At 42.2% G+C, this 117,692-nt stretch overlaps 2 protein-coding genes across 2 annotated transcripts; one reads left to right on the top strand and one right to left on the bottom strand.

The window, feature by feature from the left end:
• The first annotated feature begins 9,451 nt into the window (after positions 1 to 9,451).
• Positions 9,452 to 71,851, top strand: LOC132893800 (adenylate kinase 7-like). The gene is made up of 18 exons (XM_060932935.1): positions 9,452 to 9,535; positions 36,163 to 36,321; positions 36,475 to 36,586; positions 36,671 to 36,765; positions 36,863 to 36,973; positions 37,561 to 37,644; positions 37,827 to 37,915; positions 38,298 to 38,388; positions 38,469 to 38,546; positions 38,969 to 39,133; positions 39,258 to 39,386; positions 39,511 to 39,616; positions 56,872 to 57,000; positions 57,085 to 57,150; positions 57,256 to 57,453; positions 66,202 to 66,416; positions 66,779 to 66,937; positions 71,769 to 71,851. The coding sequence occupies exons 1-18, from the start codon at positions 9,452 to 9,454 to the stop codon at positions 71,820 to 71,822; spliced, it is 2,124 nt and encodes a 707-aa protein (XP_060788918.1). The 3' UTR covers positions 71,823 to 71,851.
• A 6,256-nt stretch (positions 71,852 to 78,107) lies between these two features.
• LOC132893634 (ankyrin repeat and EF-hand domain-containing protein 1-like) lies at positions 78,108 to 109,358 on the bottom strand. The gene is made up of 11 exons (XM_060932780.1): positions 108,447 to 109,358; positions 107,312 to 107,470; positions 106,128 to 106,292; positions 96,291 to 96,735; positions 95,444 to 95,643; positions 95,133 to 95,282; positions 94,877 to 95,000; positions 86,791 to 87,535; positions 86,368 to 86,594; positions 81,408 to 81,544; positions 78,108 to 78,248 (listed from the first exon to the last, which is right to left on the bottom strand). Exons 1-11 carry the CDS (start codon positions 109,356 to 109,358, stop codon positions 78,108 to 78,110), a joined length of 3,405 nt encoding a protein of 1,134 aa, XP_060788763.1.
• Positions 109,359 to 117,692: the final 8,334 nt, after the last annotated feature.

The following is a 117,692-nucleotide window of genomic DNA, read 5'->3' as shown; positions in this document are numbered from 1 at the left end:
ACAAATAACAAGCATATTTTGTCTTGATTTAAGATATTTAATCTTGGTTAGATTTTACTTTTTGCAGTGTAGCCCACAAAGATTTTATATTTGGAACAATAAGCATATTTTATTAAAAAATTTCTGTTGTTTTTGATGCCATCCCTGCGGGCATAATTTCTTTATTTAGAGGCCTTAAGGGTCAGTTATATGACCCTGTCGTGCGTGATGTTGCTGAGACTAATGTTGGAAGAAGTTGCTTTTCAAATCATAAGAATTCAAACAAAACAATCCGTCAACTTTTCCAACAAGAAATCACCACTGTGCCACCTTCTTTATCATTCTGGTCTAGTTATGTAGGGGACATTTGCTGGGATAAAGTGTGGCTGCTACCGCATAAATTCTGCTTGACTAATAAGGTCAGAGAGATTTCTTTTAAGTTGATACATAGGTTTTACCCAACCAACCACTATTTACAGAAACTTAAAGATATTGATGTAAACTGCACCTTTTGGAGGGATCACAGAGAAACACTTGAACACTTATTTTGGTCATGCTCTCATACAAAGACATTTTGGTCTAAACTATCAAGATATATTATAGATTCTGTCTACCCTGATTTTGCTTTGAAATGGGAAAATGTACTCTTTGGTTTTGTTACTCAAGACAGGAATGCCACTTCTGAGTTTTACTTACCTCATTATCATTTTAGCCAAACATATACACAAGTCAAAATTTCAAAATGTTAAGCCAACCTTTATTGAATTCTCCATTTATGTAAATCATTATATAGCGTCCATCTCTTGTTCTCTTAATAAGAAAGCTGTGAAGTCTTATTCCCTTTTTGTGCTGTACAACGCATTCATGTAATTTTATTTATTTTCCTGTTTCTATTGCTGTTTATTTGTTTTTCTACTATTATTTCCATGCCATAACCCCTGGCAGACTGTTATATATATTTTTTATACAAAATGTATGTAATGATATTTGACAATAAAAAAAAAAAAGTCTCTTCTTCTCCTGTCAGGTTTTATAGCAGTTTACAGGCAAAGTGTATTACCGCCATCTACTGGACTGAGGTGCAATCAAATGGATGTCATTTCATTTCATATCTCATCTCATCTCATCTCATCATCTCTAGCCGCTTTATCCTGTTCTACAGGGTCGCAGGCAAGCTGGAGCCTATCCCAGCTGACTATGGGCGAAAGGCGGGGTACACCCTGGACAAGTCACCAGGTCATCACAGGGCTGACACATAGACACAGACAACCATTCACACTCACATTCACACCTACGGTCAATTTAGAGTCACCAGTTAACCTAACCTGCATGTCTTTGGACTGTGGGGGAAACCGGAGCACCCGGAGGAAACCCACGCGGACACAGGGAGAACATGCAAACTCCGCACAGAAAGGCCCTCGCCGGCCACGGGGCTCGAGCCCGGACCTTCTTGCTGTGAGGCGACAGCGCTAATCCAGAGGTGTCAAACTCGAGTCCCAGAGAACTTCAGCACTACAGAGTTTAATTTTCAAACTCATTTAACACACCAGATTCCACTCCTCAACTAATTCCCAAGACATTCATGGGCTGAATTTGGAATGTTAGGAAAAATTAAACACAAATCCCTGTTGGGTTACATGGCCCTCCAGACCCGAGTTTGACACCTCTGCGCTAACCACTACACGACCGTGCCAGCACAAACTAAATCCTATTTGCTAATTTTGTTTCTTTGATAAATGTTATCATAGCACGAGTGATGTTTCCTAACCTAGGCTCACCTAATAAGGTGTTTAAAGAAAAGGCTTTCTTAACTGCGTTCACTTCCCTCTTCAGTTTTTCTCTTTGTCTGTAGAATTTTAAGGACCTTAAAAGAACATGATCTACATCCTCTCTTACTCCACAAAGTTCACATTTTCCAGATGGATGTTTGTTTATAACGTATAAGCTGTTATTTAATCCAGTATGGCCTATTCTCAGTCTTGTAAACCAAACCTCCTCCTGTTTGTTTGGGTAACTAGGTTTGATACTTGAGATATCTTTTTGTATATTATATGTGTCTACGGGCGGCACGGTGGTGTAGTGGTTAGCGCTGTCGCCTCACAGCAAGAAGGTCCTGGGTTCGAGCCCCGGGGCCGGCAAGGGCCTTTCTGTGTGGAGTTTGCATGTTCTCCCCGTGTCCGCGTGGGTTTCCTCCGGGTGCTCCGGTTTCCCCCACAGTCCAAAGACATGCAGGTTAGGTTAACTGGTGACTCTAAATTGACCGTAGGTGTGAGTGTGAATGGTTGTCTGTGTCTATGTGTTAGCCCTGTGATGACCTGGCGACTTGTCCAGGGTGTACCCCGCCTTTCGCCCATAGTCAGCTGGGATAGGCTTCAGCTTGCCTGCGACCCTGTAGAAGGATAAAGCGGCTAGAGATAATGAGATGAGATGAGATATGTGTCTACCTTTCTTCTCTTTATCCCATTCATCTTGCCATATTATGTTAACTTTATGTTTAATGAGTACCTTAACTTCTGATCTACTAAGTGGAATATTTAACTGAACCTCCTTTTCTTTGGTTGCCTCTTTTGCCAGCTTGTCTGCTTCCTCATTACCACCAACTCCTTTATGGGCTGGAACCCATACAAACTGGATTGATATTCCCTGTTGACTGATTGCAAATAAGATATTAATTTCATTCAATAAGTCCTGTCGGCATGATGATTCTCCACTTTGAATGGATGTGAGAGATGACATAGAATCAGAACAAGTAACTGCTTTGGGGGCCTAGCTTCTTCTATCCACTGTAATGCAATAATAATGGCGGTCATTTCAGCTGCAAATATGGACAGATGATCTGATGTTCTCTTTTTAAGTAAAAGTCTCATTTCATACACAGGAATTTTAAACAGCTTTAAGCCTTTATGTTTATTAATCATATGGCTCGCTTTTGAAGACTTTACCCATATTTTCACTGTAATGACACGTTCTTTACTGCTTAGTCATAATTAATTTAGACATAATAGTTAAAACTGTTATTTTTGGTACAGTTATCCAAATCACAATCTACAACTCTGCATGTAAATAATGTCAACAAGAATCTAAAGACTATTTAATAAAAATATATTGGTTCATCCATCTATCCATTATCTGTAGCCGCTTTATCCTGTCCTACAGGGTTGCAGGCAAGCTGGAGCCTATCCCAGCTGACTACGGGTGAAAGGCGGGATACACCCTGGACAAGTCGCCAGGTCATCACAGGGCTGACACATAGACACAGACAACCATTCACACTCACACCTATGGTCAATTTAGAGTCACCAGTTAACCTAACCTGCATGTCTTTGGACTGTGGGGGAAACCGGAGCACCCAGAGGAAACCCACACGGACACGGGGAGAACATGCAAACTCCACACAGAAAGGCCCTCGTCGGCCACAGGGCTCGAACCCGGACCTTCTTGCTGTGAGGCGACAGTGCTATGTATTGGTTCAGTAATTCACATATTGTATCATGTTTCTAATATCCAAACATTTGTATCACGTATGTGAAATAAAAATTTGCTCCAAGGGGATTTGTCACAGATAAAGAGGCCCCTTGTTGCAAAAGGTTTGTAACAATTAGGAACCCCTAATATATAAATAATTAGGTATCACGTGTTAGCCTTTCATTTCTACTCGAGTTATAAAACTGAACATGGGACCTTAATTACCAATTATGCACCGAAGGAGAAGTGAATATCAGTGAGCGATAACCAAGACAAAGTCAAGGTTATTATTCACTGATGTTCACTGAGCCTGAGGCAGATAGTTGTTTTAGTATAAATACGTGGGTGATTTTTTTATTAAAAAAAAAAAATTCAAGCGGCATGCAAATGGAATAAAGGCGCGGCACGGATTTGTGTCACTTATCTATGCCGACTCACATGAAACACTTTGTTTTGCAATAGATAAAATAAATCACAATTCCACCTTACCTTTGAATAGTTTTAGACCAAACTTTGTAGCATTTTTAGTGCTTTTAAGAATATCATTTTCTTTCATAATTTGTAATTCTTCACTTACAGTGGCGAAGTGATTAGCTGCCATTTTCCCAAGTCACTTGAGGTGAGGGCGGCACGGTGGTGTAGTGGTTAGTGCTGTCGCCTCACAGCAAGAAGGTTCGGGTTCGACCCCTGTGGCCAGTGAGGGCCTTTCTGTGCGGAGTTTGCATGTTCTCCCCGTGTCCACGTGGGTTTCCTCCGGGTGCTCCGGTTTCCCCTAGAGTCCAAAGACATGCAGGTTAGGTTAACTGGTGACTCTAAATTGACCATAGGTGTGAATGTGAATGGTTGTGTGTCTATGTGTCAGCCCTTGTCAGCGACTTGTCCAGGGTGTACCCCGCTTTTCACCCGTAGTCAGCTGGGATAGGCTCCAGCTTGCCTGCGACCCTGTAGAAGGATAAAGTGGCTACAGATAATGAGATGAGACTTGAGGTGATTGGTCGAGAAATTCAGACTATTTCTCAGTAATCAGCGTGTGCGATTTTCCAGAATCATTTGCCGACCTGTACTGGCTACCTATTGCAGCTCATATCAAATTTAAGACATTGGTGCTAGCTTACCAGGTTGTCAAGGGGTTAGGGCCAACATATCTCCGGAGTCTGATCTGCCCCTACATGCCAGCCTGATCCCTATGCTCCACTACTACTGGTTGTCTGACCCCTCCTCCTCTCTGCTTCTGCCCAGCCCGCTCAAGACTGCTGTCTGTCCTGGTTCCCCGTTGGTGGAATGACCTTCCCATCGAGGTCAGAACTGCAAACTCCATGTCCTCCTTTAAGTGCAGACTGAAGACTCACCTCTTCAGTTGGCACCTCTCCCCTTCTTCCCTGCTCACTGCCTTTCAATCTAGACCAACCCAGGCTGTATCCTGGCTAGCCTGGGGTTAGCAGTCTGAGATCTCTATTTAGTTGTAGTTTATATAGTTGGTTTGTTTCCTTGGCTGTTTGAGTATTATACTTCAACAGAATATTGCACTAGGTATTGTCACTTGTTCAGTTGGCACTAGATCTTTCTTGTCTAGAAGTTCAGCACTTTGTGTACCTGACTTTTGCACTTGTATGTCGCTCTGAATAAGAGCATCTGCTAAATGCCATGTAATGTATACTAATGGTACTTAACTAACTCCAAATAATTTGAATACTTAGCCCTGTGATGATCTGGCAACTTGTCCAGGGTGTACCCTGCCTCTTGCCCATAGTCAGCTGGGATAGGCTCCAGCTTGCCTGCGACCCTGTACAGGATAAGCGGCTACAGATAATGGATGGAATTTGAACACTTTTATAGGCATATAATTTGGAGACTAAGATACATTATGGCCAAATATTTGTGGACACCTGACCATCACATGCATACTGTATGTGGGGCTTCCATAAACTGGTGCCACAAAATTGGAAGCAGACAATTACATAGAATATCCTTCTATGCTGTAGCTTTACAATTTCTCTTCACTGGAACTAACAGGCCTTAAACCTATTCCAGCATAATGCCCCTGTGCACAAAACAAGCTCCATGAAGGCATAGTTTGTTAAGTTTGGAGTGAAAAGAAAAAAAAAAACTGGAGTATCCCATACAGAGCCCTGACCTCAACTTCACTGAACTGGAACACTGACTGCACCCCAGACCTCCTCATCCAATATCAGAGCCTGACCTCACAAATGATGTGGCTGAATGAACACAAATCCCCATAGCCATACCCCAAAATCTACTGAAAAGCCTTCCCAGAAGAGTGGAGGTTATAACAGAAAGATGACCAAATCTGGAATGTGATTTTCAACAAGCACATATGAGCAAGACAGTCAGGTGTCCACAAACATTTGGCCACAATGTATATGGAAGCCCATTTCTGTCATGTAGAAGGAAAAAAAAAAACCCACCTTAAATCATCTCATCATCTCTAGCCGCTTTATCCTGTTCTACAGCGTCGCAGGCAAGCTGGAGCCTATCCCAGCTGACTACGGGCGAAAGGCAGGGTACACCCTGGACAAGTCGCCAGGTCATCACAGGGCTGACACAGACACAGACAACCATTTACACCTATGGTCAATTTAGAGTCACCAGTTAACCTAACCTGCATGTCTTTGGACTGTGGGGGAAACCGGAGCACCCGGAGGAAACCCACACAGGGAACATGCAAACTCCACACAGAAAGGCCCTCGCTGGCCACGAGGTTCAAACCCGGACCTTCTTGCTGTGAGGAGAGTCAGGCGACAGTGCTAACCACTACACCACTGTGCCGCCCACCTTAAATCAAATATTTATCTTTCAAAATTCAGACTTGCATCTCAAATGTTTTTTTAAAAACTGTGTGAAAAGGAATAATTATTTTGGAATACCAAGTAAAGCATTATAGTGAAACAGAGCCCAATACTTGAGACTATATCAACTTGATTTTTGATGGTTTGACCATATGATGTCCAGATGCATACTACCACAGGGAACCTGATCAGAAGTCCAAGGCAACGCATCTCAAAACACTTAACCACCAGACAACAAAATTTGTATCTTTATTTACATAAGCTAGATGGGGTTTTATGCAGCGGTTATTTTCAATTTGCTTTAAAAAAAAAACCCAAAAAAAGTGGGATTATTTACAGGCACATTTTATGGAAAATATTCATGACAGTTCGATATAAAACTAATTAAAACAGTTATCAGTCCACTAGCTTGTTGGACAGTTGACAGTTTGTCATGTAAGGGCAATAGACAGATGTAAATGCAGGAAGAGTTTTATTGAAAGCATACTAACAAACAGATGCAAAATGGAGACAAAGGCAGAGTCGAAAAATAGGCAGTGGTGGAGTGAAGCACAGACAGGATATCAGAGGTAATACAATACTCACAGTCCCAAAACACAAACTGGGTCAAAACCAGAAAAGCAGCACACCATACAAGGCTTAGTAACATCAGATGCAGGGTACAGAGCATATACTTCACAAAATCCATGTCTGACTGAGAATCCTTATATGTATGCGCTGTGATTGTGCTCTAATCAGGAACAGGTGCATGCTAATCAGTCCTAATGGCATGTGCTTTTTGCACTCAGTGGCTGCATGCTCCAAGCTCCAATGCATATGGACATGAAAGATGTAACCAGACAACTGTTTGACATATCAAGTTTGATATCTGATCGTAATGATACAGCAATGATGTAAAGTGAAAGCGCTGGTTCACTGCTGTCCACCAGGCACCCAGCAGAGTCACATTATAATAAATGTCATGGTGTTGTTTCTGGCGCATGGCATGTGGTGCCAAAGAAAGGAATAAATATGTATTTGTAACTGCGATGTGTATCACATTATTGGTATCACTGTCACAAGACAAATCAGCAATTTATTAATGAAATACATAACACTACATAATTCGATGGTTCATATGCTATAATATTATTATTCTATTCAGGTTGATTTTGATCATGTACATGTGCATCAGTGAGAATGGGGATGAGAGTGTAGTGAAGATGCAAGGAGTAGACGTAAAGAAAGTTGGTGAATTCAATTACCTGAGGTCAACTGTGCAGGAAAATGGGGACTGCGATAGTGAGGTGAGAAAGAGAGTGCAGGCAGGGTGGAACAGTTGGAGAAGGATTTCAGGAGTCATTTGTGATAGGAAAGTCCCAGCAAAAGTGAAAGGTAAGATGTATAAGACAATAGTGAGACCAGCTGTGATGTATGGATTGGAGACCGTACCCTTAACGAAGAGACAGGAGGCAAAGTTGGAGGTGGCAGAGTTGAGGATGTTAAGGTTTGCGATGGGAGTGACAAGGTTGGACAGGATAAGGAACGAGCACATCAGAGGGACAGCACATGTGGAGAGCTTGGGAATTAAGCTAAGAGAGATGAGACTGAGATGGTATGGGCACATCCTGAGAAGAGATGCAGAGCATGTGGGAAGGAGAATGTTGAGGATGGAGCTGCCAGGCACACGAAAACGAGAAAGGCCAAAGAGGAGATACATGGATGTGGTGACAGAGGACATGAAAGTGGTAGGTGTGGTAGAGAAGGATGCTGAAGACAGGGAGCAATGGAGACAAAAGATCTGCTGTGGCGACCCCTAATCGGGAGCAGCCAAATTAGAATTAGCCAAATAAGAAGAATTCAAGTTGATTTTGTGCCCTTGCAAATATTTTGCTCATCGGGAGTTCCGATTTTAGGCAGTGTCTAAATATCTATATTATGCGTTATTTGACATAACAGTTTTTAATAATAATAGGGCTTCCATACTATCCATCCATTATCTGTAGCCGCTTATCCTGTACAGGGTTGCGGCCAAGCTGGAGTCTATCCCAGCTGACTATGGGCGAGAGGTGGGGTACATCCTGGACAAGTCGCCAGGTCATCACAGGGCTGACACATAGAGACAAACAACCATTCACACTCACATTCACACCTACAGTCAATTTAGAGCCACCAATTATAACCTAACCTGCGTGTCTTTGTACTGTGGGGGAAACCGGAGCACCCAGTGGAAACCCACATGGACATGGGGAGAACATGCAAACTCCACACAGTGGCCCTCGTCGGCCATTGGGCTTGAACCCAGGACCTTCTTGCTGTGAGGTGACAGTGCTAACCACTACACCACCATACTGTCTGCTTCCATACTAACTCATTAAATTAAATACATGTCTCTTTTGTACATTCATACACTACCGTTCAAAAGTTTGGGGTCACCCAGACAATTTTGTGTTTTCCATGAAAAGTCACACTTTTATTTACCACCATAAGTTGTAAAATGAATAGAAAATATAGTCGAGACATTTTTCTGGCCATTTTGAGCATTTAATCGACCCCACAAACGTGATGCTCCAGAAACTCAATCTGCTCAAAGGAAGGTCAGTTTTATAGCTTCTCTAAAGAGCTAAACTGTTTTCAGCTGTGCTAACATGATTGTACAAGGGTTTTCTAATCATCCATTAGCCTTCTGAGGCAATGAGCAAACACATTGTACCATTAGAACACTGGAGTGAGAGTTGCTGGAAATGGGCCTCTATACACCTATGGAGATATTGCACCAAAAACCACACATTTGCAGCTAGAATAGTCATTTAGCACATTAGCAATGTATAGAGTGGATTTCTGATTAGTTTAAAGTGACCTTCATTGAAAAGAACAGTGTTTTTCTTTCAAAAATAAGGAAATTTCAAAGTGACCCCAAACTTTTGAACGGTAGTGTATATGCTGAGTGAATTAAAAATGTTTAATTGTAAATTAATTTAACTTTTTTGTCGTAAATGTTATTTTTTTTGATAATGCCAGACTGCTGTTTGTGATGTTTGCCCAACATCTACACCAAAAGCTGCTTCTTTCTCACTTTCCAAACGTGATCCGAATCAGTTTTGCTGTGTGGAATCGACTCTAAAGCCTGGAGTCGACACTAACTTAGAGCCTGAGTTCTAAGAATCGACTCTTCATGAGATTGACTCACTGCAGTCGCATAGCAACGGGACTCACAAAGTATGGCTGCCAAAATGGAGACTCGTCCCTCAAAACGCGTTTTTATCAATAATGTGGATAAATATACCTCAAAATATATCGGGAAGGTCAGTTCTCTTCTTTTTGTTGTTGTTAAATTGAAGTCATTGAACAATCATTGCTAGTCTACGCTGTAAATAACAAATAGACTATTTACAATATATTTAACTTAACAGATACTGCAGTAGCCAGTGTCACATCCAAATCATATAAATATGATCTGCCTTTGCAAGCTTGTCCCATTAATTTTGTTATATCTTCAGAAATTTGGTCCCACACTAACAGGCAAAGTCTGAACCTGGACTTGTTGAGATTTGTGGACTGGGGCAAAGAGGCACACAAGCTGGAGGCTTTTTACCACTGTGTTTAATATGACTTAGCGCATCATCCTTAGTAACTGCCTGGTCTGGGTTGTACTCATTTAAATGAGCTAGTTGATACAACCCCGATTCCAAAAAAGTTGGGACAAAGTACAAATTGTAAATAAAAACGGAATGCAATGATGTGGAAGTTTCAAAATTCCAAATTTTATAAGGAATAGAACATAGATGACATATCAAATGTTTAAACTGAAAAAATGTATCATTTAAAGAGAAAAATTAGGTGATTTTAAATTTCATGACAACAACACATCTCAAAAAAGTTGGGACAAGGCCATGTTTACCACTGTGAGACATCCCCTTTTCTCTTTACAACAGTCTGTAAACGTCTGGGGACTGAGGGGACAAGTTGCTCAAGTTTAGGGATAGGAATGTTAACCCATTCTTGTCTAATGTAGGATTCTAGTTGCTCAACTGTCTTAGGTCTTTTTTGTCGTATCTTCCGTTTTATGATGCGCCAAATGTTTTCTATGGGTGAAAGATCTGGACTGCAGGCTGGCCAGTTCAGTACCCGGACCCTTCTTCTACGCAGCCATGATGCTGTAATTGATGCAGTATGTGGTTTGGCATTGTCATGTTGGAAAATACAAGGTCTTCCCTGAAAGAGACGTCATCTGGATGGGAGCATATGTTTCCAGATGTGTAAGCTGCCCATGCCACACGCACTAATGCAACCCCATACCATCAGAGATGCAGGCTTCTGAACTGAGCGCTGATAACAACTTGGGTCGTCCTTCTCCTCTTTAGTCCGAATGACACGGCGTCCCTGATTTCCATAAAGAACTTCAAATTTTGATTCGTCTGACCACAGAACAGTTTTCCACTTTGCCACAGTCCATTTTAAATGAGCCTTGGCCCAGAGAATACGTCTGCGCTTCTGGATCATGTTTAGATATGGCTTCTTCCTTGAACTATAGAGTTTTAGCTGGCAACGGAGGATGGCGCGGTGAATTGTGTTCACAGATAATGTTCTCTGGAAATATTCCTGAGCCCATTTTGTGATTTCCAATACAGAAGCATGCCTGTATGTGATGCAGTGCCGTCTAAGGGCCCAAAGATCACGGGCACCCAGTATGGTTTTCCGGCCTTGACCCTTACGCACAGAGATTCTTCCAGATTCTCTGAATCTTTTGATGATATTATGCACTGTAGATGATGATATGTTCAAACTCTTTGCAGTTTTACACTGTCGAACTCCTTTCTGATATTGCTCCACTATTTGTCGGCGCAGAATTAGGGGGATTGGTGATCCTCTTCCCATCTTTACTTCTGAGAGCCGCTGCCACTCCAAGATGCTCTTTTTATACCCAGTCATGTTAATGACCTATTGCCAATTGACCTAATGAGTTGCAATTTGGTCCTCCAGCTGTTCCTCTTTTGTACCTTTAACTTTTCCAGCCTCTTATTGCCCCTGTCCCAACTTTTTTTGAGATGTGTTGCTGTCATGAAATTTCAAATGAGCCAATATTTGGCATGAAATTTCAAAATGTCTCACTTTCGACATTTGATATGTTGTCTATGTTCTATTGTGAATACAATATCAGTTTTTGAGATTTGTAAATTATTGCATTCCGTTTTTATTTACAATTTGTACTTTGCCCTGACTTTTTTGGAATCGGGGTTGTACTTGGTCTATGATCTAATATTACATATCTGTGAGTGGCAAAAATATGTGAAGCTATGCTTTCAGTATCTGCTGTGACCCCCTTGTGCAGCAATAAATGTAACTAAACGTTTCCAGTAACTATTGATCAGTCCTGCACACCGATTGGAGGAACTTTTTTGGAATCGGGGTTGTATTTTGTAAAATATAACCAACTAAATTTGTTAGAAAAGCTTGTAGGGAGGTACAAACATAAGCAATAACTGTGATCAGGATTTAAAAACAGTGTGGGAGTGATGTGGTTGAGGAACTGTGAAAGCCATGCTGATAATGCTGCCACTTTAATCCATATTCTTCTGTGTTTCTGGTGGTATCGTGGTCGGGTTCATATTCAGAATCAGAACCAGAATCATGTTTATTGGAAAAGTATGTTGACGCACACAAGGAATTTGGTGCGGATAATTAGTGTCTATCTAGCGGTACAGAAACTCACTCACTCACTCATGCCCATTACGCCGGGTGGCTTGTTGGGCAGTAACGTGATCCCTCCACTTCTGTCAGTCTTTCGCCATGACTGAAATGCTGCTCCATGTCTTTCCCATCTGCTGCATTTCTTTCTTCACCGTCCGCCGCCATGTGATCTTCGGATGACCCCTCCTTCGCTTTCCCTCTGGTGTCCAGTGCAAGGCAGTCTTGACGATGGAGGCTTCATGGCAGATGACATGGCCAATCCACCTCCAGCATCTCCTCATTAGGATGGTAGCCAAGGATTCGGCTCCACACCTTTCAAGCAAGTCCTTGTTTGAAATGGTTTTGGGCCAGAAGATGCGTAGAATTCGGCAGAGACTCTTGGTGTAAAACGTGGAAAGCTTTGTTAAATCGTTCTCAGTCAGCCTCCAGCATTCTGAACCATATAGGAGAGTTGTGAGGACACAACTGTGGTAGAGTCTCAGCTTGGTGTAAGTGCTGTAGGTGGAGGAGCGCCATACCTTGCTCATCATGTTAAGAGAGTTGCTGGCCTTGTTGAGACGGCTCTGGATGTCCAAGTCTGCCCCCCCTTCAATACTGATGATACTACCAAGATAGATGAACCTGTCCGTATACGGGAGGCCTCCATTCTCAACCTGGACTGGGCTTCTGTTGGTGGTGTTCAGTGCCATAATTTCAGTCTTCTTACTGCAGCGGTAGAGAAAAGGGGGAATTTAAAAAAAAAGAAAAGAAAAAGAATATCCTTGTGTCTGAAATCACTCACTCGTTCACTACTCCCTACTCACTATAGGGAATTACTATATAGAAGACTATATAGTGAGCTCATTGGTAAAATTAAAAAACAAAACAAAAAAAAACACTTTCAGACACTACTCCACCACGCTGTTATTTACAGTACGTTATTACCATCTCACAATTAAAACGTGCCAGATCAGTCGGCTGGTGGGGTTTCAAAACAATAAATACATTCATGTATTTTTGTGATAAATGCATATTATAGCTACTGCGCATATTTCCCACATTAATAAATACAGAGTACTTTGTGTCTGCTGCAGGGCTTTACATTAGCACCCGCCCACCCGCCAAATGCGGGTCAGTGATTCTTCAGATAAGGGACAAAACATGTCAGAGAACTGAAACTCATTTTTGTGGTTAAATATGTAAATAAAATATGTCACATAATTATCTTAAATAAAAAAACAAATACAGATTTGCACTATAAAGTATGATTTAAAGGTTTTGTACACATATATTTTATTTTACATGAGTGAATGTGTTACCAGCACCGTAAATAAACCTTGTCCGAAAGCAGGTTTCATAATTTCTTAACACTTAAAAAATTGTTTAAAGTAAAATAAAACAAACATCATAGCTACTGTCAAGTCTCATCTCATCTCATTATCTCTAGCCGCTTTATCCTTCTACAGGGTCGCAGGCAAGCTGGAGCCTATCCCAGCTGACTATGGGCGAAAGGCGGGGTACACCCTGGACAAGTCGCCAGGTCATCACAGGGCTGACATAGACACAGACAACCATTCACACTCACATTCACACCTACGGTCAATTTAGAGTCACCAGTTAACCTAACCTGCATGTCTTTGGACTGTGGGGGAAACCGGAGCACCCGGACACGCGGACACGGGGAGAACATGCAAACTCCGCACAGAAAGGCCCTCGCTGGCCCCGGGGCTCGAACCCAGGACCTTCTTGCTGTGAGGCGACAGCGCTAACCACTACACCACCGTGCCGCCCGCTACTGTCAAGTATTCTAATTAATTATTCAAACTGTAAACAAGTTTACAATTTGAGAAACATTTTTGTGTAATTTTTAAGCGATTGAAGTCATGTCCAGAGTTTCTGTCAACACCATAAGATTTTTCAAAAATTAGAAAAAAATCAGGCATTATTGTGGGCAGCTCTCAATCTAAGGACCCCTTTACACTTCCTGCTTGATACACATGCCATGAGGCCACTGCTCTGATAAGTTAATATTTTATATTTTTCCCCTGAACTATCTCTTTTAGAAATCATTTTGTGTCACAGCCATAGTGTGTCAACACCATAGTCAATAAAATTCAAGATTTATTTGACTCTTTTTGTAATGAAAGCTTTATTTAACTTTATTATTGAGGCCACAAGCAGCCGGTGAAAAACAAGATGGCTTCTGCCAAAAAAACACAAGTTATGATGAAAAGTAGACTACTTTGTCAACTCCGTCAAACGTCAACTCCATAAGATTTTTTGTCTTATGGAGTTGACCTTGGCCTTATGGTGTTGACAAATGTGTGTCATTTTCCCCATTTAATTCAGTTTTATGAATTAAAATTTAAGTTGTATTATGTCCTATGTATTTTAATGACATTTCTGCATATCCGCGTTGCATAGTTTTTATATATACTTCATATTTATTGAAAATTATCCATCATCCTCACACTGAATTCAGTATAGACCCTTTTCAGTCACGTGACCTTCGTAAACGCGACCGCCATTTTGGACATGTAGTGGACTTCGGCTCGAATCGGTTTGAATGCGAGGAAGGCGACAAACATAAAAGAAAAAGGAGCGAGATGCAGAAAACTGTATTTACTAGTTTACTGTAATTATGATCTGGCAGCTATTTACACCGGATCCAGTGTAAATAGCTGCTGGAGCCAACGTCCGAGCTTGCCGGAGCGCGCTCCGGCCGGCCGCAAGCTAGCACGCTCCGGAACCTCGGACGTTGGCTCTGCCAGCTATTTACACTGGAGCCGGTGTAAATAGCTGCCAGATCATAATTACAGTAAACTAGAATGGAATGTTAACAGCAATGTAATGCCTTTTCTGGCTAATTTTATTCGTCTTACCTCCAACAAAGTGGTCACTACACAAGCGTTGGTATGCCGCTATCCATCTTCTCCGTCGGTCAGCATCTACCGGGATCCGATAAAGTGATAACCCTTGCCTTGTTTGTTGATGGTTACTACATCCAGGTGCACAACAATATAGTGGCATGATGGAAGTCTTGCTGAAAATAAACACTTTTTTTGCTGCCGTTCCTCAATGTTGGCTGTGGTAAACTACTGGTAGTACATGTCCAAAATGGCGGCCGCGTTTGTCGTGACGTCACGTGAAAAGGGTCCATATATATATATATATATATATAAACTTTATATACTTACTTTATATACTTATATTATTACTTTATATACTTACTTTACTTAAGTATACTGAAGTTTACTTAAGCATTTTAACCCATTAAGACACGGCCCCTGCTATACGTTTGTTGTTATCGGAATGACCAAGTCGTAATGTATGACTAAAGAGTCTTTGTTATGTCATAGTGTTGTAGTACTATAGTAGTAACATGTTTTCAGCAAATGGTAAAGCGTTCCTCTGGTGGAACGACGCATATTATGGGGTTAAGTATGCAAATGAGTGTGTGTGTGTGTGTGTGTGTAGTAACATGTTTTCAGCAAATGGTAAAGCGTTCCTCTGGTGGAACGACGCATATTATGGGGTTAAGTATGCAAATGAGTGTGTGTGTGTGTGTGTGTGTGTGTGTATTCCTTACTAATTGCAACATTGTACATTTCAGGCTAGAATGGCAAAAGGGAAGCATTTAGTAGAGGAGCGAAAGAAAAGGAACAGAGAGTACCAAAAAAGATGGAGGGAGAAAATGAAATCAGTTGTTTGGTTGAATGTCCGGATGTTATTTTGTTTGACAAGAGTATTTGACTTTTCGCTCTGTATAAGATATAAATATGCATACTGCCTGGTTCATGTTTTTAAAGTAGGTTTTAATTCAAATATATGATTAACCCTAAGTGGTATTTTATGTCAATAAAATGTTCAATGAAATTATCTCCATTTCCCTTCTATTTCGTCAACACCGTAAGTGGTGTGTCAACACCGTAAACAGCTTGTCAACTCCATAATATGACTGTTAAGTTAATTTTTTCTTTAAAAGGATATTTTATTACATTGTTTCAAGTTGTTACAATAAAAACACTGCATTTCCAAATTAAATGTGTATACTTTATATTGCTTAATACCATTGTTTGTTATGGAGGATAAAAACTAAATGCATAAAGTCACATACCGGTAGATATAATCAATAACATCTTAATAAATTAACTTTTAAAAGTAATATTACTAGTTTGAAAACACAGACAGAATGACACAGATTAAAGCAACCTCCAAGAGTAAAAATGCCTGGAAAAACTTTAAAATAATATATATATTTTTACATTTCTTTGTGTCTTATGGTGTTGACAAAATCTCTGACTTGCCCCGCAAACATGAAAATAATGTTAAAAATCTTGACCTGGGAGATTGTCCGAAAACTGTATAAGAGGGCCAACACCTTGTGCAACCATAATATATGAATATGTTTTGGAAATAATGAGATTTTATTTTTAGAAAATCAAAACCCCTTTTGTCCCTGATCTCAAGAATGACTGGGGTAAAATTCGGCTTTGGCGGGTAATAACTTTAGTCTCACTAGCCACTTTGGCGGGTGGTTTATTCTGTGGTATGACAATATATTTTAATTGTAGTTTTCTCTGAAGGCATCTGATATAATAAACACATTACAATGTAATATTACGCGCCTACAACTCCCATGAGCACCTGCATAAACATTCTGACAACATGTTAGAATTGTTTTGAACGTTTGTTAACGGCTCAGATAAAATCAGTGATACGGTAACCTGTGGTTAATGAACAAAGCAACAAAGTTGCTGACGACTGACAAGTGCACTATGTGGCGGCATATAGCTGGAGTTTCAAACCCTGCTGCTCAGGAAAAAAAGGGGCAGAGATGAGCAGGGCCAGAGCAGCATTTTAAAATCACCAAGGCCTGTGATGCGCAAAGCGCGCGCCGAAAAAATTTTGACATATTTATGAATGAATGAATTTATTTTTATTTCGAACATGTATAAAAAAATGTATGTAACTATTTGTACATACAAAAGAAAGAAAATGAGAAATTAAAAAAATAAAATAACATAAAGAGCTAAGACATTAGGGCAGCACGGTGGTGTAGTGGTTAGCACTGTCGCCTCACAGCAAGAAGGTCCGGGTTCGAGCCCCGGGGCCGGCGAGGGCCTTTCTGTGTGGAGTTTGCATGTTCTCCCCGTGTCCGCGTGGGTTTCCTCTGGGTGCTCCGGTTTCCCCCACAGTCCAAAGACATGCAGGTTAGGTTAACTGGTAACTCTAAATTGACCGTAGGTGTGAATGTGAGTGGTTGTCTGTGTCTATGTGTCAGCCCTGTGATGACCTGGCGACTTGTCCAGGGTGTACCCCGCCTTTCGCCCGTAGTCAGCTGGGATAGGCTCCAGCTTGCCTGCGACCCTGTAGAACTGTTAGGGTTTTGCTGGGATTCGAACCTGGTTCGTTGGTGTGATAATCCAGCAAACCCCCACTAGGCCACCAGGGGGATGACTCAAATGCAGAGGCGTGAGGCGGAAGTAGAAAAAGTATCAAAAGGTTTATTTATACTATATACACTATATACAGGGCAAAACAAAAAAAACAAAAACAAAGAGTATAATCCAATACTGGGAAGACAAAGGGAAAAATAAAATATCAAAAGTTCAAAGTCCACAAAGGAAAAGGCAAAAATGCAAAAGCTCAGAAGATCACAAAAATAAAAATATCCAAAGGTACAAAACAAAAGCCAAAAAACCAGAAAAGCAAAGTGCAAAACAAAGAACATGGTACAGAGGAAACTGGAGATAAACATAACAGCATAAAGACTCCGTGACAAGAGGACTGAACTCAGGGGTATAAATACACAAACTAATTAAGGACACAGGTGAAGATAATTAGGACTAAACAGGCAATTAACAAAAACACAAAACACAGGAACAGTGGCGGCCTCTAGAGGCCAAAATAAACATGACACGAAAAGGAAATAACAGCGGCCTCTAGAGGCCAAAACAGTCCAAGTCCTAACAGGACCCCCCCCTCTAGGAGCGTCTCCTGACGTTCCCAGGGCGATCCGGATGGGCCGAATGGAAGTCCCGACACAGTTCTTTATCTAGGACATCCCGAGCAGGAACCCAGCAGCGCTCCTCAGGACCATAGCCCTCCCAGTCCACCAGATATTGCAAGCCGCCGCGGACCCGGCGGGAGTCAAGCAGGCGATGCACAGTGAACACAGTCTGCCCCTGGAAGATGCGGGGGGGGTGGGGGGTTCCTAGGGGCAGGGGCATATGTAGACGTCAGTACGGGCCGCAACAGGGAAACATGGAAAGTGGGGTTGATCCTCAGAGTCCGGGGCAACTGGAGCCGGTAGGAGACAGGGTTCACCCTGCGCACCACCTTGAAGGGGCCAATGTAGCGAGGAGCAAGCTTGCGGTTCTCCACCCGCAGCGGAAGGTCCTTAGTGGACAGCCAAACCCGCTGCCCAGGGCGGAAAGTGTGTGCAGGTCTTCTATGGCGGTTGGCCTGAGTCTGGTTGGTTCTGGAGGTCTGTATGAGGGTCTTCCTGACCTTGCTCCAGGTCTTGCGACACCGTCTCACATATTGGTTGACCGAGGGCACCCCCGCGTCCTCCTCCTGGTCCGGGAACAGAGGTGGCTGGAACCCGAATTGGCACTGGAATGGCGACAGCTTGGTGGCCGATGACTGCAGGGTGTTGTGGGCGTACTCTGCCCATGGCAGCCAGGTGCTCCACGATGTCGGGTTATCCATAGCCAGGCCTCGCAGGGTGGTTTCCAGGTCCTGGTTGAGCCTCTCCGTCTGACCATTGGACTGTGGGTGAAACCCAGAGGAGAGGCTGGCAGTGGCTCCGATGACCTTGCAGAACCCGTGCCACACTCGGGAGGAGAACTGGGGCCCTCGGTCTGAGACGATGTCCTGTGGAAGACCAAAGACTCGAAAGACATGATTAAACAAAAGTTTCGCTGTTTCAAGAGCAGAGGGGAGTTTGCACAGTGGTATGAAGCGGCAGGCCTTGGAGAATCTGTCAACAATGACCAAAATGACCATGTTAGCTTGTGACTCAGGGAGACCCGTGATGAAGTCGACTGCCACGTGGGACCAGGGACGCCGGGGAATGGTCAGAGGATGCAGGAGACCCTGGGGACACTGTCGTGGGTTCTTGGTTCTGGTGCAAACCTCACAGGACAGGACAAATGACCTTACTTCCTGCTCCATGTTAGGCCACCAGAAGCGTCTTTTCAGGAAGTCCAGGGTCCTCCGAGCTCCCGGGTGGGCGGTGAGAGGGGAAGAGTGACCCCACTGGAGAACCTTAGCCCGGGCTTGATGTGGGACGTACAAGAGGCCCGGTGGCCCCGTCCCAGGACCGGGGTCCTGGCGTTGGGCTCGTCGGACAGCCTCCTCAATACCCCAGCGGACAGGGGCCACAATCCGGGACACCGGGATAATAGGCCCGACTTCATTCTCCCTGTTAGTGGCAGAGAACAGCCTGGACAGTGCGTCAGGTTTGGTGTTCTTGGAGCCGGGGCGGTATGAGAGGGTGAAGTCAAACCGACTGAAAAACAGGGCCCACCTAGCCTGTCGAGGGTTAAGTCTCTTGGCTTGCTGGAGGTACTCCAGGTTCTTGTGGTCAGTCCAAACCAGGAATGGACGTTGCGCTCCCTCCAGCCAGTGCCTCCACTCCTCAAGGGCCAGTTTGACCGCTAGCAGTTCTCAATCCCCCACATCGTACCGGGACTCCGCAGGACTCAGGCGGTGGGAGAAGTAAGCGCAGGGGTGCAGCTTTCCTTCCGAACGTTGAGAGAGCACCGCGCCGACACCACTGTCCGAGGCGTCCACCTCCACGATGAATGGTTGGGAGGTGTCCGGGAGGACCAGAATGGGTGCCGTGCAGAAGCGGTCCTTGAGGTCTCTGAACGCCTTTTCCGCCTGAGGAGACCAGACATAAGATCCACCTGTCCCTTTGGTGAGGTCTGACATGGGGTGCTGCCACAGAACTGAAGTTCCTGATGAACTTGCGGTAGAAGTTAGCGAATCCTAAGAACCGCTGAACCTCCTTAACGGACTTGGGAGTAGGCCAATCCCGGACGGCCAGGGTCTTGGCAGGGTCCATTTGGAGTTGGCCTGTCCGTACAATAAATCCCAGAAAGGAGACCTCGGGAACATGAAATTCGCATTTCTGGGCCTTGGCGAACAGATTGTTCTGTAGCAGCCTCTGGAGAACCTGGCGGACATGGTGGCGGTGCTCCTGCATGGTCTTGGAGAAGATAAGGATGTCGTCGAGGTAGACAAAAACGTATGGGTTAATCATGTCCCTTAAGACGTCGTTGATTAGGGCCTGAAAAACAGCTGGTGCGTTGGTGAGTCCGAAGGGCATCACCTGGTATTCGTAGTGCCCAGACGGGGTGTTAAAGGCAGTCTTCCACTCGTCTCCCTGTCGGATACGGATGAGGTGGTATGCGTTCCGTAGGTCCAACTTGGTGAAGACGGTGGCGCCTTGGAGCAGGTCGAAAGCAGTGGACATCAGCAGAAGGGGATATCGGTTGCGCACAGTGATCTTGTTCAGGCCCCTGTAGTCAATACATGGTCGGAGTCCCCCATCCTTCTTGCCGACAAAGAAGAAGCCGGCACCAGCAGGTGAGGTGGAGGGTCGAATGAACCCAGAGACCAGAGCGTCTTTGAGGTATTCCTCCATGGCCTTGCGTTCTGGCTGAGAGAGGGAAAACAGTCTGCCATGAGGAGGGGTAGTCCCAGGGAGCAAGTCGATGGCACAGTCGTAGGCCCGGTGCGGAGGAAGAACGGCGGCCCTGCTCTTGCTGAATACCTTCTTGAGATCCCAGTACTCTGTGGGAACTTGAGATAACTCGGTGAGATCAGGGGGCTCGGCAGGAGACACAGGAGAGCTAGAGAGCAGACAAGAGGCATGGCATGCAGGGCCCCATTCCACAACCTGGCTTGTTACCCAGTCTATGCGAGGGTTGTGGCGAGTAAGCCAAGGAAGGCCTAGAATAACTGGGAACTCAGGTGAAGGAATCAGGTGCAGGGATATTTCTTCCTTGTGACCTTGAGACTGGAGGAAGACTGGAGAAGTAACTTGGGTGACTCTTCCATCACCTAACGCTTGGCCATCGAGGGCAGACACAGACAGTGGGACTTCAAGAGGTGCAGTCGGAACATTGATAGTTTGGGCGAAGTGAATATCCATAAAGTTCCCAGCCGCCCCTGAGTCTAACAAAGCTTGACAAGAGTGGACAGACTCACCCCAGGAGATGGAGACCGGGATGTAGATTCCTTGGCCAGGGAGTCCGGGAGAGAGGGTAGGCCCCGTCACAACCCTCCCTCGGCTGGACGGGGCGGTCCTTTTCCCAAGAGTTCGGGACATGATGCTCGGAAGTGACCAGGCTTGCCACAGTAGATGCAGCACTTGTCCCTCCTTCTGCGCTCCCTCTCAGATGCAGAGAGGCGAGTATGACCCACTTGCATGGGTTCTGGACAGTCACTGAAGGAGGTAGACGGTTTCCAGGTAGAGGTAGGGAGGCTGGGGGGGCTCAAGGCTTGGTGGCGTTCTCTCATCCTGTTGTCCAGACGAATAGCATGTGAGATGAGGGTTTCGAGGTCACTTGGGCATCCAATAGAGGCCAGACCGTCCTTGATGGGGTCAGACAGACCATGGTGGAAGGCTGACACCAGGGCAGTCTCGTTCCATCCACTTACTGCTGCGAGCGTTCGGAACGAGATGGCGTAATCTGCGACGCTTCCTCCTTGCCAGATGGACATGAGCTTTCGGGCTGCGTCGGTACTGATGTCTGCCTGATCGAAGACCCGAAGCATCTCTTCAGAGAACAGCTGGAAATCAAGGCACTCAGGTCCCTGTCTTTGCCAGATAGCAGTAGCCCAGGCTCGCGCCTTACCAGCTAATAAGGTGATCACAAAGGCAATCTTGCGGCGATCCGTAGTGTAGGTGGTAGGCTGAAGCTCAAAGGTGAGTTGACACTGGGTAAGGAACTCTCGGCACTCACTGTGCTTGCCGTCGTACCTCTGTGGTGCAGGAAGGCTGGGTTCGCAAGGTGAAGAAGGCAGCATGGCAGGAGGCACAGGAGCAGGAGCGGGAGCTGGATCAGGAGATGCAGGCAGAGATGTCAGCTGTGCCAGGGTTTTCCCGATTTGCTGAAGCAGTTCCTCGTGGCGAGCAAGGGCCTCACGTTGGCTGGTGAGCGTACGTCCATGAGCGTCCATGGTTGCTCCGAAGCGTGTCAAAGCTGCCGTAATTCCCTGAAGGTTGGCCGGGTAGACAGTTGAAGCAGCCTCTGCTGAGTCGGTCATGACGGAGTCTTTCTGTTAGGGTTTTGCTGGGATTCGAACCTGGTTCGTTGGTGTGATAATCCAGCAAACCCCCACTAGGCCACCAGGGGGATGACTCAAATGCAGAGGCGTGAGGCGGAAGTAGAAAAAGTATCAAAAGGTTTATTTATACTATATACACTATATACAGGGCAAAACAAAAAAACAAAAACAAAGAGTATAATCCAATACTGGGAAGACAAAGGGAAAAAATAAAATATCAAAAGTTCAAAGTCCACAAAGGAAAAGGCAAAAATGCAAAAGCTCAGAAGATCACAAAAATAAAAATATCCAAAGGTACAAAACAAAAGTCAAAAAACCAGAAAAGCAAAGTGCAAAACAAAGAACACGGTACAGAGGAAACTGGAGATAAACATAACAGCATAAAGACTCCGTGACAAGAGGACTGAACTCAGGGGTATAAATACACAAACTAATTAAGGACACAGGTGAAGATAATTAGGACTAAACAGGCAATTAACAAAAACACAAAACACAGGAACAGTGGCGGCCTCTAGAGGCCAAAATAAACATGACACGAAAAGGAAATAACAGCGGCCTCTAGAGGCCAAAACAGTCCAAGTCCTAACAAGAACAGGATAAAGCGGCTAGAGATAATGAGATGAGATGAGCTAAGACATTACAAAACACCGCAGATTGTTCAAAAAAGGAGTGGGAAGAAGTACAGTAGTACTATTTAAATGAGAGGGGTGAGTTACACATCACACAAGAGATCTATTCCTGAAATTACTTTTAATGGTGTTTGAACTGAATATCGTCAGTTTTGAAAAAAAAAATCATGTATGTGGCAAGAGTATGAATAATTTTAAGCTTGTTTTAGTTTGATCTGGCCCAAGCAATGAGGACAAAAGATACCCTAACCATGTAGCCTATGGAACTAAGATACATTAACAATCTGGCATCCGTTACACCTACAGTACACAAAAAAAAAAATTCTGGGGAAAAAAATCAGTATACACTACCATGATTTAGGCAAAGTTATCCAAGGCAAACATAAATTGAAACTTTCCACTCTATTGCTTTGGCTTATCAAATGATTTATTTTTAAAATCACAGACAAGGCAGGCTACAACTACGCTGCTTCGAAAATGTCAATTTAACAGCTTGATGAAAGTGCGCTGATGGTTACCATGGAAACCCCGTGTCTGCTGCACTGTGTTCCTCCCCAAGTCACGCGCTCATTCGCTTTTGTGTTCTTGGTCTCAGAGCTGCGCGCACCAAACACACACAGACAGGGACGGACTGGGACCCAAAAATGGCCCTGGACTTTCCCCCAAAATAGGCCCACTATACTATAGTATACTATACTTTAGTGCTATAGTAAAGTGCTATAGTGGTATATTGTCTGTCATAACAAAACCCACACAGATGAACTTGTTTGTTTGTGATTGTTTATTCAAGAACTCAAGAACACCTAATATTCAAGAACAACTAAACATCACTTGCATCTCCTAAACAAAAATGAACATAGACATTGTCTTTTATACTGCTATTTTACAGTCACTTCTATGCTTGCATTTTAAAGAGAAAAAAAAATCTGTATCACTGATATTTGTAACTGACTTTGCCAACAATAATTACACTGAGCAGTCATTCTGAATGTTGGCTATTAAAGCTTGGTACAATTAGTGCTGAGGGAGAAGAAGTTTCCTCAGAAGGTCACTGAGTGCGTTTACATGCACATAGAGAAAATCGAATTTCTGCCGTAGCTCGACTGAAATCGAAGTTCTAAATGCCATGGAAACACCTTAGCTCAGCTGAAATCGAAACGAACTGGATTTCTCGTAATCGAGCTACGCGACCTAGATTATGCGATTGTAGCTGAGCTACTTAGTGCATGTAAACCCTATCGAGCTACGTAGTCGAGCTACTTACTTCAGCACTGCCCCTTCCAGAAGTGACGAGTGACGAGACCACAAGCGGGAAACACAACAGCCTCGGTCGGCATGACAACAGTAGTAGTAGCAAGCAGCAGAAGAGGTCAGGAGGAACAAGGAGACAAAAAACAAAAACAATTGAACTTTTTGTGTGTTTATTAAGACATAAGTTAAATTGTAAGCAAAAAATGGACTTTAGAAAAATATACAATTGTGCAAAATAAGTTGTCTTACAAAACAGTGGTCTGCGCAGGACAGTTTGTAGCCAACAGGTGGCAATGACATGTGGTGTGAATGTAAAGTAGAAATCACTCCTCTTCTTCATGACGACAACCGGAAGTGTACCAACACGATGGGGCGTGTAGCGCCACCTGTGGCTTGGGTGCACAATGTACCTCACACAATAGCTCTATTTCCTTGTGTGCATGTAGGATCAGATTTCTCTGGCACCCCTGCTGGGACCCTTAGCTCGATTACCGACAGTAGCTCGACTTGGATGTGCATGTAAACGCACTGACTGTTTTCTGCCACTCTGTCAATGATACAGTCACTATCCAGGGACATGAGGATGTCTTTTTCAGTAGCCATTAACATGAAGGCCTCAAGGTATTATTTGGAATGACAGCCTTTAAACCTGTACTTATACCTCAAAATTCTTTTTTTAAAAAACAGCCAAAACTTTGGCTAAACATAGCATTTGATACCTAGGCTACAGACAAGAAGAATAAAACAGATTTGGAGGTTTTTCCTAAATCCCAATTACATTTTTAGCCTTTTAGGTCTATTCTGTGTAAGAATTACATTGTGTTCACATATATACCGGTACGATAGTGGCATAACTGTATCGATACAAAGTATACCGGTACAGTTTAGTGCATCTGTCCACACTAGCGAGAAATGTTTGCGGTTTTCTTTCACGGTAGTTGAAATGCGCGTGCGCGAAATGTTTCCGTGGTTACCGAGTAACTTCCTTCCGAGAATATGGCGGATGAAACAACGTGTGTGCTTTTTGTTGTCAGTGTACAGTCTGTATTTCTGGTGGTCATTTATTCAGTCGAACTGTATAAAATGTGCGAGGCAGTTGAGAAAGAAACAAAGAAAACGAATCTCCCTTTCTCCCCCCTCACTTTCTCCCTCTTCCCTTCTCTTCCCCTCCCTTTCTCCCTCTTCCCTTCTCTTCCCCTCCCTTTCTCCCTCTTCCCTTCTCTTCCCCTCCCTTTCTCCCTCTTTCCTTCTCTTCCCCTCCCTTACTCTCCCTTTTCCCCTCTTCCTCCTTTCTTCCTCCCTCCCTTTCCCCCCCCTTTCTTTGCTCCATGTAGCTCCACGGTCGTTTTGAGCCATTTTGACGTTTTATTTACAGCTGGAAAGCACGTGCGTATTGCCGGAAGAAGTAGGAATGGTTCATTACGCATGCGCATTATATTTGTATCGATACAGAACCGCTTCATCTGTCCACACTACAGCGAAGCGCTACAGTACCGATACTGTACCGGTACGAAACCCATATACCCTGTCCACACTAGGGATTTTGTACCGATACGAAACTACTTTCGTACCGCAACACCTGTCCACACTAGCAACTATACCGGTACTGTAACGGTATAACTGTATCGGTACGAAACCCACAAATGTATGGGTTTCGTACCGGTACAGTATCGGTACTGTAGCGCTTCGCGTAGTGTAGACAGATGAAGCGGCTCTGTATCGATACAAATGTAATGCGCATGCGCAAAGTCACACACCTCAATCGATGTCTTCGCTGAATAAAATAGTGAAGAACGGAGATTCGTTTGTTTCTTTCTCAACTGCCTCGCGCGTTTTATACGATTCGACTGAATAAATGACCACCAGAAATACAGACTGTACATTGACAACAAAAAGCACACACACGTTGTTTCATCCGTACGGAAGCCAAGAGAGGCCCTTCATATAATCCTTTTTTTTATTCACCTTGTTATCCCGAGATAACGACATAATTAATTCAGGATCTCAAGAAAACAACACAACTAATTCGAGATCTCGAGAAAACAAAACAATTATTTCATGATCTCGAGTAAACAGCTGAGAAATGGTTCATTCAGGTACGCCAAGTGACTTGTGATATGCTGACTTTGGGGCTATTTCTCATTCTGTATAGACGCAACTTTGGTCATTAGAATGTCTGGAATAATCAATCACCTAATAAGGCAATATTTTGATCAGGGGTTGACACAGGGAGAGATTGCATTAAGTCTTTTAATAAGGGATAATTTCAAAATTAGTCCGCGGCACCTCCGCAGAAGATTGGCCCGGCTTCGCCTCTACCGACGGAGATACAGTGATCCAGCTGAGATCATGAAATAATTGTTTTGTTTTCTCGAGATCACGGAATAATTGTTTTGTTTTCTTGAGATCTCGAAATAACGGATGCCATATATTCTCGGAAGGAAGTTACTCGGTAACCACGGAAACATTTCGCGCACGCACATTTCAACTACTGTGAAAGAAAACCGCAAACATTTCTCGCTAGTGTGGACAGATGCACTAAACTGTACCGGTATACTTTGTATCGATACAGTTATACCACTTTCGTACCGGTATAACTGTGAACACAGCAATACATTTGTGGGTTTCATACCGATACAGTTATACCGCTACAGTACCGGTATAGTTGCTAGTGTGGACAGGTGTTGCGGTACGAAAGTAGTATCGTATCAGTACAAAATCCCTAGTGTGGACAGGGTATAAGCCTGCTTGACACATTTTATAGTTTTAATATTATGCTGATTTTTTTGGTAGGTAAGCCTGACAAACAGATCTAAAATTAGGCTATTAACAAATTGCACAATGCAATGCTGCTGTGATTAGTTATGATACCATTCAACCAATCATCCTTCAAACAACATTTGTAGCCTATTCCACAGACATTCCACCACGCACCACGAAAGAGAAGACAAAGATAAATAGTGCCAAAATGGAAAACACTTCTCCCCCTCAAACTTTTGGTTAATGATAGGCTAGAGCTTTGGTTCTCTTGAACGTAAAGAGCCTAATCTGCATGAATTATGCAGAGATGAACATATGAAATCGCGGCCATTTGTGCTTGCCTATCTATTTATAATTGGCTTGCTTGGTAGTTACGTGTTTGTTTTGACAGCAATAAACCACATATTTCTCATCATCACACCGCAAATCCAGTCAATAGAAGATTGGCCTACTATGAGAGGGGTCTATGAGTGGCCTTTACGTAACCTGTTTTATGCTATGGTTTTATGTCGTTGTCACTTACCGGTACCGTCTCCTCCGGTGAAATTCCCTCAGCTGCCTGCCCCTCATCATGACTATCATCATCAGCATGTGGTTGGTCAGGTTGGATGTCCACCTGGTTCTCAGTCTCGCTCGGTGATAACGTGACATGAACGTTACTGCACTGTAAAAAAGAATAGTTGAGAATACTTGAAATTTCAAGGCAACAGTCTGCATTAATAATTTTATGTTTTGCCAACGATGTGCCCATGATAATCCAAACTATGATAACACTGTTATCTTTATTAAGAATTCTTAATTAAGTCAATTTTCAATTCCTCATTCTGCCAACATAGATTTCTCTTTTTGCTGAACAGTGGCATTCACAGTAGTACAAAAAGGCAATTGAGGTTATCACAAATTTTTTGGGGGGCTTTTTTTTTACCTTTATTTGGATAGGACAGTGTAGAGACAGGAAATGAGCAGGAGAGAGAGAGAGATATCAGGAAATGACCTTAGGTCAGAATCAAACCCAGGCCCCCGGATTTATGGTATGGCGCCTTATCCACCTGAGCCACGACAACATGAACTTCAACCGGAGAGAGAACCACATTGCCCAGCCCTTGCATTTGGGAGAGGAAACCCCGTGTCTTGGTCATTCAGAGCATGCGCTGAATAAACACCTGTGACAATTATGTATTTTCAATTCAGATTATTCACTATTGTATATTTACACATCATTGAGGTGCACCCTATCAGTTTGATGTGGATTTTTCTTGATGTGAATAATTCTAAAAAATAGAATTACGCTTTGTTCAAGTAATTCTATATTCACAATTGAATGGACAAGAAAATATGAATAATTATTAACGAACAGAAAAATCCACATCAAACTGATAGGGTGCACCTCAATGATGTGTAAATATACAATAGTGAATAATCTGAATTGAAAATACATACCGTATTTTCCGGACTATACGTCGCTCCGGAGTTTAAGTCGCATCAGCCAAAAAATGCATTATGAAGACGAAAAAAACATATATACGTCGCACCGGACTATAAGTCGCACTTTTTTGAAGGGTTATTCTATCCATAGAATCTGTGATTCTATCTGATAAGCGGCGCGTGGTTACTGCGCGACTGCATTGTTTATTTAATAAACGAACAGCTGAGCAGTGATAACACGCCCTTTGCCCTGTAAGTAGCCTAGTCTGATTATTTTAAATATCTACTACTATCTTTAATACTATCACTATCGTTATTACTAATAGCCTATATTATTATTATAACTAATATTATTAGCCTATTACTGATGCATTAATCAGTTTGCTTTTAGAATATTTTTACCGGTAGGGCTTATTATCGCCCCATGGCTCTTTCATCTGTGTTATTAAAGCTGTAGTCATCATCGAGGAGTGTCATTATTCATTTTTGTCAAATTTTATTTCAGCAAATCAGAGGTCAAGTAGGCTATAGGTATATCATCTCCAAAGACAGGTACGGTAGTAAAAACAACCGTCTAGTGCAAAAAAAACAACAACAACAACCGCTTTTAAATCCCCTACCTAAATCCTTAAAATGAGTCATTTAACTCATGTCTTGTGTGATCTGATCTCCAATGGTGAAATAAACCGGTTGTGATGAGTACAGTCTGTTATTTTAGAAGATAAATGTAATATATAATTTAATATATAGACTAATAAAAATTAATATTTTATAATATAATATCACGACATATTACTGTCTGTAACTGTTTACTAAAGCGTTTTCTAAGATCATAATGTCTGATATTATTATTATTATTATTTTACACACACAATAAGCGCATGTGTGTAAAGTTATAGTAAACCATCCCCCGCCTTTTTTTTTTTTTTTGAGTCGCCGGACCCACCCTCCTCCTGCGTTCTGGGACCTCCCACTTCACAAATTAAGCACTGCCTAAAATCACTACATAACTTATTTAAATAACTATAGGCCTATCATTAATAATAAAACACAGGCCAATCAAGTTTATCAAGCTGATGATTTCACTCCAAATCAGCAAATCCATTGAATTCCTCATCCTCGGTGTCGCTTCTGAACTCTGCCTCCAGCGGCAGATGAAGCGCCGTTTCCTCTTCTTCTGCGTGGCTGTCGTCAGACTCCGCATCAGCTCCAGTTATTCCGCGGTGAAAAAAAAAAAAAAAAACATATATACGTCGCACCGGAGTATAAGTCGCATGGCCAGCCGAACCATGAAAAAAAGTGCGACTTATAGTCCGAAAAATACGGTAATTGCCACAGGTGTTTATTCAGCGCATGCTCTGAATGACCAAGACACGGGGTTTCCTCTCCCAAATGCAAGGGCTGGGCAATGTGGTTCTCTCTCCGGTTGAAGTTCATGTTGTCGTGGCTCAGGTGGATAAGGCGCCATACCATAAATCTGGGGAAGTGGGTTTGATTCCGACCTGAGATCATTTCCTGATCCCTCCCTGTCTCTCTCTCCTGCTCATTTCCTGTCTCTACACTGTCCTATCCAAATAAAGGTAAAAAAAATTTGTGATAACCTCAATTGCCTTTTTGTACTACTGTGAATGCCACTGTTCAGCAAAAAGAGAAATCTATGTTGGCAGAATGAGGAATTGAAAATTGACTTAATTAAGAATTCTTAATAAAGATAACAGTGTTATCATAGTTTGGATTATCATGGGCATACATCGTTGACAAAACATAAAAATCTTAATGCAGACGGTTGCCTTGAAATTTCAAGTATTCTTGACTATTCTTTTTTTACAGTGTGCTGCGGCTTGCAGTTGCACTGCTGCCAAAAAGCTCTGTGAGCTTTCTACATTTTGAAGCATCTTCAAGTGACTTCACTTTCTTTTGTTTTATCTTTTCCCATCCACCTTTCTCCTTACGTTTTCTGCTTGCCATCTTTCTGTTATCAGACACTAACGTTACTCTTCTTTGTTGGCTTTTAGGCCTATGGAATAATGATTGACGGATAAATTATCATCTTAGCGCCACCTGTTGTTAGTTGATAGACTGAAAATTTTGGTTATTGAACAGGGCCGACGGCTGTAGACCGGACGGCCATTCTGGACTTTTCCAGAACGCACAGATTGCCAGTCCGCCCCTGCGCACAGAAGACAGAATCAACGATTAGCATAATTAACAATGCACTTTTTACGGAGACGTTTTAATGTTATTCTTTATTTTTTCATCCAGTTGAATATTTAGCGTACAAATGTATTTTCAGCTCTTAAAAATGACCGAGGTCCGGACCGCAGGGGCCTCAGAGCTGGCTACGGCCATGGAGATAAACAAGACGCTAATAGGAAGATAAGACAGTTCAATGACAAATGGAAGTTCGGGTGAGATTGGCTCGTTCATAGCAAAACCGAAAATACCATGTACTCCGAAGACTGTAGAAAGTCTGGCAAAGACAGGCACCAGCAATTTTAAACTCTAAACTATAAAGGACCATGAAAAGTCAAATGCACACATCGGTACTATAACATCAAAACAGGTGAAGATGGCTGGTTCACTACAGGACAGCATTGCTTTCATGAAGTCGGCTGAGCTGGAGAGGATGGAGCTGCTGTTTAGAAACGTTCACGCTATTGGAAAGAAGTTGATCCCGCCCTAGCTATCAACTTACGGCCTGCTGGAAGCCTCAGGTCACGAAGACCATTTTTCATGGACCATTCAGACTCATCTGATGATGAATGTAATGAGGACATTTAATGTCTCTCTCTACACATGTTCACACACACACACACACACACACACACACACACACACACACACACACAATTAATAGATAATACATAATATACATAATAAGACTTGATAATATACATAATACTTGCATATCAAAACATGAAATGTTTTTCAATGATAAATGTTTTGAATTGGACTTTTAACATTAGAATCAGTTCAGTTGTACTGAATGTTGTTTTTTATATTATATGATATTTCATATTGTAAGGGGCTTGAATTTGAGTTCAATAAACAGTTTATATTTTTGTCTGAATTGGCTGCATGTTTTCATTTAAGCCTCGGTCACAACCGTCCGTACATGCTCCTATGGCCGGTCTACGTGCAAAAACGCAAGAAACACACGGAGGGCACGCGTGAAACGCACGGAGGGAGCACGTGTGACGTGCTGATTTTCGAGCTGTAGACTGGCCGCAGACCGGCCACAGAGGTTCTTTGTCATGTCAAACAAACTCTACGGGCGCTTACGTTTTTTTTCAGGTTGCAAGACAAACTTACAGCCAACGTGCGTCTTTCTCCACGAACAAAAAAACGCAGCGATTTGGGAAATGCCAAAAATCGCACGGCCAAAAAATCGTACATCCGGTTGTGACCTAGGCTATAGGGAGCTACCTTAACAGCACTGAATACTTGAGTGCTACTGTAGAGATACATTATACGCTGCCATTCATAATTAAATCTAGATCTTCCGAACTGTAACGTATCATAGTGAAGAAAAAACTGCGATTTCCTGGCAACAAAATTGTGGCTAGTGAAAAGGCTGAATGGCTAGTAACTCGGGAAAACCACTAGCCACAGTGGCCGGTGAGCAAAAAAGTTAATGTAAAGCCCTGGTCTGCTGCATCTGTCAGTTCTTTTAAATCAAGGCTGAATACTTTCTTCTTTGCTGCTGCCTTTTATTAAATCCAATTTGAGGCTTTTGATTAATTCCATCCTTTGCACTATAACTTTTATTCTTGTATTTTATCTGTCTTATTCTATTTTAGCTTATTTACTATTTTTAATTGTACTTGAATGCCCGTTTATAATGTGTTTCTTCCTCCATCCATTCACCCCAACACACTTCTCATCTCATTATCTCTAGCTGCTTTATCCTGTTCTACAGGGTTGCAGGCAAGCTGGAGCCTATCCCAGCTGACTATGGCGGGGTACACCCTGGACAAGTCACCAGGTCATCACAGGGCTGACACATAGACACAGACAACCATTCACACTCACATTCACACCTACGGTCAATTTAGAGTCACCAGTTAACCTAACCTGCATGTCTTTGGACTGTGGGGGAAACCGGAGCACCCGGAGGAAACCCACGCGGACACGGGGAGAACATGCAAACTCCACACAGAAAGGCCCTCGCCGGCCACGGGGCTCGAACCCGGACCTTCTTGCTGTGAGGCGACAGCGCTAACCACTACACCACTGTGCCGCCCCCCAACACACTTCTTCTTCTTCTTCTTCTTTTTTTTTTTTTTAGCACGACTGCAATGCATGATGGTATATATTGCTTGGTTAGTGACCATCAGTTGTACACTACTTTTCATGATGCATTGTGGGATACTTTGAGTCCACTATATAGGGTGTAATAATTCTCACTATACATTTGGACAGCACTACAAAATGGTGAACTCACTATATAGTCCGCTATATAGTGAGTAGGGAGTGATTTTGGACACATAGTATATGTATTAAGTTACGTATATGCAGTATAAGAAAAATGTATGTAATGTACAATATGGACAATAGAGACATTACACAATATAAATAATTATTATACATACAGGACACTTTTTCCATGGAATAAAAACATGTATTCTATTACCCTCTAGTGGGTTTCATTCATTTGGTTTGATAGCATGCAATATTGTCCGCATATTTCTTATCCTATGTGTATTATGTCACTCTACCCAATGGAGAATGAGCGTTGAATATGATTTACGATATTGTATAGTTGTCAAGACAACATGATGTCACACGTCGGAGCTGATGAGAATATCCAGTGAGAGAGTTTTCTGCTGCGCGTGCACAGAAGCATTTCTTTGTTTGCCAGCAGAGCCCGTAGTAAACCGTCACAGTGAATTGAAAATGCCATAAGATATGTATTACACATGAAACTTCTTCGGTAGTGATTGCCTGTGACAATGTGTAAACAAACATGGCTGCCAGGTTTGTTTCATTAAACACAGAAGATTTTGAGATTATTTTGAAAGAGAAAGACGCAAATTTGGATGTATAATACAGTGGCGAACTGTTACTATTAGAGCTGGGACTTGAGCTCAGCCAAAACTTAGCCAGACGCACCAAAAAAGCAACAGGGCAAAGGATTTTGCAAGAGATTAGCGGCAGGCTGCCAGGTCGCTCCGTTGTGTGTAGTTGTCGATGTTGATTTTAAAAGTAACTAAGTAAATTACACAGGGAAATGAATTCTTAAGTCTGAGTGAAAAATACTGTGGCGAGCTGCATGGAAGAAGAGTCTGGAGACAGAAATCTTAGTTTCTCGGTCGTTAGCCTGTGCTACTTGCTCTTGATAGCACTGGCTTGACTGCTTTATTAGCATTCACAAACACTACTGATGAACGCTACACCGGCTATAAGGTGACTTCACTGCTGCGTTTATGGCACCGACTTGCGGTTAAGCTCACATTGGCCTTCGAGAAGGCTAATGGTGATACATTTTTGGTCCCTTCCCCTATAAATCAACATCTGATTGGTTAATTAATCTGTCACTTCCTACATAAACATACACTGCCATGGGCCTTCTGTCCTGGCAATGAAGTCCTAACCAATGAGTGAGCCAGCTCTAAACCCTTCTCAGCCTAGAGACAACAAACAAACAAATCTCATTGGATAACTCGATTTTAATGTTTTCCAGACAGTAACCCTTTCATTTCTGAAGCATATTTGATAGAAAATGAGGCCAAATTAAAATTAGAATAGAATAATTATAATGAAATCATGAAAGCAATTAGAGAATGACAGAAATTAAATATAACATTTGAAATGCTGATATGTTTGGGCCTTCTCTGAAGTGCCTAGAAGGCCCTGACGGTTCCCCTCTGGTATAATAATAATAATAATAATAATAATAATAATGGCTGGATTTTTTTCATGGTATATCGGATATATTCCATTCAGCTGGCATGGTATCATGGTAGTTGAATGGAATATATCTGATATATCACTCAACACCAGCCAATATTATTTAAATATGCAATATATCTGATATATCACTCAACACCAGCCAATATTATTTAAATATGCAATCTACGATAACTATTAGATGCAATATATAAAATATGTATGTCTAAAATATCTGTATTACACTATCTATCGATAATAAACAACATGTATAAGTTCATGGGGCGGCATGGTGGTGTAGTGGTTAGCACTGTCATCTCACAGCAAGAAGGTTCTGGGTTCGAGCCCAGTGGCCGATGGGGGCCTTTCTGTGTGGAGTTTGCATGTTTTCCCCGTGTCTGCATGGGTTTCCTCCGGGTTCTCCAGTTTCCCCCACAGTCCAAAGACTTGCAGGTTAGGCTAATTGGTGGCTCTAAATTGACTGTAGGTGTGAATGTGAGTGTGAATGGTTGTTTGTCTCTATGTGTCAGCCCTGTGATGACCTGGCGACTTGTCCAGGGTGTACCCCACCTCTCGCCAATAGTCAGCTGGAATAGACTCCAGCTTGGCTGCGGCCCTGTACAGGATAAGCAGTTATGGATATATATAAAATACAGTGGTGCTTGAAAGTTTGTGAACCCTTTAGAATTTTGTACATTTCTACATAAATATGACCTAAAACATCAGATTTTCACACAAGTCCTAAAAGTAGATAAAGAGAACCCAGTTAAACAAATGAGACAAAAATATTATACTTGGTCATTTATTTATTGAGTGAAATGATCCAGTATTACATATCTGTGAGTGGCAAAAGTATGTGAACGTTTGCTTTCAGTATCTGGTGTGACCCCCTTGTGCAGCAATAACTGCAACTAAACGTTTCCGGTAACTGTTGATCAGTCCTGCACACCGGCTTGGAGGAATTTTAACCCATTCCTCCATACAGAACAGCTTCAACTCTGGGATGTTGGTGGGTTTCCTCGCATGAACTGCTCGCTTCAGGTCCTTCCGTAACATTTCAATTGGATTAAGGTCAGGACTTTGACTTGGCCATTCCAAAACATTAACTTTATTCTTCTTTAACCATTCTTTGGTAGAACGACTTGTGTGCTTAGGGTCATTGTCTTGCTGCATGACCCACCTTCTCTTGAGATTCAGTTCATGGACAGATGTCCTGACATTTTCCTTTCGAATTTGCTGGTATAATTCAGAATTCACTGTTCCATCAATGATGGCAAGCCGTCCTGGCCCAGGTGCAGCAAAACAGGCCCAAACCATGATACTACCACCACCATGTTTCACAGATGGGATAAGGTTTTTATGCTGGAATGCAGTGTTTTCCTTTCTCCAAACATAACGCTTCTCATTTAAACCAAAAAATTCTATTTTGGTTTCGTCCATCCACAAAACATTTTTCCAGTAGTCTTCTGGCTTGTCCACATCATCTTTAGTAAACTGCAGACGAGCAGCAGTGTTCTTTTTGGAGATCAGTGGCTTTCTCCTTGCGACCTTGCCATGCACACCATTGTTGTTCAGTGTTCTTCTGATGGTGGACTTATGAACATTAACATTAGCCAATGTGAGAGAGGCCTTCAGTTGCTTAGAAGTTACCCTGGGGTCCTTTGTGACCTTGCCGACATTACACGCCTTGCTCTTGGAGTGATCTTTGTTGGTTGACCACTCCTGGGGATGGTAACAGTGGTCTTGAATTTCCTCCATTTGTACACAATCTGTCTGACTGTGGATTGGTGGAGTCCAAACTCTTTAGAGATGGTTTTGTAACCTTTTCCAGCCTGATGAGCATCAACAACGCTTTTTCTGAGATCCTCAGAAATCTTTGTTTGTGCCATGATACACTTCCACAAACATGTGTTGTGAAGATCAGACTTTGATAGATCCCTGTTCTAGTGCCACTCTTATACTCTATATAGATAATTTTTGACTTTTCTTTCTTCTGCCTCCAGTTTTTAGCTTCATGTGTTGTTGGAGTATCCCATGTTGCTGAGCAATTAAAGGATAAGCCGGCAAATGAGTCAAGTTCCCAGGAAGGCATTTATCAGATTGCTGGAACCATTTCGGGTAAAACCGAGGAGAAGTCCAGTTTTGCAGTAGAAAAATATAGTGTGAGTAAAATATCTGAGTAATCTTGGCTGTAACTTACCCATTATAGTACATGTACTTGGTTTCAGTGTAGTATCATAAAACTGTGACCTGTTAACTCAGGTTAGATTCTTTGCCTGGTGATGTTCTTTTATTTATTTTACTCATTTCCATAGAATTTAACACGTGAAGAGCTTTTCCATCACTTGATGGAGTCAGATGTCATCATTTATAACATTTACAATGAACATGCTGATCAGATAGAAGAAGCCTCTTGGGCGGTCTCAGGTATCTGCATTAAAATCTTTGCTTATTGATTTAATGTTCATCTTTCAACCTTTCATCAAAGGATTTGTTTCTGTCCATTTAAAGCTCTTCACAATGAAACTGATGCATTTCCTGGACCAAAGACGTTCATCTTAATCTCCTCAATCATGACGTGGGCTCTGACTAAGACACTTGATCCAGTAAGTGTAGAACTGATTTGAAGATATAGTGTGAACATCATTGTTAATTTCATTGAAAGTCACTTCTTCTGTGTATGTTCTGTTGTTTTAATTGTAGAACGATCCAGAGATTCATCTTACAGAATGGGACTATAGGAGACGCAAAGCACATCCCAACTTTAAAGATCATATCGCTGTGGAGAAGCTTGTGGTTAAACTGGGAAAATCTGTGAGTGCTGCCTGAAGCTTGCAAAAAAAGAAAGTTTTGTACTCGAGCTTCAAGGCTAATGTTGCTAACAAGTATTGGTAACTTGTAGCCTCTAGATCAGGGGTGTCAAACCTGATCCATAAAGGGCCTTGTGGCTGCAGGTTTTCATTCCAGCCATGCAGCAGCACACCTGACTTGGCTCATTCAATCAACTGAACTGTCTTCACACAGTCAAATACTTGCAGCCACACCCACCCTTGATTAAAGGGTGGGTGTGTCAGTTGATTGAATAAGCCAAATCAGGGTGCTGCTGCATGGCTGGAATGAAAACCTGCAGCCACATGGCCCTTTATGGATCAGGTTTGACACCCCTGCTCTAGATTAATGTTGTGCAAACTGCATGACTAAATCATTACACGCTGTTTTCAAATGGCTTTAGGTATCAGTATCTGTTCTCATTTACTCATACTGGTAAAGTATATGCCGATACCATGTAGAACTATGTGACATAAGCCTCATGTGCAGTCACCTTTCCCCCATCATTAACTCATTATTCACTGCAGTTTCTGTATCGTTTGTTATTTACAGTCTTGAATCATATATTTCAGAATCAGACTCAGTTTTCTACTTACGTGGTTGCATCTGGGCTGCAATATGGAATGGGCGAGCAAGCATTTCATTTCTTTTTCAAGGTAAATCCAGACAGTTTCACCGTTCACATTTTATCATTTCACGTTGTATCTGTGTGGCTGCTTTAATTGAATGATTAATGTTTAAACAGGAATTCTATCATGTATTATTTTAGTAATTGCTTCATGACTCATCAGCATCCATCGATGCATTACTGAGCATTTGTGACACTGCTCTCTTTTAGACATCATGGTTGGGAGAGGAACGGGAAGTGCCAGTCTTTGGAGATGGCGCCAATATCATTCCTGCTATTCACGTCAGTGATCTGGCAGGGTCAGTCATGTTTAGAAGTCGTGATGACGGAATTGTGAATGATTTGATCGTAGTGGATGACTCTTTATGAAGTGAATTGATTTCGTAAGCAGAAATGAATCAAAAGTGGTCATTTTATCAGGTCTAACCTCATAGGTGAAACAACAAATGTGGGTTACTGTACAGATCTCCACTAACATCTGTTCAACATTTCAGTATGAAGCCTGTTCAAATCTTGAATGAATCACAAATTTGAGTTACTTAAATTGGTGTTCAAAAGAATTAAATCACTGAGTCGTAACATATAGTATTATTGGAAAATTATTAATATCATGATGTTTTGTATTGTGTACTGAAAATCGGATTAACACTGATCATATGTTCTGTTGTTTTTTTTTCAAAGGATTGTGCAGAAGGTAATTGAGCATAAGCCGAAACCGCAGTACTTTCTTGCAGTGGATGAATCACAGAACACCATTGCTAAGATTATTAATGTAAGTTTCCTTAATGGGAGCAATTTTATTCATATTCTTACGTATTCTTCTGCTGCTCAATCCTTTCTGTTTTGTTCTAGGCAATAGCATTGGTGCTCGGGCCAGGAAAAATCCAAAACGTTCCAAAAGAGGACATATTTCTCACAGAGGAATTGACAGTATGTTTTGCAAATTATATTAAGCATGCAGTGTTTTGAAAAACCATTAATTGCAATACTGCTGTGAAATAGATTTCATTTATTTCTTCATTTTGGGCTCCTGTTTAAAAATTTATGGTCTGGAAATGAGCTCCACCTCCAGCCAGAACAGAGCTGCTCAGCTCCGCCCTTTTTCCTTTAAAGGCAATCCACAAGGCTGAGGGGGGAAAGGAGAATGCCTGTCAGTATTTTAATTATGAGTTTGCCTCACTTGCAGCAGAGGGTGCTGAACGTTCCAAAATGTTACAGTAATAAACTTGATGCATCTGAGCTATTTAGCGCAGGAAGTTACTGTATCAATAATTTTGCTATAGAGTTCATGATCATGGTTAACGTATGAGTATTTTATGATGTTCTGAGCATTGCTGTTGTTTGTTTGTCAGCAATCAGAAATTGACCATTTGTTCGTCAACCTTCAAATGGAAGCCATTTTTTTGAACAAGGATATCAGTAAAGAGAATTTCAGTATCAACTGGGTTTCAAAGAAAGGCATTGTTAAGAACATCGACCGAATTGTGGAGGAATACAAGCTCACCCGAAGCCTGCTGGTAAGGAACTGACAAAGTGCGACTGTTAGGATTCTGAAATATGTCCCTTATTAATATCATCAAACCCTGGTTGCATTAGTACTGAGAGATTGATTTTTTAAAAATTTATTTTTATTTTTTTAAGCCTATTCGTATTTGTCTCTTGGGACCTCCTGCTGTTGGGAAAAGCACCATAACTGAAAAGATATGCAGGCACTACAAACTGCAGCATGTCAAACTCAAAGAGGCCATCACTGAGACTCTCGCAAACCTGGTATGTGTCATGTTAGTGCATTTATAAATAAGGAAAGCTGAGCAGGCTTTGCTTGATGAGAAGCAGGATTTTCAAAAATAAACGTTTCCCTGATGATGGCACTGAATGGCTGTCTGTGTTTCAGGAGTCACGTGTTCGCGTGGAAGAGGCAGAAAAGAAAGAGGATGATGAATCACGTGAAACACGGGAGCTTTTGGAGACACTGACAACGAACATGGAAAAAAATGAAGGTAATGAACAAATATTTCAAACCAGTCCTGTCTTCTTGTTATGGGCAATAGAAACCAATGGAGCTATATCCTCAACTTAAAGCAGATGAAAGTGGTCATGAAATGTAATCTACTGCTCATCTATGGCAAATTTATTTTTACTTTATGACATGATATTTTGCATGTTCTTCAGCTCTGAGGTCACTTTACTGATGCCTCAGTGGTTAAGATTTAAAATCCATCAAAATAAGTACATGTGACAAATAAAGTCTTCTTCTAAATACTTAACACTGTTGGGCTTTTGAAGGGGTCCAGTTGATACTATGAATTCTTCAGTAATTATCATGAAACTGATCAGGAATGTTGAAACAAAACTTGGATACAGACCTATGGGAACAGCTGCTTGACATGGGCCAAGCAACAATTTCCAAAAAGCATCAGAAAATTAAGATCAACTAGTGGAGAGAGAGAGTAAAGCTTACTCTACCAGTTAATGATGATCTTTATGTTTTATGCTTTTGAGAAAGATGACCCTGAGTAATGTTTGGTATTACTCAGGGATCTAAGAATCACATGGATGAATGAGTGTGTTAGAGGGTAGAGTTGGGCAAAACGCCACATACCTTTGTTTTTTTCTTCCAAAATAAGCAATAGATTGAGTCAAGTTACAGTTTTATTGTTGCTATGGACTACACTGGCAACAGTGAAATCCATGTATCCACTGAGAAGCTTACGTTGGTGAAGTATTTCAAGAAGAACAGATTTGTACTACAACCCCAATTCCATAAATTTGGGACACTGTGTAAAACATATTAATAAAACACAGAATACAACGATTTACAAATCTTGGAAACCTTACATTTCATTGAAAATAGTAAAAAGACAAAATATCAAATGTTGAAACTGAGAACTTTTATTGTTTTTTGAAAAATATATGCTCATTTTTAATTTGATTTCAGCAACACGTTTCAGAAAAGTTGGGACGGGCATGTTTCCCACTGTGTTGCATCACCTCTACTTTTAACAACACTCTGTAAACGTTTGGGAACTGAGGAGACCAACTGCTGTAATTTTGAAAGAGAAATTCCCCCCATTCTTGCCTGACATACAGTTTCAATTGCTCAACAGTTTGGGGTCTCCTTTGTCATATTTTGCGCTTCATAATGCGCCAAATGTTTTAAATGGGAGACAGGTCTGGACTGCAGGCAGGCCAGTTTAGCACCTGGACTCTTTTACTACTGAGCCATGCAGTTTTAATATGTGTAGAAAGCGGTTTGACATTGTCTTGCTGAAAGAAGGAAGGCCTTTCTGGAAAAAGATTTTGTCTGGATGGCAGCATATTGCTCTGAAACGTGTATATATCATTCAGCATTAATGATGCCTTCCCAGATGTACAAGCTACCCATGTTGGGTGCACTAATGCACCCTCATACCATCAGAGATGCTGGCTTTTGAACTGTGCACTGATAACAAGACGGATGGTCCCTCTCCTCTTTGGGTGCTTTCACACCAACAGCAGTTGGTGCACACTAAACAGTCCATTCGAACCAAAAGCTCTTAGTTCGGTTCGTTTTTGTCGGTGTGAAAGCATCAATCGCACTCGGGTGCGCACTAAATCAAGCGGACCGAGACCTCCAAAAAGGGGTGGTCTCGGTCCGCTTGATTCTGCACCAAATGTCAACCTCTGGTGCAGTCCCTCTGGTGAGAACGCGAACCTGGACCAACTCAGGTCTAAACGAACTATTCGTTCGTTATAACATATTGAATTACAGCCTCTGCATTTGATTATTGTTATTTATTATTTATTGTACATGTTATTTATTATTATTATTATTATTATTATTATTGTTATTATTATTATTTAACAACAAAACATTTAAACCCAGTCCTGTGTTATTACAACATAATTTTATTTACTACTGTTAAAACCGGTGTATAATACGCACATTTTTTCAGTGAATGTCACTTCACTGGGGGGGAAAGAGCCTGAGCTTGTGTGGGAGGTTGAGAGGTACCGGCTAGAGATAGTCGGGCTCACCTCCACGCACAGCTTGGGCTCTGGAACCCAGCTCCTCGAGAGGGGCTGGACTCTCCACTTCTCTGGAGTCGCCCATGGTGAGCGGCGGCGGGCTGGTGTGAGCTTGCTTATAGCTCCCCAGCTCAGCCGCCATGTGTTGGAGTTTACCCCAGTGAACGAGAGGGTCGCCTCTCTGCGCCTTCGGATTGGGGAGAGGGTTCTTGCTGTTGTTTGTGCCTACGGGCCGAATAGCAGTGTAGAGTATCCGGCCTTCTTGGAGTCCCTGGGAGAGGTACTGAGGGGTGCTCAGACTGGGGACTCCATTGTGCTACTGGGGGACTTCAATGCTCACGTGGGTGATGACAGTGACACCTGGAGGGGCGTGGTTGGGAGGAACGGCCTCCCCGATCTGAACCTGAGTGGTGTTTTGTTATTGGACTTCTGTGCTAGTCACGGTTTGTCCATAACAAACACCATGTTCGAGCATAGGGGTGTCCATAAGTGCACGTGGCACCAGGACACCTTAGGTCGGAGGTCGATGATAGACTTTGTTGTCGTTTCATCTGCTCTCCGGCCCTATGTCTTGGACACTCAGGTGAAGAGAGGGGCTGAGCTGTCAACTGATCACCACCTGGTGGTGAGTTGGATCCGCTGGTGGAGGAGGAAGCTGGACAGACCTGGCAGGCCCAAACGTATGGTGAGGGTCTGCTGGGAACGTCTGACCGAGCACTCTGTTGGGGAGGTCTTTAACTCCCACCTCCAGGAGAGCTTTTCCCAGCTTCTGAAGGAGATGAGGGATATTGAGTCTGAGTGGACCATGTTCTCTACCTCCATTGTGGACGCGGCTGTTCAGAGCTGTGGCCGCAAGGTCTCCGGTGCCTGTCGTGGCGGCAATCCCCAAACCCGGTGGTGGACACCGGAAGTAAGGGATGCCGTCAAGCTGAAGAAGGAGTCCTATCAGGCCATGTTGACCTCCAGGACTCCTGAGGCAGCTGACGGGTATCGGCAGGCCAGGCGTGCTGCAGCTCGGGCAGTTGCGGAGGCAAAAACTTGGAACTGGGAGGAGTTCGGGGAGGCCATGGAGAAGGACTATTGGTCGGCCTCGAAGAAATTCTGGCAAACTGTCCGGCGCCTCAGGAGGGGGAAGCAGTACTCTGCCAACACTGTTTACAGTGCGGGTGGGGAGCTGTTGACCTCGACTGGGGACATTGTCGGGCGGTGGAAGGAATACTTTGAGGATCTCCTCAATCCCACCGTCATGTCTTCCACTGAGGAGACTGAGGCTGATGACTCAGAGGTGGACTCGTCCATTACCCAAGCCAAAGTCACTGAGGTGGTTTGCAAGCTCCTTGGTGGCAAGGCACCGGGGGTGGATGAGATCCGCCCTGAGTATCTCAAGTCTCTGGATGTTGTGGGGCTGTCTTGGTTGACACGCCTCTGCAACATTGCATGGTGGTCGGGGACAGTGCCTCTGGAGTGGCAGACTGGGGTGGTGGTCCCTCTTTTTAAGAAAGGGGACCGGAGAGTGTGCTTCAATTATACACTTCTCAGCCTCCCAGGGAAGGTTTACTCCAGGGTACTGGAGAGGAGAATTCGACCGATAGTCGAACCTCGGATCCAGGAGGAACAATGCGGTTTTCGTCCTGGTCGCGGAACACTGGACCAGCTCTATACCCTTCATAAGGTGCTCGAGGGTTCATGGGAGTTTGCCCAACCAGTCCACATGTGCTTTGTGGATCTGGAGAAGGCATTCGACCATGTCCCCTGTGGTATTCTGTGGGGGGTGCTTCGGGAGTATGGGGTTCGGGGCCCTTTGCTAAGGGCTGTCCGGTCCCTGTACGAACGGAGCAAGAGTCTGGTTCGCATTGCTGGCAGTAAGTCAGACCTGTTCCCAGTGCATGTTGGACTCCAGCAGGGCTGCCCTTTGTCACCGGTTCTGTTCATAATTTTTATGGACAGAATTTCTAGGCGCAGCCAGGGGCTGGAAGGAATCCTGTTTGGGAACCACAGGATTTCATCTCTGCTTTTTGCGGATGATGTTGTCCTGTTGACTTCTTCAAACCAGGACCTCCAGCATGCACTGGGGCGGTTTGCAGTCGAGTGTGAAGCGGCTGGGATGAGAATCAGCACCTCCAAGTCCGAGGCCATGGTTCTCGACCGGAAAAGGGTGGCTTGCCCTCTTCAGGTTGGTGGAGAAGTCCTGCCTCAAGTGGAGGAGTTTAAGTATCTCGGGATCTTGTTCACGAGTGAGGGAAGGATGGAGCGTGAGATCCACAGGTGGATTGGTGCAGCCTCCGCAGTGATGCGGTCACTTTACCGGTCCGTCGTGGTGAAGAAGGAGCTGAGCCAAAAGGCGAAGCTCTCAATTTACCAGTCGATCTACGTTCCGACTCTCACCTATGGTCATGAGCTTTGGGTAATGACCGAAAGAACAAGATCACGGATACAAGCGGCCGAAATGAGTTTCCTTCACAGGGCGGCTGGGCGCTCCCTTAGAGATAAGGTGAGAAGCACAGTCACTCGGGAGGAGCTCGGAGTAGAGCCGCTGCTCCTCCACATCGAGAGGAATCAGCTGAGGTGGCTCGGGCATCTTTTTCGGATGCCTCCTGGACGCCTCCCTGGGGAGGTGTTCCAGGCATGTCCCCCCAGGAGGAGGCCCCGGGGAAGACCCAGGACACGCTGGAGGGACTATGTCTCTCGGCTGGCCTGGGAACGCCTCGGTGTTCTTCCTGAGGAGCTGGCCGAGGTGTCTGGGGAAAGGGAAGTTTGGGCTTCCATGCTTAGACTGCTGCCTCCATGACCCGGTCCCGGATAAAGCGGAAGAAGACGAGACGAGACATTTAAACCCATTCCTGTGTTATTACTTGTAGGTATCATGCCGCCATCTTGTGTCAGGACTACAATTCCCAGGCAACTTCCGTGTGACCTACGTCACGCGTGGGCGGAATCACCTACGTCAGTCTGCCATGCATGCATAAATCCAAGCGGAAGCTCCACCATCTTTGTCTCTCACGTCTGCCTTCCGATGAATCTGGACGTATAAAGAGGCGCTCTCCACCCAAAAAGACGTCTTCTTTCTTGCAAGATCCATCACTCAGCGCGATTTTCTTTCTTACCCTTGGCAAAGGTAAACTCTAGAGTCGCGCGATCTTTAAACTCAACTTGAGTTACAACCGGTTTACTTGCATTAGAAGTGACGTCACGACTGCAGCCCAGGCAGTTAAAAGTTAAGAAGCGATTGAATCCTTTTTAACTCAAAAGCGCTGTGCATCTTATTCTGATCAGAGACTTTTCCTCACGAACGCTGAGGTTCGGACCAAGAATCCTCTGCTTTCCACGGGAACCACCCAAGTGCTCCGCTGGACCCGAAAGTTTTCTACGCCTCCATCACGAGCGGCTCACGTGCTCCCACGGCGAGGCCCGAAACTACACCGGCGAATAGTTCTTCATATCTTGCTAAATGCAGGATTAAGTAAGATTTTGGCATTTGGGCATAATTAGGATAGTCTTAGGAATTTGCTTTTTGTTTGAAATAGTGTGAATTTAAACCCAGGTTTATCTGTTACACTGTTAGACACGCAGCGTGTTGATTTATTTTGGTTCTATGTTCTCTCAATTGTTTTAATAAGTTGTGCATGCTCTCTCTCTCTCTCTCTCTCTCTCTCTCTCTCTCTTTCTCTTATTCTGACTAACACCTTCATTTCCTTATCATACATTTTGACCTTATCAAGGCTTCAGTGAGTTTGGTAATGTTATGAGTGTGGAATCTTTTTGTTACTGAGAACATGTGCTCAACAGGCCTGACCAGGCCTGATACACTTTAGACAGCTTCCCTTTGTCTTTAGCAACACGTGCTCAGTAGGTCTCACCAGGCCTAACAACCACACTTTAGCTAGGCCATAGGGCCTTTCACAAACACACTTTAGCTAGGCCATAGGGCCCTTTAGCAAACACACACTAGCAACACAAGGCTAATCTAGGCCTCCACCACGTGTAGTTAGCTACACGAGGCTAAACACATGGTCAAGTCCTACACACACACACACACACACACACACACACACACACACACACACACTGTTTTAGCTAGCCACAAGCTAGGCCATACACACACACCACACATGTATATACACCTCACTGCTTGTATATATTGATTATCCATAATTTTTTTTTATCTTTGTATAATAAATTCATTTATTATCAAAGCTGTGTATTCATCTTGTTGGTGAACAATATGTGAAGTCCCCAATCTTCTCAAAGAATTCAGAAAGGGTGCATATGTTATGTAATATGGTAAGTGATCATAATAATTTGGAAATATACCATAATCTAGCTGTCTGGTAATTTATCCAGGATTAATGGTATGATTCACTAAATGATTCATTGAACGATTCACTAAACGATTCATTGAATGATTCACTGAATGAGACTGATTCTATGGTATGATTCAATTCAAACGAGTCAAATTAAACGATTCAATGGGATTGATTCATTTTAATTATTGACCTTCAAAATTTAATGAGACTGATTTAACGAGATTGATCACTTAATTTCAATAATTAACTGATTGCACCCACAGTTAAATTGGTGCCCCGTGTGAGGAAGATTGGTTTGTTGACTTCTGGAATGTTGTTCAACAACAAATAAACTCAGTTGATTCAGCAACTGCCAAGGTATAACACAGGTGACTGTAATGGTGAATCATTAACAGTGTGTTAATCACAGAACTGAAATTCAGCTGTCAACCACAGTTAGCTGATAAACTGGTTTAATTGATTAGTACATTAGAGTAATATCTAATCTGAGTACTTAATATTATTAATAACAATCATTATTGTTAACTAATATTATTAATTGAGCTAATTAATGAGTGAAACATTAGTGAAAGAACAAAGTAGCTAAGAAACCACAAATCAATTATTTAGCAACTTGGATTAAATTAAATTCTAACCTAATCAACACAGTATTAATTTCCTTTAAGTTAATACATTTTGAACAAAATGTCGAATCCCCAATCAAGTGAGTCAGAAGGGCCCCTCCTCTCTCTTTTCGACGTTGTAGGCGATTTAGGCCAAGTCCCGGAGGATAGGAGAAATTACTTCTGTGATCTGGACCAAAAGGCTCGCTTTGATGAAATACACATAGCCGTTAGGGAACTTAAAGAGCGTACTATGACTCTCCCAGAAGGGCTATCCAAATTGTTCATGATCTACTATAAGGAAATGGAACATGTGTGTATGACCCTCGAACAAGAGAAACGAACACTAAAACGACAACTGGCCGAAGCTCAAAGGAGAGCAGAAAGCGCGGAGAGTAGCCTCGTGGGCCTGAGAGCCACACAAGATGAACTAAAGTGCGAAATAGAATGCCTCAGAGAAGAAGTGACGCAAGCACGTCGCTCAGATGAGGGATCGGCCAAACCCTCCCAAGAACAGAGTTCCGCTCTGGAGGAGGAAGAACCTGAGCTTAGAACGGTAGATCAGACACCGCACTCAAGCTCAACTCGCGTGAAAGCCGCGCGATCGCCATCTCGTGGCGCTGGGAGTTTTTACTTTACTCCCCACTACACCCCCTCGCGCTTCAATATCGCTGCAGCCTCTAGCACGCGGAAAACGCCGCGCTACGTACCCTCGGACTCCTCTGACGGAGAGGCCGCCTACAAGCCGAAACGCAGACATAGGCGATATGAGAGCAGCTCAAATAGCGAAGACAGCGAGGACCCCTACGGGTCAAAATCAAAACGCCTTGTCGCAGAACGCAAAACTAGGATCCGCCAAATCGACATCCTTGCGAAAGACATAGAGCGTTTTGAGCCGGAAAATCATAGACACCGAAGCGTTAATGATTATTTCCGGGAAATCGAACGTAGCCTCCTGGACCTGCCAGAGGCTATGTCGCATGAAAAGGCCAGACTAGTCTGGAAAACTTTAGGTAGCAGCGTACGAGCATTCGTTGAGACCCTACCACAGTCAGTCCTCGACAACTACAAGAAAGTAGTGAGTACTTGAAAGAGGAATACTCATTGTACGAGGACGAGACTGCTGCGACGATGGGTGCCATTCTAATCAGACAGAAACAAAGCGAACACCCTCGCGAGTACTACCGTCGGCTCTGCACGGCGTACTTTCAGGGCAGAAGCGAGCCCGGGCTAGAGGAAGATCGCAACTTCAAGTCCCTCTTCCTCCATAACCTTCACCCGCGCATCCGTAACCAAGTAACACTCGCGTGTCGCCAGCGCCCCCATACTATGAGAGAAATGCGTCGCACCGCACAACTAACGTGGGAGACGTTCGTCCGACCCACAGACCACCACGAGGATGATCCCAGAGTCCTCCGCCTATATGAGCAGGAAGGTCAGTCCTTAGGCCTAGAAGGGGGTGAAGCCCCAAACCGCGGACCCCCTTGGGCGAACCCAAACCCCGGCCACCAGACGTCGAGTCAACCCAAAGGTAACTGGAAAGGCCGACAAGCTGGAGCCAAGGGGGAACAGGGCCCCAACGCCCACGGGCAAGGTAACCGCGAATCTGGCAGTCACGGCCCTAAATCTCAGAATAGCGGACAGTCAGGGCCCCATCGCAACTCCTCTCGAAGGGAGCAGAGCCCTAAGTCAGCTACCGCTAAACAAGCCAACCAAGAGCCGCTTGGGATGGCAGAACTGAGGGCCGAACTAGCACAGATTAAACAAGCCAACCAAGAGCCGCTTGGGATGGCAGAAATGAGGGCCGAACTAGCACAGATTAGACAACTGCTGAGCGATGAGAAAAGGAAGGGTAAGCCGAGCAGAGTCAGGGACAAACCGTCAGCATGACTAGGCCGGGACCCATCCCCACTACCACCGCGTGTCTACCTCGTGGGGTGGGGAAAGGACCCCTGCCCAATAGGCAGCGATGAGTTGAAACCACCCCCTCCGGTAGTGAAGCCTGACCCGCAGGATGCACCCCTGACGCAGTTTCTTGGAGATGTGGTTAGGAAAGGCAACGCCAAGCGTATCTATACCTCAGTGGTGGTAGAAGGCAACGTTTCCCTCCAAGCTCTCTTGGATACCGGGTCGGAAATCACCCTGACGTGTTCCAAAGTCTTCGCAGAGGTTTCAGACACACGGCTCTCACAAGGCGACCCAATCCCAGCCAAGCCCTGCAACATAAACGTAGTCAGCTTCACACAAAACAAAACCCCACAGTCGTTGGATCCCACAAAATATGCACAAACCCGTTGCGACGAGATTAGTGCGAACACCGATCAACCGAGCGCCACGCGAGATCAACATTCTGATGAACTTCAGTCCATGTCTTGGCACACCGAGTCCGGTGTCGAAACACCTGACATCGCGACTCCCCCTAGTGGCAAAAATCTCCCTCTATCCATCAACACAGACACCCATTTCACCGCTGGTGTAATGGCTGCGCTGTGGAACATGTTAGGCGTCGAGGCGAAATTCCATATCGCGTACCACCCTCAATTCTCTGGTCAGGCTGAACGAGCCATTCAAACCGTTGTGAACATGCTGCGAAAGTATATCACAAACCATGGTAAAATTTGGGACGTGAAACTTCCCTTGGTGCTAAGGGCCATTCGGTCCACCCCTCATTGTGCCACTGAAGTCACACCCTTTGGGATGATGACTGGGCGAGAGTCGGTTCTTCCCCCGCATCTCCTATACAAACCAGAGGCCATGAGCGTCGCGATTGCATACACCGCACATCATGTCGCCAACCTACGACGCCACCCACAGTCAACCGTTACAGGTGCCCAAAAGAATCTCAATTCGAGAGTAGGAGGACACAAAGCCTACTACGCCCGAATCTCAGAGAAGTTCCTACCACCCTGGTCGAGACCTTTCGATCGTGGGAAAACCGTTCCCCGTCGCGTATCACATTAGGATATCTAGGCCTAATCAAATGCTTTCATATCGATTTCCATGATAATCGAATCAAACCTTTTGAACAGTCCTCACTCCAAAAGGGGGTGGACGACAGCTAGGCCCATCATGTCCACCTAGCTTGTACGCATCACTCAACCATAAGCGTACACTAACATTCCCGGTCAGACTTCACCAACCCAATGAAGTAATAACCCTTCAGTATAACATGGTAGATAAATACTAAAATCTGCTATTATTACTAGTGTGTATTCATCGCAAATACACCTGGCATATAGTCTTGGCAGTGCTATCCTCACTTTTGTGAATCCACAAAACTTGGAGATGTGCACCTTCACTAAAGACATCCACTGGGTCTGCCCAGGCAACCCATACATAACACTACACGCCTAGCTAGATAAGATGGTCTGTGTCCCCGACAGCTAGCCGCAGTAGCGCACGCTTTCTAGCCAGACCACCCACTGCTATCACCTTCCCAGAAGATTAGGTTTGCCAACCCAAACACTAATACTTCTTTCCTTCCTTCATTTCTTCTCTTTTCTTTTTTTATGCATAAGAAATTAAACACTACATGTTTCATGTTTAATGTGTTTTTTTTTTTTTGATGTGGTTTTGATCTAGTTAGTTAGATAGTGATTATATGCCCAAAATGCCTCTGTCTCCAACTGTCTTACTGGAACTCACAAGTTTACACAGTCTTTGCAGGACACCATGGACTGTGCAGAGCAAGGCTACCTCAAGGACTATGGACACGGCGATGATACGATGCAGTGCTCTCAGTGCTACGACTCCGTCATACCCCTGAGACCAAAAGGGGGACTGTAGGTATCATGCCGCCATCTTGTGTCAGGACTACAATTCCCAGGCAACTTCCGTGTGACCTACGTCACGCGTGGGCGGGATCACCTACGTCAGTCTGCCATGCACGCATAAATCCAAGCGGAAGCTCCACCATCTTTGTCTCTCACGTCTGCCTTCCGATGAATCTGGACGTATAAAGAGGCGCTCTCCACCCAAAAAGACGTCTTCTTTCTTGCAAGATCCATCACTCAGCGCGATTTTCTTTCTTACCCTTGGCAAAGGTAAACTCTAGAGTCGCGCGATCTTTAAACTCAACTTGAGTTACAACCGGTTTACTTGCATTAGAAGTGACGTCACGACTGCAGCCCAGGCAGTTAAAAGTTAAGAAGCGATTGAATCCTTTTTAACTCAAAAGCGCTGTGCATCTTATTCTGATCAGAGACTTTTCCTCACGAACGCTGAAGTTCGGACCAAGAATCCTCTGCTTTCCACGGGAACCACCCAAGTGCTCCGCTGGACTCGAAAGTTTTCTACGCCTCCATCACGAGCGGCTCACGTGCTCCCACGGCGAGGCCCGAAACTACACCGGCGAATAGTTCTTCATATCTTGCTAAATGCAGGATTAAGTAAGATTTTGGCATTTGGGCATAATTAGGATAGTCTTAGGAATTTGCTTTTTGTCTGAAATAGTGTGAATTTAAACCCAGGTTTATCTGTTACACTGTTAGACACGCAGCGTGTTGATTTATTTTGGTTCTATGTTCTCTCAATTGTTTTAATAAGTTGTGCATGCTCTCTCTCTCTCTCTCTCTCTCTTTCTCTTATTCTGACTAACACCTTCATTTCCTTATCATACATTTTGACCTTATCAAGGCTTCAGTGAGTTTGGTAATGTTATGAGTGTGGAATCTTTTTGTTACTGAGAACATGTGCTCAACAGGCCTGACCAGGCCTGATACACTTTAGACAGCTTCCCTTTGTCTTTAGCAACACGTGCTCAGTAGGCCTCACCAGGCCTAACAACCACACTTTAGCTAGGCCATAGGGCCTTTCACAAACACACTTTAGCTAGGCCATAGGGCCCTTTAGCAAACACACACTAGCAACACAAGGCTAATCTAGGCCTCCACCACGTGTAGTTAGCTACACGAGGCTAAACACATGGTCAAGTCCTACACACACACACACACACACACACACTGTTTTAGCTAGCCACAAGCTAGGCCATACACACACACCACACATGTATATACACCTCACTGCTTGTATATATTGATTATCCATAATTTTTTTTTATCTTTGTATAATAAATTCATTTATTATCAAAGCTGTGTATTCATCTTGTTGGTGAACAATATGTGAAGTCCCCAATCTTCTCAAAGAATTCAGAAAGGGTGCATATGTTATGTAATATGGTAAGTGATCATAATAATTTGGAAATATACCATAATCTAGCTGTCTGGTAATTTATCCAGGATTAATGGTATGATTCACTAAATGATTCATTGAACGATTCACTAAACGATTCATTGAATGATTCACTGAATGAGACTGATTCTATGGTATGATTCAATTCAAACGAGTCAAATTAAACGATTCAATGGGATTGATTCATTTTAATTATTGACCTTCAAAATTTAATGAGACTGATTTAACGAGATTGATCACTTAATTTCAATAATTAACTGATTGCACCCACATACTACATAGGCTACTGTTAAAACCGGTGTATAATACGCACATTTTTTCATTGAAAAGTGGGTGTGTCTACACTGGATATAATGTAAAAGGCTGCCCACACTAAGAATAGTAACTATTTTAATAACTATAACTATAACGATAATGATGTGAGTATCTACACAATGTGATCATTATAACGTCCTGTAAACAGCGGCATCAGGCACACGCGCGTGCTCCAGCTCTGTCAGCATTCTGTCAGTGGGAAATTCAGATTGCCCTGTATTAACCTACAGCATAACAGATTCTACAGTAAAAGCCGGCTGGCTTGTCAGGCTAACAGACTATAGTCTACCTTGTGGGTCTTTGGAAAGGTGCTTGTCTCATCATCAGCAGGACAGCATTGGTGAAAATAGTGCGTCTCCTCTGCCTGAAATGATGCGCTATACACCTTCGGCGAATCCAGTACACCCGAAGATTGTTCTCCAGCTGCAGCCGCGACTCACTCCGGAACTTGATATTTTGCCAGAAATGGGTAATGTTGACGATATAAAAAGCAAGGACCAGCGCAAGAAACAGTGTGTGAACGTGTCGCTCCATTGTGAAAGTCCAAATTGTTGCTTATTTCCACCAGAAGATGACGAAACGTCATTCAGACCAATTTGGTTCGTTTGCATGTGTGAATGCGGACCACACGCAGTCTGTATGCTACAATGTAACAATTTTACTGCCTGGTGCGGACCAAATAATCGAACTAGTGGTGTGAAAGCGCCCTTTAGTCTGGAGGACGTGGTGTCCATGATTTCTGAAAAGAATTTCTACTCTTGATTCGTCAGACCTCAGGACAATTTTCCACTTCACCTCAGTCCATCATAAAAGAGCTCGGGCCCAGAAAAGGTGGTACCCATAGTGTTACTGGATATTGTTATATATATATATATATATATATATATATATATATATATATATATATATATATATGGTTTTAAGAAGAACAACAATTTTATTCGTCACACGTACACTTGTGAAATTCCTCTCTGCATTTAACCAATCTGAAACAGTGAATACACACACACACACACACATACCCAGAGCACTGGGCAGCCATGTTAACAGCACTCTGGGAGCAGTTAGGGGTTACTGTAGGTGTCTCACTCAAGGGCACCTCAGCCTAAGGCCACCCCATGTTAACCTAACCCCATGTCTCTGAACTGTGGGGGAAACCGGAGCACCTGGAGGAAACCCACACAGACATGGGGAGAACATGCAAACTCCACACAGAAAGGCCCCCGTCGGGCACTAGGCTCAAACCCAGAACCTTCTTGCTGTGAGGCGACAGTGCTAACCACTACACCACCGTGCCGCCCATTTAACTTGCATTTGTGGATGTAATAATGAACTATTTTCACAGAAGATGTTTTTCTGAAGTGTTCCTGAGCCCATACAGTGATTTCCACTACAGACACACATCTGCTTTTAATGCACTGTCGCCTGAGGGCCTGAAGATCACAGGCATCCAATGTCAGTTTTCAGCCTTATCTCTGGTGTACAGAGATTTCCCCACTTTCTCTGAATCTTTTAATGTTATAATGTACCATAGATCAGGGGTTTTCAACCTTTTCTGCTTTACGGCCCACCTGTTCATACTTGTAACAAGTCGGGGCCCATTAAAAAAGATCCTCAATTGTTTTGGCACATCTATTCTATTACAATCTAATAATCTACTGTAAAGTGTATTAATGGGATGCAACATCACTCCCCATTACAGATGGGAGCCCAGGAATTAAATAAATCCAATAAAAACATTTTTTAATGTAGGTATTGTATTTAAAACTGTATGGATGCGCCAGAAACCAAACCTTGCATGCAGGGCATTCTCAGTCAAAAGGGATTAAAGATTTTAAAGTTTTTAAATTTTTTATTTATTAAGATTGTGTACATTTTTAGTCTTGTATTTGTAATTATTTGTATCTGTACATGCACAACCCCACCAGCTCTGCTGATCAACTTATCGTGTTTAAATAAAGTCATTCATTCATTCATTACGAGTTGGAAAATTATCCGTCTGTTGAGTTCCCAGACATCTCAAACTACCTGGTGCTGCAGACATTGTTCTACAGATGAAAACCTGGAAGAGCATGAAACCGTACAGCTTTTTATATGTGGCTGGGTTAAAGACCTGGGGATCAGGACATCACAAGATAAATCCTGTATCGTTTTTGCCTGGGTAAGGAGGAATTTCTGGGCTTTTTGTATCCATCTTTGCGATGGTTGCTAGGACACTACAAGTTTTACTATCAGGTCTAAACAAACAAACCCTAGCCAATCGATTCTCAATCCTCCCTGCTCTTCTCTTCCACCAGGCATCACAGATCCATATAATTTACCCACAAATGCAGAGGAGGAATGTGACAAAAATAAAGGCTTGTTGTTCTTAATTTATGTACAAATGTGTTTATTCCACTTGAAAAATGTTCAGCAAACCAGCTACCGGATTTGGGACACAACATCCTGAACTATTTTGTATTTGGCTTCAAACTTGAAAAAAAATTCACGGCCCAGTAGATGGTGCTTCACGGCCCAGTGGTTAAGAAGCACTGCCATAGATGATGTGATCCCCAAATTCTTTGCAATTTTACATTGAGGAACGTTATTCTTAAATTGTTGCACCGTTTGTCTACACAGTCTTTCACAGAGCGGTGAACCCCTCCCCTGTTAGGGTTTTGCTGGGATTCGAACCTGGTTCGTTGGTGTGATAATCCAGCAATCCCCCACCATGGGGATGACTCAAATGCAGAGGCGTGAGGCAGAAGTAGAAAAAAGTATCAAAAGGTTTATTTACAATATATACACAAAAAAATCCAAAAAGTAATAATCCAAAGAACGCTCAGAAGATAAGGGAAAAAATAAAAAATCCAAAAGTACAAAACAAAAGCCAAAAAACCAGAAAAGAAAAGGCAAAAATACCAAAGCTCAGAAGATCCAAAAACACAGTAACTACAAGGTCCAAAAGAAAGGCAAAGTGCAAAACAAAGAACACGGTACAGAGGAAACTGGAGATAAACATAACAGCACAAAGACTCTGTGACAAGAGGACTGAACTAAGGGGGTATAAATACACAAACTAAATTGAACACAGGTGAAAATAATCAGGACTAAACAGGCAATTAACACAAACACAAAACACAGGAACAGTGGCGGCCTCTAGAGGCCAAAACAAACATGACACGAAAAGGAAATAACAGCGGCCTCTAGAGGCCAAAACAGTCCTAGTCCTAACATCCCCATTTTTACTTCTGAGAGACTCAGCCTTTTTATACCCAGTCATGTGACTGACCTCTTACCAATTAACCAAATTAGTTTTTTAGCGTTACAAGACTTTTTCAGTCTTTCCCAACTTTTCTGAAACGTGTTGCTGACATCAAATTCAAAATGAGCATGTATTTTTCAAAAAACAATAAAATTTCTCATTTTCAACATTTTCTGTTGTTTTTGCACTATTTTGAGTGAAATATAGGGTTTCCAAGATTTGCAAATTGTCATATTCTGTTTTTTTTTTTATTTACATTTTACACAGTGTCCCAAATTTATGGAATTGGGGTTATATAATTTTCAGCAATCCAAAAAAGAAAGTTTTCTCAGTTATTAGCTATGTTATATGAACAGTTAGGCCAGTGGATAGTGAGTTCATCTTATTAATGGGAAACATAATTATATTTAAAATACGATGATTTTTTTTTTTTTGGGAGCCATAGCTTGTGGGGTAAAATGCCCCCACTGCCGTGAGGTAACACCCTCCTCCCCCAGGGTACCTCGTTCCTCTCTAGCCGCTTTATCCTTCTACAGGGTCACAGGCAAGCTGGAGCCTATCCCAGCTGACTACGGGCGAAAGGCGGGGTACACCCTGGACAAGTCGCCAGGTCATCACAGGGCTGACACATAGACACAGACAACCATTCACACTCACATTCACACCTACAGTCAATTTAGAGTCACCAGTTAACCTAACCTGCATGTCTTTGGACTGTGGGGGAAACCGGAGCACCCGGAGGAAACCCACGCGGACACGGGGAGAACATGCAAACTCCACACAGAAAGGCCCTCGCCGGCCCTGGGGCTCGAACCCAGGACCTTCTTGCTGTGAGGCGACAGCGCTAACCACTACACCACCGTGCCGCCCACCTCGTTCCTTACTATCATAATTTTGTAGTTAGCATGTTCTGACCATCAAATAGATTGGTTTTTTTGTTTGTTTGTTTTTTTTACTAAATGCATACTAACTAGGTGGTTGAGTCAAAATATTTGAACTTAATATAAAAAAAATTACTTCAATTTAGCAGCAGTGGGCTAATGTTAGCTAGTTAGCTTATGTAGGCTAGCTAGGAAACTTAGCTGCCAGTAAGCTATTGATCTAATAGTTACAGTAGCCTATAATAAATAAATAATCAAACAAATAATAAACTGCTTATCTTGTAATTTTGCTGTTAATATATGAAGCAAATTGCTTTGTCATGCTGGAGGACCTTTACCCCACATTAGGGGCATTTTGCCCCACTACTGGGGCAAAATACCCCCTTTGTACACGTTTTTTCTTGTTAAAAAAAACTAAATACTAATTACATTACTTGGTTTTTACTTCATTTCATCATCACTCAAGACTACGATAACAATTCTACGCACATTAACTGTTTGCTTCACAAGAAAGTAACATATCTCATAAGGGGGGGTTCCCACTCTACTCTAAACCCTTAAAAGGTTTGAGGAAACACTCAATAAAAATTGTGTATTGGAAATTTTTGAGAAGTGATCCAGAATCATGTGTTTAAGGAGTATTTTTTTCCAAACTGAATTCTTAATCAGTACATGAAAACTTGAATGGACACATACCATGTCTTTATTCAGGCCACTTGGATGAGCAGTATGTTATCCAAATCATGAAGGACAAGCTGAAGACTCAGCTATGTAGAAAACAAGGCTTTGTCCTGGATGGCTTCCCAGAGACATACAACCAAGCTAAAGAGCTATTTTGTGGTAGGACAAATAATTCCTTCATTTAGTTTGAACAGTATTGAATTTATTCCACTTGGTTTGAATGTTGTTTGTTGTATTGCACAGCTGAGGTTGCTCAAGCTAAAGGTAAACAGTCAGAAATCCCTCCATACAACAAGGAAATCATCCCAGGTGTGTAGATTTATGGGAACGTAAATGCAGAGAGTTGTCCAGTGCTACCGTATTTATACCAACACTCTTGACTGAATTCTTTCTTCTGTCTATCGGTGTGTGAAGAGTTTGTGTTTTTTCTGGATGCCACGGATGAGTTCTTGGAGGAACGTGTGCTGAACCTGCCTGAGAGTGTGGTGCAGGGAACATCACACTCTGTGGAGAAGTACTTTCCGCGTCTGGCCACCTTCAGAGAAAACAATTCAGTGGATGAGACTGTGCTAAAATTCTTTGATGAATTGGAGATTGACCCTGAGCATATAGGTAGGCCTCAAAGAGACAGCATGACATTTGAGTTGAGATTTTTTCAATTCTATGCAACTTTTACTTTCTACCAACAATTATTTCCCATTTTATTTCCTGTTTACTGTTTGAGGATAAACTTCTAACTATGGTTTTGTTTTATCCTGTTATATACAACCTCTTGGTAAATGTGTATTGAGACATTATGAAGAAAAATACAGCTTATAAGGAGTTTGTTTTGCTTAAATGCCAGTGAAGCAAGTATGAAGCCTTGGCTATAGCGTCAAATCAAACATAAATACACGTTAAACAATCATAGTGTGTATAAATCGTTTAGTGGGTTCAAGTGGGTTATAACCTGCAAGTGTGAACGTAAGGTCGAGCTCCTGCAAGAGGCAAGTAAATGTTAAAGGTCAAAAAATTTCAAACTAGGTGATTTTTTTTAAACCTAGTTCATAATTTCCAACCTAGGGAAAAGTTTGGATTATGTAAAATTCTTAAAAGGGATTTTCCATCACTTATTTTGTCTTGGGGCGGCACGGTGGTGTAGTGGTTAGCACTGTCACCTCACAACAAGAAGGTTCTGGATTCGAGCCCAGTGGCCGATGAGGACCTTTCTGTGTGGAGTTTGCATGTTCTTCCCTTGTCTGCGTGGGTTTCCTCTGGGTGCTCCAGTTTCCCCCACAGTCCAAAGATATGCAAGTTAGACTAATTGGTGTCTCTAAATTGACCGTAGTTGTGTATGGTTGTTTGTCTCTGTGTCAGCCCTGTGATGATCTGGCGACTTGTCCAGGGTGTACCTTGCCTTTCACCCATAGTCAGCTGGGACAGACTCCAGCTTGCCTGCAACCCTGCACATGGATGGATGGATTCTTTTGTCCCTCTTTCTTCCAGCCACTTCCTCTCTGTCTACACCTCCCTACTATTTTCTCTTGTCTGTCTGTCTACCTACAGTGCTGCTTGAAAGTTTGTGAACCCTTTAGAATTTTTAATATTTCTGCATAAATATGACCTAAAACATCAGATTTTCACACAAGTCCTAAAAGTAGATAAAGAGAACCCAGTTAAACAAATAAGACACAAATATTATACTTGGTCATTTATTTATTGAAGAAAATGATCCAATATTACATATCTGTGAGTATGTGAACCTCTAAAAGTATGTGAACCTCTAGGATTAGCAGTTAATTTGAAGGTGAAATTAGAGTCCGGTGTTTTCAATTAATGGGATGACAATCAGGTGTGAGTGGGCACCCTGTTTTATTTAAAGAACAGGGATCTATCAAAGTCTGATCTTCACAACACATGTTTGTGGAAGTGTATCATGGCATGAACAAAGGAGATTTCTGAGGACCAGGGTAACTTCTAAGCAACTGAAGGCCTCTCTCACATTGGCTAATGTTAATGTTCATGAGTCCACCATCAGGAGAGCACTGAACAGCAATGGTGTGCATGGCAGGGTTGCAAGGAGAAAGCCACTGATCTCCAAAAAGAACATTGCTGCTCATCTGCAATTTGCTAAAGATCACATGGACAAGCCAGAAGGCTATTGGAAAAATGTTTTGTGGATGGATGAAACCAAAATAGAATTTTTTTGTTTAAATGAGAAGCGTTATGTTTGGAGAAAGGAAAACACTGCATTCCAGCATAAGAACCTTATCCCATCTGTGAAACATGGTGGTGGTAGTATCATGGTTTGGGCCTGTTTTGCTGCATCTGGGCCAGGACGGCTTGCCATCATTGATGGAACAATGAATTCTGAATTATACCAGCAAATTCTAAAGGAAAATGTCAGGACATCTGTCCATGAACTGAATCTGAAGAAAAGGTGGGTCATGCAGCAAGACAACGACCCTAAGCACACAAGTCGTTCTACCAAAGAATGGTTAAAGAAGAATAAAGTTAATGTTTTGGAATGGCCAAGTTGTTGTCGTTGTTGGTAAGGTCACTCTGGGTCACCCAGAGTCTGCCTGTTCGCATATAAAGAGGTTTAGGAGGTTTCTCCAGACTTTTCTATCCGTTGCCAACTGGCATGCTGTAAGAAGATCTTGGTCCTCGCCAAGAAGGAATTTAACATCTTCTTCTAACAAGCGGATTATGGATCCACGAGGACGACCCACAGAGTGTGTCCCATGGGATGGTCTCCAGCTGAGCAGGTACCTGGGTATTCTTGCACCGTCCATGTGTGCTACGTGTCCCAGGTAACATAGGCGAAGTAAGGCGATCCTCAGGCTTAGCTGTAAACAACCAGTCTTTACTCTCAGCTCACTGTTAGGCGTGAAGTCATATCAGCGAAGTCGTAAAATTTGTTGGACACATGAATTCTGGAAAGCCTCTAGATGGTCCTGTTGCTGCTGTTTCAGAGCCCAAGTCTGACAGCCATACAGAAGGATAGGCAGGATACCACCTTCGAAGATCTTAACCTTGGTGTTGATAGAGATCCTGGAATGATGCCAGATGTTGTTCAAAGAATTAAAGACACTGGAGGCTTGCCCGATCCTTGTGTTGAGTTCTCTATCTAAGGAGCCATCACTCGAAATTATAGAACCAAGATATCTAAAATGGTTCACTTGTTCCAGAGGTTTGCCATTTATCGTGAGTTCTAGCATCTCATCTTCAGGAAAGGGCCGTTGATTGTGAAACTTCCCAATGGTCATAGTTTGGGTCTTCTTGGCATTAATTCGGAGACCTGCTTCTCTTCCAAAGTTGGAGATCTTGATGGTGGCTTCTTGCAGCCCATCTCTAGAACTGTCAGGAACAGCAATATCATCTGCATAGTCGAGGTCAGAGATATGCACTGCTAGGTGACGCGAACTACGGCGCTTTTAGAGTAGGAAGCCTTTGGAAACAGATCTTTCCATCATAGAACGCTCCATTACCCAGTTTAACACGATATTAAATATAGGAGGGGCTTGAATGTCACCTTGACCAGTTCCAGATTTTATGTCAAACCAGTCCGTTAGGGTGTCACCTATGCGGACAGCACTGGTGGTATCGGAATAGAAGGCTTGGAAGATGCTGATATACTTCTTAGGAAATCCGTAATGTTGGAGGGCAGACCAGATGTATTGGCGATCAACAGAGTCAAAAGCTGCCTTGAAGTCAATGAAGTTGATGTATAATGAGAGATTGTATTCCAAGGCTTGCTCTAAGATCCGGAGCGTGAACAGCTGATCTGTACAGGATCTACCTTTTCTGAAGCCACATTGATTCTCTCGCAGCAGGGACTCAATACCGTCTGACAGTCTCATTATTATGATCATCTGAAACAGCTTAGAAGCAGTACAACGTACTGCGATACCGTGGTTGTTCTCACAGTACGACGCGTCGCCCTTTTTTCCAATCTTAGTGATAACGCCTTTGAGCCAGTCGGAAGGCACTTTCTCGAGATTCCAGACTTTCTCAAAAAGTGGAGTTAGTAGGTCTAAAGATGCCTCACCACCAGAGCGCAACTCTTCGTTGCTGATCTGGTCAATACTGCTCGCTTTGTGATTGCGGAGTCATGCGAGAGCTTTCCGAATCTCCTCGCGTGTTGGGGGGTACATAGGGAGGTCAAGGAAGAAGTCATCTAGGACAGGATTGGCAGGGGGAACTGATGATTGTGCAATGGCAGGGGGGTTTAACAGGTCTTCAAAGTACTCTTCCACCTAGCAAGTTTTCCATGCTGAGACATGATGAGGTTTCCGTTTTTGTCCCTTATGGCAGTAGAGGGGTTCTTTTTCTTCTTGCCGCTGAGAATTTTAATATTCTGCCAGACCTCTCGTTGGTTACCTGAGTCTGCTGCGTCCTGAAGCTTCTTAGCTATGCCAGCTGCCCATTTCTCGTCATCGTTCTTAACGCTCTTCTTGATGAGTTTATTAACCCTTGAGTACCGTAGGCGTGTAGCATTTGATGGTCTCAACTTCTTCAGTTCATTGCGCTGTTCGATTAAGCGCAGAGTATCTACAGACAGGTGTTGATCACGATATTTTTTGGGCCTTTTCCCAAGAGTTTCGCGAGAGGCTGCATGGAAGGCATTCACGGTCCCAGACCAGACGTCTTCTATGGATGCGTCACAAGAAGGACTTACAGAGTGTCGACGAAGGGACTGATGGAAATCATCCACATTTTCTCCTGACCGGAGGAGTTCAAGATTGGGTAAGGAGGGTCGTTTCTGTCGCCTGTTACTTGAAAGCTTCAGACGAAGTCGACAGCGCACAAGAAAGTGGGTGGTGTTGATGTCTGCTCCACGAAAGCTTCTAACGTCAAGCAGAGAACGCTTCCAACACTTGTTGATGCAGATATGATCTATTTGGGTGTACAGGTCACCTTTTGGAGACAACCAGGTTGCTTTATGAATATTATTGTGCTCAAAGAGGGTCCCACCGATGACATATTGCTGTAGGACACAGAAGTCAAGAAAGCGGATGCCGTTATCATTGTTCTCCTGATGGAAAGAGTGCTTGCCGATAGCATTTGGCCATGCGTCAGAGTCGATACCGACACGGGCGTTGAAGTCTCCCAATAAGATGCGGATGTCATTGCACGGCAGGGCATGGTGTATTCTTTCTAGGTCGATGTAGAACTTCTCTTTCTCCCTGTCCTCTGCAACCTCGGTTGAGGCATAAGCAACCACAATTGTGATGTTGACCTGACGACTGAAGAATGACTGTTAAGATTCTGTCTGAGAATGGTGTGTATAAGATGAGAGAGCTCCGAAGGTCTTTTGATATGAGCAGTCCTACGCCGTATTCCTTTCTGCCAGAGGTGCCGGAGTATATGAGAAGTGATTCGTTCCCAAGAAGATGTTCTCCACAGTGCGGCATGTGGGTCTCTGTAATAGCTAGGATATCGAGATCATAATCTTCGAAGGTCCGCTGCAGTTGGTAGAGCTTGCTGGAATTGCTGACCAAAGATGTAACGTTCCAAGTTGCTATGGAAAGGGCCTTTTTAAACAGGCGGATTCCTGGATGTCTTTTATTAAGCTCAACGGCAGAGTGAGAGGTGGAAGTGGGTGATCTTTTCTGGGTTCTTGGGACAGAAGGTCTCGCGGGATGGATGGTTGGATTGTTGATACTACCAGGATTGGTAGCGTGTTGGTGGTGTTGGCTCTGAGACATTATGCTGACAGTGTCCCGAAGGCTTTGGCTGTGAGCAGTCATAAGAGATGGCATCCCCCTCAGAGCAACACTACCATTTTGTAGGTTGGATATCATGCGAGTTTCGGTAGCTAGATGAGTTTTTACAGGGCAGAGTAGCTAACCCTGCGCCAAACCCCCAACCTGGGGGACCAGGGAATCAGTCTTTGTCTGGCCTCTACCCTTCGACCAATCCGGCATGGGAGGCCCTACCGGGAGTCAAAGACTCCAGCCGGTGCAGCTCTAAGGGTCACAGAGGCACACAAGCAGCCTCACCACAACAAGGTGCCGATTCCACTGAGGCCAAGTCAAAGACCTTAATCCAATCGAAATGTTGTGGAAGGACCTGAAGCGAGCAGTTCATGTGAGGAAACCCACCAACATCCCAGAGTTGAAGCTGTTCTGTACGGAGGAATGGGCTAAAATTCCTCCAATCGGTGTGCAGGACTGATCAATAGTTACTGGAAACGTTTAGTTACATTTATTGCTGCACAAGGGGGTCACACCAGATACTGAAAGCATAGCTTCACATACTTTTGCCACTCACAGATATGTAATATTAGATCATTTTCCTCAATAAATAAATGACCAAGTACAACCCCGATTCCAAAAAAGTCGGGACAAAGTACAAATTGTAAATAAAAACGGAATGCAATAATTTACAAATCTCAAAAACTGATATTGTATTCACAATAGAACATAGACAACATATCAAATGTCAAAAGTGAGACATTTTGAAATTTCATGCCAAATATTGGCTCATTTGAAATTTCATGACAGCAACACATTTCAAAAAAGTTGGGACAGGGGCAATAAGAGGCTGGAAATGTTAAAGGTACAAAAGAGGAACAGCTGGAGGACCAAATTGCAACTTGTTAGGTCAATTGGCAATAGGTCATTAACATGACTGGGTATAAAAAGAGCATCTTGGAGTGGTAGCGGCTCTCAGAAGTAAAGATGGGAAGAGGATCACCAATCCCCCTAATTCTGCACCCACAAATAGTAGAGCAATATCAGAAAGGAGTTCGACAGTGTAAAATTGCAAAGAGTTTGAACATATCATCATCTATCAGTGCATAATATCATCAAAAGATTCAGAGAATCTGGAAGAATCTCTGTGCGTAAGGGTCAAGGCCGGAAAACCATACTGGGTGCCCGTGATCTTTGGGCCCTTAGACGGCACTGCATCACATACAGGCATGCTTCTGTATTGGAAATTACAAAATGGGCTCAGGAATATTTCCAGAGAACATTATCTGTGAACACAATTCACCGTGCCATCCGCCGTTGCCAGCTAAAACTCTATAGTTCAAAGAAGAAGCCGTATCTAAACATGATCCAGAAGTGCAGATGTCTTCTCTGGCCCAAGGCTCATTTAAAATGGACTGTGGCAAAGTGGAAAACTGTTCTGTGGTCAGACGAATCAAAATTTGAAGTTCTTTATGGAAATCAGGGACGCCGTGTCATGCGGACTAAAGAGGAGAAGGACGACCCAAGTTGTTATCAGCGCTCAGTTCAGAGGCCTGCATCTCTGATGGTATGGGGTTGCGTTAGTGCATGTGGCATGGGCAGCTTACACATCTGGAAAGACACCATCAATGCTGAAAGGTATATCCAGGTTCTAGAGCAACATATGCTCCCATCCAGACGACGTCTCTTTCAGGGAAGACCTTGCATTTTCCAACATGACAATGCCAAACCACATACTGCATCAATTACAGCATCATGGCTGTGTAGAAGAAGGGTCCGGGTACTGAACTGGCCAGCCTGCAGTCCAGATCTTTCACCCATAGAAACATTTGGCGCATCATAAAATGGAAGATACGACAAAAAAGACCTAAGACAGTTGAGCAACTAGAATCCTACATTAGACAAGAATGGGTTAACATTCCTATCCCTAAACTTGAGCAACTTGTCTCCTCAGTCCCCAAACGTTTACAGACTGTTGTAAAGAGAAAAGGGGATGTCTCACAGTGCATGGCCTTGTCCCAGCTTCTTTGACATGTGTTGTTGTCATGAAATTTAAAATCACCTAATTTTTCTCTTTAAATGATACATTTTCTCAGTTTAAACATTTGATATGTCATCTATGTTCTATTCTGAATAAAATATGGAATTTTGAAACTTCCACATCATTGCATTCCGTTTTTATTTACAATTTGTACTTTGTCCCAACTTTTTTGGAATCAGGGTTGTATAATATTTTTGTCTCATTTGTTTAACTGGGTTCTCTTTATCTACTTTTAAGACTTGTGTGATAATCTGATGATGTTTTAGTTCATATTTATCATAAGTGACCTCGGGTTTTGTGAAAGGCGCTATATAAATTGAAATTATTATTATTATTATTATCTCATCTCATATGCAAAAATATTGAAAATTCTATAGGGTTCACAAACTTTCAAACACCACTGTAACCAGGATTCAAACTCTGAACCTGCTGATTTTTAACTGAACACCTTAACCACTAGATCAGCGATGATTGCGATGGAAGGATGGAATATTTTTTAAATTTTTTAATGAGTCCAGTCTTATTACGTCATCAAGTAGCTTAAAATACAAAGTTTTCCCAAATCCTAACCCTAAACCTAACCCTAGATATAGTAAGTCTCCCTAATGCAAGTAGCAAATTATGAACCAGGTTAAAAATTCTGACCTAGGTTGAAAAATTCCACTTGACCTACAATTCTGACCTGTAACATAAAGTTTTGTGGTCTAAATAAGTGTCCTGACATATTAGTTCATAAAGCAGTACGGTATACAGTTTGGGACATGATGGGAGTGGTCTCTTCCAGGAAGACTCAGTGAATAGCTTGAGGATGAAAATGATGAAACTGGCCTTCACACTCTCCACATTTCACCCCAATGAAACATTTTGGAGTGGTGTGTTAGACAGCGCTTTCCTGCACCATCCTCTAAACACCAGCTGAGGGAAGACTTTTTGGAAGAAACTGTTCTTCCAGCTCGTGTTGTAGAACTTGAAACCGGTGTCAAGACCATTTTTTGAAGGCCTCGGTCTCGTCTCAGAATCAACCGCATGTTTACTTGGTCTTGTTTCGGTCTTGGACAGAGAGGACTCAGGATTTTATTTCAAGGCTGGTCAAGACCACAGCTGTGGGAATTTCACTAAATTGCCTGTGCATTGTTTGATTTATTTTTTTATTAACATCGTTACTGTGATTGGATGTAAAACTTCCTGCTTCAAATGCAGCCAATAACGTTACTCATTGCTAATTTGAAAATTTTCTTCCTGTTAACGTCTGTCACCCCTCCCCATCCCCGCCCCCCTTCGCACACACTGGCCTGGTCCTGGTCTTGACTCTGTCTCACCCTGCCTTGGTCTTGATTTGATCTCAGCTCCTCAAAGTCTTGGTCTTGTCTCGGTCTCGATCATGACTTGATCTCGGTTTTGGTGGTCTTGACTACAACGCTACTTTCAACTCATCGTTCCAGTACAGTTCCAGAAACTCGCAGAATCAGTTTTGGTGGCTCAAGACCTTAGTAAAACTCTTTGTGTTGGGTTTTCCTTCATCACGTGTCTGTAGTTACAGCAAAGGCGCTGGAGTCGGGAAAGGGGAAACTAGTCTGTGTTTTCTCTTCCATTGCACTTCATGCTCAGCAATGTAAGCCTCTCCTTTCTGCTCCATTCTAGAGATTAACAGTGATGACTTGGAGAATGTCCTGGTGATTGAGAAGATGATAGAGAGTGTGGGGAAGGCCAGGAACTATGGCCCCACCATAAAGGATTTGGAGGAAGAGCGGAGGCAGGTGGAAATCAGACTGAGAGAGAAGGAGGAAGCGCGCCAGGCTGAATCCAAGCGCAAAAAGGAAGAAGAGGAGCAGCGGGCACAGCAGCAGGAGGAATGGGTACGAACACACACACTCCACGGGGGCCTCGATTTATTTTCTAGGGATGAAAAGAATAACCAGGATTCTCAGCAGGCAAGGATAGAGCTTGATTCTTAGATGTTTACAAAGACTGCACTTTATCTTCTTCAGTTGAATTAAGCCGAGTTAGTGTTCATACTGCAAAATAACATTTCCTCTCAGTGTTTTATTGTATTTATACCACAGCAATTCTCTAACACTAACAATTTTTACGAATGAAAAAACAAGTCATAATTGTAATCAATTTATATTTACATTTATTTTTGTGTAATGAAAATATTCGATAAAATGATCCTGTTATCACTGTTATTTATGTTTGTCTGTATGTTTGTTTCTGTCAGAACCGAAGTCTGGAGGAAGAGAGGCGACAGGAAGAGGTTGCGCTGATGGTAGCATCAGCTCCTCTCAGGCAATATTTGATGAACAGCGTCTTGCCCACTGTGATACGAGGCTGCCTCGAGATCTGTGAGCTCCGACCAGAAGATCCAATAGACTTCCTGGTAGGTCTTCTGACCAATATATATTTTAAGTTCGTTTCTTAGACAAGGATATTTTTTAAGCCTGTTACCTCGTTAACAGTTTCGGCGAGAATCTCCCGCCTTCTTCAGAAACCAGATGTCGAGTGGTGACGTGCCTTATCAGCTGATGTTGCGTGCAGGAGGCGTGAACGTCCCGCCCAATTTGACAGGTAGTCCACGCCTCCTGCTGTCAGGTCGCTCCTCCAGGACGGCGCTCCAGGTGTGCGACAGTGCATACGCTCCCTCGTCCCGGTTCATCGTCCTCTGCGCCCGCTTGCGTATCTCCACTGCCTCTAAAATCCAACGCTGGAATCTATTTTCTTCAGCGCGAATGACTCTGGCCTCTTCCCAATTCATTATGTGATTTTGCCGTTTGTAGTGGTCTGAAATGGCTGATTTTAGGTTTTCTTGGTGTGCTTTTTCTTTTTCGGATCTTGTGAGTCTTCTTGTTGTTTCTTTTTCACATTCTAATTGGTGTTCTTTCCTTCGAGTATGGAAGCATCTGCCCGTTTCACCAATATAGACTTTATTACATGAACGGCAAGGGATTTCATAGATGACGTTGCATTTATTGTCCAGTTGTATTTTGTCTTTGGGGTGAACTAGCAGCTGTCGGAGGTTCTTGTATGGTTTGACCGGGGTGTTGATGTGGTATTTCCTCATGGATCGTTGGATGCGTTCTGTGACTCCTTTTATGTACGGTAGTGTGACAAAGCCCCGGTTTGTTTTTTCGGTGTTTTTTCTTGTTTGTTTATTTTCTTTTATTTGTGTCTGTAATTTCCCTTTCCGAATTGCCCACGGTGGATATTGGCAGTTTTTTAATGCCTGTTGGATGTGTTGTTCCTCCTCCTGTCTGTCTTTCTCCTCCGTGATGTTCTGTGTTCTGTGGGGGACCCGCTATCTGCCACTCTATGCAACTTTTTTATGGAGGATCTGGAAACCCGAGCCATAGAAACAGCACCGGATGACTGCAAACCTATCTTCTGGAAAAGATATGTTGATGACATTCTCGAAATAACCAAAAGAGGCCACACACAACAACTCACGGATCATTTAAACTCCATAGACAAGACAGGCAACATCAAATTCACACACGAAGAGGAAACGGACAAGACAATAGCTTTTTTGGACTTAAAAATACACCACACAGAAGAAGGGAACATTAGAATTACAACATACAGAAAACCTACACACACCGACCAATATCTTCTCTGGACATCTGAACATCCCATCGCACACAAAATGTCAGTAATCAGAACACTATACGACCGAACACAGAACATCACGGAGGAGAAAGACAGACAGGAGGAGGAACAACACATCCAACAGGCATTAAAAAACTGCCAATATCCACCGTGGGCAATTCGGAAAGGGAAATTACAGACACAAATAAAAGAAAATAAACAAACAAGAAAAAACACCGAAAAAACAAACTGGGGCTTTGTCACACTACCGTACATAAAAGGAGTCACAGAACGCATCCAACGATCCATGAGGAAATACCACATCAACACCCCGGTCAAACCATACAAGAACCTCCGACAGCTGCTAGTTCACCCCAAAGACAAAATACAACTGGACAATAAATGCAACGTCATCTATGAAATCCCTTGCCGTTCATGTAATAAAGTCTATATTGGTGAAACGGGCAGATGCTTCCATACTCGAAGGAAAGAACACCAATTAGAATGTGAAAAAGAAACAACAAGAAGACTCACAAGATCCGAAAAAGAAAAAGCACACCAAGAAAACCTAAAATCAGCCATTTCAGACCACTGCAAACGGCAAAATCACATAATGAATTGGGAAGAGGCCAGAGTCATTCGCGCTGAAGAAAATAGATTCCAGCGTTGGATTTTAGAGGCAGTGGAGATACGCAAGCGGGCGCAGAGGACGATGAACCGGGACGAGGGAGCGTATGCACTGTCACACACCTGGAGCGCCGTCCTGGAGGAGCGACCTGACAGCAGGAGGCGTGGACTACCTGTCAAATTGGGCGGGACGTTCACGCCTCCTGCACGCAACATCAGCTGATAAGGCACGTCACCACTCGACATCTGGTTTCTGAAGAAGGCGGGAGATTCTCGCCGAAACTGTTAACGAGGTAACAAGCTTAAAAAATATCCTTGTCTAAGAAACGAACTTAAAATATTTGTAATAGTTAGACATAATGAACATCCACTAGGTCTTCTGACCCTTTAACCTATAATGGTGTTTCAGTCCAGCATTCATTCATGTGTACTGTTTATACAGTGTAGGCTTGTGTGATATTACACTGCTAGGATGTACAGTTATGCTTACACTGATTATATTTAAATGATATTGGCTGGCTTTTTTTCTTGGTATATCAGATATATTCAGTTCAGCTAGCATGATATTGGACAAATTGAAGACGAGTTCAGTATCATGCTAGCTCAATGGAATATATCTGATATACCACGAAAAAAGCCAGCTATTATTATTATTATTATTATTATTATTATACATTCCTTTCAGGTGTTCAATGCGTCTTTCTCTTTCAAAATTCTCTAAAAATCTTCAGTATTTAACAAAGCAAACCTGGCGGCCATGTTTAAATTGTCACAGTCGCTCGCTAACGCGGAAGATTTACATCTCTGACATGTCTCTTTTCCAGTTTTTCAATGTCCATTGGTATGTTTTTCTCTTGTAAATATGTGTGAAGAATATCTAATGAAGTTTTGGTAGCCTTTCGGGTGTTCAACGCATTTTTCTCTTTCCCGGTGAACAAAGAAATGCTTCCGCGCATGCACAGCAGATAACTGTCTCATTGGATATTCACATCAGCTACGACATGTGACGTCATGTTGTCTTGACAACCATGCAATATCGTAAACCATATTCAACGCTGGCGGCACGGTGGTGTAGTGGTTAGCGCTGTCGCCTCACAGCAAGAAGGTCCGGGTTCGAGCCCCGTGGCCGGCGAGGGCCTTTCTGTGCGGAGTTTGCATGTTCTCCCTGTGTCCACGTGGGTTTCCTCCAGGTGCTCCGGTTTCCCCCATAGTCCAAAGACGTGCAGGTTAGGTTAACTGGTGACTCTAAATTGACCGTAGGTGTGAATGTGAGTGTGAATGGTTGTCTGTGTCTCTTGTGTCAGCCCTGTGATGACCTGGCGACTTGTCCAGGGTGTACCCAGCCTTTCGCCCGTAGTCAGCTGGGATAGGCTCCAGCTTGCCTGCGACCCTGTAGAAGGATAAAGCGGCTAGAGATGATGAGATGAGATGAGATGAGATGAGATGAGATATTCAATGCTCATTCTCCATTGGGTAGAGTGACAGAATACACGTAGGATAAGCGATATGCTAACAATATTGCATGCTATCAAGCCAAATGAATGAAACCTGCTAGAAGGGAATAGAATATATGTTTTTATTCCATCAAAAAAGTGTCCTGTATGTATAATAATTTATTTTATTACCAAACCTACCATTTTTTATGCATTTTGCATAAATGTGCTGCAATTAAACATTCAGAAATATGCCAAAAGGACACTCTTTTTTTCCCCCCCAGTAGAAGCAGGAGATGAGCCTGTCGACATATGAATGTGGAATGAATTGTGCTGGCATTTTGATGTCTCTGATGTTCATTAACACTCCTGTCACTAACATGAGAGAAGTATATAGTTAGCATCGGTTAACTATAGATGCCATAATTACACATAATTACAGCCGAAAATGATCAAACAGCAGCACTTTCCTCTATCAGTTTTTGGCTGATAGAGGGAAAAAAAGGAGAAAAATCCGAACTGATAAAACATTTAAACAGGCCTACATTGAAGTTAAATGTTGATGTTATAGTGTTAATGGTGATAAAAATTTGAATGTGATGAATTTATTTTTGTTTTCCTGTGGCTTTCAGAGCTCAGACGTGTTCAAGCGAAGCATCAAAAGTGAAAATGCCATGTAGATATTAGACAGCCAATTTGTAAAGGATTTATTATTATTATTATTATTATTATTATTAATAATTGTAAGGATTTATTCTTAATTGTAAGGATTTATTCTGTGACCCTCTGTTCAGCTAGAAACAGTTAAAAATGACCTTCTGGTCAGCTAGACATTGTTTAAAAATTCCATTATTGTCGTAAGGACATATTGCTCTGTGTTCTATCTTAAGAATAGGCTGTACATCAGAACATTATTGATAAGAAATGACCTTTGATATCTGTCTGAACATCCTATCAGAACATGCTGTTTATTATTGATGTAGATAATTTGACCTGCCCAGACCAAGGTCTTTTCACTTGCACGTAATCTTTCTCCCCCCAACGCACACACACACACATGCATATAAAATCTCCTGTTTTCTCTTTGCCTTTCGGCGAAGCTGTGAAATAAAGACGGGAAACTAATTTCTGGGTTCTTGTCTGTTTCACGAATCGCCCCAGAATATTCTGGGTGACACGGAGGGACCTGTTTGCGAGAGTGTGATCGCTCCGGTTGGGGGGCAAGAGGAAGAGACGATGGATCTCTATCCTAACAATAATAATAAATACAGCTTACTGTGCATTACTGCAGAATCACAGAAAAATCCACCTCCCTGACTGCGAAGCTGGTAGTAGTATTTAGTTAGTTATGAAGTATAACTAATTAACTATTAGTTGTAATTTAGTCCAAAATGATCACTTTTGGATGATTTTAATTGTTTATTGCCTTTTTTTTTTAAAGAAAAGCTAAAATTACAAGCAGGGAACCATTAATATTGCATAAGCCTAATGCTGTGTGACTGAATAGATAGCAGTTTAGTCGGTTTTCTGCATTGAAACATTGTTTTCTCTTTATCTGTTATGTTTCAGGCTGAATATCTCCTGAAAAACAATCCAGAAGTGCAACCAAAGACACCTGCTTAAAAGATGAACCTCAAAACTACAAGTCAGGCCTGATGTCAGACTTAAAGTTTCTGACTGCAGAGTTGAATTCTGAGCAAAAATGTTCGATTTCTCTTGCTGTTGGAGTTTCAAGATGTTTCACTGCTGCACACACTGTGTATCCGATGTGTAAATGTTTTGCCGAGATAAAAACTGTCCAGGATTTTACGATTCCAGAGCTTGCCGAAGCAAGTGAGTAACAATATCACATGATCATTGTGAGGCGTTTGACCTACTTTTAACCAAAACGAGTTGGTGTGGGCAAACATGGAGGACTCAGCTAAGCCTGCCTAGTGAGTGCAACTGCAAGATAGAGCAAGGTTAGACGGCATGTCATTTTTCTGGACAGATAACTAAATCATTCTAGCTAGCACTTGGCAATCTTAGCCTTAGGCTACATCCACACGACAACAGCAATGAGATTTTTTTTTTTAAATATCATGTCCACATGGGCAACGGATCAGTAAAATATCAGGTTCATATGGCAACGCAACGCTTGCTGAAAACGATGCAATACACATGCCACACCTCTACGTGTGCTGTAAGACGGTCCCATCGGAGACACCAGAACAATAGAAGAAGTAGACGCATGCGCATAAGCCCCTTCTTCTGTAGCATTAGCCACATAAAGTTTTGATTATTAATCAGTAGCGTAAAACGAAAGACGTGGAAAGAGGAATGAATGGGGGTAGATGGAAGCTGGTACGCCAACATTCTGATATCCTCCAGAATTATTTAATGGTCCGGAATAAATTGAATACTACACATTGATGGATTACTTTGTTCTTCTACGCCCTTTTTGAGGAATGTATTGTCGGACTTAAACCAACATCTGAAGAGGTGAGATCACTCCTTTGTTTCCCTATTTTTGCTGGCAGGATTGTTTTTGTTTTTGGAAAGCGCACGGGTGGTGCGCGGTTTGGTACTGCTTCCGCAGTGTTTGGACTAAAGACTCTGCCCTAAGGGCTATTCTCTCACTCTCTTTCTCTCTCTGTCTCTCTCTCACTTTGCACCATTACACAATAAATATTCACAGTGAAAATATTTTGTAAGCGCGTTTCATGAACCAAGTTATAGGATTTGTTGACAACTCGCATCGAGTTTGTTACATTTCTACCCGGCGTGAAGCACTGACAGTCATGTGGTTGTGACGTCATCGTAAACAAATCCGTTCTACTCATCCAGACGACTTCGCAACAGCGCTGTTGCCAGATTTTTTCACTCTGGAACCCGTTCTCAAAAGATTTCGTTTTGGGGCACCCAAAACGCCGGTGTCGTGTGGACGCCAGGTCGAAACGATAAACAATTTTATCAGATTCACCTGAATCCGTTGCCGTATGGACAGGGCCTTAGACTGCATGGGTTCGATTCCACGGTAGCGAGTATGGAGTTACACACCTAATGTTTTGATCTTACAGAGAAAGAAACGATAACACAAAAGTAGTAACAGAGAAAAGATATATTCATTTTTTGTTTCACAGATCTATTTGTGAATGTCAACTACAAATTACATCCCTGCAACTCAAAACTCCGAGGTGGATGCAGAGTCACTCTGCATCCACAAGTCGTCATCTTGGTGTGACACAGTTCCATAGTTATGCTAATTAGTTAAAGCTCCTCACATTCGGCTATTTTCGTAGGGCCAAACTATTTCCCTCAAAAGGTAGGAAAACGGTCCCAAAACGGAGAAAAGCGACCCTCAGCACGTCAAAATGATCACATCTCATCCGCATGATATTGTTCTTGAGGGACATAGGAAAATGCCATGCAAAAAAAAAAAAATTATTTCAGATGACTTTGCAGTCAGCACCTTTAATGAAGTGTAAATGTGTTGATTACATTGATTATTTTATATGTATGATGGATCATTTTTATGAAGCATGTTACAATAAATTAATTAAAGCATGTTGGAATGCAAACCTTTGAGTTTGCTAAGAAAGATAACTGACTTTTTTTTTTTTAAATAAAATTAGTTCCTTTGCTAACTTTTAATTCTTGGTGCTATGGCATCTCTTTTATTTAGTTCAGTTGGCTTGAGATTGCAAACAGTTGCCTTGTGCACCAATTTGTTTTCCTGAGTGGGTTTTACTGTACTGGTCAAGCAAGTGTACTTTGATAGACAGTTCTTATTGGTTCTCATAAAGATTGCTTTACATATTCAGCTCATGTCAAAGTGATTGAATGTTATAATTGTTCATGATCATTTAATACCATGCCAATGTTATCCATCCTTGATGGTCAATAAAACAATTTCTGAGATTTCTATAGAACCATTTGGAGCTATTTTAGATTCATTTCAGTTGTTCATTAAGACGATCAAATATTTAAACTGTAAATGTAGCACTTAATGTATATAAATACTTAGAAAATAAATGGGGCGGCACGGTAGTGTAGTGGTTAGCACTGTCGCCTCACAGCAAGAAGGTCCGGGTTTGAGCCCCATGGCCGGCGAGGGCCTTTCTGTGCGGAGTTTGCATGTTCTCCCTGTGTCCACGTGGGTTTCCTCCGGGTGCTCCGGTTTCCCCCACAGTCCAAAGACATGCAGGTTAGGTTAACTGGTGACTCTAAATTGACCGTAGGTGTGAATGTGAGTGTGAATGGTTGTCTGTGTCTATGTGTCAGCCCTGTGATGACCTGGCGACTTGTCCAGGGTGTACCCCGCCTTTCGCCCATAGTCAGCTGGGATAGGCTCCAGCTTGCCTGCGACCCTGTAGAACAGGATAAAGCGGCTAGAGATAATGAGATGAGATGAGAAAATAAATGTGTGCAGTTATGTGCTTGCGTTTGAGAAACTGTGATTTTTTTTTTCCACTGAGAAGCTGTAGAACAGTGGGTGTGTGTTATTTTCTGTTGTTCACTGATGCAGATCTATAAGCCTGTACTGATTACCACTATCTGTTCAAATCTGTTCTTCGATCCAAAAATATGAATGAATGTTGTAAATGAAACTAACTTTCCTGGTCACTGTGAGCCTGATCAGGATAAAACACTAACTGGAGTTTCAGGAATAACCGTCACCATCCTCATCATGTTTGTCCTCAGTGGCATTTTTAAAAATTTATGGAATAAACACGACTGCATAAAAGAAAAATGAACAGTGCTGATGAGGCAGCGGGGGCGTGATCGAAAGTCAGCTGTGGGCGGCGAGGAGTCATGTAGAACCAGCAGGTAACATGTTGAGTTTGACCTGTGTTCGAGTACTGGCCATTTATTTATGTCTCTCTTGTGGTCTTGCAGAGAGAGAGAGAGAGAGAGAGAGACCCAGTGTTATGTGTGCATAAAGAGCAAATAAAGCTGCTGAAAAATGAACTTGGAAAAATAAAATGCACCTTCGGTCATCAAGTCTGTCTCCCACTTCTTCATTTCCCAAGAGCCTTGAGAATGTTACAGCTGATTTATTTAATTCATTTATTTCTTTTCTCTAGCTCATCAGACAAATGTGCGTTGTTGAGACTGTACAATAAACGGACGCTAGGGTGCATCAGTTGCCCTCACTTTCATAAAATCTGATGCATTTTTGTTTGGATGTTCTTTTTCACCAATAAAGACATCCTGTAAAAATTTTTTGATCATATTCAAAAGTCTAATGGTGGCACCATGAGGTTCATTTTTTGCCAAAAAACGCTTATTTTATGTTTTCGCGTAATGTTTGAATCACAATGTTGGACTCCATTTATTGATTTCTTGTGAGCCAGAGATCATGTTAAGAACCTTTGCAAGGGATTGAAAAGCATTAATGTGATTCATAATACATTTGTATTGTTTAAAAGTAGTTGAACGATGATTCAATGAACAGCTAAAACTCAAACTGTGCTTGATAATATATTTAGAATATGTACTAAAAATGTGTATCTAAGATATTTGGTATACTCTATAAGGTGCCATAATGTTTCATGAAAAGTGATCGAAATTTTGTCATAAAAGTCATAAAATAGAAGCTTTTTCCATAACTTTGAGCTTCTGGTGCCACCATTAAACTTTTGAATTTTGTCAAAATATTTCACCCAGTGTGTTTTCTTACCAAAAGGAACATAAAAATAAAAATGCATCATGATCGGAGGAACTTTTCATTTTTAGGGGGCAACTGATGCACCCTAACGGATGCCTCCAGAAAATTTTTCCAAGGGGTGGTCAGATAGGGGCCACTGAAAGTCTTGGGGTAGCACACCAAAACCAAAAGCCATAACAGAATTTCAGGGAGTCTGTGACACTGTTATCATATTTTGGTTATTTAAAATCTATGGCAATATGAGAGTGAGGGAATCACCGACTGATATACTTTGCGTTCTTATTTTACAGTTAATATTTAAATAATATTGGCTGGCTTTTTTCCGTAGTATATCTGATAGATTCCATTCAGCTAGCATGATATTGAACAAGTCGAAGACTCTTTATCTGTCTACTTTTAGGACTTGTGTGAAAATCTGATGATGTTTTTGGTCACATTTAAGCAGAAATATAGAAAATTTGAAAAGGTTCACAAACTTTCAAACAACACTGTATGTGCCTGTACATACATATAGTTGGTGATTACTTGTTCTTCAAATAGGCTAGTTGTCCTTTTCCTTAAAAAGACAAATATACGTATTTAATTTGAAGGGCTGTACACTGATTGTAAGAAACAAAACATTTACTGGAACCAAGCCTTCTCAAGTTCAAAATCACCACGCTGAGGCCTTCAATTATTTAAATACAGCTTTATTTGGCTGTTGTGATATTTTTGTTTACAGAAGTACACATGTCCAACAATGAAAAATAAAACAAAAAAAAAATCATCATCATGGCCAATGTACATTTTACTATCGCCTACTCACAACCTTGCTTTGCTTTATCAGGCCACGTTCTTTTCAATACAGCTGTATTCACCTACTGCTGTGTCTTTTGGCAAACACATCCAGAACATCAGGATTTATGGCTCTCACCCTTCTTGACTCTACACTTTAACACCCCTAAATTGCTCAATCGCTCATTGCATTTCTCAAGACAGCCTTGATTAACTTTAGCACAGAAAAACTGCTCCCATGATGCAGTGCTCACAGGTCACGCGAATCCTCCTCTGTCCCTCTGCTGCCGCTCCCCTGGATTAACTTTCTTCTTCAAGTAAGAAGAAATGTCTGTGAACTTTCTCTTCATTGTCTGCAAATTTACATCACACAGCACAGTAACTAATCATGGCTAGTAAGCTAACGCTATACCACCCTACCAGATAATTAACAGTTATTCCACGAAATCGAGTCGTACATGAGCTTATAGCCGATGAGGTGCATAGCACCGAGTTGGCTATAAGCCATGTACGATGAGATTGAGTGTAGTAACTGTTTTATTGTATCCACATTCACTGGATTTTGAGAAACAGAGTATTTTTATTTAAATTTTTTGCAAATTCGATAAATTAAAACTTCATACAAAACGTCCGATGAAATCATTTCCGCTTAACAAACCGGCAAAATGACAGTAGCGATTTATGAAAAATGCTATAATAATAATTCTTGAAAAAAAAAGGATATGTTCTTATCATCAAATACTTTTATTCCATATTTTGTTGCTTTTTTATTTTTTGGGAATTTTGTTTTCGAGTAGAGCTTTTATTTGATTCTTGGTTGGTTCAGCAATATGCTCCAACATTTTGTTTTTCTCTCCTCATAGGATATGAGCTGATAGCCTAGTAGTACAGTAGCCAATCAGAGCACGCAATCACTCATATCCAGTGAATGCGGATAGAATAATGTTAGTTAGCTATCCCTCAGCTAGTTAGTTAGCTGGGTAACTTAATTCGACACCGTCAAAAACACTGCAGCCGGTCAAGAAAGCCACCAGAGCTTTCTGAATACATGCCCCCCCCCCCCCACACACACACACATATTGTATGACTTACTTACCCGTTAGCAGTCTAGTGGTCTCTCAACTCCGCTGAGCTCAGCTACTGCTGTCCATGAGTGTCAGTGAGTGAGTGCACCTGCAGCAGCAGGCAGGGGCAGGGGCATCGGATAGTGAGTGACAGACGGTTAAAAGCGGCTCTGCATTTGAATGCATCATTGAAGCTTGCCCTCGCCTCTCTTCAAAGACTAAAAGGAGGTTTAGTCACCTCCATACAGCAGATCAGGAGGCAACTGTCTGGCTCAAGGACTTCACTAAATAGATAAATATTATGCATATGCGACTGGTATGACTGGGGGAGAGAGCAAATTTATAGGTGTGGCCATGGGGCTCCCATCGCCCCTTGGTGGCGCTATTGACAATAAAGGCTTTTGGTACAACTGGATGCCACTACTTTTTTTGTTTGGCGAGTTTATGCTTTTTTCTACCATCATCCTTGATCGCCAGGATGTCCACATTGGAAAACCGGTTCTTCCTGTCAATTTGCATCTGCTTCAGCCGAGAGGACAAGACAACCTTCTTCCCCCACACCTACACACACACACACACACACACACACACAAGAGATTTTTATACATTACAAATTGCTGTGTTCATTTTTTTTAATTTCTAAATGGATCTTGTGTCTCTGTGCAAAGGACTAAACATGGATATTTATATCCCTTAAAATACAACCCCGATTCCAAAAAAGTTGGGACAAAGTACAAATTGTAAATAAAAACGGAATGCAATAATTTACAAATCTCAAAAACTGATATTGTATTCACAATAGAACATAGACAACATATCAAATGTCGAAAGTGAGACATTTTGAAATTTCATGCCAAATATTGACTCATTTGAAATTTCATAACAGCAACACATCTCAAAAAAGTTGGGACAGGGGCAATAAGAGGCTGGAAAAGTTAAAGGTACAAAAAAGGAACAGCTGGAGGACCAAATTGCAACTCATTAGGTCAATTGGCAATAGGTCATTAACATGACTAGGTATAAAAAGAGCATCTTGGAGTGGCAGCGGCTATCAGAAGTAAAGATGGGAAGAGGATCACCAATCCCCCTAATTCTGCGCCGACAAATAGTGGAGCAATATCAGAAAGGAGTTCGACAGTGTAAAATTGCAAAGAGTTTGAACATATCATCTACAGTGCATAATATCATCAAAAGATTCAGAGACTCTGGAAGAATCTCTGTGCGTAAGGGTCAAGGCCGGAAAACCATACTGGGTGCCCGTGATCTTCAGGCCCTTAGACGGCACTGCATCACATACAGGCATGCTTCTGTATTGGAAATCACAAAATGGGCTCAGGAATATTTCCAGAGAACATTATCTGTGAACACAATTCACCGTGCCATCCACCGTTGCCAGCTAAAACTCTATAGTTCAAAGAAGAAGCCGTATCTAAACATGATCCAGAAGCGCAGACGTCTTCTCTGGGCCAAGGCTCATTTAAAATGGACTGTGGCAAAGTGGAAAACTGTTCTGTGGTCAGACGAATCAAAATTTGAATTTCTTTATGGAAATCAGGGACGCCGTGTCATGCGGACTAAAGAGGAGAAGGACGACCCAAGTTGTTATCAGCGCTCAGTTCAGAAGCCTGCATCGCTGATGTTATGGGGTTGCATTAGCGCGTGTGGCATGGGCAGCTTACACATCTGGAAAGACACCATCAATGCTGAAAGGTATATCCAGGTTCTAGAGCAACATATGCTCCCATCCAGACGACGTCTCTTTCAGGGAAGACCTTGCATTTTCCAACATGACAATGCCAAACCACATACTGCATCAATTACAGCATCATGGCTGCGTAGAAGAAGGGTCTGGGTACTGAACTGGCCAGCCTGCAGTCCAGATCTTTCACCCATAGAAAACATTTGGCGCATCATAAAATGGAAGATACAACAAAAAAGACCTAAGACAGTTGAAAACATGTGGTAAACATGGCCTTGTCCCAACTTTTTTGAGATGTGTTGTTGTCATGAAATTTAAAATCACCTCATTTTTCTCTTTAAATGATACATTTTCTCAGTTTAAACATTTGATATGTCATCTATGTTCTATTCTGAATAAAATATGGAATTTTGAAACTTCCACATCATTGCATTCTGTTTTTATTTACAATTTGTACTTTGTCCCAACTTTTTTGGAATCGGGGTTGTACCTCACAAATACCGAAACAAATTACAAACTATGCACTATATTCATACACTACACACTTCACTATGGAGTAGACATGCAATGATGTATTGTGTGACGAGAAATCGTGAGACAAATTTTAAGAATTCAAATCAACAAAATAAAAACTCGCAATTATTATCAGCCTGCGTAAGCTTAGATTTTCTGAGCTGCAATTGTGTTATTTAGACAACAGAGGGCAGAACCGCGTACAACTGCAAGTGTACCCGTGACTTCGCCATAGACAGAAGTAACACAGCTCTAGTGCCATGAAAACAAACACCAAACTAACAAACAAAACCCACAGATCTAAAATTGGAAAACACTGCTGTGTGACTGACTCTACAAACAGATTTAACAAGAACTCTCTTTTTACAGACTGCTGAAAGTTAAAGAAAAGACAGCAACATGGAGGTCATACAAATGTTCATAAAAGTTTGAGGAAAGGCCTATTTGTGATTAACATTTTCATTTTTAATAAAAGAAAATTAGTTAGTAGGCTATAATATTTTACACCAACCTTTACAAATGTGGGTAAATAATTACTGTTGGTTATTGAAAAAATAAAAAGGATTTTTTTTTTTAGTTTAATAAAAATGAATATACTGAAGTTGAAAAAAGTTTGGAAGATGTTGCATTTTTGGTCATAAAATTTTCTTCATTTAATATTTTTTCAAAAATATCATAGGAAGCTCGAATAATGAACCCAATATTGTGAATCAAATAGTGAATTAGGTGAATCATTACATACCGACTACAATATATAGTATCTGGATGTTGGTAAGGTGATAAATCAAACAATAAAACCTAAAATGGTTGTCTTTTTTCTATTTTTTTTTCTATATTGTGTCTATGATGCATCGGCCATTTTGAAAATGTCAACCCAAAATGGTTTCTGAACATAGTTTCAAAGTATACAGTATTTTTACATGATATAGTGGTATATTTAGGGGATATATCATTACTGATTTTCATCACTCATTTGATCACTAAAACTATTGTTTTCAGTGCGTGTGGAAAAAAAATGCTGTCCATTTAAGGAGACAATTACTTACAGTTGTCGAGGGCAGGGTAATGCAGTGGTCTGTACTTTCCTGATTTAAACCTATGGTGCATGTTTTCTGAACTGGAGTTGCTTTTACCTCCTCCTGGGAGAAAAAAAAAAAACATTACATTTATAGGCTATATACCAAATTACATGTTGCGATGTGAAATCCTGGGCCGTGTAGGCCTTCTAGCCTAAAGTGTCAGCTGAAAGAGTATTCTACCACACCAAAGCTTTCCTCTGCCTGTAGCTGTGTCCCAAACTGCTACTCAAAGTAATTCGACACACATTGTGAGGTGGAATTACTTCCAACTACAATGAGTACTTACTAAACTCACCTGCTCAACAGAATGTACCAAAGAGCACTATTTTTCACATCATGGTATGTTATAATATAGCATAGTATAGTATCCTGTAATATCTTTAATGAGAAGACAAGTGCAAGAGAACTCGTCCTCTCCATTAGTTTGACCTTCTCTTCAGGAGGTTTTGATTTCTGAGGTGGCTTTTTCCCCTGATCTTGCACGGTGGAGCTTTGCATGCCAGTGTTGATCAAATCGCAGATTTCCTTAGATCCATACATCTGGGCAAGGACCAAACAGTTTTGTCCTGTACAAAAAAGGCAAATGTAGTTAAAAAAAAATCTGATCTAGGTGAACATTAGAATGTTCCACTGATGCAAACAAAACAAAAACTTTCAATATCATGAGATATCGATTTGACCAGTTCTGGTTGACTTTTCTTGTGGTCTGCAAATTTTGGTTCCTAGTCTGGTTCTCGATTGCCAGTCATGAAAAAAAAAATTCAAAAATGACAAAAAATACTTTCCTATAGGATCTGTAGGATGGGGTATCAGTAAAGATATCCTTTATTATTCCATCCACATTCACCCGATATGAGCAATCGCACGCTCTGATTGGCTTCTCTACTACTAGGCTATCAGCTCATAGACTGTGGGTAGAGAAAAACAAAATGGCGGCTTTGTTATCAAGTATTTAATAGAAACAGAAATAGCTAAAAGAATATTCCCCCCCCCAAAAAAAAAAAAAAAATCTCCTGTTCCACACTCCAGGCCAGTCGGTGGTGGTAATACACCTTTAAGTTGGTTGGTTGACCAACTGCCAAAAAAGAAGAAAATGGCAGATCGTGTTGCTGAACCAACCGAGGGAGAAATAAAAACTCGACTCAAAAACAAAATGCTAAAAAATTAAAAAAAAAGAAGCAACAAAATGTGGAATAAAAGTATTTGATGGTAAGACCATGTCTTTTTATCTTTTTCAAAAATTATTATTGCGTTTTTCACAAATTGCTACTGTCATTTCACCAGTTTGTTTACATTCTAAGTGGAAATGATTTTGTCGGACATTTTGTATTAATTAAGTTTTTATTTATTGAATTTGCAAAAAATTAAAATAAAAATGCTCTGTTTCTCAAAATCCAGTGAATGTGGATCGAATAAAACAATTATTCCACTCAATCTCATCGTACATGGCTTATAGCCGACTCGATGCTACATGCCCCGTCAGCTATCAGCTCATGTACGACTCGATTTTGCAGAATAATTGTTAAATATCTCTATAATTTCTCACAGAGTACTAGGAGATCAAATTGAGAGAAACAAGGAGACTTTTGCTTCTCATCTTCTTGTGAGTTAAATGCGAGCATGATTAGTTCTGTTTGAGACATCCATATCTGTCAACCCATTTCAGAGTCCAGCCTTATAAGCCCTCACAAAAACCCTTATTAAAGACAAAAATATCCTTAGAAATTAACGAGACAATTATATATTGTTTTTGAGGTGTAATATATTGAAAAACAAACAAGGAAAAACTTCAATTGCATTTTTCCCACATCATAATCATGAACTTCATATAGCAAATTGTGTCCATCCCATAATTCATCCCATAACTCAAAATAATGATGTCTCTTTCATAGTGGCTAGCGCTGTCGCCTCACAGCAAGAAGGTCTGGGTTCGAGCCCCGTGGCCGGCGAGGGCCTTTCTGTGTGGAGTTTGCATGTTCTCCCCGTGTCCATGTGGGTTTCCTTTGGGTGCTCCGGTTTCCCCCACAGTCCAAAGGCATGCAGGTTAGGTTAATTGGTGGCTCTAAATTAACTGTAGGTGTGAATGGTTGTCTGTGTCAGCCCTGTGATGACCTGGCGACTTGTACAGGGTGTACCCCGCCTTTCGCCCGTAGTCAGCTGGGATAGGCTCCAGCTTGCCTGCGACCCTGTAGAAGGATAAAGCGGCTAGAGATAATGAGATGAGATGAGATGTGAATGGTTGTCTGTGTCAGCCCTGTGATGACCTAGCGGCTTGTCCAGGGTGTACCCCGCCTCTCACCCATAGTCAGCTGGGACAGACTCCAGCTTGCCTGCGACCCTGTAGGACAGGATAAGCAGCTACAGATAATGGATGGATGTCTTTTTCAGAATTAGGGTCAATATGAGTGCACAAGTGTGTGTATATTGTATTTATTTGAAAAGAAACTACAAGTGGAATGTACAGATGAATAGTAAAACATTTGAACTATTTTCTAAAACAGGGAACAATCTGCCCTTTCAATAGATCAACCCATTCAGGAACAAACCTTCCGTTGTACCTCATTCTTTTCACCAGGGTTCCCATCACTTCTCTGTGTTGAATACTCTTTCAAAACTACTTGACTGGAAAAACAGAACAGCTCTGGGCTCTTTTGTTCAGCTCACGATGGCGTGAAACATTCGGTTTCATGTGGATGCTTGTCTTTTAAGTATGATGTCAAAGTCTGAACTTTCAAGCGCTGAGCAAACCTGGTCACGGGACGATAATAGACAAGATGCTACGAACGGGACCCTCTGTCTGTGTAACACGATGGTTTCCATTTTGATTGTCAAAAGGTTGTATTCAGTCATGTGACTTTTGCTTGTGAGTTTACTTCCGGTGAATGAAGTAGTGGTCAGGCAGATGGATTCCAGACTACAGACAGTTGACCTGGATAACCTCATCTCATCTCATTATCTCTAGCCGCTTTATCCTTCTACAGGGTCGCAGGCAAGCTGGAGCCTATCCCAGCTGACTATGGGCGAAAGGCGGGGTACACCCTGGACAAGTCGCCAGGTCATCACAGGGCTGACGCATAGACACAGACAACCATTCACACTCACATTCACACCTACGGTCAATTTAGAGTCACCAGTTAACCTAACCTGCATGTCTTTGGACTGTGGGGGAAACCGGAGCACCCGGAGGAAACCCACGCGGACACGGGGAGAACATGCAAACTCCACACAGAAAGGCCCTCGCCGGCCCCGGGGCTCGAACCCGGACCTTCTTGCTGTGAGGCGACAGCGCTAACCACTACACCACCGTGCCGCCCTTGACCTGGATAACATCATCCAAAAATTCCTGTTCAAAAATTTAGATCCTGCTCAGTTGACTTGCGCCTACATGTTACATCCCATCTGTGGAGTTTATGCAGTAGCCCAGCAGAACCAGAACCAATTTGGCTGTAAAGAGCTAGTAAAACCATCTCTGAATATTTTCACAATTTAGAGACCAATGCACGGTCAAGATCCCTTCAGAAAGTTGCCCTTTGCAATGGGATAGATCCTTCCACGCTAGTAAAGAAGGATTTTTCCTACAAGTTGGAAAATTATCCATCTGTTGAGTTCCCCGACACCTCAAACTACCCAGCGCTGCAGACATCGTTCTACACGGACAAACAAATGAAAACCTGGAAGAGCATGGAGGCGTACAACTTTTTATATGTGGCTGGATTAAAGATCTGGGGATCAGGACACTACAAGATAAATCCTGTATTGTTTTTGTCCAGGTAAAGAGGAATTTCTGGGCTTTTTGTACACGTCTTTGCGATGATTGCTAGGATGCTACAAGAATTAGTATTTTGTGTAAATAAACCACAGCTGCTCGATCCCTAATCCTCCCTGCCATTCTCTTTCAGGTAAATCATTCACAAAGATCCACAGAAACCCCTTTAAAGACCTGGGTATTATGCATGTTATACAGTATATGCATTAGTTTACAATATGGTGACCACGATCAAACAGTAAACAAAAACACATCTGAGGACTTAAGCGTCTCCTGAACTTCAAAACATCACGAAATAACGGAAAATGGTGAGAAAAGTGATTTGCGAATCCAAATGAAATATATCAGAGGAATTTATAAACCTTTCACGAAGTGACCACAGTAAACTTGAGCGTTCTTAGACTTGGCTCCCTTCCATCGCAGTGAAAAGTTCAAGAACCATCTTTCTCGTCATCTTTTGTTAAAATCCTTTGCTCTTTCACCCTTTATCACTTCACGGGGAACCCCAAAGAAACTGTTAGCAGTTTCATGGTTTGTTCGATTCAAACTGCACAAAACAACGCAAGTGTAGGGCATTTTAACAACTAGCAAGGCGCTTCAGCCATAGTAACACTTTGTGGACAGTGAGCTCAGCTGATTACCACTTCATGTCTTGCATATCTAATGAGGTGGATGTGATGTTGGATGCAAGCCACCTATTGCGTGTTTTGCATGTAATGCACACTGTAACCACAAAGAAGAAATATCTGCAGAATAAAAACATTTTGGCGAAAAACCAGGAATCCGTAAGACTATTAGAATACACCCGTAAGCCTGACAAAAATAAAAAATAGATACCCTATGGGTACATGTGGCTACTGTTTATAAATAAAATTGTTTTCTGATACCATGTCCATACAGTAAATATAGTATATATATTTACTCTATGAGGCAGTAGCCACAAAAATTAACAATTTAAAAAATCACAGAAGTAAAATATACCAAGTGTCTGTACTTTATATTATTCTACTCTTACCTCTTACAGTTTTTGAAACTGAAACCTCTGAACTGAGACTGACATACACACGCTGTCGCCATGACCCAAACTCTTATTTCCCAGAAAAGGCCCAGCGCTAGGGCTTAGTGGCCTCAATACTCTTTTTGACAACTTCCTCTAACAACTCAGAAGTGCGTCACATCTACATCACACATGGGACCACTGGCTGAAGAAGGCAAGGAAAGAGGGACAACCTGGAGTATATTTTAAAATAGGAATGCACTTTCCCTCGGTAATAAGCATAAACATGTCTGAAAGCAATTTCTTTAGTCTAGTCCATTTATTTCGAATGGTGAACCGAATTATATACACTCACCGGCCATTTTAATCGGAACACGTGTATGCGCAGTGCACTATTGTTACACTCATTCTTACATTCTTACAACACGATGACATAGTGACTACTGCCTCTATGTGAGGCAGTAGCCACAAAAAATCCAAAATATTTATGGCTATTCCTTTTGGGTTGACAGGTATGGACATCAGGAGGAGTCCCAGTAATAAGGAAGGGCTTTCTGGCTCCTTTTTTTGTATCACAATTATTTATATTGATTAGCACAGAAATAAACTAAAGACAAATTCGGTACCACGTTTGTTTGTGGCCTCAATGTTTGCGCCGGATTTCAAGAGCAGATCCACACAGCTGAATTTGCAGCTTTGGATGGCCCTCATTAGTGGCGTCATTCCATTTGAGGTCGTGGCATCTATAACAGCACCATGCTTCAGTAAAAGCTTGATGATGCTTTCATGCCCACCGAAGCAGGCGTGATGTAGGCAAGTCCATTGAAACTGATCGAACGTGTTCACATTCGCCCTGGAAACACAGATTCAAGACAGATTTAGTGTAATTTTGTCTTGTAGAGGTTGCTGCTTACAGTAAACTAAATGGTAACGAACTGCGATTTCCCTTCGAAATATAGATATTTAATGAGTACTAGCTTAGAATCAGTAATAACAGCATTGCTATGGTTACAGTGTACTGAATAAAACCAAACTGTGGTCCTACCTACCTGTGTGAAATGAGGAAATGAGCCATCTTGTAGTTCCCTCCATTGCAGGCAATCATGAGTGGCGTTTTGTAAAAACAATCCCTAATGTCCACAGGGACATGTTGGCTAAACGCTAACCTCAGTGACTTAAAGTCATTTGTTCTCACACATCGGCTGATGTTGACATAAATTTCCTTGGGCTCATCCAAGTGCGAAGACAGGTCGTCAGGGGAGTCAGCACTGATACTCATGGACTGCGGGATCGTGTCAGTTTCCTGCATCATATCTGGAGGTTTTGTGTCAATGGGCAGAGGGCACTCTTTTTTCTTTGCCTCCGTTTTGCCTCCTGTCGATTTGATACGCTCGTAGCATGAGAAGGCATAGTTTTCTGGCAGGAAACCATGTCCCTTGAAGAAGTCACTGATGGCAATTTTGCCATAATTCATGTCAAGCATGGTTGCGACACTTTTCAGATGATCGGCATCTATAGGAGCGTGATGCGCCTGCAGGACAGACACAAATGTCTCCAGTTTAATAAGCTCCCCAGAAAAGTCTTCACCCTCAGCAACTTGGAAGGCCTTCTTCAGCACTCTTTTATGCTCAAGTGACCAATCGTGCAGCCTGGCTTCAGAGATGGCAGGTAGGCTTCCAGAGCTCAAAGAGTTCTCTGCATTTTTCAGTTCCTTCAGAGTAGCTTTGTGGCCATTTTTTTTAGCAATCTGACTTGGAAGTAAATCCAGCGTATTCTTCGTCATCACGTTGCAACCTGATAATAAAAGATAAACAGTAAATTATACTCGAAAATTCCTGTAGAAATTTTGAAATGTGCCTGTTTCTTGGTCACAACTTTTGTCCATTTCTGCCTAGCAACCAGAATCAGTTAAGGTGATGATACATGGGGCAACTTTTTGGGCAATGTTGCCAGGTGATGTTGCTGGGCAATTGCGCTTCAACACTTTCCCTTTGAGATTGGGCAATATAATTTTTATCTGAACAATTTTGATCGTTTTGGGCACCTTTTTAAGATCATCCAATCAGAGTGCTAGAAGCGAATCACATGACCACCTGAGAGCGTCTGAAATTTTCAACAAAGATGGCAGCATCTCAACGGCAGTGGAGCGAAGAAAAAGAGAGACAACTTATATCTTTTTATGTCGGTAGGTTGTTATGTGCAAACCCAAAGTGGTGAATTTACCTCATCAAATACTTAGAAAACCAACAAACATTTTATTTTTATGTGCTCAGGCTGTAATTAAGACATTGATTTTTTTTCAGCTAAGTGTAAACTGCCATTAGCTAACCACCAATCCATAGAGACTGAATGGGATATAACTGACTAGTGGTGGTTTTTGCTCACATAATTAGCTGAAAGTTATCACTAGCTATGCATTCAGTTTCAGGGCTTTCCCCAGAAAAAAAATATCAGAGCGGTGCTACTGATGCGGTGCTACTGATGCAGAGCCCAACCTGTAAGGACTGGCTGCTAGGGGGGTCCGGAGACATGCTCCCCTGGAAAATTTTGAAATTAGAGACTTCAAATGGTGCATTCTGGTGGCATCTTGGGCTGATTTAGGCGTATTTCAACATTATTAAATTTGCTGTTTTTTACCTTGTCAAATATGCAAGCGGCAAAATTTAAAGGGCAAAATTAGATTTTCAATTAAAACACTGGAAATAGTCAGTTCAGAGAAATATTTAATTTTACTGCACAACAAAAAATGCCTAATATTGAACAAGATAGCAGCTGAAGTTAGAATATTAGCAATACGGCTATTAACTACAGACCTGCAACCCAACAGGCAAAAGTCACACATAAAAGCCTGCAGTATCATGCCAGGAACAGAATTGAGGTCAAATCACACAACAGTGCCATTTAGCGACCAGCACCTAGAATGTGGCTTTATGTATGGTTGCGAATGGCAGTCAGTGCACGCAGCAAAACCATTTATTTATATGTCTGGGTTGAGTACCAGGATAGTCTAGACCAGAAATTCTGAACCACTGGGCTGCGGTCCAATTTTTTTCAAGTTTGAAGCCAAATACTAAATAGTTCAGGATGTTGTTGTGTCCCAAATCCGGTAGCTGGTTTGCCAAACACTTTTCATGTGGAATAAATACATTTGTGGGTAAATTAAGATGAACAAGTCTTTATTTTGTCACATTCCTCCTCTCCATTTAACCCATGCATGTGCATGCACTCACACATGGAGAGCGCACATGCACGCACACACACACACACACACACACACACACACACACACACACACACACACACACACAGAGAGCGCATGCAAGCACACACAGAGAGAGAGAGAGATAAATAAATATGTTTGTGGGTAAATTATATGGATCTGTGATGCCTGCTGGAAGAGAAGAGCAGGGAGGATTGGGAATCCAGCGGCTGTCGTTTGTTTACACCTGATACTAAAACTTGTAGTGTCCCAGCAACCATCGCAAAGATGCGCACAAAAAGCCCAGAAATTCCTCCTTACCCAGGCAAAAATGATACAGGATTTATCTTCAAGTGTCCTGATCCCCAGCTCTTTAACCCAGTCACATATAAAAAGTTGTACTCCTCCATGCTCTTCCAGGTTTTCATCTGCGTGTCCGTGTAGAACGATGTCTGCAGCACCAGGTAGTTTGAGATTTCGGGGAACTCAGTGGATGGATAATTTTCCAACTCATAACGAATTAATAACTTTATTTAAACATGATAATTTGATCAGCAGAGCTGGTGGGGTTGTGCATGTACATATACAAATAATTACAAATACAAAAGACAAAAAATAAAAAAAAACCTTAAAATCTGTTGATTATCTGTTAATTATCTTCACATTAATTTAATTAATTAGTATGCATAACTATTGTTTTTGTATTTAGTTACAGCTACAATAGGATCAAAATTTATTCTACTCATGTCAAATTTAGCTAGTAAACTTTTCTTTCACAGGAAAAATCCTTCTTTGTTAGCGTGTAAGGATCTAATCCCATTGAATGGTTTCTATATCCACTTCTTATGAATGTACTTCTTGGTTTTAATAACCTGCTTGTTTGCTGTACACAAACATGGTAATAAGTTCTTGTGTTAATGGACCAGACTCCATTTTTGGATCATTAATCCCTTTTGACTGAGAATGACCTACATGTATCGTTTGGCTTTTGGCACATCCATACAGTTTAAATACAATACCTACAATTAAAAAAAAAATGTTTTTATTGCATTTATTTAATTCCTGGGCTCCCATCTGTAACAGGGAGTGGTGTTGCATTCCGTTAATACACTTTACAATAGATTATTAGATTCTAATAGAATAGATAAGCAAAAATATTTGGGGATCTTTTTTAATGGGCCCCGACTCGTTACAAGTATGAATAGGCAGAAAATGCCTTAAAGTAAAGTGGGACTTAAAGTAAAAAAGGTTGAGAACCCCTGTACTAGAACACCTCTGGTGATAGCCTTTCCAGTGTTTTGATTGATGAAGCTGAGGAACAACTTTTTAGCGTAGCGCTAGAATCTTTGCCTAAACTAAAGTCATTCCTTCAGCTTTGACAGATTGCTTAATCTGCTCCTGGACAGGTGAACCATAGTCTGTTCTTGTAGGCCTAAGTGACATTGTTTGTCATCTGTTATTTAGCCTTTAAATGTGTAAGTGACATTTTGCGATGTTGTATATGACATAGCATTGCTAGTCACACTGTATTGAAATGTAGCAGTTGACCTAACAAACCGTAGCCTACTGCGGCCAATGCTAGCAGGAGAAAGCTCAGTGCAGCACCAATCAGTGAGCTGAAGTTGTTGCTAGATGTAGTGTTGCTATAACAGAAATCCAGCTGAGGTAAAATTCTAACAGTTCAACGGCATAAGCTAACTTACACACAAATTGGTACTGTATGTTATCCCACAGAGTAGCTGGCTATGGAAAGCTGTAGGCTTATGGTAATGTTACCAAAGTGTCAGTAATTTGTTGTGATGTGTAGCGAACTACACATTTTGATTAAGGCTACTCATTTAGGCTACGTAATCAATTCAACTATGGCTACAATTTAGGCTACGGGAGATCGGGAATCATTTGTATTGTGACGGAGTGCCCATCACTACAGTTGAGTATGTGCTCTGACTACCATACCACCGAGCTTGGCTCCTTGGGGTTTGTGGTCAAGGTGAGGTTTGGCACCCTATAGAGCTGGGTTCAAGGCAGGATAAGGTGACTGTTCTCTTGCTTTGCTACAATATCCTTAATAGAGATACCTTTATTTTTAAACACTTCTCAAAGTGTTGCTGAATATGCCCTGGACTTCAGGACGTTAGCGGCTGCCAGTGGATGGAACGACCCAGCCCGCAAGGCAGTGTTTTGCCAAGGTCCGTGCTCTGAAGTCATCAGTGAACTGGCCTAAAGAGATGAGAACCTCACCCTGGACCCCCTCATTGACCTAACTATCCATCTAGACCAACTGCTAAAGTGCTAACCCTCTCTCCACGAAAGCACCCGGTCTGTGCAGCCTTCTGAGGACAGCTCATCTATGAAGGTGTCACGCACTAGGCTAACCCATACTGAGCGTGTGAGATGACGTAAGGAGGGCTTATGCTTTTACTGCAAGAGCACCGAGCATAACATCCGGCACTGTCTAGTCCGTCCAGTCCGTGAATCTCCAGCAGAGACACTAGCAAAATCTACATTACCGGTGAGAGAACTGAACTCTAAATCCTTTAAGATTCCAGTAGTGCTAAGGGTATCGTCCTCCACCTATGTCCTTTCTGCTTTTATTGACTCAGGGGCAGAGGGGAACTTTATTAGCAGCACCATCATACAGAAGCTCAATCTACCTACCACCCCTCTGCACAGTGCAGTCAGCATTAAGGCTATCGATGGAGGACCCATAGGTGATGGACTCGTCACCACACGCATCCAACCAGTCCAGTTTCAAGTGGGAGCGTTACACAAAGAGTTCATTTCCCTGTACATGACCACTACCGTTGACCATGACATTGTTCTTGGATATCCCTGGCTACAGCTGCACGATCCTTTGATCTCTTGGCAAAATAAGGAAATTCTTCAGTGGTCACTCATGTGTTTCCAGAGCTGTCTTTCTCGTCCTCAGCTCCAAGTATTGTCCACCTCAGGAGAAAGTCCTCAACCAGACTCCCTGGAAAACGTTCCTGAGTGTTATCGGGATCTATCGGAAGTTTTCAGTAAGGGGAAAGCCTACAGGCTACCTCCACACTAGTCATATGACTGTGCGATTGACCTACTACCAGCTATGTCACCACCACACAGTCTTATTTATCCTTTGTCCCAGAAGGAACAAGTTGCCATGGAGGAGTATATTCAGGAGGCCCTCAAACAGGGATATATCCGCCCATCCAAGTCTCCTGTTGGCTGGTTTCTTTTTTGTGGAGAAACGAGGAGGTGGACTAAGGCCTTGCATAGATTAGCGGTCCAAACCAGGTCATGGTTAAATACCCTTAACCACTTCCCCTGGTCCCAGCGGCTCTGGAGCAGCCAAGATCCGCAAAGATATTTTTCTAAGCTGGACCTCCGCAGTGCATACAATCTGATCATAGAAGACAGCCTTCAGCATGATCGCGGGACACTTCGAGTACCGGGTAATGCCTTATGGCCTTTTTTTGGCTCCCAGCGTGTCCCAGTGCCTGATCAATGACATGCTACGGGACATGCTGGGTAAATATGGCATGTCCTACATTTATGATATCCTGATATACTCCTCCGATAACAGAAGTCACCAGGAACACGTCAGAGCTATTTTCAAGCTTCTACTGGAAAACAATCTCTACGTCATAGCTGAAAAGTGTGAGTTTCATCAAAGCAAAATCTCTTTCATCGGCTATGTCATCAGCGCAGAAGGAGTAGGCATGGACTCATCTAAAGTATCAGTAGTCACATCCTGGCCAACCCCAAAATCCATTGAGGACCTTCAATGGCTCTTGGGCTTTGGGAATTTCTATCACCGGTTCATTTGAGGTTTCAGCTCTCTGGCAGCCCCCTTGACAGCATTACTGAAGAAGGGTCCCAAGAGCCTACATTGGAACTCGGCAGCAGAGGAAGCCTTCAGCAAGCTCAAGTTTGCCTTCACTTCAGCTCCCATACTCCAGCATCCTGACCCTACCAAGCCATTCATCATAGAAGTGGACGCATTGGACACTGGAGTAGGGGCCATTCTTTCCCAACACTTTGGGGAGAAACAGAAGCTACACCCAGTAGTTTTCTTTTTGAAGAAGTTATCTTCAGCCAAGAGGATTTATGATGTGGGGAACAGAGAACTACTCGCCATTAAACTAGCCTTTAAGGAGTGGCGGCATTGGCTAGAGGGAGCTACTTATGCCTTCATAATCCTCACGAATCACAAGAACCTAGAATATCTCCGGAAAGCCAAAAGGTTAAATCCATGTCAGGCCAGGTGGGCATTATTCTTTATCCGATTCAACTTCACCATTTCATTCTGCCCAGGTTCTAAGAATACCAAAGCAGATGCCCTATCCAGAACTTTTGATCCAACATACCAAGACTCAGCTTCTCATCCTATCCTTCCACCACAATGCTTCATACAATCCATTACCTGGGAACTGGACAAAGAAATATAGAAGTCACAGCCTAAAGCTTGTCCCATTCATCTCCCACCTGGTCTCCTCTACGTACCCAAGCATCTTTGCAGCAGACTCATCACCTGGGCACACGCATCTCCTGCCACAGGACTTCTGGGCAATCAACGCACATACCAGATGTTAAAAAACAAATATTGGTGGGAGAACATGCTCACAGAAATAAACCAGTTCATCGCTTCATGTTCTGAATGTGCCCAAGCTAAAGTTCCAAGAACACCCCCCCCCCCCACTGGCAAGTTATGCCCCCTCCCAATTCCTCAAAGACCCTGGTCACACTTAGCCATTGACTTTATCACTGATTTATGTCCCTCTCAAGCTAACGCCACCATATGACCGATTCTCTAAGGTACTTAGACTCATCCTGTTGCCAGGCATCCCCACAGCTTCTCAAACCGCAGAACTGTTATTTCAACAAATATTTAGGTACTATGGCATCCCCGAGAACATAGTCAGTGACCGGGGCTCTCAGTTCATTTCATGCTTCTGGACAAGCTTCATGGAAAGGTTGAGAGCCTAACACCTGTAGAAAACTCCAGCCACACTACATTGGGCCATTCAAAGTTGTACACAGCATTAATGATGTATCATACTGCCTTGAACTTCCCCCTCACAGCTGAGTATCTCCTACCTTCCATGTATCACAGCTAAAACCTGCTATCCTGGGGCCCCTTGCCAGCAACACACCAGTCCAGGAGCACACTACACTCGATCTAGAGAGAGAACTCATCTACCAGGTTAACAGGATCCTCGACTTAAGATGAAGCGGAGGCCAAGTTGAGTACCTGGTAGACTGGGAAGGATATGGACCCGAGGAACAAAGTTGGGTCAGGGACAAGGACATTCTAGATCCTCTTCTTTTTTTTTTTTTTAGATTTTTTTGGGGGCTTTTTTCACCTTTATTTGGATAGGACAGTGTAGAGACAGGAAATGAGTGGCAGAGAGAGACAGGGAGGGATCAGGAAATGACCTCGGGTCGGAATCGAACCCGGGTCCCCGGATTTATGGTATGGCGCCTTATCCACCTGAGCCATGACGCCCCCCTAGATCCTCTTCTAAAACAGGAATTTCATGCCCAATATCCCAACAAACCAGCACCCAGAGGTAGGGGTCTTCCAAGAAAAAATGTAGCTCCTGGAGGTGGGGGGATGGGGGGTGTTTTCTGTCAGTAAACCCACTGAGAAAACTACAAAGATGGATACCCTGAACTACAAGTCCCAAGACACACGGTGCCCTCTGTCTCCAGCCTACTGAATCTCAGTTGTCTCTCATTTCCCTAATCACCTGTCCCTCTATTTAAACTCCCCAAACTAACACACCATTGCGAAGTATCATCCTGCTAGCTCAGTTCATACCAAGCCTTGTATCTTTTCTGACTGCCTCTCGTATTTCTGAGCCTTTGCTATTTCTTCCAAGTTTTCGCTCTTTGTTTCGCTCTTCCGTGCATACATCTGTAAGTGCCTGCATTCTAACAGAACTGTAACCCACCTCTCTGAAACAGAAACCTGCAGCAGTGTGTCTGGCCTTCAGCTGCAGCTACATGCACTGCCGTGTTTCCAAGCACGGTCGTCATGCTGAAATCAGCTGCGTACGCTGACAACATCATCAGCATCTGAGAAAATAAAACAATATTAATAATCATTCAGCTGACATCACGGACTTCACCTGAGATAGTAATCATAGCCATGGTGTTCCTGTTCTATCATTTGAAATATTTTCTTAGTTTACAGAAACCCTGTCTTGCCTTGAAGAAACCTTTGCCTGCTGCAATGTGAGCAGCAGTCAGTCGTATCTTGTCAACTCTGTTTGGGTTTCCTCCGCGCTGCAGGATCGCTTTCACCAACGCCACAGATCCGGCTTTCACTGCCGCCATCAGAGCCGTGTAGCCAGTCACCTGGAAAACAGACAGACAACACCACATTACTGTATTTTCCAGACTTCTCCGGAGTGTGACATACCCCTAAGAGTCTTTAATAGAAATATTCATCTTTTTGAGATACGAGACAAACTGGTTAAAAATGAGAGGTTAAGCATTAACACTATGATAACACATACAGGATCAGTGACGTTGGGATCGGCTCCACTCTCTAAAAGCCGTATGCAGAGGTGCTCATAATCCATTGCATGTTCACAGGCAAACATGAACACAGATTTCCCCGTGGAGGAAACATTGTGAATATCTGCATCCAGGTTAATCACCATCTCCAGGATTTGTGTGTGCATTTTCGTTGGGCCAAAACAGTAAAACAGCAATCCTGTATGGAACGAAAGACAAAAGAGAAAAATGACAATTATTTAATGTCTAATCTTTGACTGTTCTTTACTTATCTACGAAATAATAGAAATTCTATCCACATTCATTGGATATGAGCAATTGCGTGCTCTGATTGGCTACTCTACTACTAGGATATTAGCTCATATACCATGAGTAGAGAAAAATAAAATGGCGAAGCGTGTTGCGGAACTAACCAAGAACTAAATAAAAACTCTACTCAAAAACAAAATATAAAAAAATACAAAAAAAGCAACAAAATATGGAATAAAAGTATTTAATGGTAAGAACGTATCTTTAAAAAATATTCAAGAATTATTATTATTATTGCATTTTTCACAAATTCCTACTGTCATTTTGCCGGTTTGTTTACATTCTAAGTGGAAATGATTTTGTCCGATGTTTTGTATAAAGTTTTTTTTTAATTGAATTTGCTAAAAATAAAAATGGTCTGTTTCTCAAAATCCAGTGAATGTGGATAAAATAAAACAGTTATTCCACTCAATCTCATCATACATGGCTTATAGCCAACTCGGTGCTACGCATCTTGTTGGCTATCAGCTCATGTACGACTCAATTTTGTGGACTAACTTAATTATTCGAACACAAATATTGAAAACACAAGCACACCTTTGCCCTCTTTGTCCACTATGGTCATGCTGGCTTGATGACTGGCCAAAAGCTGCACCATGCTGATATGACCAAGTTCTGCAGCGAGCATCACTGGAGTCCGTCCCCTTTTGTCCTGCACATCAGGATGAGCGTTCAGAGACAGGAGGAAATTAGCCATGTCCAGATCATTGGCCACCGAAACCAGGTGCAGGGCACTGAGCCCCTCTTTCGGCTCTGTCAGGTTGAGCAGACCGGGGACGCCCAAAAGCAGAATTTTCTCAATCTCTGCTTGATTTTTCTGGTTGACCCAATACAGCAGTTTGTACACCTGCTGAGTCTCCAATGGACCTTCTGCCATGGCGTTCGTCCTCAACAGCATCTTTCGAGGAGTCATCCTTTTTGTGGGATTCTCATGCTTCTCGGTCACAGACATCTTTTTACCCAAAGAAACAGAAAGGAGGATCTGACAAATGGATGGAGATTAAAATCACGCAACACCTAAAGTGACAGTGTTACATACAGTGTTAATATTAACAGCTTATTTGGATTTAGTCTTAGTGATTATATGTTGTATTATATTATGTGTAGTGATTATAGATGATTATTATGAAAGGATGAAGTCAGATTTTTGCATTTGGCTATTGTTTGTTTTAGTGGAGGATGAGCTGAAGGAAATTCAGTCAACTAAACTTAAACAGTTGGCTTTATTTCTTTAAAAATTCCTAATGCAAATAATTGGATAATAATTGGAGGCAAATAATTGCTTGCGGGACACAAATTACGATATTTCGTGAAAACCGAGTTCAATAATTGTTTCATCGTTCACATTATTATTAAATACACTTTTGTTGAGGGCGGCACGGTGGTGTAGTGGTTAGTGCTGTCGCCTCACAGCAAGAAGGTCCGGGTTTGAGCCCCGTGGCCGGCGAGGGCCTTTCTGGGCGGAGTTTGCATGTTGTCCACGTGGGTTTCCTCCGGTTGCTCCGGTTTCCCCCAAAGACATGCAGGTTAGGTTAACTGGTGACTCTAAATTGACCGTAGGTGTGAGTGTGAATGGTTGTCTGTGTCTATGTGTCAGCCCTGTGATGACCTGGCGACTTGTCCAGGGTGTACCCCGCCTTTCACCCGTAGTCAGCTGGGATAGGCTCCAGCTCGCCTGCGACCCTGTAGAACAGGATAAAGCGGCTAGAGATGATGAGATGAGACACTTTTGTTGACAAAAGTGCATGCGCACACCGAGTTCGCTCAGCCAATCAAAACAGAGTTTTTTATGATAACAATTGCACAGTATTAACCAAAGTTTACAAACGTACACAAGCGCGCTACTGACACATAAACTAAACAGCCTCATCTCATTATCTCTAGCCACTTTATCCTGTTCTACAGGGTCGCAGGCAAGCTGGAGCCTATCCCAGCTGACTACGGGTGAAAGGCGGGGTACACCCTGGACAAATCGCCAGGTCATCACAGGGCTGACACATAGACACAGACAACCATTCACACCTACAGTCAATTTAGAGCCACCAGTTAACCTAACCTGCATGTCTTTGGACGGTGGGGGAAACCAGAGCACCCGGAGGAAACCCACGGGGAGAACATGCAAACGCCACACAGAAAGGCCCTTGCTGGCCACGGGGCTCGAACCCGGACCTTCTTGCTGTGAGGCGACAGCGCTAACCACTACACCACCGTGCCACCCAAACTAAACAGCCATTATGTTAAAAGTTAAGTATGAACATTCTTGTCAAGTAGTTCTGTTAATTTCTATCATGACTTACGAGGTTTACAGTGAGATAATTAACTTCACACATGTTTGAAACTGTCGTGAATCAGTTTATTAGGATCATGATTATTACCATCAGGACTTTCTTCAGCATCCTGTCTGAAGCCCAGTTATTATGATTATTATTATCATCATCATCATGTTTACTTCTAATGTCGGACAAACGGCATGTTTAAGCCACTTTTTTTTTAAATGTCAAACCAATAATAATAATAATAATAATAATAATAATAATAATAAACAGCTCACCGTTCTCTGTAAAAGCGGTTTTCTCTTCCGCTCTTTCTGACCGACTGACTGTCAGATTTGTTCCAGTAAACATTCTGATTCACTCTGTTTTGTGTGTCAATTGTGACGTCATACCTTTTGCGTCATGAAGATGTGCGCTCGCGCGTTATACTGATCCTGCACCACTTTTGATACATAAGGGTTGTTTTACAATCAGGGTATGCAAGCTAAAAATCACATTTAACACTTATTATCTTCAATATCCAAAGGCTTGACTAAATAAACTTGGTTGTTTATTGTAGCCCTGTGATAGCTCTATTTACCATGCAAAAAAAAATGGTGATAACGTTATTTTTGGTGAATGTATGGCAATATGCGTCATATTTAGCAAAATTACTCGTGTCATTTAGAAAAAGTGCTTTTTTGGCCACAGGTAGCTCCAAAAGGGATGCACTTAAATCATTCTTTATACCATAAAACACATATTTGATTCCATATCATTGGAAACATAGTTAAGTTTTAATGTTGAATGCCAGTAAGTTTTCAGACTATTTTGATCAAATTAGTAATTGTGTCAAAAAAAGTCCTCTCCGAGACAGCTAATTTTTCAATATAAAATAACATATCTAAAATGATTATTTTCATCCTAAAATGTGGTCAAGATATTGGGACATAAATATTAGAGACAACTAACACAAAGCTGGATGGCACAGTGGTGTAGTGGTTAGCGCTGTCGCCTCACAGCAAGAAGGTCCGGGTTCGAGCCCCGTGGCCGGCGAGGGCCTTTCTGTGTGGAGTTTGCATGTTGTCCGTGTAGGTTTCCTCCGGGTGCTCCGGTTTCCCCCACAGTCCAAAGACATGCAGGTTAGGTTAACTGGTGACTCTAAATTAACCGTAGGTGTGAATGGTTGTCTGTGTCTATGTGTCAGCCCTGTGATGACCTGGCGACGTGTCCAGGGTGTACCCCGCCTTTCACCCGTAGTCAGCTGGGATAGGCTCCAACTTGCCTGTGACCCTGTAGAAGGATAAAGCGGCTAGAGAAGATGAGATAACACAAAGCTTACAGCCTTATATTTAAAAGCACTATGGAAGTAGTGGATTCTGAATTGTCAAAAAAAATGTCCTCTCCGAGAATCATCACTTCATTTATTTCTCCCATCTTATAACAGATTACACAAAACTACCATACACATTAGGGTGCATCAGTTGCCCTCACTTTCATAAAATCTGATGCATTTTTGTTTGGGTGTTCCTTTTCACCAATAAAGATATCCTGTAAAATTTTTTGACCATATTCAAAAGTCTAATGGTGGCACCATGAGGTTCATTTTTTGCCAAAAAACGCTTATTTTATGTTTTCGCGTGAGGTTTGAATCACAATGTTGGACTCCATTTCTTGATTTCTTGTGACCCAGAGATCATGTTAAGAACCTTTGCAAGGGATTGAGAAGCATTAATGTGATTCATAATACATTTGTATTGTTTAAAAGTAATTGAACAATGATTCAATGAACAGCTAAAACTCAAACTGTGCTTGATAATATATTTAGAATATGTACTAAAATGTGTATCTAAGATATTTGGTATACTCTATAAGGTGCCATAATGTTTCATGAAAAGTGATCGAAATTTTGTCATCAAAGTCATAAAATAGCAGCTTTTTCCATAACATTGAGCTCCTGGTGCCACCATTAAACTTTGAATTTTGTCAAAATATTTCACCCAGTGTGTTTTCTTACCAAAAGGAACATAAAAACAAAAATGCATCATGATCGGAGGAACTTTTCATTTTTAGGGGGCAACTGATGCACCCTAATACACATATGTCAAAAAATTACCTGAAATCTGTTCTTTAACTTGTCCTTCACTTAAAAACTGGTACAAGAACCAGTTTGAATCAATTTGAATTTTGGACCCCTGTGACACAAATTTTGTACCCTGATTGTAAAACAACCCATATACAGTTTACTCATACAGGCCAAGTCAAAAGTTTGTGCACCCCAAACTTCTCATTCATAGTTTTTTTCAGTATTTTGACTTCTACACTGTAGAACAATACTGAAGACATCAACACGATGAAATAACGTATGGAATTAAGTGGTAAACAAAAAAGTGTTAAAAAAACATTTATTTTAGGGGTGGCACGGTGGTTAGCACTGTCGTCTCACAGCAAGAAGGTCCTGGGTTCGAGCCCAGTGGCCAACGAGGGCCTTTCTTTGTGGAGTTTGCATGTTCTCCCCGTATCTGCACGGGTTTCCTCCAGGTGCTCCGGTTTCCCCCACAGTCCAAAGACATGCAGGTTAGGTTAACTGATGACTCTAAGTTGACTGTAGGTGTGAATGTGAGTGTGAATGGTTGTTTGTCTCTATGTGTCGGCCCTGCAATGATCTGGCGACTTGTCCAGGGTGTACCTTGCCTCTCACCCATAGTCAGCTGGGATAGGCTCCAGCTTCTCCATGACCCTGCACAGGATAAGCAGCTACAGATAATGGATGGATGTATGTTTATTTTAAAATTTTCAAAGTATCCAGTGTTTACCTTGATGACACTTTGCACACTACTGGCATTATCTTAACCAGCTTCATGAGGTAGTCACCTGGAATGCTTTTCAATTAACAGGTGTGTCTCATCAAAAGTTCATCTCATCTCATTATCTCTAGCCGCTTTATCCTGTTCTACAGGGTCACAGGCAAGCTGGAGCCTATCCCAGCTGACTACGGGCGAAAGGCGGGGTACACCCTGGACAAGTCACCAGGTCATCACAGGGCTGACAGACACAGACAACCATTCACATTCACACCTACGGTCAATTTAGAGTCACCAGTTAACCTAACCTGCATGTCTTTGGACTGTGGGGGAAACCGGAGCACCCGGAGGAAACCCACGCGGACACGGGGAGAACATGCAAACTCCGCACAGAAAGGTGCTCGCCGGCCATGGGGCTCGAACCCGGACCTTCTTGCTGTGAGGCGACAGCGCTAACCACTACACCACCATGCCGCCTCATCAAAAGTTAATTAGTGCAATTTCTTGCCTTCTTAATGCATTTGAGATCAAACAGTAAATAATAACAATACAGTAAACAGCCCTATTCCACAACTGTAGTAATCCATATTATGTCATATATATATATATGGCGGCACGGTGGTGTAGTGGTTAGCGCTGTCACCTCACAGCAAGAAGGTCCGGGTTCGAGCCCCGTGGCCGGCGAGGGCCTTTCTGTGCAGAGTTTGCATGTTCTCCCCGTGTCCGCGTGGGTTTCCTCCGGGTGCTCCGGTTTCCCCCACAGTCCAAAGACATGCAGGTTAGGTTAACTGGTGACTCTAAATTGACTGTGAATGTGAGTGTGAATGGTTGTCTGTGTCTATGTGTCGCCCTGTGATGACCTGGTGACTTGTCCAGGGTGTACCCCGCCTTTCGCCCGTAGTAAGCTGGGATAGGCTCCAGCTTGCCTGCGACCCTGTAGAACAGGATAAAGCGGCTAGAGATAATGAGATTATATATATATATATATATATATATATATATATATATATATAGTCCATCTCAGAAACTGGTCTCTCATTTGGGACATTATGGTCAAAAACTAAAATTTTCTAATTTTACTATTTTTTTTGCATTTACCTAACACTCAATGCTTCTTTTGTCATGTTTAATAAGAATAAAGATAGCGTCTTGCTTTATCTGGCCTCCAGTGTGGAAATTTTTTTTATTACAACTGAAATGCTTTTATAAAATTGCTTTACATATAAAATAACTACATCATGAAGAATTAAAGCCCCTCCTTCACAGATGAGTGAAAATATTGAATAAATTTCCTCTTTTTGATTGCTTGGGTTAAAAATGCTAAATTATGATGACTGAATTGATTATTCACTTAAATATGAATACACTGTAAATTCTAACAAGTTGAGTTTACTTAAAGAAATTTAGGAAACCGATTACCTTGGGAAAAGCAAGTAAACGAACTTAATTGTGTGAAGTAGTGTGAAATTATTATCTTTAATTGAGCTGTACTTGTTTTTGAAGTTGTAAAAACTTAATGTATCTCAGTACAGTTAAATTCGAATCAAGTTGTTGCAACTCAAATATTTTGTGTCACATTAACTTAATATATGCTGTCAAAACAAGCGGGCATCACTTGAAATTTGTAATATGCTTCACTTGAGGTATCTTAGTGTAATCCACTTCAATAAAGTTGACAGAAACTCAATAAAGATAAGTCACATTAACTTAATATACTGTGCCAAAGTAAGTGAGCAGTACTTAATTTTAAATAAATGCACTTAACATACCTTAGTTTAGTTAACTTAAAAATAAGAGTTCACAAAATGGCATTACAAACATGTTTTTTTTTATTTCAGTATTTGTAAACAACAACAATAATAACCAACATGCTGTTCATTCTGAAACTTGTCTAGAAAGAGATAATCAAAGGTTGAGTTTGTCTGAACAATTGGGGGGTGATAGATAAATAAAAGGTCAGAATATCTCTTTAGCACCACATATACTTAAGTTTTTAATGGGGTTTACCAAATTTGACATCTATCAAAAAAAAAAACATATACTGTAATTTGAATAATAGTACTTGGCCATATGGTGATTAATCCTTCAGCCCTAGTCCAAACCCTTCTGTTAGTAGAGAACCAGGCCAGTCAGTGACCAGAGGAGAGGAAACAGGGGGAATAAATGATGCTAACGCCAGTTAGAGGCAAATCCTTCCTTGTAGTTTGCTGATTGCTTCAGATTCCTGCTAAGTTATACCTTTCTCTAAATTATTTCCTCAATATTATGTGTTTGTGAGAGAGACTGAGTGTATGAGCGTACATGTGTGCGTGTGAGTGAGACAGAAAGTGTATGTCAGTGAGTATGAGTGAAAATCAGTATGTGATGTATGAGAGAATGAGTGAGACTTGCGTAAAAGTGAGAATGAGCATGAGTGAGGTGTGCTGACTGGTCTGGGTATAAGCTAACAGAAGGCCCTTGATTCACAATGGACACTTTCCTGAATGTCTCACAGCAACAAACAGACTTGGCAACATTTAGTCTGTAAAAGTTTAAAACCTGAATAAAACCTGATAATTAAAACTGGATTATTACAAAGAACTGTACTTGTACATACACCTTCAAAGCAGCAAAATGTAAGTCAGCTCTTTAACAACTTTGATATGTTCAACATGTGTTGCAAAAGCACACTACACTCTAAGGCCCACTTTACACGGGGACGGTCTGAAACAAAAACGCAAAAGTCTGTTTTCGTTCTCACTTTTTTCCGCGTCTACACGACCGTTTTCAAGGAGGAAATCTGCGTCTATACGGTGACGCATAAATGTCTCCGCTATGTCTGCACACATGCGCAACGTCTTCCGTCTTGTCTGATCTGCACATCTGCGCCGCTGTTCTGTAAAGTTATCCTACCTCTTGGATTTGTCCTACCAAGCCTACTGCGCATGCGCGAAATCCAGGAGGGTAGGAAAATTCAACAGTAGTTTTGTCCCACCGATCAGCTGGGCTGATAGGAAATCGGTGAGAATTTCACGCATTTGCCGATTTTTATGTTTTGTGCATATTGGTCAAGTCTTTGGCCGAGTCAAATAATTTGTAATGACTTGTTTTGAATAATAAAATGGTCTGTATGCGAACTTGCTAGGATAACTTTACAGAACACCGGTCCGGCTGAGGTACTGTAGTGCTCGAGGGAGGAGCAGGAGCAAACCGAAACTCTTTTAATCTACCTTTATTAAGTAACACTCACTCTTGTTTCGGTGAAGAAGAGAAAAAGCAGTGTCCATCTCAGCAAAATAAACCCGTTCGGCTGCTAGTTTTGTTTTCAGTCTCGGGTTTATGGTTGCACGAGCGGCTTGAATAGGCGGCGCGCGTGCACGCACACGCGTGCGTGTAACTTGGCGACACCAAACTGAGTAGCTCCAGCCGGGCGGGTGAGCAGGAAAACACATCTACTGCATTAAAACACAGGGCAGCTTGAAGGTCCGTTGGATCGATGTAATCAGACATGCTCTTACTTTTTTACTTACTTTCTTACTTCCCGGGCTGGCATGTACAGTATATGACATATGTATGACGTAAACGCGTACCCGACGTGAGCAGATCCGAGCAGAGTTTCGCGTATTGGGTAGTTTAGACGGATATGCAATGGGGGCCGTTTTTAACTTATCCACTCTGGAAGGCGTTTTCAATTTGATCCGTTTTTCAGCCTCGGAAACGCCGTCCCCGTGTAGACGAAAGGCACTTCTGATAAAATATTTAGTTGTTTTTACCCGACAGCGTCCTCGTGTAAACGGGCCCTAATACTAAACGTCACATACTCTTTTTCAACAGTTTTTACTCACTGGATACCTGCACTGATGGCGGGGTCATGTGACCTACATTAGGGTGTCTTCTGCTGCCTTGAAACTTTTTTTATGCTTTCCAATCTCAAATGCAAAAAACAGCAAACAAATACAACAAGTAGGTATCTCAATAGATACTTTTTTTTAATACTGTTGGCTCCCCAAGTACCTACTCCCTTTCTGCAATTATGAGGTAGCAGTAACTCACTTTCATAATACTGAGCCAGATGAGTATGAAATGAAACGAGGCTGAGTAAAAAAAAAAAACCCAAACAAACAAAACACTGCTATTCTTTTGACAGTTATTGTGAGGATTCATAATTTTTGTTAGAGGGATTGTTCTCACTGTGTTGTGTATCAAATATGTTTTCTTATTTCTTAAAAATACAATATGGAGACCTCAATTTTGAAAAAAAAAAGTATTCTGTCTCAGTTTCATTATCAAAACATAAAAAAAGATGAAAGTAAAACATAATTCAATACAGTAAAAATACATGCATAAAATATTAAATAATGTTTTGTTTAATTGTTCAGCCCCATCATACTCGCACTCATTCACACACCACACGTATGTAGAAAGCCAGTATAAGCTATCCCTACACAACGTCTAGCCCAAAAGAGCATTTTTTAATGTTTGAAGTTTTGGGCTAAGCTTTTGTTGTCCGAGGTTCAACAATATCTTCTGGATGAACTCAAATGTGTTCTTCATACCTTTGGGGTAATCCAGATGGAGTGCATACATTAAGCCGAACAGAAGACAAAGTGTATCTGTGAAGATACTCAGTCATCCAGGTACATAGTAATCTGTGGTTGGTAGAAGAGAGCAACTGGACTTGCCTGAAAAGTCTTGAAGACGTTTCGCCTCTCATCTGAAAGGCATCCTCAGTTCTGTCTAATAGGGAGTATCAAGTATTTATCCTCTCATGGATCATCATAGAATCCGAATCAGAATGCTGATGGCTGCATTGTAGGTGGCTGATGACACCCACCTCTGTTCAGTGATGGTCGTTCCAGGTTGACAAAAATGAACGATCCTCTCTGGCTAAGATGTCTGCCAGAGAGGATGCCTTTCAGATGAGAGGCGAAACGTCTTCAAGACTTTTCAAGAAAGTCCAGTTGCTCTCTTCTACCAACCACAGATTACTATGTACCTGGATGACTGAGTATATTCACAGATATGTTTCTACGCACTTTGGGATGAGATCCCTTCGACTGGTGCAGGAGTATGAGAGGACTTCCAGAAAACTGGCAGACATCTTAGCCAGAGAGGATTGTTCATTTTTGTCAACCTGGAACGACCATCACTGAACAGAGGTGGGTGTCATCAGCCACCTACAATGCAGCCATCAGCATTCTGATTCAGATTCTATGATGATCCATGAGAGGATAAATACTTGATACTCCCTATTAGACAGACAGAACTGAGGATGCCTTTCAGATGAGAGGCGAAACGTCTTCAAGACTTTTCAAGCAAGTCCAGTTGCTCTCTTCTACCAACCACAGAAGACAAAGTGCTTGAGAGGTTGTGGGAATCTCATCCATGACAATGTTTCCTTCAAGGATGATTGCAATGCTGTTAATCAATGGTGGCGTGTCCTCAGTCATGATTCTAAGAACCCCAACAGGCACCTGGGTGAAGTCACATGCAGTGTCCGAATCCTGCATTAAAAATAAAAGAACACAAATAAATTTAGGTAGTTATAGTGTGTCCACTCTTATGATGCACAACATCACATAGAAGAAACAAGCACTCTGGAATACTGTCGCAGAGAGCTCTTTAGATTATGAGTAGGTAGAAATGGCTGCATTTCAGCACTAAGCCTTAACAAAAAGAATAATAAAAAAGGCTATACAACTTCATCTGGGAAGCTCAGATTTGGCTCAAACTTTGAATGTATATTGAAAATCATATACAACATAGATGTGTTGTTGCAATTTAGTGATATAACCCTCTAAACCCAATTCTATATCGGGCAGAAAAGAAATTTGTCTATGGTCTATGGTGAAACATTTTTACCACAGACTAAGATGGAAAATTACTTTCCTTCAGCATCACGTGTGAAGCATCAAATTTGTTTGTAACTCCCAACTGATTAAAAATATGTCACTTGTTTAATGTTGTGACATCCCCACTTAAATATGTTTGGTTTGCAAAGTGTGAATACAGGCTAGAATAACTAACTTGACCTCAGTTTTGGGGAATTTTAATATTGGCTGTTTGCAGTCCAGGTGCATTAGACCTAAGCCTTGACAAAGGGTTTTTTTTAATACCAGACCTGAACAATACTGTTTTTTCCAAAATCTGAGAACTGAACCTGAGGTCTGATGATGTCCTAAAATGTGCACTGTACAATGGTCATATCATTATCATTATAAATGTACTTACTGAGCAGCTGAGGAAGAATTTGCTGGAATTATCTCCAAGACACAGGGACAGACATCATAGGACAGCAGTGTGTGTTGTGGTGATGTCATTGGTCTCATGGAAAAGATGACAAAAAAGAATAAGCAGAAGACTATATGAAAGCAAACTTGTAGTCTGTGGATATGCGTGCTTGAGTTACAAAGTTGAATTCTAAAGGATTACTTGTACTGTAGTAGCAGCTGTAGGCCTAGCTGAAGCTTGCAAACACACTACCATAAGGTGGGAATGATGAAGAATCTGAAACAACACTTACTTGTGTATTGATTGGCTGGAGGAGGTGATCAAGCGATTGGCCAATAGCTCCTTTTCTGGTTTTGAAGAGTTCAATGAGACGAGTGGTATAGTGGTCCACAGCTTCGTAAAAGTCATTCTTGAGGTTCTTACTGGCAACTCTATAGAACTCGGCAAAGACCTTAAGAAACAAAAAAAAAAAACACATCCAAAGGATTGTTTACTCCACCATGGTAGTCATTTGACGCCAATAGTCTATTTGACTGTCATATATGAGACATTTCTCAAATAGTAATGACCAGATTTACTCAATGATAAATCAATTAATCATTAAAATAATCAAACGAATCAACAGAGTAATCTACAATAATAATAATAATAATAATAATAATAATAATAATAATAAGTTCAATTTATATAGCACCTTTCAAGAAACCCAAGGACGCTTTACAATTATAAACAAGGAAAAAAAATAAATAAATAAAAATAAAAAATGAAAAAAATAAAAAGTAAAACAGTCCACCAAGTAGGGGTCAGGATGTAATTCCAGTGGTGTAGCAGCCACAGTCCCACCAAAAGGCACACGAAAATGAGTCCCACATCTCCAGCACCGCCGCTGTGATGCCGTCAGCAACATTGCTCGAACACCACGCCATGGATCCACAAAGCGAGCACCGCCATGCAGAGCGCTGGTGTGTCCCAAACCGCCTGCACAGCTGCTGCAACACCACCGAGCAACATCGCTCGGAACATCACGCCAAGCATTAAAGCACAGAGCGCTGGACAACCACGATGTAAAATAAGCAACGAGCTCACTGCAGTCCATAGCTGGGAGCACAGGCATCACCCACAGCGAACCAAGGCCTAGAGGGAACCGACGCCTAAAACTGGGTCCGGAGCTACACCACAACCGGCGGACAAAACACTCAAACAAACATCAAACTACACAAACACACAGAAAAAAATAAATAAATAAAATGAAAATAGAAAAAGAAAGAAAATAAAAATAAAATAAAAAAAAGCTCTGGTGAAATGAAAATAATGATTACTTGTGGTGTGGTTCAGTATAGTGCAGTATAAGTGGGGCATACCTGACTTTCTGTGAACAGCGCAGGCTAGCATTCCATCATCCTTTAAACTGGAGGCTGTTCTTCTACGATTTCTTTGCTTCGCAAAGAAAATGTCTGGTCCATCGTTTTCTTCACATCAACTGAGTCCGGAAGCCTTTTCTTTGCTTCACTTTCAAGCTGTCTTCTAACGGACTCAAGAGTATCTGTATTTTCACCATCAGGAAAATTTGGCAAGAAATTTGTCTCACTTCTTCTTGGCCTTCTTATGTTACTACATGATGGCTCTCCTTCAGGGAAATCCCTCTTCCGCCTGCTGCCATTCACCGTGACATCGGTCATTCCAGATCTTCTCATTTTTGTACGGAAATTCCCCATCTTGAACTTAATGCTATTCTTCCATCCACAATATCCAGTGGATGATCCAGCTTCTTTCAGACAGGGATGTTTTGCAATCAGTGCAGAGGCCACTTCTTGACAGTGTTCCTCTGTGGGGTATGCTGTGTACTTGTACATTGTCTCTGCCAGTCTTTCTAAGATCACATGTTTCATGTCTCGAGAAACATCCATCCGAGTTCCATCCTTCATATAGGCAAGGTCTCCCTGTCTCAGTCGAAAATTTACATCCACAGAGAACTCTGGAATATCAAATGCAGAAGGCCAAGGATCCGGCCTCATCAATTGAGATTTTTCTTCATTTGTATACAGTATCTCTGTATCAGATGTGCTCATTGAGGACGGTGTGCTAGAGACCGAAGACAGGGACTCAAGACTTATAATTTTCAGCGTGGCTGGATCTGGCAGTTCTGATACATCTGTCAGATTGCAGAAGGCATTGTTAAACAGTGGGTCTTCAAACTGTAGTTTGAAGTCATATGGTAGCGCCAGTTTAACTTTCAAGTGTTCCAAAAAAGACTCAAGGCTGCCTCGTTTCTGATCAAGACTGATTCTTCCAATGTCACAATCAGTGACGATGACTCTGATTGGCCACTTCTGTTCCATTGTCCTACAAAGAGAGCTATAAAGTTAGTGCGGCTAGCATAATATGTAATGTTTCAAAGAAACAAACAACATGCCTCTGACTCGGTATGGTGACAAAGGAAAAACATCATTGAACCCAGTCAACTGAGTGGCAACCAAGCCTGTGCTGCTTTGTGTCAATTCATAAGCACGAAGATGCTCATGATACCATGCAATCATTGGTTTGCACAAGAAAACAATGTCCGCATTAAGCACTAGCACTTGCTTAATCTGCCTAAACTCTGGAAGCCCTCCACATGAACTGACAGAAACCACAATATCTGCAACATACTGTAGTTCATTCCATCAATACTGACAGACACAGCTGACAGGACTGTGTTTTGGAGACCACATCTTTGGTGCAAAATGTCTTGAATGTTCCCTGGGAGGGAAGAAATCATTACGCTCTTTACTTTGTTTGCTTGGAGTGCTCGTTTGAAAAAGGAAGCACAGTCCAAATGTAGAGTTGAGCCGGATACTCGGCTGAAACGAGTATCTGGTACAGATAAAGCACTTTTGCCGAGTATGAGTATTATACGAGTAATACGAGTCAATATCTGTGCTCGGACTGAATGAAAATCCTCACACAGCATCACAGCGCCCCTCCCCTACACACACCACTCTGCTCACTCACACAGAGAACAGCTCTCTGTCTCTCCCTCAGTCACTCAGGTTCGCGGCTCTTTTCCGTTAACGTTTCGGGTTTCTTCAGCTTCAAGTTTGTTTTTATTTCAGTTTGTACTTACTTATAACCAGTAGAGTTCTGGTAAATGTGGGTTCGTTCAGACTAGAGCCCTGCACTCCCGCGGGAGTCCCGCGGGACCTGACGCAAAGCAGTGCGGCGCGGGACAAATTTTGAAAGCTCATTGCGGGCGGGAGGGGGAGTGCATAATGCGGGAGCGGGCAGGAGAGGTGATAAGCTGCAGTCCCGCTAACTAAAAACGTGTTTAAAATAAAATTTATAAATTATTAATTTATGTCTATCATATATAATTTGTGCTGGATATTTTATTTGGCATTAATAAAAACATTTTAAGATGCCTAAATTTGCGGATGTGGTCTAATCTCACGTACATTTCCGATTCCTTTCCGCTCTTCTGTGTTTGAGATCTCCGATCATGGCAGAAGAACAGAGCTCCTCTAGTGAAGCTCACAGTGCTTCAGAAGTAAGTGCTGCTTTAAAAAGAAAGTAGGGGCGGGGCACCATCACGCTGTGTCTTTAAATTATATTAATTTCTTATAGGCTTACTTGTATTTCCTAGAACGTAAATGTGAGGAGTGACATATAAGCTATGTGCAATGTACAATATTCTTAATATCCACTGTAGATTTTGGTAAGTGTGTTGGGTATCTCTGTAAAGCCTCAGCTGCGCATGCCGCCTGGCAATGCGCACCCTCGCTATGTGCGCTAGGTGAAGGATCGGTCAGTGGAGAGCTCAGCTAAGCTCAGCATGTTTAATTCCCCAAGCCAATGACAAGAACTTTCGTGAGAAATAACGCGAATGTCTGCATCATGCGGGATTTGTGGGCGGGAGCGGGACAAAATATGGCAGGTGTGGGCGGGACTGAAAATCATAATTCTTTGCGGGAGTGGGCGGGAATGGGACTGCACAATGCGGGAACGGGCGGGAGCGGGACTGAAAATTCTGTCCCGCGCAGACCTCTAGTTCAGACATGGTGCTTGGTAGAAAGCAACTCGCATTGCATCTCTGCCTGTCGGAGATTTTTTTTTCTTTTTTTAACCGTTGGTTAAAAATAGCTTTTTTGACTTCACGCATTGAGTGTCTGACACTTTCTTGCTGTAATTCATGTAAAAATAAAGGTAGTAGTGGTATAAGTATTACAAATTAAGCTACACACACACTCTCTCTCTCTCTCTCTCTGCCGGTCGTCGGAGTTTTTTTTTTTTTTAAGCCATCAGTTGGCTCTAACCAGTTTTATTTTACTTCACGCACTGAATGTCTGACACTTTCTAGGTAGTAGTGGTATAAATCATATTACAAATTAAGCTACACACACACACACACACACACACACACACACACACACACACACCATGATCAGTGATACAGAATAATGAGTGATATAGAGAGTACTTCAGCTTACACTGAAACACCAGTCAGAGTTTGCTTAACATTGCAGGACAGTGAGGGTCAAATCAGTGACAATGAAAACAGTGGCAGTAGCACCCACATTTCCCCCACTGAGACCAATATTGCATCTGGTGATGGAAGTCCTCCTCCACTAAAGACCAAGAGGACTTCTGCAGTATGGGACTCTTTCACTGTTTCTGAAAATGATCCCTCCAAAGCCATTTGCAAGCTTTGCAAGTCCAAGCTAAGCAGAGGTAAAGATGCAAAACATTACAACACAACATCTCTACATAACCATCTGTTATATGCCCATCACATTAGAAAGCCCACTGTATCAGCCACCTCCTCATTAATTAATTAATTAATTAATTAATTAATTAATTAATTAATTAATTAATTAATTAATGTGATTCATAATACATTTGTATTGTTTAAAAGTAGTTGAACAATGATTCAATGAACAGCTAAAACTCAAACTGTGCTTGATAATATATTTAGAATATGTATTAAAAATGTGGATCTCATAATCCATCAGTATCATATACTTTTCAGTCTAGTTTATTTGAACAAACTTTTTGCATGATCCATTAGAAGTAAAGTTCTCCTTGAAAAAATTGTCTTCAATCAATTAACTGCCTTCTTGATGTCAAACAGCTGTTTTGATAACTTTCAATCAGGATTTCGTGCCAATCATAGCACTGAAACAGCGCTGATTAAAGTTATAAATGACATACGTCTTAATACTGATGCAGGCAAAACATCGGTCCTGGTATTACTGGACCTCAGTGCAGCTTTTGATACTGTTGATCACAACATACTGCTATATCAACTTGAACACTGGGTTGGGTTGACTGGTAAAGTTATCAATTGGTTAAAATCATACTTAAAAGATAGAAGCTTCTTTGTTACCATGGGAAATTGTACCTCAGCATCAATGTCCTTGACCTGTGGTGTCCCCCAGGGGTCGATTCTTGGACCATTACTATTCAACCTTTATATGCTCCCACTTGGGCAAATTATCAAGAACAATTCAATTTTATATCACTGCTATGCAGATGATACCCAAATTTATCTTGCTCTATCACCTAATGATTATGCCCCCCTTGAATGTCTCTACCAGTGTATCGATCAAATCAACAACTGGATGTCACAAAATTTTCTTCAACTGAACACAGATAAAACAGAAGTAATTCTATTTTGAAAAAAAAATGAAAGACTCAGGATTACCACTATTCTTGACACAAAGGGGATTAAAACAAAAGAAATGGTTAAAAATCTTGGTGTTTTCATTGACAGCGAGCTAAACTTTGAGAGGCATATGAAAGCAATCACTAAAACGGCATTTTATCACCTAAAAAACATTTCCAAACTAAGAGGACTTATGTCAAAAAATGATCTGGAAAAACTTATACATTCCTTCATCTCTAGTAGGGTTGATTACTGCAATGGCCTTTTCACAGGCCTGCCAAAAAAACCCGTCAAACGACTTCAGCTGGTTCAAAATGCAGCAGCTAGGGTTCTCACACGAACAAAAAGAACAGAGCACATTACTCCAATTCTAAGGTCCCTTCACTGGCTTCCAGTAAGCTACAGAATTGACTTTAAAGCATTGCTGCTGGTGTACAAATCTCTAAATGGTACAGGGCCCAATTACCTCTCTGATATGTTGCAGCGGCCTAACCCAATCAGATCTACCAGATCGCAGCAGAAAAATTTACTGTTAAAACCTGTTGTTAAAACAAAGTGTGGTGAAGCAGCTTTTAGCTACTATGCAGTACAGCTATGGAACCAACTGCCAGAGGACATCAAAAATGCTCCTGCTGTTGGCAGCTTCAAATCTAGACTAAAGACCAAGCTGTTTTCAGATGCTTTCTGCTAAATTATTAATATTGCCATCTCTACATGTTTTAAACTCTTTACTTTTACAGTCTCTCCATGTTTTAAATTTTACTTAACTTTTATTCTATTTTATTCTGCTGTTTTTTTAAATTGAACTTTTCTCATTTTATTATTTTATTTCTACTATTGTTTAATTCTTATTAATTTTCTTCCCCATTTATTTTATGTAATTTTATTTTCTATTGTTTACTGTTTTGCTTTTACTTCTGTAAAGCACACTGAACTGCCACTGTGTATGAAATGTGCTATATAAATAAACTTGCCTTGCCTTGCCTTCAACTTAGAAGCTTCATACATGTTCTATGGTAGAAGTCTTGCATTAGGTTGACACCACTGTATGTAAGTATGGCTGCTCGTAAAACTCGGGCATCATCTTTGCTGTATGAGCTTGCTGCTACTAAAGATGACTTAGTTCTTCCTACATCAAAGCTTCCAACCCTGAGGATGATCATAAGAGCATTAAAATATCTCACAACAGAGACATGTGGGAAAAGGAATCGGTCTGTTTATGAGAGTGCAACAGTTCTCTTTCCCCAAATTGAAAATATACATATGGTACATCTGCACCGCAAAATGACCTGCAACTACTCAAAGATCTCTACTTGTACAAAGAAGTCGATAGAGAGGTAGCTCAAATTGCAATTAAGACCTTCTCAAACCACCTGTGGTATTTGACAGCAGACCTTGTACCACTTGCTCTGTTCAGTGAGAGAGTGCAGACATCCACCAAGCAGGCTATGGTGGATAGATTGCTGAGCTTCCCAAAGGCTGCTATCCCCAGGAACAGGACAGGAACAGACTATGGCAAACCATGCTTTCCAAGTCTACCAGAGGAAGCTGTGGCCCTCAAGCTGGAAAACTTCATAGGTGAAGACTCATGGCTGTTCTTTGCAGCTTTTGATATATTTGATGATCATCTGCTCTCAACACCAGTGTCACAATGGGATGGCTTGGCATCTTACCAGAGGATAAAGGCAACACTCACAAACTTCATTGTGACAAATGATGTGGCAGAGCATGGGGTTAAACTAGCCCATGAGAAAGTTGGTTCTGCCACAATAGAAGAAAGATTCCAGAACATTGTGCAAATTGTAGCAAAAGACAGAGTAATGGTTCCAAATCTGAGACGGCCACATAGGAAATAGACATTGAGAATTTGCTTCTTAACATTTCACTTGTATCTTCAGTTGTCTTGAAAACGGGTAATCCAGCATCATTATAACTTTAATAGGGGCTAGCATATGCATAGGCGGCAAGCTTAAAACCAGGGTTATAACATCGATAGATAATGCTAGTGACACCCTAAAATAAACCTCCAAATATTTTTAGACATTCTAGACATACTGTCTACAGTATCTAAGATATTTGGTATACTCTATAAGGTGCCATAATGTTTCATGAAAAGTGATCGAAATTTTGTCATAAAAGTCATAAAATAGCATTTTTTTCCCATAACTTTGAGCTCCTGCTGCCACCATTAAACTTTTGAATTTTGTCAAAATATTTCACCCAGTGTGTTTTCTTACCAAAAGGAACATAAAAATAAAAATGCATCATGATCGGAGTAACTTTTCATTTTTAGGGGGCAACTGATGCACCCTAATGCATACTGTATCTCTGTCTTACTGGGCACTGGTGTGAACGTGTAGGGGAAGCTTCAGTACAGAGGAAAGCAGGGCTGCTAAATGTTGGTGTGCTGGACATTGAGCACACATCAAACAACATTCTGTGCTGCCTTAAGGAAAAGATGAGAGAGTGGGAAGAGTCTGTTGGTCAGTCTGTCACAATACGGTTTGTTGTTTCAGATAATGCAGCCAACATGGTGAAAGCTTTGACTGAATATGGGCATATCCGTTGCATGTCCCATACGCTTCACTTGGTGGTGATCAAAGCACTGGAGAAGGACAGGGTTGTGACATTCCTTCTCTCCAAAGCCAGGATCATATCTGGCCATGTTCATTGCTCAAGCAAAGCCAGCAACAAACTACATGAGCTGCAAACACAGTTGAACCTCCCCCAGCACACGCTCATAACAGATATAAAAACAAGGTGGAACTATACGTTCTACATGCTCCAGCGGCTGGTGGAGCAGCGCAGGGCTGTGCAGATTATGACACAGGAGTCTAACATGGGTAGAGCTCTAACAATCATCTATCCAAATGAGTGGAAGTTAGCATCAGACATGCTCACTGTTCTTAGTCCTTTTGAGGAGGTCACACAGGCGCTCTCAAAACACAGCGCCTCCATCTCTGAGGTCATCCCCCTCCTGCATGGCCTGTGCTCCATCATCAGGTCACTGCATGTGGGAAGTCTTGCAGCTGGTGAGGAATCTGAGGATGAATCTGATCAGTTCATGGCTGGTGATGATGATCAAGATGCCACAGTGGGGCTGGGCCAAGATGTTGCGGCTGAGTCCAGGGAAAAGTTAGGCACAGCAGCAAGGAGACTGGCAGCCAAGCTGAGCAAAGAACTAGAATGGCGTTTCGAACCAATTTTTGCAAACTCCACATTTCTGCTTGCCACTCTCCTTGACCCCAGATATAAGGCCAACTGTTTTCCAAACAATGTTGATGTGGAGGCACTGAAGAGGACATTACTCCTCAGGATGGAGCTCTGTGACCCTGTGGCTACACCTGCAAGAAACACAGAAGCACATGGAGCTCCTCAGGATGGAGCTCTGTGACCCTGTGGCTACACCTGCAAGAAACACATCACCTGCCACCAGCAGCACTTCAGTCTTGTCTTTCCTGCAGAAAAAGAAATTGGCTATTCCAATGAGGACACATTTACCATCAGGTGATGTGGAGGCCTACCTGGCAGATGGGGGCATCAGCCTTACCGATGACCCAGTGAAATACTGGTCAGGCAAGCTTCACTGCTGGTCCAATCTTACAGGCTTTGCACTGCAGCTTCTCAGCTGTCCACCTACAAGTGTCCAGTCTGAGTGTGTTTTTAGCACAGCTGGAAATGTGGTCAGTCCACAGCATGCAAACTTAGACCCTAGCCATGTGGAACAACTGGTCTTCATTAAAGTCAATGCAGATCTGAAAAACAGCATCGGACTATTTGATCCATAGAACACAGTCCCCCCCGCCCCTGCCCCCCTCTATCTCTCTCTCTCTCTCTCTCTCTCTCTCTGTCTCTCTCTCTCACACACACACACACACACACACACACACACACACCTGGTGTGGAAATAAAAAAATAAATAAAAAAGAATTAAAAAAAATCATACTGATCATAAAAAAAAATTAAAAGTTAAAAAAAGAAAGTTATGTTGAGTATGAAAACTCTTGTTCATTTCATTTCATTTCATAATTGCAACCGCATGTGTTGTATTCATTGTTGCAAAACTTGTTCTGTAAATAGTTCGTTTGCTATCGAGATCAAAACCATTGATCTGAAGCTCAATGCTGATGCTGTCCTGTAAATAGTTTTCTAATCAGCAATAAATATAACAATTTCTGATCAACCCATATCAATTGCATGCTTAAAAATAACATACTGGTTAAAGCCCCGCCCGTTTCAAGACAAGCAGACCCACTTCCGGGTTAAAACCCGCCCACTTCCGGGCTAGGCCCCGCCCACTCGAGTACGGATACGGATACAGATAATTCATATGGTTAACAGATACAGATAATGCTGTACTCGCTCATCCCTATCCAAATGGTATGCCATCATCTTTTGATGTCACATCGCCAAAGATAGGGGAACATTTTTGAAGTTCTGAGTTTCATGGATGACTTTTTTGAAGAACTTGTGCTTCCCTTCGAATCTCATTGTCCACATGTCTATGAGAGGTCCAAAGACTTTTGTCAGTTGGGGATAGTGCTCGATATAGTGATGCTTTGGACAGAGTCTGCAATCTGGAAAAGCATTCAGTAGTAACTCTCGGTGCTCTGACATTTTAGACTCTAAATAGAACAAAGACTCATCTGTGAATCTCAGAGATACAACCAATTCAAGCACATCTTTTAAGACCATGAGCACCTCCCACGTCTCATCTCCCTCAGGTACATGATGCCCAATCATTAAAGGAAGCAATCTGATTAGACACCAGTTTACATGACCATTCCCTCCTATTGTCTTCTTCAAGGCAAATGTCTTTGGAACAGGTTGAGGTTTGTCCATTTTGTCAGAAAAGGAATATGGGAACGCTGTGATGGCCTGATTTAGTGTCTCAAGAGGGATGTACTTCTTTTTTATCAGATCTTGAATGCACAGGTACAATTCAAATGGGACCACTCCCTCCAAAAAATCATGAAGAATATCTGGAGGAAATCCATCTACAGCATGAAAATATTTCAAGTTTTCGCTGAGCACA

Source organism: Neoarius graeffei, chromosome 11 (assembly GCF_027579695.1).
Source record: "Neoarius graeffei isolate fNeoGra1 chromosome 11, fNeoGra1.pri, whole genome shotgun sequence".
Classification (NCBI taxonomy): domain Eukaryota; kingdom Metazoa; phylum Chordata; class Actinopteri; order Siluriformes; family Ariidae; genus Neoarius; species Neoarius graeffei.
The sequence above is the reverse complement of the archived record's forward strand: the minus strand, read 5'-3'. Positions and strand labels throughout refer to the sequence as shown.

What these genes read in the sequence shown, in the direction of transcription:
- LOC132893800 (XM_060932935.1), top strand. Translation starts at nt 9,452, where the DNA reads ATGGCTGCCAAAATGGAGACTCGTCCCTCAAAACGCGTTTTTATCAAT. An exon ending in TGGTTAAACTGGGAAAATCT is followed by an intron (nt 36,974 to 37,560) that starts GTGAGTGCTGCC and finishes CATATATTTCAG; the next exon opens with AATCAGACTCAGTTTTCTAC. An exon ending in AAGATCCAATAGACTTCCTG is followed by an intron (nt 66,938 to 71,768) that starts GTAGGTCTTCTG and finishes GTTATGTTTCAG; the next exon opens with GCTGAATATCTCCTGAAAAA.
- LOC132893634 (XM_060932780.1), bottom strand. Translation starts at nt 109,358, where the DNA reads ATGGAACAGAAGTGGCCAATCAGAGTCATCGTCACTGATTGTGACATT. An exon ending in ATCCCAACGTCACTGATCCT is followed by an intron (nt 95,283 to 95,443) that starts GTATGTGTTATC and finishes TCTGTTTTCCAG; the next exon opens with GTGACTGGCTACACGGCTCT. An exon ending in CATTTCCTCATTTCACACAG is followed by an intron (nt 86,595 to 86,790) that starts GTAGGTAGGACC and finishes CTGTGTTTCCAG; the next exon opens with GGCGAATGTGAACACGTTCG.